Source organism: Streptopelia decaocto (assembly GCF_964273445.1).
Source record: "Streptopelia decaocto genome assembly, chromosome: 3".
Classification (NCBI taxonomy): Eukaryota; Metazoa; Chordata; class Aves; order Columbiformes; family Columbidae; genus Streptopelia; species Streptopelia decaocto.
The window spans coordinates 88,856,941-89,001,119 of NC_138656.1; the positions used below are offsets into that span (position 1 = coordinate 88,856,941).

General features: G+C 39.5%; 2 protein-coding genes across 3 annotated transcripts; one reads left to right on the forward strand and one right to left on the reverse strand.

Moving 5' to 3' along the window:
- Positions 1-21,835: 21,835 nt before the first annotated feature.
- Positions 21,836-100,916, reverse strand: CD109 (CD109 molecule). Its single transcript, XM_082047439.1, has 33 exons — positions 100,759-100,916; positions 100,299-100,459; positions 84,275-84,303; positions 80,470-80,700; positions 80,202-80,327; positions 71,858-71,897; positions 71,168-71,252; positions 69,118-69,214; positions 67,876-68,011; positions 66,875-66,984; positions 65,911-66,150; positions 65,473-65,574; positions 65,316-65,378; positions 63,878-64,054; positions 60,895-61,047; positions 60,068-60,142; positions 59,562-59,622; positions 58,882-59,017; positions 58,028-58,145; positions 54,069-54,182; positions 53,650-53,868; positions 51,766-51,910; positions 50,588-50,764; positions 46,415-46,496; positions 44,866-45,094; positions 44,164-44,329; positions 43,524-43,714; positions 39,548-39,703; positions 39,395-39,460; positions 33,111-33,247; positions 30,103-30,259; positions 29,580-29,682; positions 21,836-27,123 (listed from the first exon to the last, which is right to left on the reverse strand). Exons 1-33 carry the CDS (start codon positions 100,824-100,826, stop codon positions 26,933-26,935), a joined length of 4,341 nt encoding a protein of 1,446 aa, XP_081903565.1. The 5' UTR covers positions 100,827-100,916; the 3' UTR covers positions 21,836-26,932.
- Positions 100,917-115,260: 14,344 nt separating this feature from the next.
- On the forward strand, positions 115,261-140,064 carry SLC17A5 (solute carrier family 17 member 5). 2 transcript variants are annotated; one of them, XM_082050132.1, is made up of 12 exons: positions 115,261-115,550; positions 116,635-116,703; positions 119,021-119,217; positions 120,632-120,865; positions 121,360-121,447; positions 124,324-124,410; positions 125,674-125,792; positions 126,674-126,832; positions 129,252-129,384; positions 130,997-131,144; positions 136,742-136,832; positions 138,367-140,064. In XM_082050132.1, exons 1-12 carry the CDS (start codon positions 115,490-115,492, stop codon positions 138,502-138,504), a joined length of 1,524 nt encoding a protein of 507 aa, XP_081906258.1. In that variant the 5' UTR covers positions 115,261-115,489; the 3' UTR covers positions 138,505-140,064. The 2 variants fall into 2 exon arrangements, with proteins under 2 accessions (XP_081906258.1, XP_081906259.1); XM_082050133.1 differs by lacking the exon at positions 116,635-116,703 and having other exon boundaries at positions 115,263-115,550.
- Positions 140,065-144,179: the final 4,115 nt, after the last annotated feature.

Sequence of the window (144,179 nt, forward strand, 5' to 3'; positions counted from 1 at the left end):
CATTGCCAGTCAAATTTTATCTGAGTATATACACACAGAAACTGCTGTGGTTTGCAGCTCTTCTTGTCTCCTGCTTTCTGTACTACAGCAAATACTTTTTCCAGGCTTGTTTTGATGCATTTTTTATACCGTTATTTCATTCCTGGAACTAGAGGGAAAATGAATGAGAAGCAAATTTCCAGCACTGATGCGGCTGAGAATTTCACCTTGATGGTGAAAAGTAATTGGATCCAAGCTTGGACAGAGACCGGCAAGAGATCTAACAGGTGCTCGGCCACAGTATTTGTAAACCTTCTTTTCTTCACCCTGAAAAAAGAAACAGAATCTGTCCTAATTGTATTTTAAACCATAAACAAATGTGATCATACTGGAACCTTGCCATTTTCCCAGTACTCCTTGGTCCTGGTAATTCAAGGTTAACCATTATATTCATTAGAGTTTGCTGTGATTGTTGTTGTTAGCCCTAGTAGCCACGATAACATTTTGAGTATCATCTTTTAAATACCATAAGATCAGAAGTCTTTGACAAGCCTTCTTAAAATGTCACATCATCTTTTTGGACGGAGGCAGGTGGTGGTGGCCAAGCAGCTCAGCACAGGCTGGCACCCAGCCCTGCCCCAGGGACAGGTGTCCTGCTGGCATGCAGATTATCCTCCTGGCATTTCTCACCCCAGCCTTCAGAGCAGAAACTTGTGTTTGATTGCAGATTGATTTTGCTGCTTGGCCCCGCTCCCTGCAGCAGCAGAATATCCTGATTATTTTTGCAGACCCAGAGCAGTGCTATTTTGCCATCGCGGCAGGCCCGATGTCAGGCTGTCTGAGGGGCAGCGCATAGGTTAAATAAGGCTACTGCACACACCATTTTCCTTTCTCATCCAGGAAGGATGTTTAAGGTCTCATGTCCATTAAAATTCAGTGGCCCTTGCACTGATGGCAAATTCCTCAGCACCAGTCTCATCAGGATCAAACAGAAACAGAGCTTTCTGGGCTAAGAAAAAAATAAAGACCAAAGCCCTGACAAATACTCTGTCTGGTGCAGTTCCTCCCTAAATCCCCATTGGAATAGGATGGGAAATCAGGGGAACATAATGCCAGTTTTTGCCCTATTACTCCATCCTCCATATTTGTAAAATGCTACAAATAGTATCCCCATTTAGAGAGGTATGTAAGAAGCAAAATGCAGGAAAATAATAATTACTTTTATTTGATAAAGTGAAAACCTATAAACAAAATTTATCTTTTTTTTTTTTTGCCTTCAATGCATTCAACTACTGTTTTTAAAAAACATCCCCATCCAAGCTCGGACTTTGATCAGGCACCTATTTCTGGCAACCCAGTCTGACACCTCCTTTGCCTGTGGACACACGGCCCTCTGCAGAAAATTATTCCCTCCCAATTAAATATCCAGGCTACACAGATGAGTCTCATTTGCTGCACAGTATTTCCCTGGGCCGCGCTTCCAGCAGGATGCAGCTCTGGAGAGCAGAGTCCCCAGCAAAGGGCAGCACCAGCCCCCATTGCAGTTCTGGGACAGCCAGCTCCAGCCCTACCTCGTCCAGAAGCAGTGGAAGCCCCGAGACCCAGCCTTGGGGACCTTGGCAGAGCTCTGCTATGTCCCTGCTCATTGCAGGGTCTTGGACTAGAGGACCTTTAAAGGTCCCTTCCAACCCAGACCTATTCTATTCTATTCTATTCTATTCTATTCTATTCTATTCTATTCTATTCTATTCTATTCTATTCTATTCTATTCTATTCTATTCTATTCTATTCTATTCTACCTTGAGTTGCAAAGAAAGACAAAGGGAACCAGAAGCTCCCACCTGCCAGCTCTGCTTTAAAAGCAGACATGTCATTCAGAGGACTTTGAAATGGCCAAGCTGATGTTACCATTGACAGGAAACATGAGGAAACGCTGAGGGAGCTGGGTCACTTTAGCTTGGAGAAGACGAGAATGAGGGGTGACCTCATTAATGTTTACAAATATGTAAATGGCGAGCGTCAGGAGGACGGAGCCAGGCTCTTCTCAGTGACAACCAATGGTAGGAAAATGGGCAATGGGTACAAACTGGAACACAGGAAATTCCACTTAAATATGAGAAGAAACTTCTCAATGAGAGTGACAGAGCACTGGAACAGGCTGCCCAGGGAGGTTGTGGAGTCTCCTTCTCTGGAGACATTCAAAACCCGCCTGGACACATTCCGGTGTAACCTCATCTAGGTGTTCCTGCTCTGGCAGGGGGATTGGACTAGATGATCTTTCAAGGTCCTTTCCAATCCCTAACATTCTGTGATTCTGTGTGAAACAGCCTAGCATTGCTTTCTTATCAACTGCATGGACTGCAGATGTCATTGGCTCTCAGGCAGGCCAGTCTATCCACCCCTCATCAGATGTGGATTGGATACACAGTAGGATTTAGTTCAGAGGAGGTCTTGGGTGCTCTGAGCCTCACAAGATCTAAATTTTAGGAGTTTGGCTTCAGTTCACCACACAATGCACGAGGTAAGCTAGGTACCTCAGGACCTTAAAAAACAAAACAAAACAAAAAAACCAGCATCAAGTGGCAAACTAACAGGTCTCACCAGTGCTTTCAGGTCAGGGCCTTCTGTTTTTGCCATGTTGCTTCTGGTGCTACACCTTCATTTTGAGGATTTTGCCCCATTCATTCAGGAGTCATAACCCAGATCCGTGAAGACGGCAGCCTAAATATTTATTTTTTAAAAAGGAGAAATAGGTCATTCACTCACTTCCTTTACCTCTGCTCCTTATTCCTACCCCTCTGCAGCGGTGCCAGAAATGAAACCCAGTTGCCGTCTCTGCTCCCCTTGCACCACACTGTCCTCTCGCTGAGGATCAGATGCTCATAAAAGAGGGACTAAGGTGTCACCTTGCCAACGTTATTCTCAGACATGTGGAGCACGTGTAACTCCGAAGGCCTCCGGACTGCATCAATGAACAACCATGGGATGTGGCAAGGGCACAGAAAGTGCAGTGACAGTCTGCTTTAAAATTGCTGTCTCCACTGACCAAAGCTGTCAGTTGCATTACACAGCATTTTGGGACATGAATGGGTTGGCTCTGGGTAAGTGATACTGGCTGCTTGTGCCACACTTTCTGCTCATTTCCTGACAGGTGTGTGTCTGCCTTCTGCTCTTTGGTTTTGCAATTGAGGTGTCTGGTCAGCATCCCAGCTGCCAAACAAAAAGTAGCATCCACTATAGCAAAGTTTGCATTTTTTCCACTTACCAGATGGCTAAAGGATTGCACTTTTTTTATTTATTTATTTATTTTATTTTTTTAATTTTTGGATGTGAACCTTGTAACTGTCTTTTGAGCCTGTGTCAGCTGGAGATGATGGTGCTGTGCTCTGCATTTTTCTTCATGAACATAACAAGCATGGCATCTCCACAGATTTGCACTGGCAACAGACTATCGGCCAGACTGGATTTTTAAAATCAGTCTCAGTGAGTCACACCTTTCCTAGGAGATGTCGTCTTTTCCCCATGGTGGCTGGTCAGAGCTGCCTTAGCAATGTGCTATTGCTGAGCCCCACTGTTGTAGGAGTAGGAGCACAGCAGGAAATTCTCTATTAGAGCTCAATGTCTTGGAAATTATTTCCCTCCTCAAACCACATACAGCCATTAGTCTCTGAGAGAGAATCATGTTCCTGGCCCATGAGGAGGTGGGACATAAAACTGTGCAGATGGCAGAGGGGTGAACTCATTTCCTTCCTTCTGATTTGGGGCTACAGTCAAGGAAATGCAAAGTGGTCATTTTACTGCACTTCAAAATCTGCCAAAGGTGCCATAGCATTGGGAGCACTTTCTGTTACAAGTATCTATATAAATAAAAATCATACATGAAAAGAAAGGAAAAGTAGGTTATCAATGCTTTTGAAAAATAAGTTTCTACCCATGTTGCTACTGCAATTGGCAAAAGCAACCTTTTTCTGAATGCCCAGGTGAGAAATTGCAGTTCTAATTTGTGACAGTGGGCTTTATGGAATGGAACTTTAGGGAGACATATTTTATCCAGGAACAGCAAAACATATCCCCAGTTTGAACTGTCAGTGAAACGCCAGTTTCATTAGGGGCACAAGGTGGGAATTTTGGGGAGTGAGAACTCCTGTTGTTAGGGAGCAGAAAGGGTGGTTATTGAAGTGCAAGGTTTGTTTAGCAGTGAGAACAAAGCAGGATGGCTGACATGAATCTGTTAACAGGTTAGACAAATATCTGTCAGGCATGACAAGTGGTCATGGAAGCAATGGAAATACGATCATCTGAAGTTCCTAGCAGCCCTATTTTCTATCATTTCTGGGATGCTCTGTGATTCTTTGGCCAAGTACATAGCACAATTTTTAATTATGACTGTGGCAAATCTAGACATAACCAATCAAACAGTTAGGATTGTAATATTAGAGCTGTTAGTGTAGCAATTGGCTGGATTAGGGCAGGGAAGATACGTGTGTAAGGAAAATATGTGATATACTGGGTGGTCTTTGCTCATCCTCCAAAAATGCCTTATGTTCCTAATTTGTTGACTGTCTTTATTAATTATCATATTTATTTGAAACAGTTTTAAAAGCATAAAGCATTATGTCAATGGAAAAAGCTACTACAGGTCTGTTGGAATCTTTCCATTTATGCCTCATCTGTAAAAATGACATCAGACCAAGGAAAAGGAAAATGAGCCAAACAAAAAGGCATGCACAACAGGTGAAGAACAAACAGGGCAGCACGCTACTGATCTCCTCTGTCAGTTACAGGATACACTGCAGTGTGCCCTGAAGGTCTGTCCTCACTGACCTTGGACCACAGAAGGGAATGGCACCGTCAAAAGTTCAGCGCTTCTGGAAACCTGGCCTTGAAGTCACCTCTGTGACTGTAACTGCTCTGGAAGCCAGCAGGTGCAATGGCTTTCACCCCTTTCTCCTTCAGAAATTAGTTGTTCTGATTATGTCTTCCTTGAAAAGGGACTGACACTTATCCTCATAGGGTCTTAAGGCTGATTAATACGAAAAAATAAAAAGCACTGCATAACTGACAAGTATTAGAACAAATGATGCGAACAGTAGAACAGCATGTGCTGGGAAAGTGAAGCATCCAGGAGGATTTTCAAATTTACAGTTATGCAGCTTAATTTGGCAAAGGACACTGGTGACAGCACAGTAGTCATCTGGTCCTCTTCATAACAACAACAACAACAACAACAACAACACATTTCTGCTGGACAAGGGAAAAGGAACAGAGATTTAAACTGTCTATACTTTCCAAAACCTTTAAATCTGAAGAGGATAAACTGAGCTCACATGCTGTAGATAAAAGAAGGGAAGTGAGGCATTACTACAGACATCTGCTGCAAAATAATAAGCCTTCGTTGTCTTCACCAGAGATGGCAAAAAATACAGAAGACAAAAATCGTATCTGAAAGAACCTAGGAAAAATAAGGACAATGGTCACCAAAGCACTGGTTACCCATTGTTATTTATTCAGAGTCCCTCATATTTCCAGAATAGCAAGATGAGTTACAGAGGAAAATAAAATGTGCAGTGAAAGAGATAAACAAAGATTTGCTTTCCAATTATGTTCTAAAGAGAGTTAGAAAATCCACACAATGGAACTGAAACAGAGAGGAGAAAATACGAACTGCTGAGAGTATGCCAAAATATTAGTCATCCCTTGTGTCTACCCTGAAAGGTTAGTGTTATTTTTAAGAACACATTCCTTTAAGGAAAATAATAATTTCCTAGCAGAGGTAATTCCTGGATGCTCATAAACTCTCTCAAGGGAAGCAGAAGTCGCAACAATGAAGTCAACAGAAGGTAGTCAGAGGAAGGGGAGGAGGAAATCTGCACAGGAGTCCTTGGGGAAACCCCAAGGATGAGCTGCTACTGGAAGGGAAGAGATACAGAAAAGCCTGGCAGAAAGCAGCTGTTGGGTAGGTAAAAATCTGGGTGGGAAAACATATACAAGGAAAGGCAGTAGAAATCAGGTACGTGATTCCTGGAGAACATCTCAGGTTAGGTGTCAGTTGTGTCCTTATTATGGTAACATGAAGAGAAGGCTGGTACATTATCTTTTAAGTTTGCTTCATTTGAACTACATGAGATTTTCATGGGATTGAAGGCAGGACAAAATGTTGTCACCTGCCCTGTAGCTCACAGTACAGAACTTGTGAATTTTCAGTTTTGAAAAATGTTCAGGGTATCTCTAGCAACACTTAATGAACTAAGGGCTGTTATGGAGACCAAAGATTCACTCCCTTTGGTTCCATACCAGACTCACAAGCCAGCATTTTCTTCAGGCAGTCTCAAGTTGTGCTGGAACCTGACTATTTGTTTCATTGCTCTGGAATTGTAAGTGGCAGTATGTTGCCCAGGAGACACAGGAAAGCATGGTTTGTGAGCTAGATGGCAGGTCTTATCCATCCCTGAAAGGAAATGAGCCTGTGAAGGCAACCCATGACTCTGAATAAGCAGTATGGCAGCACGTCATCTAGAAGTCTCCAAAGTTACAAGTTTCTGAGAGCTCCTAAGCCCCTCTGGCATGTGGGAGAGTTAAGGCTGCCCAGCACCTCTGGATGAATCTTTAAGTACCATGACAATTTGATCCATTGTCATCTGGAGAACACACCGCTCTTCTCACCGAATGGCAAAGGCTCATACTTGGCTCACTAGGACCGTTTAATATGTTAAACAAGTTTTATTGCTAGGCATTCTTTAAAATTGGAAAAAAAAATAATAGACTCAGTCATTTGATATGCTATGAGGTAAAGACACTGTTTTTCAAAGTAAGTGATGACACTTCATATGAGTTCAGGAAGGAAGAAAGAAATCCTGTAATGTTAGTCTATAAATTCAGTTTATCAATTCTAATTAGAAGTAAGTAATTAGTCATTACTACAATCAACAGACGCAGAGACTCCTGGAACAAAGTAGTTGTCATTCATTGCAAGACTTGTACATAAGTTTTTCTAATGTGTTCAAGTTTCTTTTGCTGTCTGCCTTCTCAATAGTTACCCTACTCTAAGTCTGATTTTCAGTCCACAGACAGTAGAAGGGAGGGACTGTTTTAGCAGAGAGCATGCATAGTGCCAAATCCATTTTCAGCACATTTTAAGTATATTCATATTGTGGGGATTGGTGAGAAAATCTTCTTTCTGCAAGGAAATGCATTTTGGAGCTCCATTGCTTTAGCTTAATCCATAGGGTCAGTCCTGAAATGTGATCCGCGTGACTCCTAGCATCAATGGAAACCCTTTTGTGCAGAGAACAACTTGGATTAGAAGCTTTAACACTACCTCCTTCACGCTCTTAAGAAGTCAGATCATGGCATTATGTGATGTTGATATAACAAGAGAATAGAAACCAGTTTCTAATGGACAGCTCATCAGTACTCTGACTGGAGCTGCCTATTGATAGGAATGCTAGTATTAAAGATATTCTTAGTTGTTTTGTGAGTTTGGAGCCATGAAATTGGAATTTTAAGAACTGATAAACGCATACTAGGCCAAAATCAACTGTTTCTCCTTGGGAGGTTTTGGACTTGGAGTTTTGTTTTTAAGTAGCTGTTTCTTCTGAAGCAATTATCTCAACATTGCCTCTCACCAGAATCCAAAGTTTTGTTTTAATTTGAATGCCACTTCTTCCAGTCTGCTTACAACTTTGGTACTATCTTGATTTCTTCAAGGTTTTTAAGGGAAGAAAAAAAAAATGTATTGCCATAAATTTTGACTCTTGGCTTCATAGTTTTTTACCAAGAGCTCAGAAATTCAAGAACTTTTTTGGGGAAGAGTTTCTGCAATACTCAATTGGAATTTCTAGTCCAAAGAAAATCAGCCTAAGAGAGGATAACAACAGCTGAATGTGTAGGTATTTTATTTGGAGATGAAGGTTTCATGTGATGTAGGTCTTACAACTCAGCCTTTTACATAACAGGTGTGTTCAGGGTCCCACCGTATCAGCCATTTTCTAATCCATAACAAGAAGAGCAATAGGCACTACCATAACTGGACTCTTCTAGACAACAGTGTGAGAAAAACTGTATCTTTTTCAACGTTATCAACAGGGTTCAGGGAAGTGCAGATACGTTCCCATTCCCTGCCAGATTTCTGGAATATCCAAGACTACATCAGTCTTGAATTTAAGGAATTTTTATTAAATGAGGTCAGGAAGCTCATTTAAGGAAAACTATCACAACTCAGTGAATCTGGAATATCTGAATCAAATCTGAACCTCAGCTGACTGAAATTTCCAAGCTTCTGCTAGGTGAGTTGGACTTCACAATTTTTCTACAACGCCAGCAATGTTTTATGGTCTTTTCCCTAACTTTATGGTGAATTGCAACTTTTACAGAATGAAATCATTGCCGTAAAGTGCTGAATGATGATATTGCAAAGATATGTAATGCAATCTTCATGAAACACAATTTCTATTTCAAAATAGAAATCTTTCCAATAATGTCTTGATTTGAAAAGTCACAGGAAATTCTGAGAAATTTCTGCAGGTATCTCCTGGAATTACATCAGCATGATCAGTATTTCTTCTTTTATCACAGTGCTCTGGCAATAATAAACCTCAGGCCAAAACAGCCATCTGAGCCACCTTGAACTCTCGAAACTGGGCACTCAGGAAGCCCTTGCGCTTGCACCTGAGTTTAGCAGGTAAAACCTGACTTCTGAATATGGGTGTCTGAGGATCTGCACCTGCTTCTTGCTTATTTTCCTGTTGTTTCAAAATTCAACCCTTACAAACAAAGGTTCAGCTTTTGTAACACCTGATAATAGACCTCCAGGCTTGTGAAAAAGCACAGAATTATTATAGCATCATTTATCACAAATACTATCTACTAGTTCCACATGTTCATACACATCACATATAACATACAAAGCAGTATATACAGTGTTCTGAAATGCAGCCACATAAGCACATATCTTTTTTACCTATACAAGAATGTATGTTACACTTTAGTCAGAACCAAACATTTCCCAGTATAGTTGGCTGATGAAGATTTTCCCAGTCCTAAAATACTTTGCTTCCTAAGCTCTTGCAATGAGGTCAGTCTCTTAGAGGCATAAAAAATTTGGCTTTACTACAGTACTCGGCAGCATGTGTGCCTAAGATGCAGGAGCTCTCTGGAGCTAACTCTGAATCGAGCTGCTTTATCATCCCTCCCGAAGCTGCAAAAAGTCAAGTATTAAACCACTGGAGAAATTGCACAGTTCTGATATTTCCAAATTTCAGGACAGAAACTCGGAAACTTTAATGAAGTTCAGGTTTGATTCAAATTTTCCAATGTTATTAAATCTGGAACTCTCCTTCTCTCCACAACACCCCCATTGTTCTTCTGGACCTCTTCCATTTCTCAATCACCTTCTGCATGGCAAGGCAGTCCCAGAATACTGTGGTCATCCTTTCTATTTATGAAAAAAGTATTTGCTGAACAAGAGATGGTGCCAGAAATTTTAGCTACATTTAATTTACTTAATTTCTCAGTTTCTTATGTGATTTTTCCACTCACCAGTTCTGCACACAGAGGTAGAATAGCAGTCATCCAAAAAGGAGAGAAGTTAATCGGGGGAATGTCACTTCTATTTAATTAACTTTTTATCTTAAAAAAGCACAACAATTAGATCTGCAGTGCTTTGACATTCAATTACATTAAAAATCTACTGTTTCCCATGAAGAAAACTGAATGCAATGATGAAACTTCTCTTATGGGTAACATTCCTTTTTAATCCATTTTAATGATATTTCCAGAATAACTATTTAGTTACATGAGGGAGTAATAAAAACAAAGGAAGGCATTTTTTTTCAAATATTTAAACCAGGAGGCAATCGGTCACCTCCAAATTTGTAATCACTTCAAAAGTTTATAGCTGAATTCAAATCCCATCATGGTTCCTCTTCTGACCCTTAAAACTGACCATGACACCACTAAGGCTCCTACTCAAGCAATCTTAACGATCTTAACGTGCCCTTAAAGTACCAGTCATGTAAAGCAGCATAAGCCCCATTTAATTAAACAATTAAAATAAGACTATAGTTGTCAATGCTTTGTAGCTTTAATGAGATTCAAAGAGAAGATGAGACGATCTGGCCAGAGTGTGACCTACATCTGAGCTCTATTAGACACACGGTATGAATCAAGGCTGATCTACACGCTGCTTTCTAGTTGCCTCACTATTTCCTCATGTTCCTTCATTTGTCCGCATCCTTCTACATCCTTCCTGTCTCATGTGTTAATAGAGAGTCTTCTAGAGTAGGGACTGTAGTTTTGCTCCATGACTGTACAATGCCTGGCACAGGTTGTTCATGGCCTCTGAGAAGGACTGTCCCACCTAACAGCAACAATACAGTCAATGACAACTGCATGTGCACCAAGTCCTACCTGAGCACGCTGGAGTGACAACCACTCTTCCACTGCACCTTTTTAAATTGGATATTGGATATTGTAAGTGCATGCCTGGAATTTCACATACCCCAGGAAAAAGAATATGGAGCAGCTGTTGATGATCTGACTAGAACATTTTTGGTTGACAGATTTTTCAGTTAGGTTACACTCAGCTGAGGCTGGACACCATATTCCAATAGTTTAGCACCTGAAAGGCTGTCCAGTAGGTTGACCTGAAGTAGAATCTGGTTTCAGAAAATTACACTCAGCTGAGGCTGGACACCATATTCCAATAGTTTAGCACCTGAAAGGCTGTCCAGTAGGTTGACCTGAAGTAGAATCTGGTTTCAGAAAATTACACTCAGCTGAGGCTGGACACCATATTCCAATAGTTTAGCACCTGAAAGGCTGTCCAGTAGGTTGACCTGAAGTAGAATCTGGTTTCAGAAAATCTGTTTAGGAAATCAGTGCATCATTTACAATCAGCTACAGGAGGTTTTTCAAAACGGGAATTTGCTGCTCATAGCATCTGGGGCCTGAACTGCTTCTTCAGCTTTTGAAAATCTTCTCTGTGCTTGCAAAATCTTTTAGTGAATGTGTCTGAAATAGTTTACCTGATATAATTTTATAAAAACAGCTATACATTCTTTCTATAATAACATTTTTTTTTAAATCTTGTTTAAAAAAAAATTTCGGGTACTAATTTTGCATCGAGAGTCTACACAAGACTTACTGAAATAGTTGTAGATCATCCAGAAGCTTGAAAGGAAACTTGGTAAGTTCCTGTGGCTTTGGGACTTTGTAATAGGATTGTTGGGTCATAGGAACCAACCATAGTGAAAATGGACTGTGGCTGAATGTGCACTTTCTCTAAACTAGTGGCATTTCCCAAGTAAGCTAAAAAAGTGGGATTTTCAATCACAGGTGAACCTCTTCTGTTTGAGCATCAGCCTCTTTCATAAAATGTGATGGTACATAAACTTTCTATGCTCTGCTGTAAGTAATAAAAGGAAAAAAAATCTAACACCATAGTCATTTGATCTTTCTACCTCCTTTATTTTCTCTGCTTAACTTCACATATGGAAAGACTTGCACAAAAACTGACTGCTCTAATAAAACCAGATAAAATCCAATACAGCATGTTGAGGAGTAGAACTAGAGTTACACTGGGCTGTTTGTTGCATCAGGAGACAGATGATTAAAAAACCTTTGTCACCCGGTTCTCAGACCCTCCAAGGCTCACTCACTAGGCATTACCCAAGGTATACCAATACTATATGTGCAGAATTTTTTCATTTAAACTATTGGCAATGTTTTTTTCCAATGTAAACCTAACAGCTTTTATAACTGTAGTTAGGTCACCAGACAGCAGTGAGCTCATTTTCAAAGGAGCAGATCACTTACAGCTCCTTGGGACTCTGCGATTTTCAGAAACCAAGAACTGAAATTCATCACCATTTCGGATTCTGAAATATTCAACATAAGTATTTGAAGATGGCCTAAAAAAATCAAAATATCTGCAGCTGGTGGCTGAGCATTACATCCACACTTTGAGAAGCTGCCTCAGCTGAGACTCTTTGGTGGCCTCCAAAGAAAATTCCACACCTGGCTCAGTCTGTGCTCTAAGTGTTGCAAGGCACGCACCAATTTGTGTTAATATTTACATTACTGCTCTTACTGTTAAATAATATTTTTTTTAAAGTTAATAGCACAGCAGTTGGTTTTTAAAATGGACGAAATATTTTTTTCCCAGATGGTAAAGATACAGTGGCTCAAGGGCAGCAATTCTGGTATTTGCTCTGGCCCAGCATTGTGGTTTCTTTCATGGGCGTCTGCAGCCCAGAAGAATGGAAATACAGAAAGTATTTGATGAGTGTGCATACCTCATCAATGCTCACTTGGAGATGTTGAGTTGAACTACTGCCAGGGTATAAGACCTACATCATTGGGGATTTCACGGATTTGGGAGGATTTCAAATTTAAAGTGTTTATATCTGCAGCTGCAAGCTGTAGAACAGAAAATAGCAAACTGCTGTGCTTCTATTTAAGCCATACACAAGCGGATAAGCAAAACTAGTAACTGGTAGAGGTAAAAAAATCTCTCCCTACAGCTATCTCTGCTCCCATGTAATCCTGCAGGTTGGGTTTGGTTGATTTCTGCTTGACCAGTGTGTGCTACCAGCTACACTCTCAATTTTTCTCTTAGTCACTTGTAAAGGGGACTAACAGCTCTAGCAAGCAGTGTTGCTGAACAACCAGGATAGACTTCCTTCTGTAAAGGTTAATGGAATATTTGAAAAGATGCAGAGCAGTGCCAAAGAATTTTTCAAGAGCTAAAAGTTTAAAGATGTTGGGACATCTTTATATCTTTCTTTGTTCACTCTCCAAGTTGACTTTATGGAGGTAGTGAGTATTCTCACCAGGAAAACAGAAATTCCCCATTTGTTTTATAATCCATGTCATCAACCTCCATCTTGCAATTGTGTTGGCCTCCCAAGGAACAGTGGACATTTCTGTTTTATATAATTAGCCAAAGGTTGTCAGCTGCCATCGCTAACAGACACATCTGGCAGCGAGTGTCTCCTACCTAGATTATAGAGTAAGCGGTCACCTCACCACTTTTGGAGGCTTCAATGTTGGATGCACTAAAATAGTCTGTTCCATGGTTGACCCCTTCAAGGTTTAATCCTCAACACAACCTTCCCTGGAGAAGTAGTTTGTTGATAAATATAGAACAACTACTTACTATACTGTGCTTTCAGCACTCCTGTAAATGTATTGCATGCAATAGATATCTAGTGACTTAAATAAGGGGCCTTTTCCTCCCATCACCTTGGTGCCAGGGAATAGCAAGAGCAGGGCTACTCACTGAGAAAGTTTGTGAGGTTACCTAAGCATAAGTCCACCTAGAAGGGCTAGTCCAGGACTATTGGGGTCCTGGACTTCTAAGGCCCTTGCAAAGGCAGCCACAGCAGTTAGAACATGGCAAAACTGTACATACAGCAAAAAATAGGATAATAAGAAGCACTGGGACCATGCCAGCCTCACCTATAGATATATTTTAAAGGTACTGGGTGTGGAGTTGCACTTCTGCCTAACAGCCTGCCTTCAGCATGCACTTAATTCAGTGATAAATAGTTCATTTGTTTAATTTCTGTTTGGACAAGCAAACATGAGCTCTGGTTTCATGGAAAAGTGTAACTACAAATCAAAAGTGTTCTTGTTACCTTGGTTATCACAATCTTGCCTTCTGTGAGTGTTATTACATGCCCACAGTATATTTAGTACAATTTTTCTGGTTTTGTAACCTCTAGCATTTTGATTTTATCCTCAGGGAAGAAAATGGTGAAGTAGGAACGTTCAGCAGAAATATGATATGGAGGACAAAGCTTGGCACAGAATCGTAGCCACTAATGAAAACACCCTCTGGATAGCTTGCTTGTACTCTGTAAAGTTGAATCTGCACACTGTAATCTAACAACACAGCTGTGACTAGCACAGTCACAAAGATATTATTTAAACATTTTTATAATAATGAGAAGCTTGGCTTTGAAGTCTGTAAAACCTATTATATGATTCAGCCTCACCTTGGGAACAAGGCACCTGGTGTATGTTTATGTAACTCAGATCTGCAGTTTGGTTGCCTCCTCACATTTATTAGTTATAAACAACTCCTGAAAGATTCTGAAATTCAGATCTCTGTATCTGATACCCCTTCTTATAGGATGCCTGATCCTATACTTTCCAAAGAGGCATTTTCAAGAGCGATTGTAACATTCTGCAAATATCGTGAATCGCACTATTCTTTTAAGAATCAGCATTGACTTTATGGAGGGAATTACAGGCTGGATTCTCATTTACAGCATGTAACTCTACTGTAACTCCAGTGAATTCAAAGCAGTTTTTCAGCACTTACCTTGGCATCAGCAGAAAACTATGCCTTGCACATCTCACAAAAGCCATCTAATGCTGTGTCATTGTGGCAGAGCTTGCAGATATAAGCTCATAATAAAACAGCACTGGAAAGGACACCATGAGATTACTTATTCCATCTCCACGGCCTAGATAGACTCGTACAGACCCAGGCCATCATTAGCAGATGTTTTTCTAACTTAAAGACAGCCTTGCTGAAGAAGCAGGCTGTCATCCACAACAGCCTGTCTCACAGTTTGTTTGTCCTATGAAGAAGGTTCTCCTTGATGTTTAAACTGAAACTTCCTTTCTGCAATTTAATCACCTGCTTCTAATCTTACCTCTCATGGTCACAGCAGACAAATTATTCTCCTCAACATTTAAAGAGTTTTGGATATAACTAGACACAGCTGACAGAGAAACATTTTATCCCACACCACTACCTCCAGGGGCTTCAAGCAACCCTAATTAATCTAACCTTCCCACGGTGGCTGTGCTTTCTAGACAACCCTTGTTGTCTGCACTGGGAGCTCCACAGCCAGACCACTGGTTTCCTGTCACAGACCTCAACAAAACATGGCCGTGGCATTCCCAGCAGCTGCGAAGTGGAAGGGCGTCACGCGTCTCCCAAGATGTACTCTTGTTTACACATCAGAGTCTGGTGTTTGCCCTTTTCCACTGCAGCTTGATGTTGTTGACTCTTGCCGGGCTTGTTTATGTTAACATGTCCTGCTCCTTGACTTCCTTCACAGAGTGTTCTGCATTACACGTAGGCTGCACATGAGGCAGAGCAAGAGATTCATGTTCAGGCCAAAATACATAGGACTGTGTTTTGAGACCTGCAAAACAGGTCATGTAATGTCAGCCTGAGGAATTACTTTTGCTGCCACTATCACAGAGTAAACACATTGATTCAAGCACCAACAGTCCAGCATCCAGCTGAGCAAAGTTTTGCTCCTTCTCCTTTTCCTTCTTCCACACAGCCATCTTTCTCTACGTCTCTCAGACAGACTCACATCCCATTGTCAAAGGCATTTTTTGGCCGGTGAGCAGGCAGAGAATTTGGCCACTGCCGCAGGCGGGATATGGCCAGTCTCATGCCTGGACATTGGGGCAGGATGGTGCAGACAGGGAGTGCTGCCTGCCAGGCTCCTCTTGCTCCAAGGACCCACCTTTGCTCACTGTCCCTCTCCTTGTCACCCTGTGCCTGCAGCTGCCCGGGCTTGGGGAGCACAAGGCAGAACTTGGTTTTGCCTGCAGTTCACACAACTTCTTTTTGATCACCTTCAGGAAAGAGGGGCCAGGTACGAACCTCCTGCAAGCCAGACCTGCCCCACTGGTTGCCAGGTGAAATGTGCTAATCTAGAGGGACTTGCGGATTCAGTTTGTGTTTGAGAGTTTTCCTGCTTTGACCCTGCACAGCATTACCGCAGTCCTACTTATTGCAAGTGTAGAAGAATAAAGATATTATAAGTAAGTGGAAAAAGAATGAAACTAGAGAAGTAGCTGAGGCATAGCCGGGTAGGTCACACTAGGCTTTGTTTTCTGTATAATGCACTGTTAAATGTCTCACACTCCTTTGGTGAGAGGTACCATTTTGAGACCACACGCTGTGCTTCCTGACAAAGAATTCACACCTTTTTTCTTTGGCTTTGCTTCTTCCATACCCTGTAATAAAAGTCTTCTAGACTGTGGTTGGTCTCTGTGAATTGGAAACACGGATTCAGGGAAGGAATAACGAAAACTGTAGCATCCATTTTAACTGGAGCAAGCATAACATGTAACAAGGGCAAACTCACTTCTTACAACTGTCTCAATATTATTTAATGTTGTTAAACATTAAAAGTGTTCATATTTTTGTTATTCTAACTAGACCAAATTAAAACGAAGAAGGGAGAAACAACAGACCTGAGCTGCATGTGAACAACTGATCATGCACAGGAACGAGACAAATGAATCTCATCTAACTCTCATTTAAATCTCATAAAACTCTCATCTAACGTTCAGCCAAGCTATTCATCTTCAAATGATCACCATGGTGATGATGGTCATTCCTGAAATCAGACTGTAACCTATAAAGGAAAAATCATACGGAACCTTGCTGATACATGCTCTCGTACTGAACTTAGAATACAATGTACAGTGAGATCTCTGGCTTAATTAGTTGTGCAGTGAGCAAGAGTTGGCTGCTATCTTTTTTCTCCATATGAAACCACAGAGTTTTCTCAGTACATTATTTCCACATGTGCTTACATTACTATTCCTGCTCCTTGATCCAGCATTTTAATAAGCGTTCATCTCTTAAAAAAAAAAAAAAAAAATGTCTATCCACTTACCTAAAGTATCCCTCAGCCCAGTCCTCCCTTTCCATCAACACAAGCCAGAAGAATCCACAGGGAAATCCAGAGTCTCCCTGGTAGGCGCCTGTTGTGAATCAGATCAAGAGGCTCTTTTTTTTATATCATTCTATTCCTCTTTATTAGGGATGCAATTTCTCATTCTTTGTTCCAGACATATTAAAATCCTCTCTTGCCTAAGTAGCTGTGCCTGAGGTCCCAGCTGGTTTCAAGACATGAACACGCTGCGAGAGCCAGACAGACATGTGCTGTCCCAGCACAGGGCAGGGGACATTGAGGTCTGAAAGCCAGCACCACCAACTTACGCTTCCTCCGCAGGTGGTCACATGGGCCAGAGAAAAAGACAGACATCAACACTTCTTTACCGCTGACACATGCATCTGCCTGACACTTCCAGGACTGCTCGTGTAGGAAAAGATGGTTTGTTTAGACCAATAACTGCACTTCAGCTCTGGATGCTTCTACATTTTATCTTGTAGCCTGCACCAAAATCACCTTTCTAGGAACTGGTCTGTAGTCTACAGGTCTGATATTCCCAATTTGCTTTATTTGGGGCAATATCAATATTGAAACTAAAAATTTTAAATATAATGCTCTACTTGACAGCCAAAGTTGATTTAAGACACTGTTTCATGTTACATTTATACAATCTCTCCTTTTGTTCATCTTTAATACAAAAATATTTTCATATTAAACAATTATTGACAAAACTGAAATTCAAATTTCCATATAAGTGACTCAGCCTGGAAACCACAGTACCAAGTACCTCCCACCAGACTGCGAAATTAACTTCCTGTTATCTACCACCCTACAAATTTTAAAATGAAAATTGAACTGTTTATGAATTTCTTCTAATAACAAAATATATTGAATGGCATTGCAATAAACTCAGTGGGTTTCCCTTTTCTTACAGGCTTTCATGAAGAGTGAATCAGTTTTATTGCATTCTCAGTTACCGTAATAAAAGTGTTGGCCTAGAAGACACGCTTCTACATTTATTAATCTGATCATATATCAGTTGGGAGTTTATGGCAGACAATAGTTCATAAAACTGCACAAAATATATTATAAGGTAAAAGTACAAAGTAATTCTTGTAGTCAGTTTGGAAGGAATCAGCAGTATGGATTTCATAAAAGACTTAAATTGAAGGCAAATAAGAAAATAAAACAGGATACCAAATGCAACAAACAGTATCTAAAACACAACACAAAAACTAAATGTAAATTGCCAGTAGGAATATAAACACAAAGCAAGTTTTGCATCTAAATAAGTCTATGCTGCTATGCAACTGTTTATTCAAGCACTTGCTATGGCCTTATGGAACTAAAGCCAATGATCAGATTCTGGACCCGGATGAATGAGAATGTCAGGGATACAGAGAAATCACGTCCGTGTCCCAGGCAGATCTCCAACAGCTCCTCCATGAATTCCCACAACATCTTACATCGGCTGTTCTCAGTCCGCCAGTCCAGTACAGGCGTTCCCAGCTCTTCTGTACCAAACTGCCTAAAAGCCCCACTGTCAGGCTTTGCAGTCCCTCAGCTTCAATCCTTCAGTCCACTTGGATTTCATAACTGAGGCTTCCGTGATATTAATTAACCTACAAGCTATTTTCAGAAATTTAAGTATTCAAGGTGCTTTGACTCTTTTCAGTAATATCTACACTAAATGCTCATTGCTTCTATTTAAATCTCTTTGCTACTTTTACTACTGTCATAATAACCTCTATGATAATCTGTTATCATGTTAGCCTCTGCCATCTGTTCTGTTGATTAAACCACTGCTTTCTTTAACCCCTTCCTCATACATCTCATCTACAACATCCCTGATCTATTCAGCTGCCGTTTCCATTCACAGCCCCTTGCCCCTGGAGTGCTGTGCCCACATCAGACCAGCTGCTCCAGCTGAGGCTGCAGCAGTGTTGGCTGGGGAAAGCATTGCTTTTCGGACAACACTCCTATTTACACAACAGAGCATATTTGATCATTTTGCAATAGTTTGACAAACGTTGTCAGATACAATATGTTGGCCAGCACGCAGTAAATGATCCATTTGCATCCTAGCTTTTCTTTTGCAGAATTTTTACCTTATCATTCCCCAGTTTGCATCTGTGCAGCTGTGCACTGTCTTTCATGAGCATGGAGCTTTGATGTTATCTCAGTTAAACATGGAGTTGATGCTTTCAGAGCATTTTCGCATTTTGTCAAAGTCAGTTTGAATTCTGGTCTCTGCAGTGCTGGAAGTTCCCCCAGTCAATATCTTGCTGCTTGCAAATTTAATAAGACTCCTTTCTAGCTTTCCAAATAGGACCCCAACACATCCTTGTGAAACTTGACTCAATGTGACTTTCCCTTCTGGGGCTTCAAAAGATCTGCCAAACCTGCATAATCCTTCCTCCACCGCAACTGTCAGTTGTGTTAAGGTTTTCAAAGCCCAGAAGAGGATGATAAGCAAGTGGCAGTTCCATCCAGAGATCCTCACACTAGAAGTGCTTCGGGATTGCTTTATATAGAATAACAGCAGAAACATGTCCAGTAGTGAAATCAGGAGAGGATGTGTGGTGGGTTGACCATGGTTGGACACCAGGTGCCCCCCTGCTGCTCTATCACTATCCTCCTCAGCTGGACAGGGAAGAGAAAATATTATAAAAGGTTTGTCAGTTGAGATAAAGACAGAGAGAGATCATTCACCAATTACTGTAATAGGCAAAACAGACTTGGGGAAAAATTAATTTATTGCCAATCAAATCAGAGTAGGATAATGAGAAATAAAAACTAAATCTTAAAACATCTTTTGCTCACCCCTTCCTTCTTCACAGGCTTAGCTTCACTCCCAGTTTCTCTACCTCCCTCCCGCTCAGCAGTGCAGAGGGATGGGGAATGGCGGTTGTTATCACTTCATCACACATTGTCTCTGCCGTTCCTTCCTCCTTGGGGCAGGACTCCTCACACTCTTCCCCTGCTTCAGCGTGGGGCCTCTCCCACAGGAGACAGTCCTCCATGGACTTCTCCAATGTGACTCCTTCCCACGGGCTGCAGTTCTTCATGAACTGCTCCAGCATGTGTCCCCCATGGGGTCACGGGTCCTGCCAGCAAACCTGCTCCAGCCTGGGCTCTGCTCTCCACGGGGCCACGGGGCCTGCCAGGAGCCTGATCCTGCTTCCCACAGGGTCACAGCCTCCTTCATGTATTCACCAGAGCCAGCGTGAGGTCCTCCATGGGCTGTGGGTTGACCTCTGCTCCACCATGGACCTCCATGGACTGCAGGGGGACAGCCGGCCTCACCATGTTCCGTACCACTGGCTGCAGGGGAATCTCCGCTCCAGTGCCTGGAGCAGCTCCTGCCCCTCCTTCTGCAGTGACCTTGGTGCCTGCAGAGTTGTTGCTGTCACATATCCTCACTCCTCTCTCTGGCTGCAGCTGCATTTGCACAGTTGTGTTTGGGTTTTTTTTTCCCCTTCTTAACTATGTTACCCCAGAGGTACTACCACCACCACTGATGGGCTCAGCCATGCCCAGCAGATGGTCTGTCTTGAAGCCAGACGGAACTGACTGTGTCAGACACAGGGGAAGCTTCTAGCAGCTTCTTACAGAAACCGCCCCTGTAGCCCCACCACTACCAAAACATGGCCACGCAAACCCAATGCAGAATGATTCCGAAAAAAGGTATGAAAAGTTAGCTGCACAATACTCTTTATTACAACAAATTCACTCCTAACCTCTCACAATTCAATCTAGCTTAAACTCTGATGCATGAGGTTTTAACTACTCCTTTGCCCAGGTTAAGTATAGCTGTACACTCAGAGGTAAAAACAAGTTATGGCTGTGTTAGATTACATTTTTTTCACAGGAAAATATCTTACCACAAAGGTGGTTACTGTACGAAGCAGCTCCATGGCTCACGGGGCATGTCTCGCACAGGGGCTGCTCTACCTCCGATGGAGTCCCAGCAGTGTCCATATCATGCCAAGGACTTTGGTCACTCCCTAGAGAAGCTAAAGGGTGCACTGGTGATTCATAACTAACACTTTCTTCTCCTTACAGGCATATCTCATCTCTTCCCCAAACTTATTGAACTTAATGGCTCTTAAGATACTTCCAGCAGACCTGGTGAAGGAGTTTGCAGGTGAACTCATCTGGCGTTCATTTTCTTCACAGCAGCCCATATGATGCTGTGTTTCAGATCTGCCACTGTAACCACAACAGTATTGATAACACACCGATGTTTTAGCTGCATCAAGGCTTTCTCATTTCTCATGTTGCTCTCCTAGCAAGTGGGCTGGGGGTGGGCAAGGGGCGGGGAGGGGACACTGCCAGGACAGCTGACCCTAGCTGACCCAAGGGATGTTCCATACCATATAATGTCATGCTCAGCAATAAAACCAGAGGTACTTTCTGAAATAGCTGTTGCTCACAGCATGGCTGGGCATTGGTCTGCTGGTGGGAGTTGGTCGGTGACTGCTTTTGCACCACTTGCATGCAAAGCATCATACATGCATGGACCCCTGGGGTACAGCACTACCGACTGCTCTGCAGCTGGGCTTTGTGTTGCTGATCACAACTCTTTTGAGTCTAGCTGTTCAGACAGTTTTCGGTCCACATTGATGCCAACCCATTTAGCCCATACTTCATCAGCTTAGCCACAAGGATGTTATGAGAGAAAGCCTTACTGAAGTCCAGATAAACATCCATTGTTTCCCCTCATCCATCCAGGCAGATCTCTCCTCATAGAAAGCATTCGATCAGCTCAGCTAAACGTGATTTCCGTTTCATAACTCCATACTGACAAGTCCCAAGTGTCCTTTGTCCCCACTGAGTTTGAGCTGATGGCTATTTATCCATCAGTGAGACCAAAAAGGATTTCAGCCCTGAAGGAAAGGGCAGATCTGTGAGACATCAGCAAGAGGATGGTTGCTGAGCTCATGGTCAAGACCACTGAGAGGTCAGGGTAGAAGAGGTGGGCAAGGCTATGCAGAACCTGACCTTGAAGCTGAAGCAAGCCAGGAAGTTCTTGCATGGGCAGGCAGGAGGAATGGCAAGAGGAGACTTGTGAGAAGAATTAGGGAAAGGTTGTGTCACAGAGGCAGTAGTCAACACAGTACTGAAGCTGTGATCTACTACAGATGCATTATTAAACAAGTAAACACTAGACATACATGATTAGAAGTCATCTTGAATAGAATTCAAAAATAGCAATTGCAAACTTTATTTGAAGAAAAATAAATCAATTATAATCTTCCAAAATCCTGCAAAACAGTCTAGTTCCTTAACATTTATTTTATTATTCAAAAAGGCAGAAGCAAGTTGTAAAGCTCGCATGTTAGTTCACCTCTGTTTGCTCAAAACAGCTCATAAAAGCATTCTTTTTCTATCATTTCTGATTTGATCAAAAGTGGAAAATGTCATGATCCTAAACTAGATCAAAATGGGTACCTGACTACGTCTCAAGGCAGTCAAGAACTGTAGTTCAAATTGCTTAAGACCTGATAAAAGAAGATAAAAGAAAAATAAAAGATGCAATAGCCAGGACAGTTAATGTATGGTACATTACACCTGCTTATATGATAGTTCCTTTGAGCCAGCGTTTTTACATTTTCTTCCTCATATTAGTATCCTTTCCACCCTAACAATCCTGAAAACCACAACAAAAAAAAATCAATTCATAATACAATATCATAAGATCTGAGCAAGGCTGACTGAGCTTTTGGGTAGCCACTAAGAAATACAGAAATAAAACATATGATTTGAAATTAAAGAGAAATCTCAACATTGGAGTTCTGGTGACTCAAATGTAGCACATGAGCAATTAATGCTCATACACATCTGAAAAGAAAGAGCTATACATTATGAAAATCACTGGATTGATCTAATACACCTCACTGTCGGACTTTATTGCATAGAATAGCATTAGTGCAATGATATTTCCAAGTGGCACACAAAAATACAATAAACTGACAAACAACACTGAAGTAAAATATTTTTACATGGGGAAAAGGAAAATCTAATAATAACTCAGAAGACCTGATCACATAACTGTTATTAAATTTTTACATATAAATTACTAGTGATAAAATTTAATTTCAAATACTCATCCGTATTTAAAGAACTAAGCAAAAAGATGTTTCACTGCATGAAGACTTGTGGTAGAAAAACAGCTATAATAGAAAAATAGTGGCCATTACAATTAACATTTAATAATGTGGGTGATTTTGTACTCTTTGCTTAGTGTTTGAGATAGAAAAATGATGTCACTAGGCACCAGTTGCATTCCTAAAAACCTTTCCTAAAAACCTAACTATATTTTGCAAAATAGAACATCACACAATGTTGTGAGTTTGGGCACTCTGTGAAGATCTTGTATGCTTTTAATTGCACATATGTTGCACACTGTAGTACACTGGAGCTTATATAATGGCTATGTATATACATATGCCTTCTACAGGAATCTGCTTAAACCAAATATTGCCAATATTTATACCAACATGAACAACTCATTTGGAGAAATATTGCTAGGATCATATTTTGAAAATTGAATAAAACAAATTTTTGAATCATAGGTCTGATTTTCAATAGTGACTTTCAAGCCAAAAGAGAGGCATGTAATGTTGGATCTTGGCTCTTCTGTTTCTCCTGCACCAGTCTGGCTAATTCCCCCTTTTATTACATGCCATTGATGTGCACAAGTCACAAGCTCCTGCCCCACTGGGAGCCAAACCAGGCATCGAGCTGGGCCCACAGCCAGACTGGGAGGTGCCACAAACCCATTCAGCAGCACTCAGCATGTGACAAGCGTTCCCCATTCTGCACATCGGGTTTTGATACAGATTTCTAGATGACACCCACAGAGAAACCTGTAGAGAAAACCTTGGCTAAGATCATGGATGACAGCAAAGGTAGAATTTGGAGGAAGAGATCCTTTAAAAGGTATTATGTTTTCGTTTTAAGCTCAGTCCTAAATAAATGGCTACTTCCTTACTGCTTTAACAGTGCATTAATGGCACTGCACAGACCATGTCCATTGACGACATGTGGCTGAAAAGGGCACCAGAAGTACCACTGAATGCTCAGATTTCATAGAAACAGCAACCACATGGAGATGTTCAGGCAATGCAACATGAAGATTTCATCACAAAATACCTTTTCCAGACTGCTTTTAGCACCACTCCCTAAAGCTCCTTAAAGACTTTGCTCCTAAAGGGTTCCCAAAGACTTTTGCTAAAAGACTTTCTAATAACTTCAGTGGGGGCATGGTCCCTCTAACATCAAAATCTGACTTTACAGAGCAGTGGGAAAAATACCTATGCTGAGAATTTGTGTAAAGGTTCCTATATAGCGATGAGGAAAACAAAAAAAAAGTCACTATGCCACATAATATTCCCTTTCCTTTGTTCCATTCCCTGCCAACATACAATATAAAATCTATCCCCTGCAGCTCCTCCAAAGCACTAGTTGAACTGCAAAGTGACTGAAGGCATCAGTGTAGGAATGTTAAAGGCTACCTGGTGCAAACATTTGTTTAAAATCATACAATGTACACTGTTCCTTTCAAATAGCTTAGTACAGAGGCAGATTTGGATGTCTGTAATGATCTGCCTGTTGTATAGTTAAAAAGTAAAATAAAAGAGGATATTTTTTCACTGACTCTGATAATTTCCATGACACGGTGCATTATAACTGATACTTCTTAGTAGGGTGTGCAAGGCAGCCAAGAATCATTTAAAAACATGTGTTGTTTGTCTCAAAAACAAATGTAAGGGAATACTAGTAAAAGCTGCACTGTCTGAAAATAGGCTGAGCAGTTTAAATCCATTTTTCTGGAGGATATTCAGGAAGCTGGGACTGCCTGCAATTTAAAATTAGCTTATTCCTACTATCCACTGCAAAGGAGTAGTTTATCATCTCCAGTACATCTTGTCTAGAAAATAAGCCTCTTTATACTAACATTAATCAGATATCAATGTCTCTCTTAGAAGTTCTGCATATAGTAAAAACGGAAAGTATGTGAGTTTTGGGTTCCTGAAATTATTGAATGGAGACAAATCACACATCAAGGCTGTTGTCCCCAAGCACAAAAGATGACCTGTTTTCATAGTTCACCAAGAAATCAAACACACATAAAACACATCCCAGTTTAGAGTGCAAATGTTTTCCAGATCTGACACAACTCAATTTGTGCTTCCATATAGGAGTAAAGGATTTGAGACACAAAGACATGTTTCAGTTTGTATCTTGGTTTCTATTATATGAGCTTCGGACCTGTGTAACCAAGGGCATGACTTACAGAGGGTCAGATCCTACATCCTATTGACTAAGTAGTGCTTTGGATTTCAATAAATACAGTATTGCTTCATGTGGGTCAGAGGAGCACAGGCACTCATGGTAAGGCACTAACCAACTATTCAAAGGGCTAGATCCAAAGTGCGCCAAAGAGAAGTGAAAATAATGAACTGACTACAAAGAACCAGGCCTAAGCTCTGCCAGAGAGAGAGAGCAGAACCCCAAGTTTGTGAAAAACATTGTAAATTCTAAATATAGCTAAAGTAAAACAAATAACCCCACCTAAACGAGCTTTTAGTTAAAAAAATATACCTCAGTATTAGAAGGCACCCAGTTCAGGAAGTTCAGGCCTCTTTCCATGCTACCATGCATTAATTTCCTTTGTGAATGAAAGTATAGCTGAGCATAAAATACAAAATATACATTTTAAGCAGTAGCAAAATTTGGAAAAAAGTTTGGAATTGCTCAAGGAAAGTGACTGCCATATTATTAAATGTGCACATGTACACACACCATCTCAAAAAGGTATGAAAGAAAGGGAATCAATAGCCTTAAAATTTCCACCTCTGTTAGTCAGCATGACAGCTATTAACTTCATTTTAGTAACTAGGAATGTTATCAGCTTGGCTTCCTTATCAAAAAGGAGTAAGCATTAGATATCACAGGCAGTGTTCAAGAAGAATAAATCATCTGCCAGACAGGGAAGATGTTCATACACTCCGGAGGGAAGAGCTCCCAAGCTCACACATTTCTGCAGTCATAGAGACCTGTAATTCTCCCCATGTGCAAAGAGCAGGTTTGGGTGTAAAAGTGCCTGCTGCTCTTCACCGTCTCTTTCCTCCATCCCACTTCAGCGAAGCACTTAAGCACACACGGACATGCGTAGAGTTCAGCAAGCATGTCCATTTTTTTGCTGGACTGAACGTATGTGCAGCCCACACCTCCTAAGAACCTCTCCCATCAACCAACAGCAGGAGTTTCATGCAGAGATGGCATCCAGGGCCAGGCAGCTGACACAGCACAGAGAATGGGAAACAGCTCTTTAGGGTTATGCCACTTAAATCATTGATGAGGCAACACTGGAAACACAAGATATAAATGATGCCCCAGAGTGACATTTCTAGAAGACTTCCAAACACCAGAAAAGGGTCAAAGCAACCTTCATCCTAATGGCCACAAATATGCCAGTGGACATCAGCATTCTCACATGGAAAGAGAATTAGGTTTGTTTCTGAATAACCCTGGAAAAACGAAGTCTTAAACATTGACTCCATCTTTGATACATTTACAGTTAAAGCCTTTCAGAGTAAAATGCATGAGAACATCCTGAGGCCTCATTTTCAAACATGATTAGCTTATGAATTGGCAAAAAATCCATGTAGCTTCTCTGTAATGATAAAAAAAGACTGACAATTTTCTGGAGTGTTCAACAGTTCATGAATACAGCACTTTTTGGCTCTTGGATCTGCTCTGAAGCCAGTTTCTTTTATTTTTCATGTTGTTTCCCATGAGAGTATACAGTGAAATTCAATATTAATGTTTAGTGTCATGACTGCAGAACAGAAAAAAGCAAGCCCTGATACCAGCTCCCAGCACTCTGCTTACCAACACCCCTACGGAGAAGCAGAGAGTGTTTCAGAAAAGCAAGGTAAACTAACATTCATCCCTAAAAAACAAGAACAATTGAAAGCTGGGGTAGAAAGGCAGTGGGAATGTGGAGCTAGGTTTCTATTTTCTCAGACTGCTTTCTCAGTAAGTCTGTGCTTCTTCAGAAAATAACTTCAGTATGAAACGAACACTTGGAAAGTTTTTCCAGTAGACACTTAAAGAAGTTTTCTGGCACAGCCAGAAATGTACCATATGGGCCAGCCCAGCTCTCCCTGAACGCAGCAGGAGTTTGGTCACTGTAATCACTAAAGACAGGCTGGTATCTGAACATAAAATTTTCTTTGGATAACTTATGGAAACCTTAGATGGGAACCATAATCTGTTTCCTTTTACAGCATCCAACCACACAGCAAGTTTACGTGAAGGACAAACAGCACACAGAACAAGGAGGCCAACGAAGAGTGCTGGAGCAAGGCTGGAGAACCATCTCGGTGGCAAAGACTGCAATCGCTTTCACAGAAGTCACAAGGGGTTATACTTTGCATTACTTCTGAATTGTAACTTCTCACTGCTCTTCTTCCTGTTCAGAAAGGTTAGTTCACATTAGCTCATGAACTTCTGAGAAGTGACCAACAAATTAGCTTCACAAAAAAGCATTTTTAAAGGATGCATTAAGCTCTGATACAGACCTCATCACATACCGCAAAATACTTCCCAGAGTGGGTGTATAAGCCTAGGCATTAATCTTTGTTCCTCTTTGTTCTTCTCCCAAAACATCAAAATGTTTTCAGTACATTCAGGAAAATGCTTGGTGAAAGGCACACTTTCAAGAACTCAGCTGTTGGACTCAAATCTATTCACAAACCTTCATCAAATGCTTTAAAAGGAATTTTGCCCCTACCTACAGACCAACCCCCATGACAAAGGAATTGGGATCTTTACCTGGCAGGTTACTATGACATTTAAGAGCTGGGTCGCTCATAACTGATGCTTTCTCTCTCAATATTACATCTGGGAGCTTCAGGTTTCTGAATCTGGGACTGCCCACCTCACCTAGCTCCGGCTCCTGTATTTTGCTCCCCCATTCCCTGAAGGGTTGCTACACAGCCAAATGGACTAGAAATCTGGAAAATCATATTCATTTAAAAAACATCAATGCATGGTAATTACAGAACAAGCTTTTGCAAAGTTTCACTCCTATAGAGGGTTTTTTGGTTTGAAGGTTTTCACTACAACTAGGGACACTGCAATTTCTTTTTTTTATCAGTAGTATTTTTTAACTGAAATTATATTCAGTCTCAAGATATTTTAAAAAATAAAATAAAAGATACATCTTTACTGGCCAAAATGCTTACCCAACAGCGACACCCAACTACCTCTGAACCAAGTCAGGTAAGAGAAGCAGCAGTCATTTGAATATGTTGAGGAGTTGCATATATTAATATTAACCCTGGCAGATCTCCTTGCTAGCACTGCTGTATTGGCATCCAAGCCAGTTCTTACACCTATGCCATTTGTAGTATCTGTCACATAGATGTAGCTTTTTTGGTAAATGCCAGAGCATGAGGATTCCTAAGATATCCAGCTCTGAATATGACAAGATTCTGACTGTCACCATCACATAAAATATACATCTGCAGCTTGAGAGTGATGGAAAATAATAGATTAAAATAAAAGCATATTCCTTTATTGGGAAGGAGTTTTCTCAGAAGAACTCAGAATCATGATATATGTGTACATGTTGACCAATAATATGTCTGTGCTACATGGTAATAGGAATGGTGTCTTGTAAAATAATATTTGAAGCAATCTTTTTTCTTAAAGCCTTCTATTGCAGCACTGATTACATCCTTTACATTTTAGTCTTCAAGGATATTAAGTCATACCTTTAAATTAATATTGATTCATTCTTTGAGAATTTATAGACACTAAATTTGTTTAAACAGAGTAAAAGTATCTACATGTGCATTTATATGTGACTTTTTAATACACATATTTGTCAGCCTATCTAACAGCATTCTTACCAAAAAAATAGGTCCTGAGCTCTCCTTGTAGTCATTGAAGCATGTGGAAATTCATTTTGGCAACAGATTCTAAGTGTTGTATGTCTGTCTCAAATAAAAATTACTCTAATTTGTTAAGCCACTAGGACTTAAAACATGCTTGAGTTTAATAGACAGTTCAGTTAAATCTGCTAATTTTCTATTTTAGCTTAAACTGCGATTGAACAAACATTTCTGCCTACATAGAATAAATGTGATCTTCATGTAGCTTAAGTACACCTCATAGCATATTTGATTGTCTTCTCTCTTGTGCTAAAACAAACCAACATGAAGAAAATTGCCTATACAACTTTGTTATGCCTTATCTCAAAACAAGCCCAAATCTTTAATAATGTTTCAGCTGGCTGGTGTAACAAAATCTCTCCAGTATCTTCTCCAGCAGCTTGTAATCTTTCTTTGCTTTTTGTTTTGCCCAAAAGCTTTGTACATTGCTGCCTTTCTCCAAAACACACTCTATATGAATAAAAAATAATAATGATAAAAAGCAACTTTGAAGCTGTTTTTCCCATCTACATCATTTTTACATAGCTATAGAAATAAAAAACACTAGCATTTTCTCCAGTAAAGGACTCCGTAGTTTAAAAATAAATAGATGGAAAATCTACTTGAAACATAATCATTAACTTGGTAAATGAACCACAGTGAAGTTCCTGCCTCATTTTGATAGTTCTGGGAACACACTGGTCCAGATCGAAGCAAATTTATACCAGCTGACAATTAAATTATGACAATTCACACCAGCTGAGGAACCAACCCATTAGGACAGTAAACATGTATATGGAAAAATATTACCATTGGTTAGAAAATATGGCATGTCAATGTCAAAAATTCTGTAGTTCAATGAAAAAAAAATTAATTTCAGTGCAATGTGGGTTTTTCGTCACTGAAATTTGTCCTATTTCCATGAAAATAAACTTCTTTTTGAACTTCGGAATCTAAAATCTAAAATCCATTTGGAATGACTGACACTTACTAGGTTCATAGTAATCCAGTATAGTCACTGAAGCATCTTGGATATTTGCCACTTTAAAGTCTCTCACAGCCGGAATATCCACACAAACCTGTGTTTCATTTAGCTAGAAAAACAGAAGAGAAACATCCTGAGAACCCAGGTGAAGATGGTTTCATGGAAGAAGTAAGGGCTTCTAGCTCAGCGGTAGTCCTCTTCATTTCTGAAGACTTAGACTCAGGATGCATATAAAGATGATTATCACATTTATAGCCATTTTGGCCAAATTACAGACTTACTGAAATCTCTGCCTTCTTATATATGATTTTTGAGAGGCTTAATCTGGAAACTCATTACAAATATGACTGAGTTGTACCTATCCAACAAGTCTCCCTAAAAAACAGTGGAGCTATTAATTCAAAGTGAATACCAGATGTTGATTTCCCCAAATAATACAACCATAATGTCTTTCCAAATTTAAACCAAACAATGGCAGAGTCAAGATTAACATCACTACAAACACATTTCTTTGTTATTTTCAACTTACAGAGTCTAAGTATAGGTTGACTTTTCCATTGTCCCTTTCCATCTTCTTAACTGTATTGTCTAATGGAATGAAATCTGGCGACACTGAGAAACCACTGAGTAAGCCAACCTCCATGAGGACCATACCACTACTGGGAGCTGTGCCAGAACCCAAGTACCTTTTCAAAACACAGAGACAAAAAAGCTTTTACTAGAAATACAGTAATCCATCCTCCACAGAAACTGTTTGATCATTAAATCCCAACTATGGAAACAATAATGCTTCGGAATACTTAAGAAACAAGTGGAACAAAATGCTGACAAGAAAATTTGTAATAGATAAATCAATTATCTCTTTACTGTTATTCTGCATGATAATTTCAATCACATATGCAAAAGCAGGTTCAGCCCTGAGAAACCTACAGTACGTAATTCATAGGAGAGACTACGTTGACACCAGTAGGAGCTTTCCATTGGCTTCTATAAGTGCAGGTGTACTTCACAAATATGTAGGAAATATTGCAATTAAACACATATTTCAAAACAATTAAGAAAGCACCGTAGGAACTCTTGAACTAAAATAAACAGATTTCCTCCGATGGATGCATTGTTTTGCTTTTATTCATTTTGGGGGGGCAAGATAAAGGTATACATGAAAAATGTCTCCCAAATCTTTTCATACTTCCTTCACAGAAACTGACAGTTCCATTAACAAAATAATAATTAGATTATTTCTCAAAGCTCCAGTTTTAAAATGCATAGCCATGTTATTCATCCAGTTTTGGAAAAAGAAGATTTAATAAGTTGAATTCCTTGTTTTTTTCCTAAATAATGCTTGTTATTACATCTTCTTCCAATATGAGAATCAGATGCTTGACTAGAAAGCTTTGCTCTGTTGAGCAAGCTTTACATACTATGGTGCACAACAGAACTATCAAAATATATTTATGGTGTTCTGTGCTACAAGTGATTCTTAAATGACCTGCAAAAGATTGTTTTGCTTTAAATAAAGTAGGTGGCAGAAGAGGTTCCCCCCATCTTGGCATAGAGGGTAAATGATGATTGTTGTACTAGAAGTCTCCCCAATCCTCATTTTGAATGCTTGACAGTAGTTGAAAGTAATTGAATAAAACTATTTATTTGTAGAGCTGGATGGTTTTGAAAAAGAGAAGATTGCTCTCAAAGCAACACTGTGAAGCCAGGCAGCATGGCTGATTGAACGCAGATATGACTTTGAAAGAAATATAGCACAATTGCTGACTTCAGTTGGCTCATGAGATTAGAAAAAAATGAAACCATCTGTTGAATAATTTGCTGTGCCAAAGTAGCTGCTATTGAAAACAAATAACTGAATTGGAACTGGATGTAATTATTTCTGCATAATTACCAATAAGAGGGGAAGAAAATAGCCAAGATGTCTAGCCAGCCTAGGGTGCTACCAAAACACCAACAGTTAACCAACAGGGAGAGAGAGGGAAAGAGGGGAAAGAGGGGAAAGAGGGGAAAGAGGGGAAAGAGGGGAAAGAGGGGAAAGAGGGGAAAGAGGGGAAAGAGGGGAAAGAGGGGAAAGAGGGGAAAGAGGGGAAAGAGGGGAAAGAGGGGAAAGAGGGGAAAGAGGGGAAAGAGGGGAAAGAGGGGAAAGAGGGGAAAGAGGGGAAAGAGGGGAAAGAGGGAGATGCAACCTGTACCTGAAGAGAACTGAGAATGTTTTGACCTGAATTTTATGTTTCAGCTCTTCAGCAGTATGAGATCTGTGTGAGACCCTTTCATAGATGATGCAAGGAGGAGAAAACAACACCAAGCTAGGGTAGGCAGTGAGTAGAAGTGAGTAGAACCATCAGCAATCAGTTTCCCATGCCTAAAAATGGCTTGCAGGCCACAAGACTGACCAGAGAAGAAACTGGCACCCCTGGATATTTGTTTCCCTGACAGTGACTTGGCTCCTCTAACCAAGAATCGATTCAATTTGAATGAGACATCATCTGTTCCAGCATCATAAATGATACCCAGTTGAGATGACCATGGCAAATCACTATCAAGCTGATTGAAAGAAGGAAGAGTATTCTGAACGTTAGATAAGAAAAAAAAAAATGCTAATCTTCAGCCTCTGTTACCTGGCTATTCATACTCACAGCTAGCTAAGCTGCTTGAGATTTCAGCAGTCCTTCTTTATTTGCCTACTTTGCTTTCTCTACCAGAAAGCCACATCCTGTTGTAAAGATTATAAGTAGACCAACTTTAAACTAAATATAGATAATGCATATATTATATAAAATATATAGGGGATAAACGAATAGGATGACTAGTCTATTAAGCCAAGCAAGCAGAGGTGAAGTCTCAGACTAAGCAACAGAAACACAGACTTGCAATAACTTATACCAGTTCACTTTCCGTGACAAGAGTCGATGTATCTTAATGTTCCAAATATTCTCCTGTGGCAGTTTTATAATGCCACTAGATTTTCCTCTATCCTGTGAACACTTTGCAAGTAAAACATCATCACCCTAGAGCTTTCCCAGAGATATGGAACCCTTCATGTCTGTATTCCTGAGCCAAAGGTCTTAGTTGGAAAATCAGAATGCTCAGCCAAGACCTATCCCAGACTCATCATGTAAGCCCTTTATATGTCAGAAGTTTGTGCTAGACTTTAGAAAGCTGTTGACACTTCATAGAAAACTTTAAGAGAGAGCAAGCCCATTCTATTTCAAGAGCTCACATGTATTCTAGTGTCCCTGCCCACCATCTGTATCACTGAATTGGTTACCAGAAACACATAAAAACAGGGCTCTGGCTTTGTGCTTGCTGGCTATTTCCCAAATTAAATCAATTCTTTGTGTACTGAAATCATATTCACTATAGCTGATTATTTGTATGATGGTGTCACCTAGAGGACCAATCTCCAGTCACAGTTGTACATTTATATGCCACACATTAGTAAATCAACCCAAACAAATGGATAACTTGTCTCATTTTAAATAATTTAAAAGCTGTATAAAGATGTCTATGAGATATTCCAATTGAATTACCTACCTTGTGCACACATTCAAGGTCAAATGGTTTTTATCATCTTTGTCATCCTTTACATCAACATTCAAGTCAAAGGCTTCTTGTTTTCGGACAGATCTGAGCCTCTGATCAGTGTGTTTTGTGTTGTAAATAACATTGAGCTGTGGATTGCAAGTAGAGACATTAGATGACATATGTAAAGCAAATCTGTGTGGTTAAAACACTAAGTTTCTAAAAGTATAACACCAGAGGAGTGCTCACATGAGACAGGATACATGGCCTTGTATCTGAAAGCTGCACACATGAGATTCATTGGAATTCTCTGAAAGAAATATCCTTTCTGAACAGTCTGAAATGCTGCAGAACCAATGCAATTAGCAGGACACAATGGAGGCAAACACAAGGAATCTCTAGGACAACCAGCAATTTTCTCCCTGGTTGTTCTCTCCCTGCTAGTTTATCATGTGTGCAGCTACTTCCTGACAGTGTGAAATGGAATGAACAAGGGCAAACTTCAGAGACTGACACCCACTGGGTTAAAAGAGACAGGCTGAATATGAAAGCAGAGCACAAGCAAATACATAGTGTATGTACAGAATTTATCTTCAGTCTTCATGTCACAGCATTCATACACTGAAACCAGATGAGGAATAATATGTTACTCCAAGCTCAGGACAACACAGTTGTCTTGTAGTCAAGTAAGCAGTTTCATCATCTGGTTCATCTGTGCAAAGACAAACCTACAGCCTTCAGTTTGCCTGAAGGACAAAGCTCTTGCCCTTTCTGCTCAACAACTGCCCAGCTCTGCTGAGAGAACCAAGTAAGGAAACATGACGGTGGCCAGTGCAGGACAGTAACATTAATAAGATCATCTGTTAGGTACAGACTGAAGAGTTTCCAATTCTTCTAGTGTAAACCTGTCTAAGATGCTTGAAACAGTGGTAGGAGAGTGGTAAAACCAGAATCCCTTAAAAGAGGTCTGAATAATTAGAAGATAGCCTGATCATCTCAATATCCCATAAAATTACCAATGCCAACAGCCAAAGCAGAAATACTGGAGCTGGAATTGAGCATCCAATGAGTACTTGCATGTTATCAGCCACAACAGAAAATTAGGCAGTAAAAAAATCAGGCTGTACTACCTACAAAATGGAATTGGATGATGTAAATAAACAGCTAGATCATTACCTGCACTGTTTCTTTAAAACTGCCTTGGTACCAGACTGAAGGATGACATTTGTGACAGCAATTTTAAAAAGAGTACTGGAGGTCTAGAAAACTGTGGATATCAAGTAAACTGAGTATCTATACCGGAAAACACAGTCAAAACTATAATAATAAAGAGTCAAATTAGTGGACAAACTAGTAAACATGACATGTTGGAGAACAGGCTGTTGCTATAAAACCACCAGCTACCTGAATCAAATGAAAAAACATGGACAACAGAGCTCTGCCTAGTATAAGTTACCTGGATGTTACATTGGCATGTAGCTGGTTAGGAAGATAACTAGCCAAAGGAAAAAAATAAGCTGCAAAGGGATAAAGGTCTGTTAAAAGACAGGAAGAGATGGTGGGAATTAATGTTCAGACACGAAAGGGGTGGAGTCCTAAAGGAATTTGTGCTGGATCACCACTATTAGACATACCCATACATGATGTAGGAAACAGAGTTAATCCTGATATGATAATATTTGCTGATTATACTAATTTATTTGAGGTAACAAAGACTTGGATTACTGCAAAGCATTGCAGAATGAAAGAATATTTATGAACTGATTACTACCAGGTCTATCATTTAAGAAATTGTAAAACAGATGAAAATTCAGACATAAACATGTAAGTTGGAAGAAGGACACAGTAAAAGTCTACAGAATAATGACTTTCAGGGAAAAGATGAATAGGAAACAGTTTTTCATGCAATGCAAGATTAAACTGTGGCATTCTTTCCCACAAGATGCTGCAGATACTAAATGGTACAAGCATTTAGGGGCAAAATAGATAACTTCATGGAACAAAAAATTTTCTAAGCCCACAGAAACTATCTCCAGCTGAAGATCTTGAATACATGGTAAAAGGTGGAAGACAGTCAGGTAATATATTACATGTATTTATCTTCATATACTCTCTCCTGAGCATCCACCTTTGGCTGTTGTGGAAAACAGAACACTGGGCTAGACTGAACTTTGATCTGACCCAACACAGTTCCTCTTATGCCTTCTCTCCTTCTCTGGGAACAGATTCAAGAGGAGAAAGACGTACTGCTTCTTTGCACAACACACCATTAGCTGCAGAACTACTTGCTGCAAGAAGCTGTGGTTGTTAAAAGTTTAGAAATATTTTAAAATATACATATTTATGGAAGAAAAAAAAAAATCAAGAAAATATCTACCAAGCCAGAGAGAGCACACAGAGATGACCTGTGGATTGGGAAGGCCCTGTGTTGTAAATTGGTGAAGGGCAGAAGAGTGAAGTATCACTTCATACTTGCCCTGATTTAGTAGCCTTCATCGCTCATCATCTCTCTACTGGCCACTATGGGATATGGGGTAGTGAACAATATAAGTTGGCCTGGCACATCTGCTCTAGCTTACTCGTGTACTTATAACAAATAAAAGACAACAAAATAAAATTAACTTTGAGAAAACATTCTAAGGTGCTTCAGACTGATTAACACCTAACATGATGTTGATGGTAACTACAGCATCAGTTTGCTGTGGCACAAACGCGACACCACATCTGAGACAGGACGAGAGACTGGGTTCCTGACTCAGCACCTCAGTGAAATGAATCAGATCAGCTTTCAAAACTCTAGAATGACATAATCAAATACAAGAAACTAAGAAAATATTTACTATAAACAATGATTTTCACTGACAACAGAACAGCAAGTTTGGATACAGTTTTCATATACAAACTAATAATCATTTTCTGTTCCCTTAGTCATCACGATAAAATAAATGGCAGGGCTGGGGGGGAATCTTCTTTGATTTTGGTAGAAAAATAATCAGAAAGTGGCTCAAACAGCTGCCCTTGCAAGACCCAAACATGCACTTTGCTCGGCTAAGGAAAAGGGAATGAAGACTGCTTCTGGAAAACCATAGTCCCCTTACAACAGTTTCTGGCAGCAAATGGAAATCTGTCAGTCCAAATTTAAAGGTATGACAGGAGATTGTCCAAGTTATTCGCTAGCAAGTCAGTTATAGGTTAGCAAGTCTGTGCAAGCAGAGGAGTCTTGAATTTCTGATTTTTTGCTTTTTGCTGCTACATCTCTCACTCCTTGATAGGAAAGTCATGCTCGCTCTTTCAGTCTACACGCACAATTCCCATTGTCCTGCTCTGCATTGCTGAATTTAGCAGGCTGTATGAGTACAGAGCCAAATTTTTACAGGCGCTCAGGACAACCACGGTGCAAGAGTGAAGATTTATCTTGTACAACTGCTCCGCAGGAGAAGGCAGTACCAAGGATGAAGCCAATCTAGAAAGCCTGCCAGTTAAAGGCATGCAGAATGTTTGGTAAAGACAACCTGGCAGTGCCTCAATGATCTGTCATCATAGAAACAAAGCTGTTTTAACTTTTGCCAGAAAAAGCTAATGAATGGGAATTTACTGCCAGTGCAGGATGTCTGAAACCACATACAGAACAGGTCAATCATGTATTTTCATGGAATAAGTTATTGCTGTTTCAATCATGTATTTTCATGGAATAAGTTACTGCTGTTATGGCCTGACTTTCCTGATTTCTCATGACAATGAAGGAAAAATTTTTCACAACACAGTTTAGTTAAAGCCTTCTCCTTTATACACTCTTACTTTGGGGACAGAAGGCTATTATACAAAAACTAGTATTGAATCAACAAAATGAGGAACTGCATTTCTTCTTAACCCTTTTAAGAAACAGCTGCCAAAGCTAAAGGCAGAGCTGGTCCAGTCTTATCATACTGCAACCAGTCCTTGTGAAAGGCCCAAGAAGAGAAAACTAAAAGCTAATTTTCTGCATGAGAGCGATGCTTGTACTAGTTTCTGGCCCAATCAACTGCACTACATTTCAGAAAACTTGATTCATTTATCATGTCCTAATCAATGTCTCTTTCCCTATCCTTTTTGGTTTTCAACTAGCAGCACAAAAGTGCTTGATTGAGGGCACAAATTCAATTAAATTATCTGCAGTATTTTCTGTCTATTTTTGACTGCTTAGTATCCACTCAAACCAGAATGGAGAAATATTAAATGGGTGCATTTCACAGTGGACCTTTTTCAGTACCATCATATTGAACAACATTCGGTCTCTTGCCTAAGTCTAGTAAAAATACATCAAGAGAAAAAAATGGTCAGTGCTTTTCAGTAACAAGTAACAGGTGATTCTCAGGTTTTTCCTTGGTCCTTCTCTCTACGTGATTAGGAAATCAAGGAGATCTTATTCACCTATCCATACTGCTCATACCCATCCTCTTTGAGCCTGCCCACCCTCTCCTCATTGCCAGTCCTGGTTTTCAGTGACATTGTCTTCCCTTCCAGAAGGCATCGACCATGCTGAATTATTGAGGCATTTGCCAAGCCCAGTTTACAGTGGTTCCAGACAGCAGAGAGGTGTTTCTTCCAAGACTTTCAGCAGGCCACCTAGGGAAGATTGCTGCTTCAGCTCCTGTCTCTAGAGATTGCCTTTCACACACCCTAACCCTACAACCATCCTCTCTTCCCTCTTGCAGAGTCAGTGTCTTGGGTCATCCATAGTATGTGCCCACATAACGGGATGAGCTAGGGGACTTTGTTGACAGCAGGACCACAAAACTACAAGTAAATGTCTGCTTTTGCAATTATACTTTCCAAAATAAATACATTTTACAAGATCCTGCAGGGTCAAGATCAAGTGCACTGCCAAGTCGTACACACAGACAGTGAGATTTCACAAAAAAAAGAAAAGGTTTTTTTTTTTTTCTAACAATCCATTCTGTTGGGAAAGCAACCTATTCCATTAATGGACCGAATCTTGTGTTTTGGGATATTTAAATGAATTACTGTTTTGACATGCTACATTTGGCTGGGAAAACAAATCCCAGAACAGTGAATCTCACCACTGTACTTTGGCGGGTCTAAGACAATGAAACCCAGCTGAAGAAATGTGATCGCAATGTCATATGCTATCTGATTTATTAAATGCAACCCAGATCTAGCTTGTGTCTGGGAAAAAGATAAATCTCATTCAAATGGCATCAGTGCTCTTTCTTTTAAAACACCAGACCTGCCAAAGGAAGCAAAAGGAAATAACTGATCCCAGCAAAGAAAAGAGTTTGGAGATGTTACTCCAGTGTATTAAGTACAATATTTTTAATCAAGTCACAGCATCTATGACTCAAAACTGCAGGAAAAAAGGCAACAGCACAGTGACCTAAATGAAGATCATCTGGTGTTGGTACTGAACACCAGTTATTTGGGAGCACATTTGCAAGTTCGTACAACAAACCAGGAACTTAAATCATGGTGCTATACCCCCTCCAAGGAGCCCTTTAACCATGGAGTCAACTACTGGCTATTCTGGGTGGAAGACTTCTGCTCAGTCTTCACCAGACATGCTGGTTTGGATGTGAAATTTTCCTGCTGACGAAAATGTAATTGAAACCGATGTGCTCCCAGAAAAGGCATTCATTTCAACAAACCAGTGTCTTCCAGCAAGAAACAATTTGCTGAAAAGTTTCTGATCAGCTTGCCTGACAAATTAGTTGACTCAATATCAGGGAGTATTTCTCAACAATGATTAAGGTTAAGTAGTCTTAACTGTTCTGGAGTCCCACTTTGTTGCATTCCACATACACACACCCACTGAAATCACAGAAGTGTGAACGCAGTCCTGCTGAGATGTTCATTCCTATCTTGGCCTGAGGGTCTGAATCTAAATTATCCTCTGAAACTTTTGAACTTTGCTGTAAACTTAACTTGCGCTTCTGGGAATTAGTAGACACGGGTAATGATTTGTGGCACTGTGGGTTTTGCAGACTGGTGCTGAATTAATGAGGTATATCTCTAGCTGCTGTTCACTGCTGATAGACAGCTAGAAAGGTTTCTTTGTAAAAGTCTTTTATCCAAAAGCATATTTACCAACCATCACCATGCTTTTTTGTTTCCCAGATGCATAAGAACACTGAAGTGAAGGTCAGGCTGGAAGGAACTTGAGATGGAATCTCATTTGGCATAAAACTTCAAGCCAACTAAAGGCAGCCTAAGTTCAGTTTTTCCAAGTATGACTCGAAGGAGACTAGCAGTCTAGTCCTTATAGAGAGCATATCTTTAGCAAGAATAACTGCACTGCATACCTGAAAGACAGCAAATCCTGTCCCCTTGGCTGCTACTGTAATTGTCATTGGTTGTGCAGGGGCAATCTGAAAGAAAGATGAGCAAAACTGTATTTCAAAGTACTTTCAATACTTCCAGTACTTTACAAAAGTATTCCTCACTTTCTACAGTACCTCCTTGGTCTGAAGCAGAAAACGGTTTTGAGTATCAATTGAAAATGCTTCTGGCGTTTTCAAATAAGGTGCTGTCACTGTTACATCCATTTCTGTTTTGCTTGCAGTAGTGAGAGTTGCAAATAGACTCAAGGCTTGCAGAGCCACCACCGTGTCCTGTTGAGAGAAACAAATCCTTCTGTATTAAACAGAAGCAGCCTGTGCAGTGAACTGCTGTGTATTGGCCATGCCTTGGGGAGCTCACAGTCCCTGCATTGTCTCATTTGTTGATTATACCAGAGTCTTCATGCAGCCACTTCCACATCTCCATGGGGATTCCAGTGGCATGAAGCATCCCAGCACAGGAGAGGGATGGTAACACAGGACAGCAAGTCAGCTATTATGCTATGATATGCAATGGAGAATGAGATGAGAGCCAGCTAAGGAATATTCCTCTTCTGCCAGGTATGTGGAAGACCTGACACACTGGTAGACACAACAGTCAGAATCACCCACCACACAGACAGTGAAGGAAATGAGGAAAGTAATGATACTGCTACTTTCTAGATTTATTTAGTGATATGCAGTAAATATCCAGTACTTCACAGGAGTTATTCAAGGTACCTTGATCACCAAAGCATAAGTCTGAAAAATTACTAACATTTATTAAAAAAAATATGGAAATGAGTTTTTATCAGAACCCCGGCAACAATTTCAAAGGGGTTCAGCCCAGATTTTATACTCTATATTTGATGAAAAGGTTCTGTGCAATTGTTTAATCACTGCAGAATATGCTTATAAGCACATTATCATATGTGCACCTAAAACTGTCTTTTGTTTATCTTTGTGTATGAATTCAGGCTTAGCTTTCCAGATTTTGAACACAAGAGGTAGTTTCTGAACATTTGGTCCAGTACAGTTTAGTGAATGAGAATTTTAACATCCACTGTTTTCTGGAAAAAAAATGCAGTCATCAGTTATATCTCTAAAGCTTCTCAGGGATTTTTGCTGTTCGTGTAGTTTGCACATATTTTGAACCAGTGACAGTGAAGGAATCAGCCTTGCAGGCTCAGCATACAGAGGTGTTTTATTCCTTCTCAGGTCACTTCTGCTAACAAAATTCTAACGTAACAGAAGCTCATTAAAATGGTGACTGTGCCCCACCTTATGGTACCAGCACATACCACCTATCCACTCTAAATTATTAGAAACCCCTCTCCTTCCCATGCTTCATCCTTCTCTGAGATGACCTGCTTCACTGATTTCTTAAAACCCAGAAAGATCAGCTGATTAACAACAATGCCAAAGTTGTTGGTATGTTGAACCACTACAGCTGGGACCCCACATCCAGTGCTTAACATGGGGTGACAGAAGAGATGCAGCTAATGGGCTATGAGAAGATTTAATAGTCTGAAGTAGGTGGCAGACTTTTCCAGTAGGAGGCCAATAGTTAGCCTGAAAGAATGTCTTCGATTACTCCTTTGCAGAAAACAGTGACAAAGCACCTGAATGATTCTGCCCTTACTCAGACTACTCACATGTTCATTTCTGATGAACATCTACAGCTTAGAAGCCCAAACTTACAAAACTTCTTTCACATTGAAGTGAATGAAACTACAGTGACCTATCACATGTATATATCTGATCAATCTTATAGACCTAAGGAGCTATAAAATCTTGCTGGAGAATTTTATTTTAACAATATGAGAGCAGAAATATACCTGCCTTTACCTAAGTTGTAGAAACCAAGGAATACCTTGAAGCACCTTTTAAAAGTCCTTACAATTTTATTTCTCGCCCTAAATTCAGAGAGAGTTCAAGATGTCTAGAAATGCTATCTGACTTCAGAATTCTTCCAAATCCTAGTCACAAATGACTCTCAGAAACACAGGTGAAAAACAAGAGGGCAAAGAACCACCTACAAAGAAGATGAACATTCCCCTTGGCATGTTCTAACACAGAATCACAGAATGTTAGGGACTGGAAGGGACCTTGAAAGATCATCTAGTCCAATCCCCTTGCCGGAGCAGGAACACCTAGATGAGGTTACACAGGAATGTGTCCAGGCGGGTTTTGAATGTCTCCAGAGAAGGAGACTCCACAACCTCCCTGGGCAGCCTGTTCCAGTGCTCTGTCACCCTCAATGAGGAGAAGTTTCTTCTCCTATTTAAGTGGAACCTCTTGTGTTCCAGCTTGTACCCATTGCCCCTTGTCCTATCATTGGTTGCCACCGAGAAGAGCCTGGTTCCATCCTGGTGACACTCACCCTTTACATATTTATAAACATTAATGAGGTCACCCCTCACTGTCCTCCAAGCTAAAGAGACCCAGCTCCCTCAGCCTTTCCTCATACAGGAGATGTTCCACTCCCTTAATCATCTTGGTGGCTCTGCACTGGACTCTCTCCAGCAGTTCCCTGTCCACGGAAGGCTCTTACCAGGAAACACTCACAGCTGAAGCACAAGGTGCAAGCTCAGTATGACAGGGCTGCCTTCAATACACAACCTGAAAAGTTATGGAATAGGATCTCAAGCCAAAACTCACATGTCTGCCTTGCCCAGCAACACAGACTTTGCAGAATTTGTCACTCTTCCCTACCTTTTAAATCTACATTCACTTATATGTTATTTTTGTATGAATTGTATTCCTGTACGTATGAAACATATATATTTTATGCCCAAACATTCAAAGCACTATAAAGCAAATTCATAGTAAGCATATACACATAAACAAATTGCAGTGAGTTACTATACCCTGACTTACAAAACATCACACGTGCAACTAATTACTTTACTCCTTATTGTTTAGCAATATATTAAGTTTCTAATGTAATAAACTCATGGATGGAAACACTCCAGACATTCTTTTTAAAACAATTTTAGAAGTTAACAAAAACTATGGGGTCATTTCCACAAAATAAAAAAAAGGCATCTAGAGAGACATTGGAGTAATTTTGAAAGCAAAACAATTTAGACTATGGAAGAACAAAAGGATTAAATTAATTTCTTAACTTGACCCTCAGGGGTAAATGGTACACTGCTGGATTTTCAAACTTTCAAGTAAAAATGGTTTCTGGAGAACAGAGAGAAGCTTTTTCAACTCATTTAGTGCTTCAATCACCCTCTTCAAACAACAAGCAAGAATTAACACATTAGGAAAATACTAGAACCTCAGGGGAACCAGGCTGGTTCTTAAATTGCAGTTTATTTAGTAGAACTAATTTCTCTCAGAGTAATACCTACAAACATTTGAAAATAATGAAGGATATCCTGTACAGCTTGATACCAAGCAGTATGATGAAATAGGACATTTTACTGTTATCAGCATTTGTAGCTAATTTAAAAGCTAGTTTAAACTAATGCAATCCAAAGTACTATATAAATTTTTTGGATACCAGCACAGCTTACAAGATGTGGTTTCAATAACATGGAAACCTGGAGATAATGAAGATCTTCCAAATTTCACGGCCCATCAAAAACCTACGCAATAATGAGGACAAAGTACATTATTAAGACCAGCCGCCAAGAGAGGCACTAGGTTAGGCTGTTTCTCTAAAACCTGCTCCCCTTTCTTACCTAATAGCCTTTCAGGAGTTTGAAGACCCACATATGGAAAGAATAGAAAGAGGTTTCTCTCCTTGGAAAGAAAGTAAGCACAGATACTTATCATACTTGCTTAGAAAATCTGATCAATTATTTTTCCGTGGGCATCACTTCAACTTCTTAATTCATTTTGTTATTAATATTTTATATAATCAAGGTGACCATCTAATTCTGTTTTTATTACACTTGCCAAAATACTAAAACTGGTAGTTCAGGTTTAAGACAACAATATCACAAAGAATGCAAGCTTATACATAACCAAGGCTGTTAGTGCAAAACAAAATTCAGTAATTGTTATGTAAAAAAACCCACAAATGTTCCCTTTTTTTTGTTTCCTTTAAATATGCAGTACTCATTTAGAAAGTATAACAAAGCCCCTTGAGACAAGATATTACCTGAGTAGATGAAAATCCTCCAAGGTGATTTCTTTGCTGACTTAACCATTTCATAATAGGGATCCCCTCTGCTAATCTGTCTTGATGGAAGTGCGAGAGCAGAGCATATGCTGCAAGTTCAATGTCAATGGACCGTGGCTGCCAGGAATCCGAAATTTCAGAAGCAGGTGTTATCCAGAAACGAAATTCTCCTGCAAAAGGAACCAGTAATAAAATCAAATCCACAAACTGAAGTGTTTGGGCTTCTGGGAAAGACTTACAGGAAACCTCTTGATTAAGGCTTACATATGGGATCTGTCAAGGTTCTGAAAATTCTGGTAATGTTTAGGTGTGTGTCACGTAACATTTGAAGAACAAGTCATGTTCTTCATCAGCCCTGTGGTACTCCATACAGGAATAAGGTAACTGAGACTGAAAGGTCTAGCTTTGTTGTGAATTGTTATTCATTTATGGACACTTTTCATTAAGGCTGTCTCGAAAGTCCTTAACCTATTCTCTATATCATACTCAAAACAGACTTGAATTCAGAAGAAGGATTCTCTTCATCTCTAATTTTATATGTAGCTGTAGATATATGATAGGTATTTCTAAATTTGACAAAAATCCAACTACGCAACTGTAGAAGATAGTTGTGCTATACCTTGGTGTTCTGCTCTCTGGTTCAGCATATTCAGTGCTTCCTTTGCCTTTGTACTTTTTGCCCAGGACAATGCACATGTCACAACTGCCAAAGTGTAATTATCTGAAATGCCTTCTTCTAATTTATCTTCCAGAAAGTTTGTAGCACTCTTGATGACATAAGCATGCTGGAAATGAAGATTATATTGAAGAATGTACAGCAAATAACATATGTATTGAAATATTTTAATTTAAAAGAAAAATCTGTGCAGAAACAGAAACATTACTATCTACCAAACAACAACCAAGAAATACTAAAGACCTCTTTCAGAGTCACAGGCACGAACCTGAAAGGCAAGTCCTTTGATCTAGCACTGTCTTTTATGAACATGACTAATCTCAATGAAATCAATTGGCATGACTTAACATCTCTAAGGAGACCTCCCGCTATAAATTTCTTTGCAAGTTCTTGGATTAAAGCCATGACAATATTCTTGTGAAAAGCAACTACCTTTAGATTTTGCAAAAGCACATAAAACTGAAGGGCCTAAGAGCACAACTTTGTATTATCTAAGGTAGATAAGGAAGTTTAACAAAATCAGGTTAAATTTTGTCTCTGTTCAGATGTCCCCTTATTTCCTTAAACTACCAAGTGTTTGCCAGCTATTATGACGATTTACAAAGTGTTCCAGTAACTATGAATTCTATTTATGAATTCCAGTACCTGTTTATCTGGGAACCCGAGGAGGGATGACATGACGTAAGCTGTGAGAGTGACTGGATTATTGGTGCCTCCTTGAAGGTCACTGTGTAATACTTTGCCAGGCTCACGAAATTCTCCATTTAATTTCTGATGACGGACAATCCATTTAGCTGTATCCACGAGGACATCTTGGTCAATGTCTATGAATGGACGAGCTTGAAGGAAACATCTTAATACAAAAGCTGATAACCTTGGGGAAAAGGTTAATCAAATATGACAAAATCAGGAATGTATTACAGCTGCTTCTGTTTAAGATGATGTGAGAATACTGGGAGGCATAAGGTGTTCTACACACACCTTCCAAGCACAGAGGAAAACACATGCCTCACCCAGACAAGCAAGACTAAGCTTAATCCACCAAAAAAGAAGCTATGTCCTTGTTGCTAAATATCACCTTTTTTGCAGCTGTTATGTTGCAAAAATAAAGGGTATAGACCCCAAGTCTGCCAGCACATGTGTATCTTTTTCAAATGTTGCTTTCAAATGTTGCTTTCCTGCCTTCTGCTGCTGGGGTAAAGTGGCCAAAAGCATAGTTTACAAAGTAATGCAGTTATGAGTGTGATATTAATTATCACAATTATCCATGTCATTATATAATTAAAATAACCTTTGTTGTTTTATTATTAATAATCCCAAGTTCAGCTTTGACTCCCTTTTTTGCCAACCGTGCATTCATGCAACCTGTCAACACACTATTTAAGTACCAGAGTTGCCAGTAAAGATAAATTATCTTCATTTTCCAATTCATCAATAATGAGTATATGGCAAATCTTGCTGATGTCAATGAAAGATGCTCACTGACTCCAGGAGTGACTCAGTCAGTGGCAGAATAACTGAGATGGTTCTATTTAAAGTCAGCAGCGTATACTGAATTACATAAGTATATTTAAACAAACTGAACGCAGGTTACCTGAAAAATGTGCTGGAATTTGTCTCTGTTATCTGTCTAACTTCCACTACTATGCTTACTATGCTTCTCAGAGTGAAATTCAGCACTGAATAGACTTTTTCAGCTGTATTTACAGTCTCAAAAAAAGGAGGTGTGAGAGAGGTAAGCAGGACAAATTCTTATCACCAGTTACTGTTCAGTCCCTAGGAAATGCCCCATTCAGTCTTCAGCCTCCTGTACGGAGAGAACTGAAAATCTGTTTGAAGCAATGATGAGCACACAGCCCTAAATGGTTTAAGTCAACTGCAAGAATAAGTCATTTAATTATTATTCTTCATTCCTTTGTGGAAAGCAACAGACAAATTTTCAGCCCAAGATATTCCCTTGGTTAAAATAATTCATCACTCATCTTTTACAAAATTAAAAAGCCTTGCCCTAATAATGGCTTTGACAGCATGTTATCCAGCAGAATGACCTTAGAGTTGGCCTAAACACCTAATGAAAACCAGGCAGAAGGCTAATACAGCTGGAAATTTTTACCAGCTTCACAAAAAATTTTTAGTTGCAGGGAAAATATCTAAAATACTCAAATTCCACAGTGAATCTGGCAGAAATACTTACCATGTGCTCCCAGAGGGATCTTCATTTCCAAAGGCACTAAAAGAGCCATCATCCCTCTGGAAAAGCAGCTCCCTCTGGTAGCCTGAAGTGGAAAAGCAGAAACAGGTATTGAACATTTTCCTCTAACACAGGTTCCACCACAAACTTTCTGCCGATGTGAAGCAAGGCACTTTCTAAGGCTGAGAAGGGCAGAACTTCAGCTCATATTTCATAAAAAAATTCTCAAATATGTGAGAAGACATAAAACTGTACAGAAGATGACGAAGAAGCAGGCAGCAGTAATATGAAGAATTCATCTACAAAAGCAGAACCAGAAGCTCCTGCTCCCACCCATGTACCACCCCAGCACACCAGCGGTGTGCAAACTCGCTCCCACAGAACTCGGTTGTTTCAGGAGTGCAACAGCAAGCACAGGGCAGAGCAGCAGCCACAGTTCAGTGCTTTGGCACTTTGGGGAGCTGCAGTTATGCACCTACAGAAATGCTCTGTCTTTTCAGCAGACGGAAGGACACCAAAAATGAAGTATTTTCCAACTGGAGAGGCACAGGTACAGCAAAGCTACAAATGGTGCTGAAAAGCAGACAGTTTCAGTGATTTTTTTTTTTTTTTTTTTTTGCCAAATCAAAAGGACTAGATATCAGAAAAAAAGCATGCTGGAAGAGGCTGCTTTGAAACAAGTGAAAAACTCTAAAAGATCTGAAGATCTTGAAATCCTACAAAGGATCCATTTAAAATGTATCTGAAGACTTTTCAGTACCCAGAACAAGAGCAGCTTTCTCCTGACCACTGAACATCTACAATAAAAGGGCCCTAATGGCTCAGTAGTTGCCCACGACCACCAGCAGCATCCTTACTCAATAGCTGACTTCGGTGCAGAACCAATGTTCATTAATGTTAGAAATGAAGAGCCTCATACAATATGCTACTCACTGTGGTTTCTGATACCTGAAGCCTTCCTTCCCGTACATTTTTCTTGTCATTTGTGTATCCAGAACAATAAAAATATCTATTTATAGGATTTCACAAGACACCTTTTCTTCTTTCCCCCACCTTGTCTTTCCTTGGCTTTACTATTTTGGCTATTATAATTAAGTAAGTATATTCATTAGTCTAATGCCTGACAGATACAGACGCAATACTGAACCAGCCAGGCAGCAAAAAAACACTTGGGCAACTATTAAGTCCCACACAAATGAAAGAATTCACAAATACACTCAAGAAGGTCCACCCAACTACAGCTGTTCCCCTGAAAAATGTTCCTTGCTTTCACCAATAAAGGATTAATCACTTGCTTGCATATCATCCTGAATATAGCTACATAGTAAGTGAACCACAGCCTTGATTACTGAGGAACAAACGGCCTGGTCCTCCTATCTAAGTTACAGTGTAAGATGAAATTCTAGTCAGGGTCTCCCTGTAACAGAAGAGATACTGATACAAAGACCTGAATCTGAACTGCTACATTATCCCAGTGCAACTTCCCATATAAAGTCTTATCCCAGCAGCAACAGGTTTAGTTTTTGTGTCTTCAGAAGAGTTTGAAATTGCAATTTCCACTTAAACATAGAAGGGTTTTAATGTATTTAGCACAACAACAGTGGTTAATTACATGGTTAAAACTAGTGAAATCTTTCCCATACGGACAAATCTGTCATCTCAGTTAACAAACTTGAGAAATCAAGCACTCTCGAGTAGGAGGAAAAAAAGAAGGAATAAATGGTATTTCTCATCAAGGAAAACAAAAGTGACTGTCAAAGTTTAGGTCTCAAAATATCGTGCTATGAGGAACACAAATATATGTATATGTACAAATAGATTAAATAGATTGCTTCCTCTTCCAAAGTGTCTGACTACAAGACCTGAGAAGTGAAGTCTTCTGCTTCTTTGCAGAACAGCAAATAAGCAGCAATAGGCATTATAATCACCACTCCGCTGGTAGAGCAAACCCAGAAAACCAACACCAAGAGCCTGCTTAACAAACAGCCGTCCTTACACAGGGATAAATTTATCTCAGAATTTGTTATATTGGGAGGGATAAGAAAGATGATCAGAACCAGAGGGAGGATGGAGCGATCACTCAGCTATTTCCTATAGCCTGTGTGCTTTCTTCTTGACACCAACCCTGTTGTAGTCACGCAAAAGTCTCCAAACACGAGTGTATCTAACCCAGGGAAGCCTGCAGAAATGCTGGAACAGGAGACCTGGGCGCTGTGAACCACCACGTTCGTTCCAACAGACACTCAATCAGACATGAAAAACAATACTTCAAATGTCAACACATTCAAGTGGAAAGGCAAGGAAAAGAAGGATCCTATTATGAAGATGTACCCGAGTACTCCCAGAGGACTGGCTGGAACCCACAAGGTATAGGCTGAGTGAGCCTGAAAGAGGAGCGCATCAGAATGGGAAAGACTTCAGAAATATGGGAAAGACTTCAGAAATACGGGAAAGACTAGAGGGTCTCAGGTTTCAAACAGCTTGGAAAAAACTGCCCAAACTCATTGCTTCCTTTGGGTCTCACACCAAAGTTTTCTGATCAACCAGGATTTTTTGTCATTTCTAAAGCAGTGATTTAAAGATGGGATCTGTCATTCCCACCAACAAAGGAATTTTTTTAAAGGCAACTTTTCTTCTGTTTTGCTTTGTTCCATGTAAATAAAACTGCCAAAAGAAAGATCATACAGCAGTCTCTGCTGGCTACATAAATCCCTTCTCACAGTCTGTTTTAAACTAAACTTCCTGACAATCCTTTTAAAAATGAAACTTATAAAAGTTACATCTCAAACTAAAGACAAATTTCAACTTACATTTAAAAAAAAAAAAGCCAGTGCAACAGCAGAAATCAATTGTTAAAATAAAGCAAAAAATGTTTTTCAGATTGTGGGGTTTTTCTAAAAGTTACAAATATTTCAGCATACTTATTATTTTGGCTACTACAGTGTCAAAAACATGTATCTAAATTCAAAACCCCAGGAACAAGTTAAGTAACACAATGCTTTGTATACAGTGACATTTAATCCTATAATTTTCACTTGCTTTGAAATAACTTCGATAAATCTGTTACTGGGAAACTTCAGAAAATTATGGTAGCACAATCCAGCCTTCAAAGAGTGGTAGACTGCTTACAAACTTCAGAGTAGCTGTTTACATAACTCATCTCTTCTCCTGCCCTTATTTTTTTAGTAAAACATGTAACAGGAAGGGTTTAAAAAAAAAAACACATAAGTGCTTTTGACAGAAAATTGGGATCTTGATGAAAGGAAAATTTATTTTGAACTCTGTCTTTTCCAAGGGAAATGTCAACAACTTTAAAAAATATCAAACAGCAAAAAAAGAAAAATAAAATCAGAGACTTACAAAGAGTAAAGAAAATTTTAAAACGTCATCACAGTGCCTTAGAAGGGGGTTTAGCTCACACCACTCCTCTCTGTGACCCAGGCTCTCAGCATGCAGGCTGACACATGGCCAGTGTGCTACATCACAGTTAGACACCGTCTGACCCAAAAGGCACAGAGAAGCATAGTGCAGCTATGTTCTCCACCCCTTGTGATGCCCTGGAGTATTTCCTGATTAAAATATACAACAATTTCCAAGTAAAATTTTCCGGCTTTTGATTTCCAGCACAGAGTTCACTTCTGACCAAGCCTAAAACCTGGGTGGGCAAAAGCCAGCCACTAGAGCAAGTGCCACTCCTCAAGCTTTACAAGGATATTGCAGGATGGGGATGCTGTCACTGAAGACAGATACAGATGTGTGATGAATATGGTTCACTCTGCCCACTGACTAATTTTCAACCACTGTGTCTCAAGCAGAGGTCAGAAATGTTTGCTCACATGGTTTTATCAAAAGAGAAATAACAACCACCTAGGAAATCCATACAAATGATGTTCTAAAGTTAATCTTTCCTCTGAAAAGGTAAAAAAAAAAAAAAAAGGTATCTATATAAAAACTTGTTTTTTTCTGAGCAAACTTGCCCTTGTAAACAAAATAATTTGCTCTTTAATTTTGTCAGCTTAGAAGAAAGAGGAAAAGAAAGAGAAGATGGGCTTTTCTTCCAGTTCTCATGATACCAACAGAGCAGTACTTCAAATATCAAATGCAGAGTCACAGATATCTTTTTTTTTCTAGCAAGAGTTCTTAAAAACCTAACATCTTTATTTTAAGCATACAGACCTTTTCTCATAAATGATAGAGCTTTTGATTTAATGTCCTCTCTCAGCTGTCTGGTTTTAGTCAGGTATTGCAAAACATAAACATTTGGAGCAAAATTGATCATATTCTGTTCACCACAGCCATAAGGCATCTTAATCAATGACGACAAACCATTGATAGAAGGCCCAAGCAAATCACCTGAAAGATAAAATGTGATGAAAATAAATTAAAGCTTATTGCAAATAAATGCGTACCTCACACATGAAGGGTGGTATAATCTAAACTGGGAGAAAATATGATACACCAGGAACATTTGTACTAAACACCACCAGCCAGGCAGAAAAGACACTTCATCTTCTGACCAACTTCCTGCCCACTGACTCATCTCCTCACAGACCTTTCCAACTACAGAGTAATTTCAAACAGCCACCAATTTAAAAAAAAAAAATTATATATATATATATATATATGCAAAATATATTTAATCGAGGAAAATGTTCCAGTAATGTTATAATACATATTTGTAATTCCCTGAATTTCTTCTTTCACTCACAGTTATCAAAGCCTAGGTTTCACAAGAAACAACAATCAGTCAGGTTTTAGATTTTATATGCAGACAAGCAGAATTAAAACAGGTCACTAAAAAACTTTGCAGGACCTTCCTGCAAATCTGACTCCCTCTCTAACTCTGAAAATGCAGTCAGAACAATAATATTGTAAATTAAATAAATTAAAGGAATAACACCATTCACCATAATGTATTAATATGCTTAATCTAATGCATAATGGTAAATTATTTTGAATTAATGATTGCTATTAATATAGCAATTAAATGCAAATTAAGGCTGTTAAAAACCTATAAATCCACAGCCTTACGAGGCAAAATCTTGTAATGGTCCTTCAGCAGGGGCTCTGAGAGAAGCTCTGGCAAGCCCTGCCAGGGTATCTCAGGTTACTACACACCAACTTCTCTGTGCTACTTGACAGAACTTACTACTTCTAGTGACTGCTGGCAACTGCTCTATTCTTTAAAAAACAGATATGCCTGCAGTGCAGAAGATGCCAGCAGCTCAGTTACGGACACATATATCTTAGATACTGAGTTCAACAAAAGCCCAGCAGGCAAGAAAATATTTTACAAAAATTATATAGCTGACCAGTAAATAATAGAGAAGGAAACAGAATAAAATAAACCTTACCAACAGCAGTGACCTGCACTCTCTCACTGCCACTTACAACATCAGGAGGAAAAGTGAAATCCAAGGTTCTTGACACTTCTTGTGGTTTATTACCAGTCAAATCTAAAAGGACTGTCTGAGAATATGTCTGTTCCAATCCTTCAGCCTATCAAAATAAAGACAGAATTATTGTAATCTCCAATAGTTTGTTGCTTTTAGGACAGGATTTGTGTTTACTGTAGAGTGATCTAAAACACTGTCAGGTATTTTGCGCTGCTTGCTAACACATCAAGAACCTGAGCTACTGGCCCATCCAAATTGACACAGAAATGTTTTCCTTATGAAGACCTACCTGCACTATTTGCTTGTCAAGACCACGTGTCAGTTACAGTAATGCACTCATAAAGTCAGTGAGAGCATCTTTGAGGATAGTAAAATCCTGACACAGGTTGCTCAGAGGGGTGGTACATGCCCCATCCCTGGAAACTTTCAAAGCCAGGCTGGACAGGGCTCTGAGCAACCTGATCTAGTTGAAGATGTGCCTGCTCATTGCAGGGGGGTTGGACTAGATGACCTTTGAAGGTCCCTTCCAACCCAAACTATTCTATGATTCCAGTGAGCTCCATACCAAGCAAAGAGCTCCATCAGCAAGCACATGCCAAGACTGGAGGTGGTACCTTTCATGCTGTCTGCAATCCTACAGCACAACATACAAGGAGAATTTAAACTGAAGTTAGGTACATGACCATAAAGGTTTCATTTCCTCATACACGCAAAATCCCTTGAGAAAAACTGTCTCCGAAACAGAGAAAATAAACGGGTTTCTTTCCTCAGTCTATGCCTTAGTCTAACAGGCTTTTATTCTCTTCTGCACAACAACCGAACTTCAACAGCAAGTGGCACCACCTGAAAACAGTCCATGACTCTGAAGAATAGTGGTTTTAAGCAGTTTAAGGAAAGGCTGAGAGAGCTGTGGCTGTCTGGCCTGGAGAAGGCTCAGGGTGGATCTCATCAATGTATATAAATACCTGAAGGCAGGGTGTAAAGATGATGGAGCCAGGCCCTGCTCAGTGGTGCCAAATAGCAGAATAGGAGCCAACACACATGAATTCAAATAAAGAGATTTCCTTTTAAACATAAAAAATACTTTTCTATAACTGTGAGTGTGTTCAAACACTGGAAAAAGCTGCCCAGAGAGGCTGCAAAGGCCCTGTCCTTGGGGACAATAAAAACCTGACTGCACATGGTTTTGAGCATCCTGCTGTAGTTAGTCCTGCTCTGAGCAGGAAGGTTGCGTTACTCCCTTCCAACCTCAGCCATTCTCTGATTCTATGATCTTATGCATTTATTTTAGGATGAGATGTACAGAAGTCTACCACCTTCCACTGAAATGGAGCCTAACATGAATCAGATTTAAATGTCAAAAATTAGGCAAGTCTTATCAGTTTCTGGTTTATCAGAAAGTCTAGGGGCTAAACTTCCACTACTAGTAAAATACAGAAATGTTCATATAAAATAGGCTATGAATTAAAGCCAGGATTTAGCAAAATTGATTGCACTTATCCATAACACAGTTAGTTGGTCCACTCTCCACAGATTATTACGCTAGCTGTAGCACCAGGGGTTCCCTGATACACAAATAGGTTGCCTCCTCTTTTCAGAAGCATTTGACTCACTACCTGTTGCAGAACAAATCTATGTGTTCATTCCTGGAAGGGGATCTAAAGAATTTTAAAGGAGAAATTATTTTAAAATAAGCGTTTTCTACTTAAAGCCACCTGACGCAGAACAAACTTTACAGGGCAACAGGCAGACAAGTGAATTGGTTTGCATTTTTGCTGTACTCTGCCATCTATTTTAGGGACTTATTTATTTCAGGAACAAGACAAGCTACAGGGTGTTTACCTTTACTAAAACTTTCTGGATGACAGCATCAGAAGCAGCAGGTGATATTGCAGTCACTTTGATGGGAATCTCTCCCAGCTGTTTTGGTTTGATTGGGAATTGAACAGTTTTCCCATCTTCACTTGGTACAGATACAGACTGTTGATTTTCTGTAGCATTTATTTCATTGGATGTTAGAATCATTTCAAAAGCATCATTCATATCCAGGATCACAGTAACCTGTAATACAGTAACATTGGCAATACAAAGTGTTAATTTTGAAAAGCTGCTTTCATAAGATGCCATCTTTTTTGTCTATGGAGAAATAGCTTTCTGGTCTGTCCACCAAAGAAACTATCGAAGTTCTCACAAAAGAAAGACAGTAAAGGAAATCCTGCAGTGTCTAGTAACATTCAAGTACAAAGAGACTGTTATTTTACCTCAGCTTCTTCTTTCAAATAATTAAAGATATTCACTTCCAAAATGAACTGCTCTCCTCTGACGACTGAGTATGGAAGGTTCAGGAAAATGAAGAAAGGTTGAAAAGCTTCTAGCTGCAAAACAAAATCAGCAGTGAACCCCTAAAATTAGATACTATTAATAGCAAGAAAATTACTATATAGCTTGTCTTCTGATCACTTTTAAATTCAGATGATAGGCTATGTTTACCTGTACTCTACAGTTAATAAAATGTATTACTGCAGGGCCGAAGCAGAAGCCAAAGATGCTTCTGGTCATTAGCACCTTTGTGGGAACTCAGCGGCACCATTTAGACGAGGGGGGCTGACAGCTTTGATATGGCAAGTTCCAACATAGGTATCTGCCGTGGGGCTAAGAGTCTATCATCTGGCAAATTTGGAAGCTGTGATCTGTCCTGAGATCCCATTAAGGCAACTGCAAAATGTTTTGAGTGCACAAGTAACAGATGATTAAGAATCTGTCAGTTCTCCTATCACCATGTCAACACAGAACCGCATGTTGGAATACAAAATAACTAACTCTCCCCATTTCTGTAATTCACTAACACCTTAGAATGATGTGTTATTTGGCAAGATTGATCTTGGCATAAGTTCTTCAGTTACATTTCTAAAAATACATCTTTTCTTAATTAAAACTTCAGAAATTTACCAGCAAACAGTTACTTTTATTTGTGAAGAGAGGTTGTTGGATGAAGTCTTGGCTCTAAGAAGTCAGTGGTAATTTCTCATCAAGCTGAATGGGATCAAAATTTCACTATTTATGAACATCTGTACAATAAGAATGCTGAAGCATTATATCCTTCATTATTGAAATACCAACTAAAATTTGTTTTAGTTTGGTTTTCATTTAAAAAAAAAAATATTCCAAGTGTTTTGAGTTTCAGATCCAAAACCCCCTATGCTTTATTTCTAGCTAGTAAATATTCCAATGTTTTCTTTTCAAAACTTTGAAAAGTTGTTTGCTAAAGCTTTCACTGCCAAAATCTTCTTTAGATATTAGACATTAGAGAAGTTCTAATAGAGAGTTTTTGGTTAGGTCTAAGTTAAGGTTTTCCCTATATACCTATTTCCTTTTTCTTTTTTGTTTTGCTTTTCTCTAAAACTGTTGCAATACTCAAGTTTTGCACTTGGGAATATTCTGGTATATTACAATAAAATACAATAGGGTAAAAATATTGACACTCTGTGTAGTAGAAGTCAAATAAAAACAAGATGCAAAGCAGTGAATGACATTAAGCATGCAGATGCCACTTATTTATTTCCCCATGACAGTTTTCGTGCATTTCTTTTATTTGCCACACTGTATGGTACTGATTAACATGTTTCAGCCATATGGATCTCAAAGTGCAATCTAAACATCCCAACAAGGGTGAAGTACTGAACAGTGCATGTGACTGATTATAGTTAAATAATAATCTCAACATCTGTTCTACTTATAGCCTTCTCAAATTTGAGAATGAGAGGCCAAGTATAAATTTTCATACAGTTTGAATCAGAAAACTATTCCTCTTTCTGTCCCATCCCTGCCAAGCCAAATGAAAGAAATGAGAATCATGATTCCAGTCTCAAAGAAGCCTTTGCCATATAATTCAGATCAGGCTCCAAATTCTGCGGCAGAATTATGATCAGAATGTTCAAAGCACATTTTGACACCGTATACCACAGCATTCTCCTGGAGAGGCTGGCAGCTCATGGCCTGGATGGGTGTACTCTGCGATGGATAAAGAACTGGCTGGATGGCCAGGCTCAAAGAGTTGTGGGGAACGGAGCCAAATCCAGTTGGCAGCCAGTCATGAGTGGTGTTCCCCAAGGCTCAGTATTGAGGCCAGTTCTGTTTAATCTCTTTATCAATGATCTGGATGAGTGCACCCTTAGTAAGTTTGCAGATGACACCAAATTGGGTAGGAGGTAGAGGATGCTAGAGGGTAGGATGGTTATACAGAAGGATCTGGACCAGCTGGATCATTAGACAGAGGCCAGTTGTATGAGTTTTAACAAGGACAAGTGCCAGGTCCTGCACTTGGGTCATAACAACCCCAGGCAGTGCTACAGGCTCGGGGAAGAGTGGCTGGAAAGCTGCCTGGCAGAGAGGGAACTGGGGGTGTTGATTGACAGCCAGCTGAATATGAGCCAGCAATGTGCCCATGTGGCCAAAAAGGCCAAGAGAATCCTGGTTTGTATCAGGAACCGTGTGGCCAGCAGGACTAGAGAAGCAATTGTGCCACTGTACTCAGCACTGGTGAGGCCCGACCTTGAATACTGTGTCCAGTTTTAGGCCCCTCATCATAAGAAGGACATTGAAGTACTAAAGAGAGTGCAGAGAAGGGCGATGAAGCTGTTGAGGGTCCTGGAGCACATATCTTATGAGGAGCAGTCAAGGGAGCTGGGGCTGTTCAGCCTGGAGAAAAGGAGGCTGAGGGGAGACCTTATCGCTGTCTACAACTACCTGAAAGAAGGTTGTAGCATGGAGCATGTTGGTCTCTTCTCCCAAGTACCAAGTGATAAGACAAGAGGAAACGGCCTCAAGTTGCCCCAGGGGAGGTTTAGATTGGATATTAGGAAAAAATTCTTCACGGAAAGGGTTATCCAGCACTGGAAGAGGCTGCCCAGGGAAGTGGTGGAGTCACCATCCCTAGAAGTGTTTAAAAGGTGTTTAGACGAGGTTCTTAGGGAAATGGTTTAGTGCTAGAGTTAGGTTATGGTTGGACTCAGAGATCCTGAGAGTCTCTTCCAACCAAAATGATTCTATGATTCTATATCTGGTATAGCATCCAACTATGAAATCTGGACCTAGATCTCTGTTTGGATCCCACAAGTTGCCTCTCCCCAAGAATGTAAGGGCATGAGAATTTAAATGGGTAAATGGCTGTCTTCAAGCTATCCTTGCACTAGTCCTGGCATCAAGTTGGAAATCTATGACCCAGCACTGCACAGGCTTAACCCTTCTAACCTTAGGCACTTAAGTGGAGTTGTCTCAGGAACACAGTTCCTAGAATCTTCACATAATGAACCGAAGGAGATAACTACCTTCAGAGGATTATTCAATATATATAAAATACTAGATAAATGAGACTTCAAAAAGTAACTCCTATATTCAACAGGCTAAGTAACTCTCTCTAGGTAGCTCTTTCCATGAATATAGAGTGAATCTAGGACAACTACACTTATACATTAGGAATCTTGGGTTAAAGATCTAACCTGAGGAGTACTGAATTTACCTTAAATTGCTAAACTCCTTGAATGCTTCAGGAGACAGGAACTTGGTAGGAAGCAGCATCTCATCCCACCACTGGCTCTCAGTGTCCACTCTGCTACTCAAGATAAGTCACCCAAAAAGCACCTATGTTTAGTCCGATACTGGTTTTAACAGATCAATGAAAGCGAGACCAAAACTTAATCTTTAAGCAATTCTCCTGTCCTCCCCACTGTGACGTCAGTGGAGCAGTGCAGTGGCATGATCTTTTCAGCAGACAACAGGCTTCTCCCATCCTGGGCACCTCTTCCCAGCGAGTCTGTGCAAACCTCTCTGCATGCACTAGAAACTCAAGGAAAGACCTCTTGGCAGAGCTAAGAAAACAGGGAAACACACCATCCTCAGGCAATCATTCCCCCTTTCTACATAGGAAGATTATGCAGCAGACACATCCTGAAAGTGCTCTAACAAAACAACTGCTCCGACAGAAATAATTACCCAAGTATCTGTGTAATGTCTGAGATATTTATATGAGCAGGAAGGGGAGACAGATACAGTATTACACACGACTCGAGTGATGATGTTTTCTTTACAGTTTGAATACACGGCGCCTTTGAATCACTTTACTGATATAAGAAGACAGATGCTATAGAACTAAAATACAGCTTCCAGTAATAACCTACAGTGTTACCAGCATTTAAAGGAGTACTGTCTAGTGCTGTGGTACCTCCACTGGAACAGTCGTCACTCCAAGCCCATGGTTTTCAGACATCACAAAAGCACTGGCTACCCAAGATGTGATGGTATCAGGTACAATGACTTCCATTGTGGTGTCTGTGTCAGATCTGTTGGCAGAAGGGGAGAGCAGACTTTCAAAAGCATCCATTTACAGACATGAGTAAGTGGACACGATTGCTTAAAATTGCAATAAAAACTAAATTCAAACTCTTGGCAAGAAAAACTGCTGTTTATCTGTTTTTCTTTTACTAATCACTTAGAAATATTTGTGATGGGATCAAAATGATTTTTAAAAATATTTTAAATTACATTAATTGAATCACATTACATGTAATCAACTTTTAGAGATCCTTTAAAACAATCCCAAATGACATTTGTTTCCCAAACTCCTCAGCTGTGAAAGAACAGAAGATTAGTGCTTCATGTCACAGGTCAGATTTCATCGTCATTTGGCAGTTCGAACTCCTGATTGAATTAAGTGCAGATAGGAACAGATTTCCCTTTCTGGGCTAATCACCATCTTCTCATGTGCTGTAGAGAAAAAGACCCTATTTCTCCCTATCTGTTATCGCCCCATCTGTAAAAGGACGAGTCTCTTTTGTCTCCAGGGTTTTCATCTAGTTTCTACTGAAACTATAAGGCCTTCAATCAGGCTTTTTCCTATTTTGTGCAGTTGCCTCATTTGCTGAGTCTCCAATCTCACTTGTGGCCTCTAGGCGGTAGTAAAATACAAATAATACTACATTTTTAAGGAGTGTTCTTCAGCACCAGTGTAGAATGCAACTAAAAGCTACAGAACAATAGCAAGTGTAAATCAGTTTCCATTTGCTTCTAATTCTATACCTTGTTTTAGTGTCGATCCAAAGCCAAGTCTCTGGAAAATGTGTCCTCACATAGAGATTGCTAAAATCAGGAGGTCCATTTTTAGACACCGGCATATCATCACCGAAGCCATCCTCTATGGGTATCATTCCACCATCTACAAAATAAAAATATTGTCCTACCTGCAAATATCTAGGTTTAAGAAAAATCAAATTAATACAATTAATAGAAGTCAAATTAATACAGTGTCTGGAGTATAAACTATAGCTTTGTTATATGTGGTAACACTACTCTGTGACACTCCGAGCTATTTTTTTTTCTGGCTTGTTTTATTTAATAATAATACAAGGTTCACATAAACTTAAAATTTCTACAAGGCTTCTCTGGAGTGCTTATGGAACTGGCGTAACACGGCTACATGACAAACCACTGCAACATACATCAATTGGAATTGCAAATAAAAACTCCATTCAGCCTCAGACCTTTAAGGGATAGCATCACTCAGGACAGTGGTAAAAAGGAAGTTTTTAAAATACTAGTCATACGCATCTTGTATGTCTTAAACCTTGGAAATGGTAATGGTTTGCAAGGCTGAGTGCAGCCTGTGTGCAGTACAGTAAGACGTAATAGGGGATCTAACCCATAGATCTCCTTCCCCACTCAGTAAGTTAGATTTGGCTACATTTATTTTTATTACTTACAAAGAAAATGTTCCTTATCCTCCTCAAGAATTGCATCAGTTGATACCCAAAGGCTGCATTTCTGGATAAAATTTATACAGTATATCTCAATACAGGACATTCAGGACATCAACATTACTTATCTATTTTATTTTTCTTTTCTCTCTTTTTAAGAAAATAAAGTCTTCATAATAAAGCAATCATAGAACTAAAGCAAGTAATATACAGGAATCAACAAAACTGAGATCATCTGAATTTGAACATTGCCTTAATGACTGAAGACTTTTCAAAGGGAAAACAATATCAAACATAAAGCAACCCACATTTATGAAAGTATAAACATATTTCTTTGCATCCAGAGTATTTACATATTGATAAATTTCACAATTCAAAACTCATACAGGCCATGAAAACAGTATGTTGTCTACAGCCCCAGCTTCAAAAATAGCATTTTCTCTTAGCAAGTGATGTGCAAATCACTAAGCAGTAAAAAATCTCAGCTTAGATTAAAAAAAAAAAAAAAGTACCTGAAAGACACCAAAAGAACCTGTGACCAGGGGGAAATACTGCCCTGTGCTGTATAAATTGAGTTCATGGGTGACCTGAGACAAGAAAAACAAAATCATTCAGAGTGAACACAAACTTGCATTTTTCAGAACTTTCACTGTTTTAGATGCTGATTCACAGAACTGTACCTCAAGCAGGAGCTAGCTCTCATGTCAAAAAGAAAAGAATCCATTACATGATGAAGGGGATTAGGCTGCAATGGTTTCAAAATTAATAGAATTAATGGAAGAGTGACAAAGACCATATAAACCTAAAACAGGAGCCTACAGCCCACTAATACTCTATGGCACTTAGGCTATGTCATTTGAGCACTTTAGGAATGATGCATATTGTCCACTCTTTCAAATTGTTGATGCACTAGAGCTTCTGCAAGTAAAGGGAATTTAAAAAGATGAATAATTCATCCTGCTCTTAAAAAAAATATATTTATTTATTTTATATTACCAATTTTAAAGAGTACAAAGCACAAACCATTAGGGAGTTTTTCTGACTTTTTTGCCTTTCCCAAAATAAGAAACTGGCAAGTGTTAACTGAGCAGTTTATCAAATGGAAGAATAATAAAGTATTAATTGGAATTAGAAATGCTGGGCCTATTACCTTGTAAGCCTTACAGTCTTTTTCACCTATGTTGACAAACTACTTGCAGAAATAAAAATTATTTCATAGTTAAGGACTAAAAATGCTGCCCAAAGAACATTCGTCATTCAGTATACCAACTGTAACATTTCCATCAACGTACATCTTTCATAAACACAATAATTAAAACATTTTTTCCCATTTACTTACAGATTCTTCTGTTATGTCACTACTTTCTCCTAGAAGCTTTGTACTTTTATCAACAACTGCAAGTGCAATTACTGATCCCGGTTCTGTTGTACTGATTTTAAGTGAGACTTTCTCAGATGGCTTGACCTTATCTTTGCTCCAAAAGATTTTAATCTAGAAAACAGTACAAAACAGCACTGGTTAAATTATACAGTGACATTTAGAGCCACTAACAACTCTGAGGAAAAATTTTCTTAGCTTAATTGGTTATAATTAAGACTCTGGATTTGCTTTTCCTAGGCTCTTTGGGAAAATACTATGGCATTCATTTTGCCCTCCTGTTCTCCTAGCTCATCAGTTCCTTGGGATGGTGGGAAGTCAAGATCAGGATCTATTGATGTTTCAACCAGCTCTTAGTATACAAGCAGCAATCTCTTGAGTCACAAGGATACACCAGTTTCTACAGCTGAGAGCAGTAAAAGAAGCGCATTCACTGTTTACCAACACAGCATGTAATGTATTTAAGGAAAGATTATTTTGGGAAAAAAATCAGCCCTCAGAGATTACAACTCAATGTTCCACAGTGAGATCAATACAGAAAAGGGATATATGTAATAGGTACATGGGCAAAGGAAAAAGGAAACCAATAGGCTAATACAGGACCAGTATGCTTTCTCTGGGGTACCAAAGACAGGAAGGGTCATCTGCTGTAAGGTATTTCTGGCGCATCGCATCTTCGCTGCATCAAAAGCGATGCAGAATTTCTGTTTAAAATGGACAGTTTTACTCTTTTCCCTCACAAAAACATCACTACTACAAAGTCTTGAGGTAGAATTCAGCTCCACACTTAAGTTATCTACATTTAGTTGTCCATGTTTCAATTCAGTGTTTAAACTCCCATCACACACAGAGCCAGAAAAAAATAACAGGGACTAGGTGGCAGTTTGGCTCACCATGAAGCATAAATCCAACTGGTGGTGAAGAAAACAGTCCTACAGGCTCCACTGACTGTACTGGCTGCAGGTGGAATTCAGTTACATAAACACCAGCACTTAATGTCATTTGAGATGTTGAAAGGTATCCAAGATATGTCCAGTGGTGTTGCCAGACAGGACATAACTTACCCTTCTGGAGCAGACCCTGGAGTTCAGGAAGAATAACTTAAAACTACACCCTTTTGGGGCAAGTGATTCTCTGTAAACTGAGTTTAGACACATAGCTCACATAGACAGATGAGACTCAGTCACCTGAAGGCACATGGAACCACTTGAGAGGTCCCACAACACTCTGTCTAACACTCAGCTCCCATTCCAGAAAGGAACAGGTCTCCAACAGGACCTTTGAAACACCCACCCGTCCCATGATGATATCTTGGATATCCTGTAACCTCTTGGAGGACACTAGATGTCTGTGCTTCAGCAACAGAATCCTGACCCTGCATGTAAATACATGTATTTAGATGTCTGAATCTACAGCCCCATCATACCCTTCCTCTCATAAACATGTGTAATGTTTCAAGCATATTCAGTATGAAAATCACAGAGCAACAACAAACTCATGTTGCCAACATAAATGGGATTAGCACCATGTGCTACACTGTAAATGGGCATCAGACTGATTCATGCAGAAAAATGGTTTGTTTCTGAGTACACTGTGTCACTGCAACTCTGTATATTTGATTTTACCAACTCATTTACAGAAATTAATTGCTTGGCAAGACTACAAATTACAGAGAAAGTAGCTTTCCACAGTACTGAATTAATTTCAGTGGCTAGCACTGAAATGGTAAAATGGAACTAAACTGACATCTGGAAGCCTTTGAGATCAGTTCTTTCCTTATCTTGCATTTTCTCGCTACCTAGCGAAATATAGCAAATACAGTAAGGCAGATATTAAATTATGATAATTTATTGTCTCAATTTTTCATCCTCTCTGTGTATACACTAGGATCATGGTTTTCATCCATAAACTGCATTTGGTAAAACCGGTACTTTCAAGATCAGGCCTTACCTCACTGCTACAAAATATAATTGAATCTTATTTGTGGACACTGCCATCAGTGGGAAAACTTCAATTGTTTTCCAGAAGGCTGAACCAAACTGTTATGCCTTCCTCATTAGAAATATCTTCCTATATCTACCCTAAAACTCCTAAGTTTCAACTAAATTATCTTATTTGATTTCTATGTTTTTAGATTCTTCAGACAGTGGTACATAATAACCATTATCAGCAAACAGTTGTCTGCAGCTCTGTCACCATCCTGCCTCTCCACTTCCTTATCCTGTGATAAAAACCCTCATTTCCTGAGTTTGCATAAATCATGAAGCAAATAGAGAAATTTTTCATGCAGGAGTAAGACAAACAGCCTCCCTACTGATGTCTGGTTGTAAGTGTTCAAGTTTCCATAGAGGAGGAAGAATTTGAACCCACTGAGAGCCTTTGGGTGGTCCCACCTGTAAAACATCACAGTGAGGCTTTTACTTGCACAAAGGACCAAATCTCATCCTGGTAAGTAAGCTGGAAAAATCAATTATTTGCTGGAATAGTAGTTTTCCCACTCTTATTCAAGCTTTTTTGAGTTAAAGTATGCACAGTCACATGAAACATACATACTGGTCAGATTCACTTATGGCATCAAGTACAAGGTCTTGATAAACAGTTACAGTTCCACACTTAGAGCACTTATAAGTATCTTTCCTCTATATTGGCCAGAGCAATCTTTAGCTCAGTAATTGACCAAGCTATTAAAAGTACATGGAGATGCTGTGCATCTGTTTATGTGGAAACCACAGAGCTAGTAGAAATTTATTTCAGATACGCAATAGCTGGACCCTAACTGCACTGGTATTATTAAAAGCCTTTCCATGGACTTACACAAACCTCAGGTTATATCCTCAGTGAGGAAGTTTTACTTTTACATTTATGATCCTATGATCTAAAACACTGTTTACCACACAACAAATGGACAAAAACATGCTCTCAGACCCAAGTTCAATATAGTTACCTTGTCATCCAAAACAGGCTGAATGGGGACGGTGAGAGCGTCATTTACAACCACTCCAAGCTCATCAATGTAGAATACAAGTATACATGCCACAGGAGCCCAGGAATTTTCTGCTGTTAAAGTGAATGTTTTTGCAGCCTTTGTGCCGAAAGCCATAATTTGTTCCTTAGATAACACCTGAAAGGGAAAAATGAAACACTTCATCTGTTAGTAGCTAAATATGCTATAAGCTCTACAATTTCTTCTACAAATAGCTGTTAAATGAAGAGACGTGTAACTGTGGGGTTTTGGGGTACTTTTACTAAGTGGTTGACAAGTTCTTCAAGACTGAGTAAGGAACAGGTGGGTAGTGTAAAATTTAAATACTACAGGATGTTTCAAAAAGATGGAATCAATTTGAAATCACTACATTTCTGCAACCATGAACCGCCCATCACTTAAATTCTTACCACTTGAAAGGGCATGACAGAGTTTCAAATGATTACTGCTAGATGCCTCTCCCAGCATTCAAACAGCCCCCAGCCTTAGTCATTCCCAAGATGGCAACCCTGCAACTGCTTTGAAATTAGGTCCATCTTTTTGAAACACCCTGTAGAAACAGATTTTTTTCTCTGCTTTAAGTCTTGTATCACTACAGACAAGTAAAGAACTACACCAATGAGTGCACAGCACAACATATGCTATGAGAACATAAAAATACAACAGTAATACGGCTGGGTCAGGAATACAATTTTAAAAGCAAATCTCCCAAATACCCCTACTTAACATACTTGAGTTTGTACCATGAAGAGTGTCACATGGGGCCTACTAACATGTTCCAGTTAAAAATGGGCATTTTACCAGATTAGAGTTAGTCTGAAGGTACCTCAAAATACCTGGAGTTCAGGCCCACAGAATCAATTTTTTTCAATCTAAATCGGTTCCTATTGGACCATACCACTTACTAATGAAGACAGGCCCATGAAAGACAGTTCCCTGCCTTTGACTGCATGGACCTGTTGTTTTTTTTTTTAATCTTCTAGAGAGTATTTCTATTTTAGAAAATACACGTGAATGCCCACACTTAAATCGTCTTAAGGTTTTCCTTATTCAGTTTACTATTAAAGTCTCTGAAATAAAAAGAATTAAAATTTTCATTATCATTATGGCATAGACTGTACACAAGACAGGCACGTCTCCAGGACAGGATGGGAGACGATGATGGTATATATACAAAACACTTCACTCCAGTAAGATTCAGTACAACAGCTGAGCTGTTAAAACAAGCCATTAGTTTTTAAATGCCTCCTACAAAGTTTTTGGGCTACCTCTTTCACAAAGCACAATAAAAAAAGTGCTGATTCTCTTTAACATTCAGTCACATTCCACTCACTGGCATATTTCTCAAGTTGGTAAAAGTCATCTTGGATTGTCCACTCATGTAAAATCAGTAACTTACCAGATAGTGAAACTCTCTCACTGGCTTGTTGCTTGCAATGCTCAGCTCGAAAGGCTTCCCAGCCTAAGAAAAGCATAAGATTCATATGGATGAGTATGGAAACGTGATGAGTTACTTGAACGGTTCTTATCTTGGCAAGTTTTGTCTTAGATTGTACCTTTATATCCTGGCTCTTTGTTTTAACCTGGAGATAAGTCTGGCTGGGGGAGCTGAACACATCATAAACACCTATGTCGGTCCTACTGCTGAGGAACTCTGCCTGCGAGACAATGCAAAACAAAGCTCTTAACAAAACGGCAAAAGCTGTGTGATGTTCCCATACATGGTACTGTGTACAAGAGCACAGTAGCCTTAACAGAAGTACAGGACCACTTTAATGCTTGCTTTTGGTATCTGGTTTTTTTTTTTTCCTTTGCTATCTTGGTGCAATTATTAGGTCATGTTTAGACAGGATCTGTCACCTTCTTTTCAGCTCTATCGTGAGGTAAGGAAAATAACAGTAGGTGACATATCAGCTGTTGCAGATGGCAGGAACAGCATATTATTGATCGCAGCCCACTGAATTTGGTGTGTCACTGCTCCATAGCAGCAATACCTGAACTCTCAGAGTTTTTGTATCAGACAAGATTGGAAACTCAATATCAATTATTCCATTTTCTGGGACCGTGTAATTCAGGACATGGACTGTCAGATTTCTCTCCTCTGTTGCCTCATTCTCAAGGTGAGAAAGTGAAGAGTGGTGAAAAAGCAGGTCTGACTGTTGTGCAGTGACTGTGATGAGATTCTGCCTCTCTTCAGCTGTCAGCTGGTTGCTATCAGAACGTGACACCTTTAGCTGAAAACAAAAAGAAAGAAAATACCCATCAAACAGGGTAAACCTACTATGCACAACACATAACGTGTAACAATATATTTAGGTTTGATTTTTAAACAGTAAAGGCTCAAGAATTGTAAAGTCAATTCCTCTTTCCAAGCAAAACACAATGATGAAATATGCAACCTCTGCTAAATGTAGAAATACTGAAGAGAGACTACGGACAGCATGAGGAACGTGAAATACTTCTATGAGAGGACTGCAGTTGGTATGAGAAACACAGGACAGAAGGCAGAAAAGACACTTTCACTTGAGATCAATATGGTTGGATAAGTTTTACTGAATTTTGTAACAGCTGCTTAATTATATATATATGCATTCAAGTATATATTTGTGCATATATATATACACACTTCCATACACAAACATTATTAGGAGGGATGTGACCTAATGGAAAACAATCAGCTAGAAAATGAAAAGATTCCTCTTCCATAAGAATGCTGACAAACTATATTTAAATGTACCCTGCCAACATGACAGCATTCCCTGCCACTTTCATCATTTTCTAGAGCAAATGCCTCTAGGTTTAGTATTTGCCAATATGTATCATGAAAAAAGGTAATTTGAAAACAAATCTGTAAATTATACTTAAAAATTCAAGGCAAACTTTGGCATCTAAGCAAAAATACAGGAGAAGAAGTCACATGTGTTTATGCACAGATCATAATAAAACAAAAGAACTTACAGTAGCAATGAAGTTCAGAGAAGGCTTTATAACTCTAGAATAGTCCAAAAACTCAATAAAATAGTCACTTTGCTTTGGAAATATGATGGTACTTGAATTTTGGGAGACTCCTGTTGAATAATTGTATATGTTTAGACAACATGCTTTTAACACACATTTTTTTATTCCTTTAGCAGCAATACTATTTACTGTTCATGATTTTTAAATCATTCTATCATGTTTTTCACCATTTCCACTTCTATCACTCTTCATCCTTCCAGATAAGGATTAGTACAAAGGTGCTGTACATACTGGTACTGTCTTCCACAACACAAAATAAGCCATACCACATAGTGCTGTACTCCACACTCCACACAGACTATGTCAGAATGACACAAGGAAGGAACTTATGAATCCCAAATCAGCCAACTTCATCTTGACGAGGTTTCTACAAAAAGTCTGTAATGCAACCTAGTTTCTGGGACAGGCAGAAATTTTGTACAAATAAATTTTTTCTAAATATGCAAGGTGCAGCAGAACACAAACTCACAAGAAGGTTCAGTCTGAAAGTCAGCCAATCTAGAAGAGGGTAGAGAGCGGACAACAAGGGGCCAGAGAACTCCTTTGTGGTTTAAAAACAAACAGGGTAAGTTTAGAATTAAATTTATGTTTGTAAGACTCAAGCTAATGCTAGCAAATCTTTATGCCTGCTCTTTCCATCAAAAGTGATCAGTTATTGACTTCAGTTCCTCACCTGAACACATTTATTGGGTATTTAATAAATCATTTAGCACAGAACTGTATTCAACTGAGTTAACAGCTGGTTAAACCATTTAATACCTAGGCAAGCAATAGTTCAGATAATATATTTTTTCAGATAATATATTTGCATGTAGATGGTTTGCACTGCCATTGGCACATGATAATTTTCTAGTGCTCCAAGCCCTTCCACATAGCAGTAAGCCCTTCCAGCACCACCTATTCTTCGGATTTCTCTCCAAAGACATCACACATCCACATACCTGTAAGCGACTCGGTTACCACTGCGATAATTTCTATTGGCTCTGTGTAACCGCTGTCACCTTGATGCCACGACTGATCAGCATTCAAGTTTTGCAACATAAGCTTGTTACAGGTTACATTCACAGATCCATTTATCTGCAATGTAGAAAAAAGAAAATGTTGAGCCAGTAAAGCCAAGGACACCTTTACATCTACAACAGCTTATTTGTGGTTAAGTATTCTAGCTCTCTCCACATACAAGTTCTGGAGTGTCAACACCAGAAAATTATGAACGCTGAACTTTATTTTTTTGCTTTTGGTAACTATTTTTATTAAACCCAGTAGAAGTTCATTACTTTTTAGAGTCAACAATGCCGTATGGAAAAAGTTACTTTTGGTTGTTTGGTTTTTTTTCTAATATCTAGAATCATCCAGTTCTACATGGCCAGAGCAGTGGTACTTTACAGAAAAGTACAATGAGAAGGTGCCTGTCTGAGGAGGGGGGTATCTGAGGAGGGGGGTACACCCCACCCAACATCCCTGAGCTCAGCGTTTCTGTAGACCAAGTGCTGCTGAAGGCACTGAAATCAGCCAGCTGCTCAAGTCAGCCAACAGAAAACAACATGCACATCATTTAGCAGAACTTGAACCTGTTTAAAACATAGTCCACAGCTCAGAAGTAAAATGTTTGATTTTGCAAAAGGATGCCATGAATCTGTCACCACTTTTAAGTCTTCAGATCACAACTGCATGCCTTTTTAAATTTCACGCTCCAGGTTACACTTAGTAGAGTAACTGCAATGTAATTACAGGCAATTAGTAGGCAAAACGCTTTGGTCTCTACCATGCTAGACCTCCACCTAGACAATTGTCATGGTCTTCTCCGGCCTTGTAACGCAAGGTTGAGTGTGCAGGGCACACATGGGGCTGGGGAGCGCTCCTGGCCATGGGTCCTCCATCACCTACACTGCTACAGCGGCTCCTGGGAAGTTTTTCTACCTGGGCCAACTAGCACTCTCCAAAATAACTTCCAAGCACAGTTCAAGGGACCACAGTGGCCAAGTATCATTCCAAACAAGCAGCCTGAACGTAGATACTTTGTTCTGGAAATTAAAGACATTTTAACACTATTCATGCAAGTCACTCCATAGACCATGCCAGCTGAACTCAGCACTTGGGAACGGTCCCAGGCATATTGAATCTACAAAAGAAGACATAGGCTTAAAGTCTACATCACTACAAACTGCTAACAGAAAACTCACCTCCATTGTTGTTGTTATATTTTTCTTGTTTGTCCAGTAAGAGACAGAAAGGCAAGTGACTGTTACAGTTCCCTTTACTGGTTTTCCATACATGTACCTGAAACACATCAATCGAAGTCAAACCACACACCACCTCCAGGGCCTGGGCTCCTGAAGAGCTCTCGAAGCAAAAGCTTCTACTAAAATATTTTTCCCTGGCCTCAAACATGGTTAGAACACATTTGTACTTCAAAACACGGAATTTTCAATACTGAGACCAGTTTATCGATACTGAAGTCAGAAGCCCAAAACCCGGAGAAGATATTCAATGCTGCTCTTTCCTGCACACGAGCTCTATAAACCTTTTACTATGGGCTGTACAATGTAGGAAAATTATATTAAGCTAAGCTAGAAGTAAATTATTCAATAGAATGTTTCTGAGTTATATATAAAAGAAAATATAAAAGAAACCATGACTATCCAAATCAGACAGAGAAAGGCAGGGACATGGGTAGCACAAATCCAATATCATTCTAGTCCATCAGTACTAATACATTCAGATGTCATTACTTTAAGTAATTTAAATCATTGTGGTTTTGATTGGCAGCCACTTAAGAAATATCAAAGCTGAAAAGCAGAGAGAAAGAATAATCAAATAGAATAGTTACAGGAAGAACTCTGACAACACTGTCTTGCACTTGAACTCAGCCTTTCCAAGCAGACCTAACTACAGTAATAAGCACCTATTAACCTTGAAATGATACTGCCATTGGGTAGCATCCCTCAACTTAACCTAATAATACTCCACAGATGAAAATGAGAAGGGTTTTATGATATCTGCAAGTGTAAGGGACATATAAACTCTTCATATACAGAGGGATTATGCCTGTAAAAACAACCACCAGGAATGAAGTAATCTTCTATAAATAATTATGACGTATCAGTAAAACTATGGCACTGCTGGGATTCAATCTCAGACAATTCACTGGTATTCAAGTCTGGATTTATTGCAGCAGACAGGTACACTTTCAAATACCTTATGAGTACACCTAATGAAGGAGACAAGTACCCTGTGAAAGACCAAAATGACCCAGGAAACCAAATTCACATTGGCATATAATAGATTCCAAAAGCAGAATGGGGAAAAAAATCAGGAAAACATTTTTTAAAAGTTGCCTCTTATGAGAAACATACATGGTTTATAATATCAGGTTGCGTTGCCTCTAGGAAAGTAAGTTTTTTCTCAAAAGTCCAAACATTTCATTTAAATAGCTTGTAAACAATCATTTCTGCATTTCATTTATAAATAGAGTTCTTGTTTAGAAGGTATGTATTTTATGGTATTAAATAACCCACAAAAGACCTTTTATTTCAGGTCTTCTCAAATGGATCTATTACATAGCTCTATCTGGCTCCCATCTTCCAAAATAAAATTAATTTCAGTTTGAGATTAATGCATACTGATTTTTTTGTCTAGATATTTGTTCAGCTGGAAAATAAAATATTATTTATACAATAGTTTACAGTGAAGTCCCTTGTGAATTTCTCAAGAGTTTTTAATTCTTCACACATTTACAGGCTTATATATGTTGATAGGCAAGAGTAACCTAGACTTCAAATGCACAATGTGGATAAATTGGATCAAGAAGGATGCACATAGAAGGTTGCATGATTTTCCAGTATAAGATAGCCTAATAAAATATAGCTACACTATATGCAGACCTTGATGTGATAAGTCGGAAAGCACCATAAAAGAGCCGTAAGAACAAGAAAATGCCTCAAAATACACATGTTAAGCAAAAGACTCAGGAAATGGTAGTAGTTAAATGGTAGCTAAAAATGTCTTGGCTATAGTCTAGAAATACCTTTACCACACCAAAAATCTAACTAGAAGTCTGAAAATCAACAAAATCTGTTAAAACAAAATCCAGTAACTAGAAATGGATGCTAACCAGGTAATTTTGACTAGTCACTTTTTTAGCATTCTCAATATATTTTCACTTTGACACTTAGAGATGCAGAGTAATTTTCTCATGAGTGAGGGTGACAATGGTATCAATTATTTACTTACTTTGCAGTGACAACACCAGTTACTTCTTCCTCTCTCAAAGAGTAGTATAATGGTGTTGTTATTGTAACATCAAATTTTGGTAAAACTAAAACAAATAATACAGAAAGCATTAAATTCACACAAGAAATAATATTACTTTCTTTTTTAAGTAATAAGGGTAGAACATGTAATATGATAAAGACTACTACAGTTTCCTAAGGAATATAGGATAAGATACATTTTAACCCAACCCTATGCCTGCCCCAGAGTAAGACTTTTTGTTGAAAGGAGAACAACAAGCATCATAAGAGCAGCCTGCACACAAGCTTGTAAGGCTGAAATAGAAAATGTTTAGCTTATTCAGCCTTTACAGAATCATCAGCAAGCTTCATGATCAGACATTATACAGATATTTTGAGATAAACACATTACCTCTGTGGTCCTGGAAAAACAGAGACAATAACTGCATCTCACAGGCTTAGGACAAGTACTTTAAAGATTGCATGATATCCAGACACTACAGTAATAGGGCATTAAAACTAACAAAGATAAACAGGGTAGCTGGTAAGACAATGTTTTTCCCAGGACAAAGAGTCAGTCTCAGACTCTCTTTCTGTAACTATTCAAAAGGTTCATGATAGCCAAGGGAAGCTAGTCTAAATCCACGGAGAATCAACTACTAATTTTGGTCACTACTAAAGTAACACTTACCATATTCCATCACTTTAAATCTTTGATAATGAACTTGACCCTATTAAAAAAAAAAAAAATCATATGAGAAAATACATACGATTGTGGTTAGATGAGCAAGTTTAACATTCCTTCCAGGCCAAATCTCACTCATATTCAAGTGCATACTTACTTCAGCAGAGATACTCTTGGGTTATATCTTCCGATCTTGTTTATTTGTTAGTTAAAAAACAACAGAAGAAATAAAAAACGATACAATATATTGTTACTCGTGTTCTCTTCTATTTTCTTAATTTTCTAAATTTTTTCACGTATTTCCTGATTTCACTGATTTCGTCAGGAGGGTATCTGAAAGCATATTCTGGCATATCTTTGAGATGTGGTACATCAGGCCATATATGGCACATAATCGGGAAATTAATTTTGAAGTTTTTCTTCACTCTTTAAATATTAAAACTGCAGCAGCTATTTTTGTTCTTCAGTACAATGACAATTGACCAAAAAAGTCATGGTAGTCTGCCACGTAAATTTTGCTTTTTGTTATCTTACTCGATTGTTCTTTTTGCGAAAGCATGAGTAATTTAAGTTTCACCAGGGGAGGTTTAAATTGGATATTACAAAAAATTTCTTCACTGAAAGGCACTGGAAGAGGCTGCCCAGGGAAGTGGTTGAGTCATCTTCCCTGAAGGTATTTAAAAGACTTGTAGATGTGGTGCTTAGGGACATGGTTTAGTGGTGGACTTGGCAGTGTTAGGTTTATGGTTGGACTTGATGATCTCAAAGGTCTTTTCCAACCTAAATGACTCTATGATTCTGACCAAGCATGTATGTCATTTATTTGCAGACTTATTACCCTTGTTCCATGTGGTTTTTTACAGTATTATAAAAAAAGCTGCCATCAGCAGCGAAATGGCATGAGGTGATTTACCAGCAGTGCCTAAACTGGAGCTCTGAATCTCAGTTAATCTGTTTGACACAAGGATTACATGGGAGCAATGATTTTCCAAGAGGAAAATCTGAGCTCAACTGGGCTGGAAGAATGGGCTGAGAAACCAAAGGAGTCTCTACTTTCCAAAAGGCAGGAAGGGAGAGGCTCCTTTTGAAAGCTTATTTTGCCTCTTCTCTCAAGTCTTCTGGGAAACAGGGGAAAGATCAAGAAAACCAACAGTCTGTCACTAGGAGGTGGCCATTTTGAAAGGTTAACATCACCAGCTGCTGCTGAGGTTGCATGATGAGGTTATGTTGATGTGGACCTCAGTAGTCTGATTACTTTGATTATTCCTGAGAACAGTGAGATCACTGAAGTTATCAAAGTGTTGGAGTATCTTGGTGAACATGGTTTGAAATGTGGGGCAAAGGAGACTGAATGTGAATAACCAATTGTCAGGCAGCATCAGGATATGTCAGATGGGAATAAGCATCTGTGGCAAGAGATGAAAAACTGACAACTACTGTGCAAAAACCCTAGGATCCGGATCCAAGCTGGAAACAATTATAACTGATCTCTCTTACCTGATCAACAACTTTGCAAACAAGGCATCTCAGACCAACCCCCTTATACTTCTATATTCACACTTCTACTAGCAGAATAATGCTATCAAAGTAAAAATGAGATTGCTACCAATTTCATTATTAAGTCACTTATCACCAAAATATATTCCTAGGTTTGAAAAGACACATACGGAATCTGCTATTTTCACAACATTTATGCAGATCATAATCCTTACAACAAAATGCTACAGCACGGACATGCAGTCCACCAGCAGATTACCATCAGGTAATCTCAGGAACAGGTATCTTAGAAAATGACCTATAGGGAATTTATCTCATCTCTGGTTCTCTGTACATCTTTAATTTCCAATGTCAAGCATATATATGTCAACCTTGTCATTAAGCAAACCATGAACAGAATGTTACTGCAGCTGGCAGGATGAAAAAGCATCTCCCTTGAAAATGAGATTTTGTTTCATATCACCTTAGAAGTCAAAAAAAAAAAAGGGGGGGGGGTGGCGGGCAGGGATGGCTAAGAGAACTAACTATAAGAAGTAGAAAACAGAGATTAAAGTGAGACTAGCACTCTTGGCTGCAATGCACCTTCGCTAAAAAGACAAACTTTATGACAGAAACCAAGCTGTACTTCACAGTGCAGGGAAAGGAACAGACCCTACTAGGTCATCTTGATGATTTGAACACCAAACCAGATTTCCTACTAACACACACTTTTCAGCCAAACTGTTTTGAAACAGAACAAGTAACAGCACTTCAACCACTCCGTATCATCTTAGTTCCTCAGGGCAGGGCTGTCTCTCTGGCAAATATTGTTCCAATATTTTGGAATGTAAGTTGTTAAACCAGTTTCCAGGAGTGGTGGCTTTTGAGACAAGGAGTTAGTTACATATACAACCCAAGGGAGTTTTGGGTTGTTTTTTAAGACAGGAAAACAACACCATGCCTATTCCACTTGTTTCAAGCGCTGCTTTATTCTAGTACCGGTTTTATCTTCCATACCTTCTCCTGCTTCTTAAACAAACTCACAATTCCAGACTATTAGCCTTTTGTTCTAAATCAGTATTTCTTAAACTGCAAAACACCTATTACATTCTGTGCACATTGCCCAGAGTATTAAGAAAACAGTGCCAAAAAGAGATCCATGTAAGTATTCTGAGATCGTATTCTGCAGCTGAGCCTTAGATGCTGTGGACACTGACATCTAAGAATGGCTAAAAACTACAGTCCAGATTTTGCTCTGCTGTGAGGAACCAGTTCTTTCTGAAGTCATTTGGGTCTAATCCAACAGCTGAGATCGCAGGAGTTGTTGTCCCAAAATTTTTTTGTCTTCCATGACAATTGAAATTCCCTGAAATGAATCTGGTCTAGACCTATTTTCTTATTTGTTTCTGACACTTATGTGCGTCACCAGTTATAGCATCAGGAAAGACTCCGGGTGTGGTCTCAGGGCTCTGCCCTGAAAAGCGCAGTGCTGACACCAGCTGTACTCCCGTGGCTACGGCACCATCGCACAGCCCCTGTCAGAAACACCCCTCCACTTCTGCTTTGCACATAAATTAAATAGATTTTTATCTAGACAGAATTGACAGAAGCATTTCATGATTACTTTCATGTCTTATTTTCACATGCAGGAAATAAACTCCAAAATAAAATTCTGTATGACTTCGCAAACTGTTGAAATCCACCAGTACAGTCTCCAGAAACTAAACAGAATCCCACCAATGTATTACACTATCAGATCCTGATTAAATGTCAGTGCTCATTTGCAGACTACTGAATACACAGCCATTCCCACAGATTTTATGTAGATTTTGGAGGAGGGTGATTTTTTTTTTTAAGTAATTATATAACCTCAAACTCAAGGGATCAAATGTGCAATCTGTATGTAGTTGACCTAGCAGCACAAAATCACAGAATTAACTGTGGATACACTGTAACATCCAGTTAAAAAATTCAAATTACAAAGTATATAATCAACCCCAGTTGATTTTGAAAGTTGCTTCACAGCTGAAGCTTTTAAAAAATTATAATACTCTTCAAAAATAGTTTAGAAAGTCGTCCTTGCACGTGAAATGTTACTATTCTTCAACATTTGACTATAAGTTTCCAAACAACAACTTCCATAAATTAAATCACAAAATGCCTTATAACTAGGAACAACTTCTGGTCAGAGATGACTGCTACTAACTCAGCAACCAGAAGTGTTTCAGCAGCAGGATCCACAACAGGAAATATAAGATATCCAACTAAAATACAAGGTGGAGACTTGGGAACCAGACTGTAATTATTCTGTCTTGAGTTTTCTTGGAACAGCTGTACTAACACCTGAACTCTTATTAAAAAGTACTACAGGATGTTTAAGAGCAGCAAGCAGCCAGGAGCTGATTTAAAACAGGATTCAGAGGCAGTACTTCCAGGAGTCCGAACTCAGTGCACTTGGGGACTGATCCGTAACCACTAGAAGGGAAATGTTATTTACTGACTTAACAACACTCTTTAAGGACAAGAGGGAAACCTCAGATAGAAAGACTGAGACTATTTAACTAGAAAGCTCAGCTCGTGACATCAGGATAGCTAAGTCACATGGAGATCAGTCTGGGTTTGCCAACTGAAGATGGTGGGCATATCTGTTAAAAATGCCAGACATCATACTAAGTATTTCTTAGCAATAAATCCAAGTTCTCAGTGACTTCTATTATAAGAAAGGGACTGGTGAATCTATGCAACTTTATATATACCACAGAAAAAAACTGTACCTGCCTTGGACTGCAGAACAGTGAGGAATATCCATACAATAGCTTGGAATATCCACTCAGGGTCATGCAGGTCACTCACTAGCTTTTACTGAACACCAACTAAATCTCCACCACATCACCTACATAGAGACACCCACATATCTTAAACCTTGAACTGAATCCCATCCCAAATGACCTGTACTTCAGGGCGTAAGCTCACTTGTAACCACAAGAATCAAAGAGAGTTCCCATCAGGAAAGTTCTTTTCCTTTATTCTGTAATGTTTCTTGCAGGTTTCATTAATCCAATAGTATGATATGCCATCAAAAATAGCTGACTGAGAGATAACCCAATAGATAGACCTAGTATAATAATCTGAATACTGCAATACTTATTAAATATATTCTGCACATGATAGCCTTATCCAGTGTAAGATGCTTTGCAGGCACATGCTGCATTAATAATGCATATTTCATTTAGTGTAGAATTTGAAAATTAAAGCAGAGCAGGTATGAATGATGGAGGAAAAGGAGTCTGAAAGTAAACAACAAAGGCTTCTACGTGTGTGGCTTGGGGTTGCTGCTTTAATCCCACAGGATAAGAATGGAAAGAATAGCCATTTTTTTCTGGATTCCAACACCTACAACTGTTATATATATCTGTACATGTATATATATATTATATACTGTTCTTTTTCTCTTCTATTTTAATTTTCAATTCAAGGAGTTCAATGACAGAAGTAATCATCTAGCCTGACCTGTTTTTATCCCAGGTTTGGTCACTCAAGCATTCAGCTACTCCAGCAACCTGCATTATTTTAATGTATCTTCCAAAAAGGCAACCATTCCTGGTGCTAGAACACTGAGTAACAGAGAAGCCCTCACTTCTTTTCTTTTTTTTTTTTTTTTGGTTCCAGTGATTAAGAGTCTCATTGATGAAAGACACACATATATGCTAAAGAGAATTTATTTGGCTTCAATTTCTATTACTTGATTCATACTATGCCTTTCTCCACTAGACAAAAAGCCTGTTAAAACCTGTAACAGCAGTCACAGACTGTAATCAATAAACCCATGGATTCATTTGATCCTTTGATATATAGTCAACAGACTTCTGCAGTCTCCCATCATGAAGCTTTCTTCCCCAGCTCCACCCTCAGGCTCCGTCATTATACTAGAAACACCCTGGGTGAGTACTGATTGCCCAAAAATCAATCCACTCTTCTTTGACAGACTTCACATTGCTGTTTTTCATTAGGATTTTGCACAATGAAAAGCCTTTATAAAAATCTGTTAAAACAGTAAGTCTACCTTATTAACCAAATCCATAATAGCCTTCAAGAATTTAATTCTTTATCAGTGGAATCCCAAATCAACTTTGTCATTTTTTTTTCTCATGCCAGATGACAGGTCTGGAGTTTCCCATGTTACCTCACTCTTTTCTTTTAAGGACATTTATATTCTGCTGGTCTCCCCACACTGAGATTCACCTAACCACACAGAACCATCACCCCTATTAAATGCTTCCATCTCTGCCACATAGTTAAAGTTTCCTCATGCCACCGGGCTCTGCCACTGCTGGGTTTTCTTTTGTTCCTAGCAAACTTTAAAAACTCTTTCATACTTCTATCAACAATTAAGTTTTCCTTGGGCACTTTAGATTTCCTACAAATATGCAAGAGTTCAGACTTTCATTTATATTGATATCTATCTCCCAGTTCTCCTTTTTTCTACTTATTAAATGCAGTGTTGCTTAACAATTTCCTCTGTCAGTGAAAAAATATTATCTCATTTCTGTTCCATCCAAGTTTACCTTTTGCTAAGAGAGCATTTTGTTAAATGTACCAAAAGCATTTTGCAGTACTTTCCACCTTGAACTGCCTCCTTTAACAATGGCGAATAGAGAAAGATACCCAAGTGTGATGGGACTTATCCCACCACTGGATATTCATGCCACTGAAGCATTTAGAGCTCTATGAAGAATCTCAAACACTGCACTCAATGTCACACTCAATGCTAAAACCCTAAGCATTAAAACATATAATGGTAAAGAAAATCAGATGTTCTTAATAAAATAGGATAAGGACAACCTAGGAAAGTACACCCCGGTAGATGTAACACAAAGGCCAACGTCCAGCCTCTGGCAGCAGCCAAAGTTCAAGAGCTGGAGACTTGCATAGTCCAGGGCAGCCAGCAGTGGCACCATGCCAGCCTGAGCCTCGCGGTTTCCATTTCGTGGTTCTTAATGGGCTGTATTTCTGTGAATTTGTTCAGACTCTTTTGATCCCACCTGAGTTTTCCGTATTCACAACTCCTACCGGTGCTGTGCTCTACAGTTCAGCTGTGCTGTTCTAATTGTTTTGGAATTGCTCTTTACCTCCTTCACATAGTGCCCTCTACCTACGCATTGGAAGAGGCAGTGAATTAAATGTTCCTTATTTGTCTTCTGCCTGTTACTCATGACTTGAGAGACAGTCCCACCCTGTCATATGTTTTCCATTCTCATTAACCTTCTGTAGTTCATACTAGAGAGCTAAAACTCAGGATACCATCATCTGTGGTCCACTAACATTTCACTTCACTTGTCTGTTTTCTCACAGCTGTTTCATTAGCCCAGATGAATCTAACGCATTTTTCTTCTAATTTTACAATTATCTTTTTCCTTTTCTATTTGGTTTTATTTCAGGAGGGATGGGCGCTCATATTCAGATCCTGAAAACAGCTGCTGCAGTTCCCTCAGCAATGTCCTCCCGATGCAAGGATTACTCCACACTCCACAGAAAGCGCAAGCAAAATTTCACAAACACTTTTTCCACTGGCAAGAGAGCTGTTGAAGGAGCCCCCACTGTCACCAGCCTTTGTTCCCATGCCCGAGCCACACTTCTCACATTCTGAAAAGTGCCTATGCAGCTGTGAGTGAGGCTGTGCTGTTAACCAGCTCAGTGAGCTGGAGTGGATTAGGCAAAGAAAAACACAGAGATGAGAGATGTTTTTCAATTTGGGTCACTTCCCCGGTGTGCTTTAGATCTCAGCTTTACTACAGCTGCCTCAACATGACTGGGAAGCTTTTGAAGAGCAGTGCAGGGATGGGAAGGAGTGGCTGAGCACAGGAACAAGGGCAGGAACAACTTAAAACATTTTTCCCATCAAAGACAACTGTAACGACTCCACACCCACATCAGAACGTGTTCAGAAAATCCAGTCCTGACACTCACTGGAGAACCACCCTTACCTACCTCAGCCTATAGAAATCCATCAAGCGTGTAACCAGGACTGGTAAATATTAGTCCCGAGTAATACATGCTCACATGAGATTTTCTGCTTTCTATCCATCTCCTTTATTAGGAAACATTAAGCGGTCCTGTTTGTACTTGCTAAATGTCTCTGAACAGCCATGGCAAGCCAAGTCGGAAATGCAGTTCCCAAATTACAGACATTTAAAGCAGGCCAAATAAACCTGACACACAGAGTTTTCAACAGCTACACCTCCAGCTATTTTTGCAACATATTCCATGGTGTATGAGGAGTGTACAGCTTAGAGAATTGGACTGATAGAACTATTACCAATAGCAACATGTAAACTAGATCATACTAGTTTTATTTTGCAATAGTTCTGCTTTACTATTCATCCTTTCTATTTTGCTGAATTGCTGAAACACCCCTAAAATCAGGCAGAGATTTGTAAGTAGACAGTCTTTGATTCCACACCCCTTGAGACAGTGACAGACAACAATAAATTTCTGTATATTCACTTACAAAATAAACATAGAAGCATTTCACTTAAAAAAAAATAGTACCCCATAAAATCATTCTTTCATATAAATATTTTAAAACCCTCGCTTTTTAAATAACATTTGTATTTTAGAATCAAAACATAGACCTTTGGATAATATATTTTTTTTTTCTTTTTTAAATATATATATATATTTTCTTACAAAACCATATACTAGTGAAAATCTTGTGTGGTTTGCATAATATCTTGGGTTTGCCAAGAGGGAAAGATTTCGTCTTCTCATGGTCCGTGCTTATTTCTGGGTTTGCTTCACCAAAGTAAACACAACTGTATTCACATCTATCAGGAGAAATGAAATATGTCTATGATTTTGCAACATTAATACTCACATTCACTTCCACCTCTATGGACCAGTCTCCTAGTGGCGGGTTCATTGATAACTGAAACTTTTTGGAAACTACACCCAAATCACCCTCCTCCATCAACCACTGCTGAATCAATTTCTTCCGAGGGTCCTAGGAGAAAAGTCAGGCTGCATGTTAAATGCAATGTTAAATAGCAAGATTTAGGCAGCAACACATACAATCTTTCTTTGTCACATAAAGCTGGAACATAGGACAAATTGCACTGTATAGCTAGGTTCCTGTGGATACTTACTCGGATATATATATTCAGAGATGCTTTGTAAGGTTTGAGATCAGGATAGACGGTGACAACCCTAAACATCACATCTTGTCCTGGTTTATACATAGATTTATCAGTCTGGATGAATACGGAGATGCTCTTTGACATGTACATCAAGCTGGTACGGTTGGAGAAGATGCGCCGGCCATCAGTATGGCCTTCTACCAGTAATTCATAATTCCCAGAAGCACTGTTCAAAGGCAGCTGAAAATAAAACAGTGATTCTGTTAACTATCCAAAATATTCTTGAAGATATTCCAAAAACATTTGACATCAAGATCTGACATATTGCTGAACTTGTCTACTTAAGTAAATTCTGAAAAAGAGAAAGAGGATTTTAGGGCTTTAAACTGTTATTTCAACAATTACCAAAAAATGTGTTAGCAGAAGCACCTTTTCAACATATTTGCATCTAACTTTCAGTAGCAATCAGGTTTTCAACAATGTAAGTATCTATGTATTCATACATCATTCATAGACTCACATACACACACACACACATTGTGCTTTCTCCTTCACAGTTATTTAGAAATTTATTTGGTTTGATTTTGGGGGCTAATTTTTTTCTGACTTCATCAATTTTTGGTAATGAATTTTCCAAAAATATAAGAGCTGAAGAAGCTTTATGCAGGCAAGATGAGTAAGGAAACCTTGTACTTCTTTTTACAAACTTTAGGTTTGTGTCCTATGGGGTAGCAAAATCAAATTCAGAATGAAGATCTCATGAGGTGAGGTACAGTTTTTCAGTAGAAACCTCACTGATTTTGTCTTGTTTCAGTTTAATGACTTGTAATTACAGCATATATTGTGACTCAGATAGAAAGTAAAATAATTATTCTTCCCAAAATATTAAGGAATAAAGGAAGAGACATTTTATATGGTTAACTTATTCAGAATAGACATTGAAGGCTCCTTCAGTGCTGGCAGTAAACATAGACAGACATCACTGGCAAGGAAATTCAGGCCATGTAAGGTCAGAATAACCACGCACAGGTCTCTCTCCTTATCTCTCCAGTGGACACAGGAAATCTAGAGTTCGTAATCCAGATGCATCAGTTCATTTCCTAAAGTTAGGTGGGAGTTAGGTGCTGCAGCACATGGTAACGTCACCTCGAGCAGAGCCTACACAGATGTCAAATGACCCCAGGGACATCCCAGCCCAGATGCCGGCTTCTGTACCGCCATCTGCTTAGGAGTGTCTCTTAGAAGAAGGAAAAGGGTTTTAACACAACACACAGCTGGTTCCAACAATCAGCCCTGCTAAAAAGCTTAAAGCGTCACATGCTTCTGTTTGCAGTTATAACAGTAAATCTGGAGTAAAACCTCTGAAGTCAAGACAACTAACACAGACGGACTTGCACTTTTCAGCACAACACATGGAAATGAAGCACTGTTCTTGCACGGGTAATGAAAATTTCAGCTGTTAATTCACCAGGCACAGAACTTCAAAAGTATCCTACCAAGCTCTATAATGAAAGGCTGTTGTGCTGTCAAAACTCATTTTAAGAGCTTACGGTGAGGTAATGGAAATTCCCAAAAAGGGAAAAATGTCACAGGGTGACAAATGAGGGAGATGCAAATGTCTGTATTAAATATATTTCCTTTTCTGTGTGTTTACCCATGAAGAAGAATCAACTACCATTTCACCCCTCTCTGTTGACTTTCTGTTTTTAAAAACATGCCAGGAAAAAACCACAAAATCAGGTAGGGGAAAAATAAACAGGGTCATACACAAGCGGGTGTATGATGACACAGGAAGAAGAGATTCCTCCTTTAAAATCTGTACTTATATAAGTAAATTTTAGGTGGAAAGCACCACACTGTAATAGATACTGCATTTTCTTCAGCTGCAGGTTTTTGTATACACATAGCCAAGAACATATGATTCACATATTTCAACACCCTCCAACTCCCATGCCAAGTATTCTGGAATACATTAAATAGGAAGAACAGCCTTAGTTATTGCATCTGACAAATACTACCTTAAATTCAATTCATTTATGAATATTACCATTTAGTAAAGAAGGTGTAGTCCCTAAAAAGCAGATAGGATTCCCTGCAAGAAGTCCAGGAAACATTATAAACATTCAAAATCAGGGGAAAATAAGCTTGTTTTGTCTCGTCATAGCAGTGAATTGTGATCTTACAGCATTATTTTAACATACTTGCAAGGATTGTCTTTGATTTCTTCTTTAAAAGGCTGTAAATGCCTTTTAGAGACCTCATCTATTTTCTGTACCTTTTTCTTATCATGAATAAAGGCAGATAGCATGGGTTGCTTCCTTGATTTTTACACTTCGTATGTTTCAAAAGACCTTACCTTCCTACAACATAGTGACAAAACTACCTGTTTTACCTTTCTATGTGTAAAAGCCCGAGGCAATGAAGTTTGCATTGCCATGGCAGTATATTAGGGCAACTGAGGTGCAAGGTAACCCACCTCCTCGTTGACACATCTATGCCTACAGAAACTGCACTAATATGGCACTTCCAGAAGATCACTCCTACAATAATTATAACTATTTACCTCAGCCCTAACAACTCCTTCCCTAAAAAGTTATTTCTCAACCCAAATATGAGCAAGGCAGCTTTTAACAGTAGGTAATAGGAACTTGCTGTGAAAATATTTTATCTTAGTCAATACATCCCCTAAGGGAATGGTATCACTCTCTCCGTTTTGGCACTCCTGATGTAAGAAAGAAAAAGGCCATCTCATGTACTTCTCCTGACCACACCAGCCACCGTCACGAGCACCTCAGACAAAGAAGCCACTGTTCCCTCTGGAAAAGATGACGGCTGAAACCAGAAAGTCATTACCCACCTTCTCCTACCAGCCAAATATACTTTGGGTGAAATGTAAGTCTACCATGGCTACATGAATGAAAAAACATCTTACTATTAAAAAGTGAGTCAGTTTTCATCACTTCAGATAGTGGTGGGAGAGGAAGGAATTCACCTCACCTAGTTTCAGTTGCTTGAACACTTTAAGACCTGGCCAGATTATATTAAGGAACTTTATAATTTTTTCTTTTTAAAAAAAGAATTGAATTTTCTAGGTTAGCTAATTTACAGTTCAAACACATACATCTTAACCTAGTAGTCTTCATAACATTGAGCTGCTCATTGTCATTGATTATCCATCTATCAAACATCTCCAGATTATTTCATCAGATATATAGTTTATTTGAGATCCTAATTTAAACCCACTGGATTTAGGGATACTCAGACTTACAGATGTTTAAAAAAAAAAAAAAAATAAATAAAGACTTTGGCAAAACTTTTCTCCTGGTAAAAATTCATAATTCTTTAGATTGGGTTTTCAAGATAAACATCCAGGATTATAAATTCAGGATTCATACTCAACACATAATTCGATATTATACAGGTTTGTTGACTAGTTAGCTTGTTAAGTACTTTCATTGAACATGCATTTCCAAAAGCTTAAGAAGACTGTATATGTTTTTGTTTTCATATTTCTCAGTCATTGTTTTGCACAATTCTTTCAGCTCTAATTAGCCCTCATGGTGTGCCTGAAATAAAGACATAAAGATTTTTATGATAGCTTGTGCTGATGCTGAAAGTCAGCTCCTGAATCCTGTAATTAGTTTTAACAAGTTGCAGACCACTTGATTCTTGGTGTATTGGTCAACAAATACACGCATCTGAGAATGTGAAAATAGCTAGCATCGCATACAAAATACATCATCTCATCAATACCAATTAATGAAAAGTTACAGTGAGTCAACATTTTCTGAGGAAGGAGGAAAGAAATACTTACTGCTGGAAGAACAAGAGTCCCAAAGGAATCTGAATAAAAAAGAAGAAATGCGACACTGTCAGAAACCTTATAAAAACTTAACAAAACATCAACATTATCAGGTTAATTAGAAGACCAGTGCTCCTACCCCATTCCCACACTGCCCATAATACCCATCAGATAACCGAATAGCCTTGATGTGGCTACTCTGGAGCTCAAGACACATGGACCATCCAGCCAACTCATATGCAATGGCTGTGACCAGCTGGCCAGCGTGCACACACTTATCAGCCAGCTGACTGCTGCCAAGCACTGTCTGGACAGGAATCTGAAAAATACACAGCCTGGAGCAACTGCTGCATTAGTCAGTATTGAAATATTGTGTTTATACTTCATTCAACGTCTCGTTCTCAGCATTTATTCCTCCCAAGTCCTACCAAGGCCACTGTCAGCCACCATTAGGTTAGGGGATAAACAACTCATCTCCATGGTTCATCTCCACAGACACATGAATTAGCATGAAGGAAGGACAGCAGGTGGGGGAACCCAAATAACACCCAGCCTCATCCCAGGGGAGCACTTGGCCCATCACCCACCCATCACCACAAACCCAGAGGCACACCAGGAGGGGGAACCTCAATACCCCAGTCAGAGACACAATCCCACCACCATCAGGCTACCAAATTCAGCAAGTCCCTAATAATCACTACCATCCCAAATCAGCCAGAGCAGAACAGCCCAGAAAAACTGAAATGGAGTGCTCCACTTAATTAATGGTCTGAGGGTGCACAAGGTGTCCCATCTGGGAGCTATCTGAACTAGGAGGGTATGGTTTGGTAGTGCTGTCCTTGAGAACAACTCCCCTCTTGGGTATCACTAAGACCAAGGCACCCCTCTGCTTCTGCAAAGAAGTTGATTCTGCAACTCTTTCACATGTAAGAGAAATTCAGGATATTTTGTATTCATCTCCTCTGCAGTTTAGTAGGTGACTACTTTTTGTAGTCATTTTTACCAAGATTAAGAACTTTGCTAGAAAGAATTAAAAAGGAAAATACTTTGAACTATATGTCATTAGATAAAGGCACGACAGCAAAAACCTGTCTTAATCCTGGTAATTTCCTCTACTGGTAACCTCCTGTGTGGTGGTTTCACTGCTACAAAACAAAGCCAGCAGCGTGGCAGTATGCCTTTGCTGAGCTACTATGACAACCTAAAGTTGCGTTTTCACTGCACACAGGCTCTCAGCCTTCTCTTCACCAGATCCACCCACTCCACCCCGTCCACCCTTACATGGCAGATAGAAGATGGGCAATACCTTTTTCGCAGGGCTGCAGAAGTACGAACTCCAGTCTACAGCAATTTTACTTCTCTGTTTGGTGAGGCTGATGCCCATGGTCTCCTCTTGAACAGTTTCCTTTACAACCACATAGACTGAAACACCTATCCTTCCTCTACTCCACCGAAGTTATTATTTTCCATTGACTCTGCAGCTCAGATAAAGGCTAAAATTTTCAAAACCCTGCACAGGATTTACCACCCTTAAGCAAAGGAGCACCCAGAATTAATCATACTCACTGCACTACATCACCATGGGAGCAAGCAACCAACACATTAATGTATGTGGGTTAATATAACTTATTATACTTCCTAATATAACTTAAATACTTCTTAATGTCCAGTCTAAACTTCCCCTGGCTTTGAACCATTTCCATGCATCCTATGACTGGATACCAGGGAGAATTGCTCAGCACCTCCCTCTCCACATCCCCTCCTCAGGAAGCTATAGAGCGCAATGAGGTTGTCTCTCAGCCTCCTTCTCTCCAAACTAGACAAGCCCGAAGTACTCAGCTGCTCCTCATAGGACATTCCTTCCAGCCCTTTCACCAGCTTTGTTGCCCTCCTCTGGATGTATACAAGGACCTTCACATCCTTCTTAAATTGTGGGGCCCAGAACTGCACACAGCACTCCAGGTGAGGCCGCACCATTGCTGAATACAGCAGGATAGTCACCTCTTTTGACCAGCTGGTGATGCTGTGTTTGATGCACCTCAGGATGCAGTTTGCCCTCCTGGTTGCCAGGGCACACACTGCTGACTCATATTGACTCATATTTTCTTTTGCTGATTCCATTCAGAGCTTTTGATATCTCCCAAAAAGCAATGGGTTTATACTTATCTTTTACGCATTTGTTTTGTGGAGTAAGGAAAAATAAATTATTTATATCCTTCTCGATCTTGGACATAAAAGCATTCGAAGATGAAGCAATCACTTGACCTTCAAACTCCAGTAAACATTAATTTGAAAAGTCAATGAATTATTTCCTTTGCTGGTGGCAAACAGAAGAAAGTCTCAATGGACTGAACACAGATTGTCCTGGCTGCTACCGGAGTACTAAAGGAAAAATCCCATCCAGCATGAACCATCTATTCAAATTATAACCTGGGTTAAGCCAAATGACTCACATCCCACAAATGAAGTCTGTGGGCAGCACACCCCAGTACTTCATTCTGGTATTCAAAAGCTTAATGGGGATGGGTGGCATCAGGCCCTAAGCAACACAGTTCCTTCCACAACATGTTTATGCTACTGTTAAAGCCACAGGTTTTTTTCCTGTCATCATCCCTCTCTCCTCTTCACTCGAGAAGCAACCCATGTACTTGCTGACTCTGAACAACCCCACCAGCCTTCGAGGTTTTCCAGCCAGGAGTCTCAGGCAAAATACACACTTCTTTTCCCAGCAGCCAGTGGAGACAGCACCCTGCTCCACTGCACGGTGGAAGGGAGCCCCACACTCGGCCAAGTTTGCTTGGCTCACAAGGCTGCAGGACAACCTCCAGCTCCAGGAGAGGAATTACACAGTCCTGCAGAGTATCCAATTCATCGGCATTGTCAGCCCCTGTCCACTTTCTGATATGCTTATTTCCAACATCTGCCCAAACAACTCCATGCCCAAACATAAAGAGACATCATTTCAGCTAAAGGAAACTTATGTCTTCCTAACTCAGGAAAGACAGGGTTGCTGTTAACTAGGAAGATTTTTTTTCAAGGGATTATGATATATCACCAATAAAGGAGGCTGTATATAAGGTAACTAGCAACAACAGAGATGGTATAAAGCTACCTCCTAAAATTTCTCTCAGTTGTACACTAAAAGCCTAACCCTTCCCTAGCTCCTGTTCCTCTGTGGAATGAGGCTGTCCTAAAGCTAGGGTTTGTATAACCACAACCCATGACACTGTCGCCAGAAAAATAAAACTCTTTGCAACTGCTGATAAGTGTTATTAACAAGAAACAGGAACTTAGTTTTATTTACTACATGCATTTGAGTTGATATGCACATGGTAAGTATTGCTACACGAGCTTGAATCTATCCAACACAGCTAATTATAGCACCGGCTATAGCCGTGACTTCAGCAAGACACCAAGCACAGATCTGATATTCATGCCATAGCCCACACCGTGGGGTTTCTATTTCCGTCTCTACCCACAGCAAGACAAATACATTAGTACGCACGCACTGCAAGGGCAGAGCACCAAAGAGGAATGCTACACATCACCCTGCACAGCACCTAACAGATTTCAAAGCAATCTTACACTTAATGGGGCAGGTATTTGGCAGCTTTCTCATCAGGGCAGTGCCTGCTTGCCTGCACCTATTTGGAGAACAACTAGAATGCAAAAGATAGAAATCTTAAGGTAGAAATACTGGGTTTCTTCCATGTTCCCAGGCCTCGGAGACCTAATATCAGGCCTGAGCCAGATACAGTCATGATGCAGAGTGGGAAGCAGTTGGGGAGGAGGGAGATTTAAATCACAGTCACTTCTTTATGCAACTCAGAAAGCATTTACCTTCTGAAGAGCTACAGCCTCCTTGGCTGCCTTGATAAAGCCCAGAGCACCGTCTCATTCCCAGCCAGTGAAAATCATAAAAGAGGTACTGGGGCATAAGGTAATCATCCAATTCATGTTACTACATAATTATTTTGTTAGGAACTGAGTAGCCTGGGCAGATCCGAAACTCTTTGGCATTGCAGTGAACTTCTCTGTCATGCAGGATTTTCCCATGTTCTCAGAGACTACTGAGCTGCAATCAATCCCTTGGAGCTCTGCTCAGCTGCTCCCAGGGGTGGCTTTGGATGTGCTCAAGCCAGAGCTATAGGCAAAATATTTCCTTTATGCCAATGCTGAATTGCTGAAATTCACCACATCTTTCTGTCCACTCGATGAATTAAAGTTATATTCAATCATACAGCAATCTCAGGTTTATAAGGGGTTAACCACGGTCCAACAGCTAGCACATGGCACTGCTCTCCTGGAAGCTCGGCTGTCATGCAGCTGGACACTTGTACCCACCTGTGGCGTGTAACACTTCCACATCATTTACACATGACATCAGCTGAGTCCACTGCCCCAGAAATGGCAACAGTTGTCACCTTCCTTCACCACATCCCTGCAAAGGGACCCTTCAGTTATTAAATATGGCTCCCAACTATTGCAAGTAACTAACTCCAGGTGGTAGTGGACATAGAAAGGAGCCCAAAACAGCTACACCACCAGCACCAAGCATTACAGACCACAAAACTTTTCCTCCTGACTCATCCCATCCACTCCCTGCAGCAGCATTTTAATCAGCACGGCTGCAATGGGCCACAGAGGGGAAAGACCAGGCGAGAGTCCTGGTCCCAGCCATCTCCAGGGATTAGTTAAAGAAAACTCCCAGCTGGGAGCCATGCCCTGGCTGCAGGGGGAGACAGGGAGTATTCAGAGGACCATTCCAGACTAATCTTGAGGAAAGTTAAAAAACAAATCACCAAAAAAAAATTCCCACAGAAGTCACATGATCCCTCAAGAAAAAATATCCTTCCTCATCACTCACAAAATCATTTCTGTCACAGAATTCCTGAAGCTTGTACTGTATTCATTCAATAAATACTGCATTGAGGAAATGCATGGAAATACTGTGGAAACAAACACCACATTGTCCTGCCTCCTCTTCCTCAAATTACTTAGCATTTAGGACAGTCCAGCAGAAGAGGAACCAAAGGCAGGGTGGTAGAGACATGTCACCAGTATAGACAGCAGTAGGAAATTAAGCAATCTTTTAAACATACCTTGCCACCATGTCACTTTTTGAAGGTCTAATAGTTTTGTTATCAGCAAAGTAAATAGGAAAAAATCCTACAGAGCCAAATACATGCAACTTTTTTTAGACTTACAAATGCACAAATGATGGCATCTTCCCATTGCACAGGCCTGACCCAAACCCAGAAACTTATGCTACCCCTTCTTAAGCTGCCACCACCAGCACTAGGACTAGATGTATGTGTTTCAACTTCCACTCCCCAAAAAGGACAGAGGTTCGAGAAAAATGACTGCATGGCTTGGCACCGTGAACTAGAGCTTGTGCCAATAAAAATCAGCACAGCAGCACTTCAGTCTCTTAACTAGTTGACACAAACTCAGAACTTGATTCTATATTCTACCTCTGACAGGTATTGCTACAAACTAACTTTCTCACTTAAAATTTTCTACCTATGTTCTCATTCCTTCTTATTCCTGTGTAAGATTGGAAAAATACAACTAGAATCACTTTCAGATTGATTTACTGAAATGATGCCACATCTTTCTTCTGGCAGCTGTGTTCATATATCCATGCTTAGGAAATGTTTACAGAAAAGCATTTTCTTTGCAGTGGTAAATGGATTTTTTTCCACTGCGGAGTCTATTTCAAAAACTCGTTTTAACATTGGAAAAATAAAAAAATATTGTTCTTCAATCTCCTTCTAGATTTTTCTTTCTATCCAAAATATAGACTATTTTTGTGGTTTTCAAGGGGAGAGAAAAATAAAAGGCACCTAAATACTAAGGCCTAAACTGTCCAGGGAATGAAATACATTTTTTCCTTCAGAAAAGAAGTCCTGTAAATCTGTCGAGTCCACAGTTTTCTTTAAATGTGTTACACTCCTCATCTATTATCCTAAAATTAGCACCCACATTAGCACCCACTTGTTAGTTTACGCAAGTAACCCAAAATACATAGTGTGAGCCACGGCTGTTAAGTTATGGCTAAATTTGGGCTAGACAATAGAAAGAGAGGCAATACAGCACCCAAATCCATGCAATAGGGACTGCTAGAGGACACCAGTATACAGGCTGATATCCAAAGCCAAAAGAAGCCAACACGTTTGTAGGAAAGGGCTACATATGCACGCCACAAAGCCTCCTAATCCCCTCTTGCCTACGTACCCTTCCCTCATTACTCTACTCCTTGTTTCCACCACCCCTTATCCTTTTCAGTCCTTTTTGCAATTTTGGAAGCTAAAAGCACTCAGAAATTAAAAATGGAAAGAAAGAGGCAGGGTAGGAGTGCTGCCTGTGGAGAAAGGCAGCCTAATGGGACAGAAGGAATAATCTGAACGGGACTAGAATTCATCACCTCAGGGTCCAGTGAAGAGACAGGGCACCGCAGTTCTTAAGGGCAAGAGAAAAGCAAGATGCACAGATGTTTTTGCGACTAAAGCCACATTTTACCAAACTCTGCAGTCACTAGTAAGTCCTACCTTCAGTTGTTAGTAAGTTGTAGCTTCAGTCTACAATGCATAGTATAGGTATATTTTCCTGACAACTAGGATGATTCATGACAAAAAAAAAAAAAAAAAACAAAACACCTTCTCCAGCTAAATTCAAAGGGTTTTGCCCAATCTGCTTTTACTCCACAATGAGAAGAGCGGTGGCGGAAACTCAACCATAGAAAGCACAACCAGAAATGTCCTTGCCCTCCTCTGCCCCTCGCCATGGCATTCCTTGTGTCCTCCTACTCCACATGGCAAAGGAGTCGCGGTACGTCCCTGCTTGTCCCTCTTAACAGTTCAGCTGTTCTTCTCTCACCAACACTCCCAGACCCATCCCTGAGGAAAACCACCATCTCCCATGCCCTCAGACAGACGGACAGACACAGATGATGCTGGATGACCCTTCCCTTGACCTGTCACATCCATGATCCCTTCCACAAGCAAGCACTAAGTTTCCTGAAGGCTGGCCCTTCTATTTCTTTTTAGACTTAGGTCATAATTCAGATGTTTAATTCTCCACTCAGTCTTCTAAAGTAAAATGACGAGCTCTATGGATTATACTATCATTACCACTTTTAGCTGAGAGGTCAGAGAGCAGTCAGTTGCAAGAACACAAGACTGAAAATGCTCTGTGGTTTATCTGAAACACTGCATGCTGGGTAGGAAAACTAAAGAGCTTCATATTTCTAAAACTAAATCGTGTCTTTAACAGAGACCTTCTGACGGCTACCCAGCAGCTACCATCCCAGATGCTTCATCACAAACTCTTTTCAACTTTTTCCTGAGACCAGCCTCTAAAAGCCATGAGTTATTGTCATGTCCATGACATTATCGCTGCTTACCACACCCAAACAACTATATTCCCATGAATTATAAATGTACATCTGTTAGCAAGACAAGTTTTGAATACTACAGAAAAAACTTTCTTGACATCAGATCCAGTCTATGAAACTATGTGGACAATTCAGAATAATCTCAGACTTAAGCCTTTTACACAACTAAATGGGAAATTCATTTCATTCACTTAGTTTTTCCTTGGTGACTACACACAAATACACAAACTCAGAGGCATCTGCACATCCTGCTTTCAAGGCACTATTGACCATCATTATAATCCACTCTTATATCCATGAAATAAACACATACAAAGCCACTATTACTGCAATTTAAAGCAGCTGTACTTTTTATTTCAACTTAAAACATAGGAAAATCATACAGCCACAAAATGTGGCTAAGTCTGCCTATGCCAGAGATTTGGCGGTATTAATACCACCCTCATCACATGAATTGCTGCAACTGGAGCAAAATCCCAAAGTCAAGTCACCTTTCAAACTCATTCACTGAAAATAAAACATTCAGGAACTATTTAAGTTTCCTCTTAGAGGGACTGAAAGAAGAAGGTTTGTTTTCATATTGGTTTTCTGCCATTTTCTGGAATGCATTCAGTGTCTATGATGACAAAGCCACATAACTTTTCTGAGACCACAAAACTATTTTGATATATGACAATATTACCAGAGGTTTGCTTCATTGGCAAAAAAAGGCAATATAATTCCTTAACCATACAAAATAGGCACCTGAGCCTCACAGCTGTACCTCCAGGAAGCTGGAGAAGTGAGGAAGAAGGGGTTTGTCACTCTGGCCATGCTTTCTATGCACATATTTCTTCGGACTGCAGTGAATCTAGATGAACCAGCGTCATCCCTTGCCATGTGCTGTTCAGCCTCTGAAGATAGGATCTCAACTCTGTTTTCACAAATGCATAGTCACGGACAGCAGAGCATGGGAACCAGCAACAATGCCAGTGCAGATCTTCATAAGCATCTCATTAAAAGAGAAGTCATCTGTATATGACTGGAGACCCATGAATTTCCCAACTGCTTCCTGCCTCTACAGGTACTTCTATAACCCTAAACACTTCAGCTTGGACCTCTTTCTATTTAGACACTACTAAGGACATCATCCTTAACCCATCTGGAGATTCACTGCAAGCTCTCTTTAAAGATACTTTTTATGTACTTGGAGGGTAATAACCAAATGCTTCCCAGAATGAAGAAGCTCCCAGGGTCAAACTGAAAATCTGTTCAGCCCAAGGTCCTGTCTCCAGCAATGGTCAAGGGTAGACATCTCAACAGCGTAAAAGAAACAAGTACACAGTGACCCTTCCTTGGGTACTGTTCTCAGACTGTGCAGCCTGAGGCTTGGGGCTTGAAAAGCCAAATTAGTGTATTTATACTGGACCAGGCCTTGACAGACTTTTATCTCATAGATCTGTGTAGTCACATTTTCCATCCACAGCACCTGGGACATGGAGTTCCACAATTTATTTCCACCTCATGTGAAGGCTCACCTTCTTCCATCTGGTTTGAACTTGCTTCCTGAGAGACATCCAATCTTTCCCTCTGCTCTCCCTGGAACTTCTCCAGTTGGTTCACAGCCTCCAAGAGGAGTGCCCTGAATCAGGCACAGTATTCCCCAGGCTGCCTAATTAGAACTGTGAAGATTATTAGAATATTTTCTCATAGCTTACAGAAAATATTTCTGTGTATATATTTGAGCTCAGCATTTGCCTTCTTTTTTTGAGCACCACAGCGCTATTTACAAGCTTTCACTTTTTGGTACCTTTAAACCATCACTCACACACATCCCCATTTTCCTCACCTCGTTCCTCCTCCAGTAAACACATGCTCTTTTATTCCTCATGAAGAGCAGAACTATGCAGTTGCCCCAGTTTTTCCCCTAATCATTTCATATATTGCCAAATTGAGTTCAAAATCTACCCGTTCCTCCCAGCATCCTTGCCGCCCCTTCACTAACCAAATAAATGTTCTGCCTTTTTTCATCCATGTCAGTCACACTGACAAAATACAGTTCCAAGGTGATCCATTTCTAGTTTGATAGTGAAAGACTTGGACCCACTTCGTGAATTTTATTTTCCATCCAGCCACACACGTATTTAGTAAGAGTTTCACACTGTCCCCACTTCCCCGGCTGGCTTGTCAGAGTGCCACATCAGACTATCAAAACCCTTACTAAAGTCAAGATGTAACAATACCCTGCTTCTTCTCCACTTACAACACTTGCCAGCCCACGGTGGAACACATTTTATTGGCAGGTTTTCGATCTTCCAGCACCTCTCTCTTCACTCAAACCCTCAAAACTTCACTAGCAGTTCTAAAATTATTTCAGTCAATTCCCTAAATATTCTATAGGCAATTTTATTAGCATTAAACATCTACTTTAACAAATCACTCTTTAACCTGTTTCTCCCCTTTTGCTGCCTAAATTCTTAACCCTTTTCCATGGCAGTTAGTTGATCCTCTCAGTGAAGACTGATCACTTACTGTCTCTCAGCATCCCTGACCAATGCCCATCTCACTAGAGTGAGCAGCAAGTCACATCCTTCACTAGTCTTCCTGCTATCAATACGGTATTTAAAAATCCTGCCTTCTTAATCTTCACATACTTTCCTGTTTGTGGTTTGACCTTCCCAATTTTGTCCCTTCTTACCCATACTACTGTCCTTTAAGCTCAGGCTTTGTAATCTGACCTCATTTTCAGTTTATATACAAGGTTCTTCTTTTTTCTGTTGTTTTGTTGGCCAGTGATAAGATCATCTTTAGTTACTTTATTTCTTATCCTTCTGCTCTTTTAAAGTGTACTTATCCCTTTAATATGAATCCCTCAAGAGATTTCTCCCTTTGCTTCTCTTCCTTATTTTTTCTGACAACATCTTACCTCCCAATTCCTGTCGTTTATTGGCATCACTTTGCCCCCTCACCACCAAATCAACAGCCTTTACTGTGATTTTCTCTCTCCTCCCTTTCCTAAAAGCTGTAAACCCCCTCCAGTCCACAGCAGCAACAGGGAAGCCCACACTGAAGCATGCAATATTCCCTCCTCTGTAAGAGTTGCCCCATTGCAATGAGTGAATTATTCCACCCTTCTCAATGCACTGTGAAACAGCCCATAGCACTGTATCTGCCACACTATCCTCAGCTGGGTATCTGTGAAGAACACGGTGACCAGCATGATCTCATGTGTAAATATGTAAGCCTTGAGCCACAGAAGGACTCTTTCCCTCAAATCTCAAAAGGCATCCAATCGATTAGATAAAGCTCAAGTACTGGAGGGAATCGCTACTTCCATTTTTCTGTAAACTACTTAATGGGTCTGTTAGCAGGATAGATTCAACAACAGACACAGAAACCTTTTTTTTTTTTGTCTTATATGTACTCCAGCAATAAGAAAGCACATAAGTGAGTGCCCACTTTACTAGCTCCCTTGTCCCTAGATCCAATCGAAACACCTCCTTCCCCAAATCTTCTCCTTCATTCTGATTTTGCATAGGTTATCTGCATGTGCTGACTTATTTTTCATGAGGCACGGTTACACATACATTTGGAAGCAGAGGTTATGGATGCAAAATCATAGGATCTGCTCACTTGCTGTTTGGCTTTTTAAGCATTGATGCAAAATTAGGCAGAAAGGAGCTGTCCCACTAAACTGACATCAAAACCCTTTACTCCACAGATTTTCAGCATAGATTTTGTGGTCACCAATGAGTCTGTCATTTTATCGTGAAATAAGGTACAGATGCATGTCAAGGTTAACAAAAGGGACTGGCATACTTAGGCCATTCATTCCCATTTAGCTGCTACTTTACAACTTACTGTTTCTAGTGTTTTTCACTATTTCAGATACTAACATGGTCAGAACCATATTATTAAGTATGCAAAACATGCCTTCTGGTAAAAAACAGATTTTCCATTGTCTTTATGAATGATCACTACATGTCTGAGCTTGAGAGACGTTCTCACAAACGGGAGAGATTTTCATGTTTTGTAAATCCTAGCTGAGTATTTACCACAGTCTAGCTCAGTAACTTCTGTTAACAAAAACATTTACTTCTCTCCAGAAATACGGAAAAGCAGTGCAAATTAATTAACCTGTACAAGTAATTACATGGAGCCCAAACTATGTATGCTATTTTAAACCAGATTCTTCAGTTCACAAAGTAGTTCTTACTATGCTTTAAATACATTATGTTGTACCTTAACTAGCAGAAGCTATCACTAAATATTATTCTTAAGAATTGAAATTGTTCATGCAGGTAATTGTTCAGTCAGGTAAATAATGACACCTCATTACACATAAAAGCTTTTCTTAGAACTAATTTGTTTTTTCAACTTACATGCTGCTTACTCTTTCCAAATCATTCTAGCATCAACAAGGAAAACAAGACTTTTCAGAAACTCTTGCAATTAAGGTATAAAGTTTCTCGTACACTAACACACTCTGCAATGTCTGGGTAGCAAACCCTGTAAGACAACACTTCTTGCCAATTCAAACTATATCTTTATTGATCAATGACAGGATAAATACTCATGGCAAGAGCCACCCTGCACTGTAATCACTGAAAATCAACACATTGATGCATGAAATTTAACTTGCCTGTCTGTTATTCCCATCATTGTTTTTTGTTATTGACCCAGAAAACCCAACAGCTCCAATTGCATATAAGCCATCGTTATCTTCTGATGTAATTTCAAATCAGGGTAAGGATGTTTCTGATACTGTATCTCCACAGAAAATGTGTCAAGGCGTGCTACATGCACAAAAAGAGCTTTAGTCAGTGCTCCGTGTTTTTTTGGAGCCCGCTGCAGACAACAGAAACCTATTCTCTCCTGGTGACGCACTGACTTTTTTTTTGATTGTGCTTGCTCACACAAAGTTTACCTGTAGCAGCAACATCCTGCTTGCAGACAGTCAGTTGGTTTATTTTCACTGCATTTAATCTAATTAACTTAATTTCTGTACCAAAGCATTGGTCTTAAACAATCTCCCTTGTTACAGTACATTTGGATTCTGGTATGTTGAGCTGAGCTTCTTTAAATGAACATGCATGCACACTTTCCCATTCACCTCAAAAAATACAAACTATGTGGTTTTCCCTTTGTTATATGAAAAGCAGGACAACGTGAACCAAGTTCCACTGCTAACGTCTTTCTCAAATGGTCAAGAATCACCCAGAAATCAAATTTCCACTTCCAATTACATTAAAACGGTGAATCTTTTATCAATCATCAGAGGGCAAGCACTCTCTTATATAAAGCAAGATTTATATTACATAAAGAAAAAATAACTGTGCCTCTAATTCAACAAGGTCCTTTTATGGAGCTAACTCAGAAATGTAAAGACAAGCATATGTACCATAATGAGCTGCTGCTGCTGAACCAGGGAGCATCCTTAACTTTAAGCAATTGCAGATGCACTTTGTCAGACAGGTATGTAATAGCTCTCATGCTCAGGTACTCTATTGAACTTGGCCCCCAAGATTAAACAGCACTAATAAAAAAGGTGTCCACAGTCTGTCCTCTGTCCTCAGCACCAAATTCTCAACTCTGCAGCCACCTCTGTTCCATCAGCACAGATGTTTACACACTGAACCAAGGAACCTGTCTGCCTAAAAAAAAATATTCAACAAAATTAAAATGTTGTTTTTCAGTCAGATCAGTTTGTCAAAGCAGTTAACCCCCTGTTTTTGCTGACACCGTGCAAGGAAAAATACAGAGCATAATTGAACCAGCTTAGGCAACAGTGCCACTGAATATGCAGCCTAACCAAGGCAGGCAATCAGTTCCAGCTTTTTGGATATCCAGCATAGTCAACAACTTCAGTTACACTCTGTCTCCCTTAATAGTTATTTTGCATAGACACATGACAATAAAATTCATCAAACTCATGCGCACCACAGGAACAGTAATACCACTGTATCAACCACTCTGTGTAACCTCCTGGGTCCAAATGACAGATAAAGCAACATTTTCCGGGCACTAATATATGCAGCAATGATGTCATTTAAAGAAGATTTTGTGTGTCTGGAGATATGTTTGGGTTTTTTCCTTCAACTGCAACAGCTGGCCTAATAAAACCTTCCCCCGCCTTTCTTCAGTCACATTCTTAGACTAACACAGCTACAACAATATCACTACATATTTTGTTGTAAGGTGTTTTTGTTCTTCAATTAAGGATTTAAAGCTTTAGAATCTTATTTACAATTTAGAATCTATTTACAATTGATCCACTCCTGTAACACCTTCGGATACACACTTCAACACTACATCCTCTGCTACAGGGCAGTTCCCTTGCTCCTGGCCCGTAACAGTTTTGCTTACATATTTGTTCACAGAGAACAACTGACTAACAAATTGTATAACTTGACTTTAAAGAATAGATGGCCACTTACTAAATGTTAAGAGGAAATACACTGCATGCTCAGTATTTTTTTTCCTGTTCCATTTATCAAGTAAAAAAGCGTGGAAAATTCAAATATATGTTTAGAAGACAAGAAAATTATTTAAATTTAACAATAAATCCATGCACTTCAAGTAATGCACTATAGCATTTCTCCTTCTTCCTCACCATATCCAGTCTGATACAGTGTTGTACCTATTCCTGATCACCCACCATTCCCTCTGACTTCAGCAAGTCCCAGTGTCAAGCATCATTCTGTATTCTGTGCAGATACAGATATCCATATATTTTCAAATGCTTGGAAGTACTAGTTGCTTGTCTGGTTTTTAATGTTGAAAAGGACAACAACAGACAAACTGAAATTCATGCAAGGCTCACTGAACTTCATGTTAGGCAGAACAGAAGCAGGAAATAAAAGCCAGTATAGTTAGAGGGGGGAAAAAAAAAAATGGAGAAAACAGCTTTTCTTTTTAAAATAAGATACCAGTTAGTTTGGATTTGTTTTGCTTTTGTTTCAAAATACTGCCAGGAAAGGTTTGAAGAGGAATTGTGAACCTTAAAAGGCAAGCTCACTACTAATGACATAATAAATGTCAAAGTTATTTTCTCCACAGAATAAGAATGTTCCTTTATCCACTGCTGAATCCTCCACTATGTCTAGTCCAAGAGGCTTCACCTGTGCCTTTTGATAAGCAAAATCTAAATGTGGCATGGAAAGTTAAGAGTAAGGACCATAGGCAGGACAGTCAGTATGCTTGGCTTGCATACAGATTTTAGGTGCCACCAAATCCGTCCTCCTAAAGTAATTGCCTTAGGCAAACATCACCACAACTTTTGGTGTTAGATTTGGAAACTAATAGATCAGGAATGAACGGTTAGATTTTTTTTTTTTTTAATTAGCCACAGGACTAAAGGAAATTTGCCTCAGGTTTATGCTTTTACACTGATTGCTGGAGGACATATATCTGATAACAATATAAAATTAGATTGGATAGACAATACTGAACCTGAAGTAAAACCTGGCAATGCATACTTCTGGAGAACCTTTTCTGAATATTTGAAATAGCAAGAAGATTTTTGACCAGATATTCTTCTCTGCATCATGAGGCCATGAATTTTTTTATCTGGTCAAGCTCTTTCCATCACACTCAAAGTCTCAGTCTTCCCTACAGGTTGTGAAGAGAAATGGGTTTTCATTAAGGGTATGATATTAAGTTGTGATGCTTCCAATTAAGGCATCTGTATTAACTGTAAGACATTAACAGACAATCTAGTTGACACCAAGGAGAAAGTGTATTATAGCAGGGTGGATTTTTCTAGGACCTCATACTGCCTCTAGACTTTCTACTTTTGACAAATAAAAAGCTAAGAGTTGGGGTGTAATTTATATTGCCTCCTACTAAGAGCAGTTTAAAAGCTGGATTATCCTGACAAAATATTTTCTTTCCCATGAGGGCAATTCTCTGGCAGAACAGCTCTATGCTTCTGTTCCCAGCTGGCCTTTAAGAAAAGGAGCAGTGACCAGGATATCTCAGTTCTCCAGCTACTCAGAACTGGCACCATGTTCTCTACTGGTGCCCAGGGGACATATATTAAATCAGGCTGCTCTAAGGTTTGCTTATCTTCAATCTGCAACCTGTCCTGTGATTCAGCTCTTGATCCTTAAAAATTGCTGTTTCCACAAACACACAGACCTTCCAAGTAATGGTGACTGACACAGTCATCTCCATTTTCCTATTGTACTCAGGTCCTCACTTTCTTAAGGCATGAGAAGCAGCCAGCTCCAGATGCTTTATCATCTTGTTTGCTCCACCCTTACCATTATCCCACTTGCTTCCACCTTGCACCTTAACAAGCCTACCAGTGGGCACCTCTTTCTCTGCTTCTTTTTTGGTGGCCCCACTACATCGACCGGAGTCCCTCCTGGCTCCTCAGATGCTCCACCACACTTCTCCATCACACATCACTACTCTCTGATTGTTTTCTGAGTTTACCAGGAGTTAGCATACCCATGCAACTGCTGGCTGTCCTGCTCAGTCACCCACCTGCACACAGAGCCAGTGGAGTACAAGATTATTTTCCCACAAGTGACCTCTACGTGTTAAAATAAAAATCCTATTTTAGTACTGTTTAGAGGTAATGATATTTTGGGAGCAACAAAATACTTGTGGGATAAAGCAAATCTAAATCTCTCCAGGCCAACTCCATTCTCTTACCTCTCTCAAAGACCATTTCCTTGCTCAAGATGGTCTGGTTATCTCTGATCACATCTCCCCGAACAGTGACCTGTGCTGGGCTGTCCGGCAGCAGAGCTACTCCAACAGTCACGTTTGCTCCAGGCCTGATGTTCCAGGGAACTGCCACCAGGAACGTGGGTCTGGAAAATCCAAACGGGCAGAGGGAGAAAGGCTAGAAGAGTGAAATACAATCCCCAAAAAGTAACAGCGTCCACACCATAACGTGCGATACACGTTGCAAAGCACTTCTGTCGCACTCGGCGGCGAGGGCTGAAGTGATGCTCGCTCACTCCCCAGGCGCTGCCGAGCGCAGCCTGGGCTGCCAGGACGGGGGAGGCAGCGCAGCTCCACTGCTTTCCGGACAGTCTGCCAGCCGGGCGCCGCCGAGCCCCGCTGCCCCGCGCAGTCGCCCGGCCCCGACCCTCCCGGCCCCACGTACCCGGCTGCCGCGGAGCTGCAGAAGAAGAGGAGGAGGAGGTGGTGGGCAGCGCCGCGGGTCCGCGCCATGGCGCCCTGCGCACACTGCTCCGCGGCCGCGCTGCCTGCCGCCCGGTGGGTCCGCCGCTGTGCGCAGGGCCGGGCCCGGGCGGGAGGCGCCTTGGCGGGCGGGGAGGGAAGGGAGAGGCCGCCGCTGCCCCAGCGCCAGCCGCATGAACACCCGCGGGGGCGTTCCCGAGGCCGGCCCCGAGGGAAGCGGGGGGGACAGCCAAGCGGCCAGATATGAACCTATCTATATCCGCGGGTGCGTTTCTGCTCCAAGCAGCCCCTGCAACCCACATCTTCGGGCAGATGCAGCTGGGGAGCGAGTGGGATCCTCGGACAGCGCAACGTCCTACAACATAAACGCCGAAAGTAATGTTTTGTGCCTGTAGCGCCGAGCAGAGTGGCAGCCCGTTGTCCGGACCTGCCTGTTTATCCTTAAGGCTTTGCACTGGAGAGACTGGGAGAGCCTCCGAGGCGCGCTGGCATGGGGCTCGGGCTCCGACGCAAGTCGGGAACCGTTCTGGGTCTGAACGATGATGGCAGAAATTCAAGGAGCCTTGTAGCTACTTAAACGTGAACCGATTGGTAATGTAGCTCTGGCTGGACTGTCCTCTGTGCCCAATATCTGTAAAATAAGGTCATGTCTGCATTTGCATCTTAACCCACTTTCAGAGTCCAAAAAGTGCCCTGAAGCAGCTTGGGTAAGATTCTGTTCCTTCAACATGTTCATTGTAACTGTGTGGACTAGACACACCTAAAGGTGTTTTGATTCATCTCAATTTTTTCATCCCTGTACATGTCTAAAACATGTAGAAATTCCACCCAGTTCTTGAATTCTTGTCTCTTCAGAAATGCTGGGCTGGCATCCTCTGCATTGCATTGCACAGACAAAATATAGTCAGTTATAGCCCTGAATAGAAGCATCGTGTTTTGTTCTTACGCAAATCAGATATGAACGGCAAATGTACATAAACACTTTGTTCTAACAGTATCCCAGGCAGTCATACAGTCTTTTCACATATTTTAAATTTGCTTTTGTAAGTTTTAATACCCCTGCTGATTCTTTTCAGAGCGCCAGTCTTTGTAGTGACAGGAGAGAGGGTGCCACCTCTGTAGAGCAGGGAAGGGGTGATACTGCAGCAACCACAGCTGATGCCTGGAAGGTCAGTCTTGGCAGCTACTCACCTGCAAAAGGTGCATGACGAGCAAAGCTTGGGAGATGTTTGCTGTTATTTATAAGCCCTTAACTCATTGCTTGTGAGAAACAGGGAGGGAAGATGAACAGTCACTGCCACTCCTTTTCCTGGAGATGTCAGGAAAAAGTGTTTACAAGTAGTGCTGCATCCCCAGCACCCCAGCCTCAGATGGTAAAGCTACATACAGTCTGCATTTCTCCAGTCTCTGGCACTGAGCCCAGTGGGGACCTGTCAATACTAATCGGCTCCCTTAGCCTCTGAAACAAGGTGGCCACATCCAAACTTCCTATTAGGTATGGTCTATGCTAACCCCCAAACCACACCATGAGTTGTTCAAGAAAGCTTTTGCTGGCCAGGGCAAAACCATGCCAAGGTCAGCTTGAGGGTAGAGACAATCAACTTCCAGTCCCAAGAACATTTGCTGGCACTGTTTAATTCATTAGCATGGGTGTAGCTGAAAAGACCATTAGTGAAAGTGCTTGTATATATCACAGATTTTGCCCATTTGTGTGACAGTATTGTGGACTCCCACATTCCTTGTTTTTTTCCCTAAAGGCTTGTTATTTAATGTTACTTTTGTATATGTATTTGATCTCTTCTTCTACAAAAAATACCAAGAAAGGAATCCTACAGCAGGAAGTAAGACAAGAAATGGATTATTAATATCTCAATTTCATCTGTCTTTAATAGATTTCTCATTGATAAGAAATGGATAAACACAAATAAGTATTAGATGCCATTCCATAACAACATGCAGGCACAATTTCTTTCAGGTATATCCATATGCTCAGAGATAAGTTAAATTAATGGAGGATGATCCTGCCACTTGGAGATCTCTGAAACCCCGAGTCCTCTGAACATACCTCCTTTATTCCCTTCCTTATCAACCTGGAGTTTCCTCTGCTGAAGTTATACCACCCTCTGGTTCCCTCTGCCTTGTTAGGAGACACTTAAAACCTCTTTTCATAATTTCTTTTCCAAATAGGATATACTACATTGTAGATACATGTAGCGGGTTTTCATGGTTAAACATACCATTTAGGAATCAAATGTGGTACGAAAGGCTTCAGTACATTTCCTGTTAGCGGAAAATTTAAACACATAATAGCCCACTACAGACATAATTTTAAGAGTTACCTCTTACCAGCATCTAAACAAGGTCTTGATTTTCAAAAGTGCTCTGCAGCTGCTAATTTTCATTGTAACATAAGGCCGTGTTTCCCTGAAACACCACTTCAGTTCCTCCACTCTTCTATTAAATGTGGTCCTTCTTTGGCGCCCAAATGGCACAGCGAGTTGTCATACTGTGTGATGGTTCCCATGAGAAAGGCAGCCCCAGGAGCTCCCTCTACCATTCTCCACCCAGCACCTCCCAGCTCTGTGGCCCACAGCCCTCCCAGCCCTCTTCTGCACCCTGTGCCATACAGCTCCTTCTGGAGAGAGGTTTTACTTCTAACACAGCTCATTTCAGTGGCCCCATTTGCAGCTATGCCCCCCATGTGGCTATCAGCACAGTGTGTAGATACGAAACTGTGGAGTGTGAGCAGAGATGAGGTCAAATAAGGAAATAAGCCAATTCCAGTTCTATAACAAACGTATGATACAAATAAACCATGTATCTCAAGCCTCATCTGTCCATTCCCCTGCACATAGAGAATAAAAATTACGCAGTAGTCAGGAGTAATTGGAAAAAGAGCATATTTATAAAGAACTGGGCTAAGCCGATATCCTATTCATGCTCACTAAGTGTTCTGTTGGACTTGACCTGTGTGTCAGGTAAGCATAATTTATCACGCAACCTTACCAGTTTCAGGACTGGTACATTCCCCTGCACTCTGTTAATTTGCTCATTTCCATTCACGGTTGTCTACACTAGGGTTTCGTTATGCAGCTACATGTCACTGTTTAGTTTGATCCAGGTCAGGCCAGTGACTCAAACAAAAACAAACAGCACTTCATTTTGTGCTAAATTGTTCAAATTTAAAATTTGGGGCACCTAGATTTGAAAAGTTTTTGCATACCCCCTGTTTTCTGTTATAGGGCACAAAACATCCTCAGCTAAAAAATACTTGTCCACCCAGAACAGGCCTATTAAACTGCTAGAAGATCTCTGTTTAACTAAACAAAAGACCTTAGCTGGCATACACATCATTTTCAAGACCATAAAAACAACCATTTGGCAGTGTCTTGGGCCTAAGTAGGTTTTAAATGCCTGGCTCTGACAAACACCTGAGAGACTAATTTGTGCACAGAACTGGAAGCAGGGAACTGCACAGCAAGTTATTGAGATCACCATGTGAGGGAAATTTGTTTTGGACCTGATTTCTGCATATTAGGAATAATTTTGGAAGAGTATAACCTAGCATGAAAGGATTTAATAATCTTCAGCTGCTCCATGCCAGTGAAGTGGATACTCTGGAGACACAATTTAAGAGGTAAAACAGGTTGGCATTGTGTTTGGTATGCCAACCCAGGAAGTTAGCTGAAAAATACCTCTCTGTTCAATTTTCACATTTTGTAGTTAAGCAAGCATTACCAGACTCAAGTTTTACATCCATCCGTGATATGTCACCATAAAGAAAATTCCACTTTTACCACCCTCACTGCTCCACAAGAACCTAATTTTGCTAATCCTTCATGGTCTTTTACAAGCGGAGCCTGTAAAGGCTGTAAAAGTAATCTACAGCACTGGCTAAGGTCTCAGGCAGCTAACAGCTTTACTGTTGTCCGTTCCTATACAACTTAGTTTAAGTCTAGACCAAATACATGTATCAGTATCAGCTGGAATCACACCTTCAAGTTGCAGCCTAGGTATACTCTAAGTAAAAGTATATTTTAGTAAATACAGAGAACTGGAATGGTTCTTTAATGCATCTGGAAAGCAACTTCTGCCTTCGTAAATAAGAAGGATTGGAGCACCTAGCAAGCACTACTAAGTGTATGAAGATGGGCTGGAAATAAACACATGTACAGCAAGGTCTACATTTCTCTAATATCACATGTGGAAAATAGTACTGTTCGGTAAATGTAAAAAGCTAAGCACTACTACACTTAAAATACTGGGGAAAATCTCAACAAAAATTGCAACAGCAGGGACTGGAATGGTCCTGTCCTGCTTTTAGCATCAAATTGTGAACTTGGCTTGTCAGACATTCAGCTGTATTCAGCAGGCATTCAAACAGATTGTGGTGCAAACAAAGAATATTTCCATGAAATGAGGCAAATTCAGGGAAATCTGAAGGGTTATGTTACGTGGAATTTGAAATACAAGATCACGATAGTCTCTTCCAGCACAATATTCCATCTTTTCAAAAGCTTAGCCACTTGCCTTATGCATCACTGAACTTAAGGCCTGCAACAAAGCTGATTTAGAGGATGGATAAATCTTTTAATTAATCTCAATAGGCTTTGGATGAAGTCCTAGCAGAAACTGTGATTCAGCAGCTCATGGAACTGGGAAGAAAGCAAAAGTTTGTTTCATTACTCATAATGAGTGGACAAAAATTATAGTGAATACTAAAAATAGGTGGGTAGAAGATCATTCCCTGGTAGTAAGAGGGCACGTTTCTTGCTTAGATGTAAGCCTGAAGAATTAGTATTTGCTGGAAGGTACTGACAGGAGCACAGGATATAAAGTTCTCCCAGAAGTCCTCAGTAATATTAATAACATTTCTGATGCTGGTTCTGGTGATGGAATGTGTCAAAACATTTTACACTACACTGACAAAGGGTGTGCCACACACTGAAACTTGCCCTGGGCTATTCAGGATGGAGTTACAAGAAAATCTGGTCTGCATTGCAATTAAGATCTCTTTTCCGAGTACCTGAAGACATCTCTCTTGATAAATAATGTTATCAGCAAATTCAATTCCAACTTGAACAGTTACTCCAAGCATAGTAGGTAGGATTCACCTGGTCAAATGTGGACTCCGCAGTTGTCTGCAACCAGTTATTCACATTCACTGCATAGACAGTGGAGCAATGTAGGCACTTTTCAGACCGGATTTATATGACTCATTAAGATACCAACGTTTGAATAAGCAGACATTCAAAAGTGGCCTCTAAATTAATCAAGGGAATCCCGTCCTGAAAATACCAATTTCTAATAATGTCTAAACAGAGAGTCAAGACAAGTAGTTGAAATATATCTTGTTATCTCCAGAACATGTAAGATGACTACAGCTTAAGTGTCCTCATTGAGTATTAAATGAATAAAGCTAAAGACAGACATTAATTTTGACATGCTTCAGATCAGGGCCTGTTTGAAGGTATCATATTTTGTTTAAATATGTTCAAAGGCTGGCATAAGAACAAGCAAACAATGTACAAATAGGAGAAAATCATCTTTGTTAATCTAGCATAGAAAGAGGTTATTATCTTGGAATTATATGCTTATATTTTCATAATAATTTGATTTTATTATTAAAATACCTGTACACGTTAATCATACCCATAAAAAATTAATGTGGTCAAATCTGTAAATATTGTATTATTGCATTATATTAAATGTGTGCTTTGAAATACCCAAACAAAATAAAGCACTGTCTTTTAGAAAACACATCAAATGTAGAAGGGCATGATAGTTAAGGCTTCATGAGGTTTTGAGACATTCACTTTCAGAAATGAGATTCAGAAAGAAAGGGAATTAAAGAAGGACTGAGAAAATTATACTATGGGAAATGTGAAAGTCTGAGGAGCAAATCTACAAATGTTCCATTCCAGCAAAGATAATCCTCAGTTACCAAGTCCCCTGGCCTTACAGCCCTTTTGAATGGACTGAGAAGTGCAGAAGAACCATGATGGAATGGAAAATTAGGACCTTGTCCTGTTTTTCCCAGAACAATAGTTCTTGGCAGTCAAAGGATCTTGCAGAACCATAATGAATTACTGCAAAATGACCCTATGTTCTTGCTACTGATGTGCTGAAGGTCCTCCAAGATGCATGTAACTGTAGTTTTTATGTGTAGCTGAATTTGTTTATTTCCTCTGCAGCTATCCCCAAAGTAGACTCTTGGCTTTACAGAAATCAGTGGCACTGGAATCATTGCCTTCAGAGAGGTCAGGACTCAAAATTGTATCATCCACCTTGCTCAAATCTCTGTAACTTCAGTATGAAGGACTGAGTTTTCTTGCACTATTTGCTGCATTTAGTCCCTTAACTTTGATTGATATACTGTATCTTATCTGATATATATGAGCAGAACATTTAAGGAGCAGGTTCATGTGATGTCTTTTTAATTGCAAAGTCAAAGCTACGCTGTAACTTTTTTAATTTTAGCATTTTTCTCTGATTGTAAAATGTTCAACTATACAGTAGGGGCACATTAAAGCATGTACAAACATGATGTTTTTAAGAAAGTGAGAGAAGTTAAAAGCTTTTACAAATGATGACAGGTTGTCCTCAAAAATCTGTTTTCCTAGGGTGGTATTTTCTGCAATTGTATGTGATGAAATTCCTTTTACCAAGATTCATTTATCATTTTATCTTAGCTGCTCTTATTACTTTTGCTCTCTGAGGGTTTTCAAAAGGTCAGTGCAACCCCTCCTCCCTGCAAATACTGCTGAAGCAGCCAAGAAAAACCCCATTTGTATTAAACACTTCAGTGTGCATTAACACTATTTCGTTTTTTTTTAAAGGTGAGAATTCCCTGTGGATTTAAGTATCTTAAACTATAGTCTATAATTATACTGTAAATTTAAATTACAGCTTTTAAAAAAGGAAGTTCTAAACCTAGTATTTCCATAGTGTCATAGAGTAGTATATCACAGCATTCTGGACTGCATGCATTCATATATTGTAACGTCACTTTTAATTGTGTACATAAAAACTGGCAGATTTTTTTAATGAATGTGTGTTTCTGAAATAGATATTTACAACATTCATCTACCCAAAAAAAAGGGGGATGTTAGTACAGCAGTCTGTTTTATAGACCAATGTAAGTCAAGGTGTGGAGACAATGCTCTAAACCAACAGACTACAGAGATGTGTATTTTAATGTACCCAGAAAGGACAGAGCAGGGATCTGCTCCCAAGGAAATCAAATAGAATCTACAAGAGGGAAAGAAAAGCACCTAGCAATGGTGGAGACTATACTATTTCAGTCCTAGTTCACTCCATCTTGGCATATCCAGAAAAGGTCAACACCAGAAAAAAAGAAGACAGAATTAGAAGTAGTTGTTTAAAAGAGAAGCTTTTGTAGGATTGATCTCCGGAAGGACAGACTTTTTTTTTTTTTTCTAAAAATGAAAACCAAATTTTCTTCTTGGAAATTGGCCCAAAGCTAAAATTGTGCCTATGTTTAAGTTTAGTTTGTCCTTTTTGTAAATCTAAAAAAAAAAAAAAATCCTTCACTTTCCAACCACCTCCACAACTCCACTGTGATATAAAGAAGCAATAGTTATTTAAAGTAGAGGTAGGCTGACATTAATTATGTAGGTTAAACCTCTCAGAACCTTCATTCTATTTTAGAATATATCCATTTGACAATCCTGTAACAAAAGAGTCAACCTCGTGTCCTGCAAGTTGTCAGTTTCTGAAGTAAATAAAATGGCTTCTATAGACAGAAGTGATTAAGAATTATTTTTAAAACATACACTTAAGCTATTTATAAAACTTGCACAAAACTTTGTGTTTAGTTAGGACAGAGATAAATACCAGTTGTCTCTCCCTGAGGGCCAACACTTACCACATGCTGCCTACAGGAAAGGAGGGAGGGTTAGGAGTCCGATCTCAGTGATTAAGGACTTGAGTAAAGGTTTCATGTTTCAAGGCACCAAATAAGCCAGTGTCTTAATACACTTAGCCCTTGAGTAATGCCACTAGAGGATACTCATTCATGCTGTTCAAAAAGCAACTGTTTGTTCCATTGCCAACCACCCAAAGCAGCAGTCGTGTTTATTTAAATGAAGAGGGTGTGGACCCAAAAGCTACATCTTTCCAAACCTTACTGTAGCAACCAAATGTTTGGAAATTGCTGTCATAGTCTGAAATGTGTCCTATATTGGACAGCTTTTTGAGGCCTCCTAGCCGTGTTTTTAGGCTAAAGATTCACCCTGTGATTTTTCTGACCACTGGCAGCAGTTCTTGGAGTTTCCTCTTCTCATTTTGTTCCTTAGCAGTAATTTACTTCAGATATTAAAAATAAAAACAAAGCACACTATATTTAAGATGCCTAGTGCACGAGATATTTTTTATTCCTGAGAGGGGTCACAGGATCACAGGACCACAGGAAAATTCAGGGCAGAAGAGAGCTCAGGATATCATCTAATCCAGCCTGCTATTTGAAGCAGAGTGAGGAATGAGGTCAAACCAGGTTACTTGGGGCTTTATCCAGAATGATCTTGAAAACCTCCAAGGACTAAGACTGCAAAACCTGATGGCTGGATGATACAGACCTCAGGAGTCTGGAATTGCATTCTTTATTGTGTCTGAAACAGAGCTGTTAAAACTGCATTTATGCTTAGCTGAAATGCTCATACATTTTCATCTTAATTAAAATAATGTAAACCACAACCATGCTGCTATTTGAGTGACTGCAATAATTATTATTGCCTCGTTTCCCCTTCTCTGGTAAATAGAAATGTTGACAATAGGACAAGAGGCTCTTCTACAGTACATAATGCAATTAAAATTAGAATTGGAGGTAAGGAAGCAGAGTCATATGTACATACCATGATAATGCTGTTTTGGCTCTCTCAGCAAGGTATGGCAGCATGGTATGTGGTGTTCACTAGAAACAGAGTGAACAATTACAAAGGATTATGTGACAGACATCAGGTCAGGATTCGATCCAGCTGATATTCAACGTGTATATGGCCAGACTGTCCCAGGAGTGATCCTGAGCAATGTGGATATGTTGACAGACATCCGAGTCACACCAAGGTTTCCTCCCTGACATGGGTCACAAAGAAAGTATAGATATAGTTTACATCTGTCTTAAAAAATTCTGACACTTGAGGATTGATGCCCTCCAAGCAAATAGAAGGAATAACACTTGTAGGGTATAACAAAAGGAAGTTAGGAAAGACTGGAGAAGACTTTTCCATGCTAGCCAGAAATAACAGTTTGCTTGCAGCTATCAGAAGCGTAGAATAAGACAGAAAACAAACCTCACCAAGAAACTGAGAGTTCATAAGGGATGTGTTGGCCTACTTAGCTGAGAATTTTTGTTAGAATTTAAACATTTCTATTACTTTCCTAATCCTGAGGTGGGAATTGCATTTACTCTTTCAAAATTCAACAGTTTTTTCAAATCAACATCAAAGGAGATGTGTCTTTGTTGTGATTGTTGCAAGAAGCTTTGTTTGTTTTTGCTAGGCAAACCTAGATACCAAATATCTGAAAATCTTCAGACTTATGTCTTCCTTAGACACCTGCTGGTAAAAACTAGTAAAGTCACTCTCTATTTCCCCAACCAGTCTAAGGGATCTCACACTACCACACACATTTTCAAGTCTCCTAGATTCACTGTTATGCAAGAGACTACCAGCTATCAAGTACCTAATTCACAGGTTCTTACATTAATTGGCATATTGTGTTCCTTGAGCATAAAAATGCACATTATCTTGTTCTGCATGACAGGTTACATCCAGCTCTCTGCGATCTCTGCAGAAATGTTTTACTTAGTTATTGACAAGAGAAACAGATTTTTCATGATCTCTCACCCTTAAGCATAATGCAAGTTTGTACATATCAGCACTTCTAGGATTAACTGAAATTTATTTGCCACTCACTGGAAATATCTTTTAAAAGTTTTACCATTAACTTTCACTACAGAGTCTGTGTTCAAAGAAAGGATATGTACCACATCATGCGGTGGAAACTCTTGAAAGAATCATTCTAGCCTGGCACCAGGCAGGTATGAAGATGTGGTTTCACAAGACTGAGCCACACAGCTCAGTATACGTTCAATATTTATGCACACCATTGGAATACATAAAATACACCCTGAATCTGTAAAATACCAAATATTTCAGCACCTGACTCTCCGCGAGTAAAATGTATTAAAAGCTAATGTTTCTATCACTAGGCATGTGCATAGAGAGAGTTAAGTCTTCACCAGGGATTCAGAAGATAAGCGTTTCTTCTTACAGCACACTTAGTGTAAGACTGCAAAGGTATACCCTGTCCACAGCATATAACTCAGCTGTGGCAATCCCTGGCCCAGGGCATGTGAATACTGAATTTTACATGGGTTCAAAATCAGATGGCATAAATTTATGATAGGCAAATCTGGCAGGGACTACTGAATATAGAGGTACCACATGCAGCTTAGGAGGGGCTGAATCACCAGGCAGTGTATTTGAACATGCAGAGACTGTTCAGAGGATGTATCAGCCCATGTTTGGGCTGTACGTGTCCTTCCCTCAGCATATGCTCTTGACTGCTGTGAGAGACAGGACACTGAGGGAAACAGACCATGGGTCTAACACACTATAGCTATTCCTATCTTTTTATAAGCCCATTGACAAAATAATTGCTCTTAGTGAGCTCTTGCACTTCCCTTAGTAGTCTATGTATCTACAGCTGAGCATTTAAAGCCATTAACCCAGCAAATACAGAACTCATCCACAGGACTGAGGGACAGCGCTGGTGGGGAATCTCCTCTTTTCCCTAAGAATATTCATGGCTTCTATACATCAGGGACAACTCTAGCTAAAAATAAAAAAGATTCCACAAAGCCCCCCTGGTTTAGCATTCACTGCAGAGGTAAAACTAAATGCCACTGACAGAGGAGAAATATGAATCTGTATTTCCATGTACAAATCAGTGTCCTCACACTGTTTAATAGGAAATGTCCAGCATCATAGCTACTTCCATTTCCTTTAGGAAGAATACCTTTAAGTAAGGGAGTCTAGACATCAAGATTACCTATATTTCAAATCTATACTTCCACTGGCTATCACCACACTAAAATTTAAGTATCACAAAGCCTGAGTCGCTCCTCTGAATCCAGTTCAGCATTGCCACACAACCCAGAAGAGTACTTTGTAGAGGGCACAATACTTGCTTCCTTTCTTCCACAAGAAAGCAATGCTGCTGACAGAGGAAAGTCCCAAGCTTTCTGCTGTCCTGGCCAATGACAAAACTTGAACTGCATGGAGTGCCTCTGCTAAGAAATTATAAGAAGAGTGGGCATGATGAATGTCTCCCCTCTCAACATAAACCCCCAGGCAAGAATATCCATGGCAACAGGGAGCCCCGAGGCATTTGCAGCAGACAGAGTATTTCCAGACAAATGAAAACACATTGTACTGCCAGGGTCACATAAACCATTTCTGATTTGGTCAGCATCATCTTATGCATGATTTAGTAATGACTTTGTATTCAGCTCTACAGCAGAAGGAGTGCACAGCTCAACGCATCCTAATTCTTGTCCTTTTTGACTGACTGTAACTTGCTGTCTTGTGGGAAACCTAAGAAAATCTGAATGCATATCCATACCTATTTTTCTTGTCCCAATGATCTGACACATTAACGTTATATTCTTCCATTTTGTAATTCTCAATCTACAACATAAATATCCTTGTCAGGCATTCACAACATAAAAATGTGTATACTATACTGCATATAAGGAGATTCAGACAAATTTAGAAGTAGATGTTTCAATCTTCACTCATTGAACTCTGCTTATATTACTTCCAGTCATTTAAGAATAACCAGATGATTTTTGTTGTGAGTATGAGCTCTATTTCTCTGCTCCTTTCTTCTGTTTCTTTTGAAAAACAAGACTTTGAAAGACAGATTATTGAAAAGGGCATAAATAAATACCGGTATCTTGTAGTACTAATAAAAAAAAACAAAACAAAAACAAAAACAAACAAACAAACAAACCACACCAGACTGATGAATCACATGGGAAACCAGAAACAAACAACTTTTTAATTATATCCTATAACCCTTCATAACCTAACAGAAGAGACATTATCTTGCTCCGGAGTGAATGCTGTGACCTAGGTTCACACCCTTGATTTATTTTCCCAGGCTGCCTTCTTCATCTTCTAAGCAACCCTCAACTTTTGGGGTTGAGGGTTGCTACTTAGTATTGGTAGTGTTAAGTAATTTAAAACATGAAATAAAACACAGGCTTCTTTCTACATCATCACAGTCATGTCCTGTCTGTCCCGCTGAATGAGTATGAGAGTTTGCCGTAAGGAGCCATGGCACTGGAGGGAACAAGTCTGGACTTTCTTTTAAGATGCAGGCACCATGCAAGGTTTCTTCTCCCAGATGGAAATCAGAGGAAAGAGAGTCATCGGCTGCTTTGCATGAGACATGCTGCAGCCTCTCTTTTTAGCCTGATCATGTGAAATGTCAGGGTGGGATTTAGGGAAGTGCAAACCTCTGCTGTTCTCCTTTCTCATACTGTGGATCCAGATGACAAGGGAACTGGATTGCTGAGCAGTGCTGTCCCCCACCTCCCCAGCCTAGCACAGAGTACAACTGCATCCAGCATTGAAAGGAACCAGGGCAGAAGTGGTTGAATACAAACAACAGTCCTTTTTAGAAATAAAAAGAAATTAAGACAGAAAATACTTAAAATACTTCCCATTAGGACTGCATCCCAAGTATGACACAGAGCCTGGCAGAACAGAGCATGGGAGACAACCAGCATTGCCTGGTAGGCTGGGCAGAAGCAAACCATGCATGTTTAGAGACAGCTATATACAAATTCAGCCTCCAGGGAATAAGAAATTATGTTCTTATCAGCTCTGACAAAGGTCAGTGCTCCTCACATACTCCTTAATCTGTATTTATGGGTCTCACCTTTTGACTCTGGGACTGCAGTCTTGCAATCAAGCTGCTCTTGGAGCAGTATGTCACTAAGCAAGGAAGATTCACTCGCCAGTGAGAGTCTGCAAGATTGGAGAACGAGGTAGCAGGGCAGAGAAATCCACATTACTTTCTATTGCAAAGTTTGTTGGCATAACCTCATACTGAGAGTGTAGGTAGATTTAAGGTAAAATTTGCCTTAGTGAAAAGAAATAAGAGACTTGAAAAAAGAGAAAGCCTAGGAAGAGCTTTGCTGATTGCTGCAGCCCCTGAAGTCCCCTGTCCTCCCTGTGTTATGATGAGGGGAGTACAGTGAGAGCTCGGGGTTCAACCTATGGATGGCAGTGATCATTCTCATGGCTCTGTGCAGCACATCAGTCCCGGCCCATATCCCTCAAGCATTTCCCATGGACTGGGTGCTCACGCACTGGGGTCTCTCACTGATTTTATGTACAGAAAGGCCAAGAAGAGTACAGCATGTGTGAAATGCAAAGCTGCAGTCTTCAAGTAGTCTACAAACCAAATCTCCACTTCTCATAAAATGTTGTAAAATATGTTTGATGTGTGTTTTGTCAGAATAAAGCAATTTGCTTTCATTCTGTAATTTTGGCTAGAAGAGTAACTTCCAGATAAGTCTGACTCATAGAAGACAGTCTTAGACTAAATTTCAGAACCAGAACAGAAATCCTGGTTTGCTTCATGTTTGTGTAGATGTCTTACTGTATGACCAGCAGACGGCTGCAGTCATACTACTGATACTTGCAAAACAAGTTTACCTGTACTACCTTGTGCAAAACAACATAGCTGAACATGCTGCCTGGATTCTTTTGCATTCGTCCATTTTTCCAGCACACAAAATTTTCCAGGCAGTTACGTACACATCAGTATGTTGGCACAGGCATCCAGCAGAGCCAACGGTTTCAGTGGATGACTGGCAGGATGGCCAAAATGACTCAGCACTCAGCCCTGGCAAGGGCACGGATGAGCTCCTCCGTAAAAGCCTGTAAAACTCAAAGACCTCTACTCTGTTTTCAGGTTTGACTCGGGCTGAAAAACACCGTTTTCAAGGGGAAGTTTGGACACGGCTGCCGCCGTTCACCAGCACCCAGCAGCCGCTCAGTTCGGCTGCCGCGCAGCAGGGTGTGCTCTCTGTGCCCCGGCCACCGCCGCAAGGAGGCCGCGACGTCAGGTTCCTCCGCCCCGGGCTCCTTTCCGGCATTGCAACCGGCGGCGTTTGTGTCGGAGCAAGCCGCCAAAGACGGTCACAGCCGCTGCGGCAAAAGCGGCAGGGGACCCGGGGACGGGCAGGCGCGACTCGACTCATGAGATTTGTCCTAAGTATTACGGCTCAGGCCGCACAGCGCCACCTGCAGTCCGGCCGTCAGCCAGTCAGTCCGTCAGTCCGCCCGCCCCCCACGGGCGGGGCAGAGGGAGCGGCCGCCTCGGTGCTGCAGATGGGCGGGCCGCCCCGGCCACTGCCCTCAGCAAACATGGCGGCCGAGAGCCAGTTGGGAGCGGCGCCACGCGGCAGCTGAGGCCGCTTCCGCCCGTCAGCGCCCGTCACATGATCGCTGAGGGCTGCAGCTGCCGCTGCTCGTGGCCGGCGGGCCAGAGCGGGGCGGGCGGGCTGTGGCGCGGCGAGCTGCGCTCCCGTTCCGTCAGCGGTGGCGGGCGGCGGTCTGACTCTGGGCGCGCTGCGTCGTCCGGGTGCTAGCGAGATGGAGACCGAGGAGGGAGAGGACCGCACCCCCCTGCTGAAGGAGTCCCAGCCCGGCACGGGTGAGAGGAGCGGGAGGCGGCACCGCGGACAGCTGCCGCGGCGATCTGTGCCCAGCCGGGCTCCCGCCTCGTTGCAGACCGGCCGGTCCGGGGCCGCGGAGCTCGGTGGCGCCGTAGAGGGCGGGTCGGGCCGCGGCGCCTCCCCGGCGGCGCCGCGCCCCGTGTGCCGCGGCGTCCCGTTGCCATGGAGCTGCGGGGCCCGGCCCGGGAACGGCCCTGCGGAGCCGCGCGGCCGCTCCCTCGCGTGCCGCGGCCGTTGCTCGTTGGCGCGCGCGGTGCCTCTGTCAGGGTAACGGCCGCCCCGGGTCCCGCGGCCTCGGGGGCTTCATCCCCCGCCGTTAAGTGCGTCTGGTCTTGAGGACGCGGCGGTGTCAGAGAGTGTTGGGTTAAATAAACACGGCCGTGCGTTCTGACAGGGATCAGGGATTTGTCCCCAGCACCCATGGCAGGGAACAGGCGTACTGAATTCGTACTGAATTCGTGTGTGAATACCTGCCCTTGGCTTGGTGAAGACAAGTTGGTGATTCCAGTTTAAATGCTGGCACGGCTATTAACTGCTGAGGTCCACTGAGGTTATGGCAGAATTTCATTTTAAGACAGAATGTGAGTGAGGCTCATTGCTTGTTATGGAAGTATGGAGAGGAAGGAAGGTGGAAGAGGGCACGAAGATAATTATAGGAGAGGAGGATCGTTATGGGGTCGGGGCTTAATAACAGAGCTAATGTGTTTAGAGGGTTGTCTTTGCTGTTTGATGTCCCAGAACAGACAAGCTATAAAGTGAGATTTTGAGTTTCTTCAGTATGCCAAAAATACCTTAACCTACTTAGGAAGTATATTAACTGCAGTGAGAGGGGCTGCTAACAAAGTTAGCTTAAACGTGCTGGAAAGGGAGAAATTAGAGTTCAAGTCGGTTATGAAAGCAAGATGTTCTTAAGTTTGCACAATGCATCTTGCTCCAATTGAGGTGGTTCACCTTACCCACAAGGGAAAATACAGCAGAAGAGCAACTTCCTTTAACTGCTGTGGAACTTGAAGCACAGACATGTTTTTTTAACTGCAATTTAAGAATCTTGATCAATTATAGCTACAGTGTTATCAAACATGCCCCTGAAATCAGAATTGACTGTAGATGGACCCAAGACTACCAATCAAGGTAAGACCTTGATTATCATGGTTTGTTACCTTAAACTTTAGTGGGGTGGATGTCCGTGTCTGTGTGATTACGGCAATCTCCTGAAGAGGGTGGTCACCGAAGTGCATCTGGAATCTTCTCGAATCTTCTGACCTAATAGTCTCAGTTATTACAAATGCACTTACTGGAAAGACAAGGAAGCAGTAATTTAGAAACCATTTGTTTCAGACTCTCAAATCTATATGTCTGTTAGATTTTTGTGATAAATTATTTACAGTTGAAAAAAGCTGACATGTGTGATCTTAAGTTCTTGCACATCTGATTTTGTGGAGCTTGCTATCCAGAAATGGTGTATACCAGTATGAAGCTTCCAGAGGAAGAGTAATGGATGTTCCAGTTAATCTGCATTTCCAAGGAAGCGTTACATCATCAGTGTAATATTCAGCCTTTTATTATTATTGTTTAACCCCAGCAAATACAAGCAGTGTAAAGGTTAAATAGCTTTACCCATAGTTATATTAATTGTTATAAATTATGTGACTATATGTTTTCTACTTAAGGCAAATTGCTTTTTAAACAACAATAAATGACAATGGAGCTGCTTGAGTAGTTTTTGTACAGTAAGCACTTCCTGGTCTTGGTGCTTATTGTTTTTAAAGTAAACAATAACATCTTGGCTGCTGTCCTTCATGTCACTTAAAAATCAGATATGCCTTTTTCAAATGCTGCTGAGGCAAAATTTGCAATTACTGCATGTCTAGAAGGCATTTTGCTTACTTGTACAGTAGCATCAGTTATTATTCATGTACTAAATGAACATAGCAAATACAGTGTCTCTGTATGACTTTAACAACTTGTGCAGCCACAACAAACTTCCAATATAGTTGGTCAGAGTTAGAGACTTGAAAAATAAGATATTTCTACTACTTTCATGAAAAATACAGTTTTGCAGAAAGGTTCATGCCCCCACTGAAAAAGACGAAATCACATAGGCTTATTCCATGTTTCAAGGAATTTGCTGGGACAGGGAGTCTTTAGATAGCTTGTCCACGGGGCATACTTTTTGCTTCTTATTGTAGATCAGAGAATCCAGTCAAGAGACATACTGCAGTGGCATATCGGACTCCAGTCCTGTTGTTCATAGATATATTTGTTCTATTCATCATTTGAATTCTGGATAGTCAGAGAAAGACAAGATCACTGTAGACTGATTTAATATCTGCAGGTGCTGATTCCCAACCTTCCTGGAGTTTCAGATGCCCAGGTTATAAAATTTTCCGTTAACACCATAGTTTCCTCACAAGAGGGAAACTCCACCCTCCACTATTTGTAAATTCAGCAGATTCTTCAAGTAGTTTCTCAACAGTTTGATGTTTTTGCTCAGTGGGTTCAGGCATTCTCAGTTCATAAAGCATATTTGCAGAGCTGTAAACTGTATTTTTTATGGATACAGAATTTATTGCCACTGGTGATGTGCTGGCCAAGTTACAGCTCAACTCTGATGCGAATCTCTTGGAACTCATGAACAATCTCTGTCAAATGCTGGAATCAATAGCTGTGTTACAGTGCAAAGTCTGATATCTGGGTTTGAACAGCTGACAGAGTTGACTTAATGCTACAACACAGATTTTATGCTGAATCTAAGACGAATTTTCCTTTGTCAACTTCATTGTTGTATGGTGACTGCGGAAGGCGGGCACACTGGACAAGGGGGAAACTGTTACTGTTTCACAGTGACACTGCAGTGTTTGCCTTTCTCCTTTCTGCTATTTTTCTGTTTGGCTGCTGTCAGCAAAAGCATATTCTTTTACAAGCAAACTTACGGAAGGAAAACTTGTCCTAGAAAACAGCCTGGAATCTCAGTGACTGTTCTCTAGCACTATTTTAAGAGCCTCTGTTTTTCTTGAACTATTTGCACGTATATGTCAGGTTTCCAGATAATTTTGGAGTTTTTTTAGTGTGAAGTTCTACTTTGAATAAATTTTACTGTATTTTAGAGAAGACTTTTGAAACCATTTTTCTAAATCCATTTCCACAGACCACAAACCACACTTCCACTGCAGCCCCTACACTTGTGTGGGTAGCTACCAGTTGTCTAAACCAGAATTACATTTGTTTTGCTCATCAGTAGAAAAGTGGGCTTTACTTTTTTTTTTTCCACTCTCAGCCTCTACCCCTGTTCAATACAACCCTTAATACTCAAAGCAACTAGCTTGTTATCTTGCCTATTTTTTTCTTGGCCATAAATTTCGGAGATATTAGTAAAAACTGCTTATTGGTATTTCTTATATTGTCAGGTTCTGTTGAAACAAATTTTTTTCATTTGTTCTCATTTCAGTCCCTGCATGCTGCTCAGCTCGCTACAATCTAGCACTACTGGCCTTTTTTGGGTTCTTTCTCCTGTATGCGTTACGTGTGAACCTGAGCGTTGCTCTGGTGGATATGGTTGAACCTAACACAAGCTTAGCAAAGAATACGACTTCCAGTGTGTGTCCAGAGCATTCCTCCACCATAAATGTTCCTCGCAATACAACGGTGAGGTCTCAAACATATTGTCCTATGATGTGGCTTTTAATAAAAATGTGTGATTGATGACTCATGCTTGGGTGGCAAGAAAACAGGCTGCTCTTTACCGGATGGCCTTTTCAGTGGTTCCTTTTCTGAAAAATAATAGCCTTAAATGACTAGTTAATTCAGAAGTGTTGCGCTCAGGGTCAGGTTTTATTATGTCCATCCTTTTGGTTCTATTACTTACAAATTGGCTAATCTGACCTTGTAGATCTACTATGACTCATTGTTTTATATGCCAGTAATCAGCTGTTCCTTTTACATCTGCGTCAGAACTCGCATCACTGTCCATATTTGCCTGTTCGCTGTACAGTCTCAATAGCATGAAATTTCATTACAAATTGACATGTAATATTTTTCTCCTAAGTACTTTGATCTCTTTCCCACATCCTGATTCTTGTCTTTATACCCTTTATCTCTGACTTCCCTTCCAGTAATCCTTAAAATCACATTTCTTAACTGAACTGTTGGATATGAGAAAATGCTTTAAAAAAATAAAAAGACAAACAAAAAAACCTTTGTGAATTTGGACTTGCATAGATATCATCTTATAATTGAAGCTTATTACTGAGTGCTCTTGCCATCTTCCTGCCTTCATTTTGTTCACTTGTTTAGAGGTCATTTATTATTTATCACAAGAAAATGGGAAGAAGATTCTGTCTTATCACTTTTGTGAAATGTATGCTGCTCATTTGGATGCTCATAAATTGGACTTTTGGAAGTGATCCCAAACTTCAAAATCACTTTACTGGGCAACAGTTTGTCTTCTTGCTGACTTCCTTTATAGCTTCAGGCTTCTTATCTCCATCATCTTTGCTTTTATTATTTAGTCCACTAAAATCATCTTCCCCCTGCTGTGCTTATCCTATTCTTCTACCTGCCCTTGTGAGTCCTGTCCTTGGCTTGTCTCTTCTTTTTATATTCAATTTGCACCTTGTTGTTTGCTTTTCTGTCCATAAATTTTCTACAAGAAAAATAAACATTTTCTAGAGCATAACAGAATGTCCACACTGTGATGCAAGAGTGGGATTCACACTCATGCAGACCATGTAGTCTGTACTTCTGTCACCTGACCCAGGTTGCTTAGAACTTTAAAAGGGATAACTGCCTGCGCACTTACCTTTCACGTTGGTATGATTTTTGTACTTGGGCTAGATATGTCTGGACAGACTGTAAACTACCTGAATTAGTCTTCAGCACAACTTTGATTGCAGTATAAATGTGCGTAGAGGAAGGATACCCTAGGGAGGAGGCCGTGAAAGATTTGTAATTTAGGTGTAAAGGACTAAATGATGGATCCAAGATATATAAAATATGGTCAGAGAAACTGCTATTTTGAACTCACTGCATTTTGTTGGTTTTGTTTTTCTCCTCTTTTTAGGGAGAAAAGTATTCTTGGGATGCTGATACTCAGGGATGGATCCTTGGTTCTTTTTTCTATGGCTATATCATTACTCAGATTCCAGGAGGATATCTTGCAAGCAAAATTGGAGGGAAGCTGTTACTAGGGTTTGGTGTTTTTAGTACGTCTGTATTCACCTTACTTACTCCCTTAGCTGCAAATTTGGGAGTTGGCTACCTCATAGCTGTCAGAGCCTTGGAAGGACTGGGAGAGGTAATCCCTTCTCTCTATGCAGCTTGAAAATGTATCTGAATAATTTATTAATAAATTATAGTGGTTAAACTCTGTGGGTGTTGGTATGCTGGAGTAGTATATGGATTGTTTAATTTTGCATAGCTTAGCTTTATTGTTTGGATAATTAAGAAGTTTGCCCTGTATTTTAGCCTAAGCTTTCTAAATAAGAAAAATGTTTTATTTTTGAGAACACTTCTAGAATTATCCCTTCTTATTTGTCAGAAACCAGGAGCTCAGAACAGTATTGTCTGTATTCGTGCAGCTTTTCTAGTATATACAGAATCAAAAGCAGCAGAAATTAATTCTGCCTGCTTACTGTCATGCCTTGCATGTTTTTTTAAAGTGGTTTCTTGCTAAACAAGAAAATAACAGATTGTATTATTGCTTTTTAATTAAATATGCTTTGAAACATGCAACATTGAAGGGTGTTCTAAAATTGTTGCATTTCAACAGAATAAAATGTTGTTTTCTAGGGTGTTACCTTCCCAGCTATGCATTCGATGTGGTCCTCTTGGGCTCCTCCACTGGAACGCAGCAAGCTCCTTAGTATTTCATATGCAGGTGAGAAATTCCCACGCTGGTAACGGGATTAGACAGTTTTACTGCAGTAACAGGGAGGATTGACTTAAATCAAAGGGATTTATATTACAAATTTTAATCAGCATTTAATGCGGAAAGCATAACATTGAATTAAATCTTGCTTTACATTCATTATCTTCATTTATTCTTGGCTTTTATAACCCTGAGAAATGGTATTGATCTGCAACTAAGTATAAACTTCAGATTAACTTTGGTATAAAGTGGTGCAAAGAGTTACTGTGAAGCTGATTAACAGAATCAAAGAATCACAGAATGATACTGTAAATAAAGGAGAGATTTAGTATTAGGAACAAAAAAACTGGGGCAGAATCACAGGATAGAGATGTTTCATTGTGGAGTTTGTTTTGTTATGTTTTGGCTTGTTTGTGGTTTTGTTTTGTTTGGGTTTTTTGTTGTTGCAGGGGGTGGGGTGGGTTGGTTGGTTTGTTTGAGATTTTTAAAGTGTTTTTGAAGGAAGCCAAGGAAGAAAATCTCCAGCGTCTCAGGTATTGCTGCAAGAGCTCCTTGTCAGAGTCCAATACTCCCTGACCTGATTCTTTTAGATATGCTATGTGTGGAAGGTGTAATGCTTGATATCGGATTTACTTATCTGAAGATATTTGCGGTTACACAGGATTTTTGATATAGCAGAGTGATATAAAATATAGTAAAAGCACAGTACAAATGTAAGTTAACACTTAGCAAAATATAGCAGTTGCAATACACGTTTGCATTACTGGTCTTTAATATGCTCACCGTCATGATGCTGGGAATCTCAGTTGCCAGGAAGGAATATGTGGGTTCAAGGCAGCTCAAGTCTGTTGTTCTATTACAATTTCTGTTGTTAGTTGTTTAGTTTTTATACTTAATGTTGGGCAGAGCGACGTATTCACTCCTCTCATGCTGGTCTGGATAACTAAGGGAGACAGTTGCACTTTTCATGAACTTGGGGAGAAACATTTACACCACCAGCTGATCCACTGAACTGTTGATACAGTTGGCTGATCCACTCAACTGACATAGCTGTTTATCAAAAACAAAGGCCACGCCCTGGTCCCCTTTGTGTTGAGATTGTCAGCTTGCTTTGCAACAGTTGTGATCAGTCACACCCTGCATTGTTCCCTGAGCTTCATGGACAAATTGCTCTTGCCTGTCTCCCCTGAGCCTTCCTCTGCAGTATTTGTCAGGCAGGTGAAAAATATAGCTTTCTAAATTTATTAGTCAAAATAGATATTATTTCTTTGAGGATGACAAATTTTGCATTCACTTAATGAACTAATGGTTTGTTTTACTCACTCTTGTTAGTATTAATTCTGTTACAGATTTCTTATTTGACCTGAGCTTCATCAAGGAGACAGGGCTATCCCAAATAAACTGCAACTACAATTTCTCAAGCAGCTAGGCCAGTCCAGTGGCTCACTTGTGCTAACAGGAATGAAGCCTTAATCCTTTCTTCCTCACATTTCCTCACTTCCCTCATAGCCAAGTGTCTCATTCCTTCCTTTGTGCTATTTCAAGCACTGATCAGACCCTTCCATAAGCCACTTTAACCCACCTAATGCAGCAGAAAGCTTTTTTTTTTTTTCCCCAATCTTTTTTCTGCTTTATTAATGAATTAAATCTGCTTTAAAAGACGTCTTGGTGTGAGAGCCAGCACACAAGTTAAGCAGAAAGCACAGAGTTGGGGTTTGTCATCTACTGCATTTACCAATTGGGAGCTTTTAAACTGTCCTTTTATATCTTGTGAAATTTTATGCTAGTGTACTAGTAAGAAGAGTCTGTGGCCTTGGACTACCAATTGTTAGCAGTCATGAATGGATAAGGCATCTTGTGTAAACTTAGCAGTGTGTTTCCTTTTCCACACGTTCTCATGGTTGGCAGTCATGTGGTCTGTGGTTTATTTAATCATGATCATGTTGATTTTCTAAGAGAACATATGATTGAGGTTACATGTACTTGTTATTCTGATTTATATTGTGCATGAAGTATGTGGGTTTGTTTTTCATGGCTGAACATTTCTGCCTCAAATGAATTATTGTTTCATGAAGATGGAATCTAGGCAGTCAGTATATCAACATAAAATAATGTTTTCTGACTTGGGATTATGTTTGGAGAAGTGATTGTATAACATATTGAGAGATAAAGTCTACTATTTATCACAGGTAGAGTTCTTAAGTATGTAAATAATATGGGTTGGGTTTCTGGTTTAGACTGGGGGGACGAGGAACCCAACATCCTTTGCAAAATATATACTGAATTATAAACTCAATAATAGTTCATTCCTGCTTTTGGCTTGTATGTGTACTGGAATCTGCTCATCTTTCCCTTCTTTGCCTGATTCCACACTGTCTTGAATTCAAGGACTATGGGATTTGAACCTACTGGTTATATGGATGCCTTCTGGCTCTCGTTCCTAGCTAGAGGAGCTAGTAGGGGTTATGAGAAATGCAAATTTATTATATCAAGTCAGAATATTCCCCCTCTGAGGTCCTTAATTGTACTATGGTCGGTTCTCCCTTGTTCTGCAGCAGTGACAGTTGACTAATTCGTATTGTTTTGCTTGTACTAGAACTATCGCTTTGGAGATGAACATGCCAGGAATGCCTTTTTTTTTGCTTTTTGCTTGTAATTTTGGATGCTTAGAGCTTTGTGGTTCCTTTTGCTTAGAGCTGCTAAAGCGGCTTATTGTGTCTGTGTTTCTTTAAAGCGAAATGGCAGCCTTGTAGTGGTGGTGACAAATCTTTTCTGCATGATTTATTACAGAAAAATAAAATAACTGTGAAATACCGTTTATTTTAAAAGGGTCTATAGGAGATCTAATTACTGTTTTTCCACTTTGTTTTGCTTTCTTCTGGTAGGTGCACAGCTGGGAACTGTTGTCTCCCTACCACTATCTGGTTTAATTTGCTACTATATGAACTGGGTTTACGTGTTTTACATATTTGGTAAGTGTTGGTTTGTTTGTTTTAATTATTGGAAGTACAACCCGTATTATTTTTTTAAAGCATAGTATATCATAAAATTTATTTTAAGATTTTAAATTGTGTTTGACATGTAGTGTTGCTATTTTATTCCTCCTGGGAAGCCAGAGATATTTAAAGCTAAGTAGATTCCTGTGTGTGGTTATGTAAGCCTTGCTTCCAATGAGCAAAGCTGTCTCCGAGTTGGACAAAAGCTGGTACGAGTCAAATGCTGTTAACTCTCCCGCCACTTGGAAACAACAGGCTGAAATTTCTTATTTGAAGTGTGAAATTGAGTTAATAACTTTAATCCAAGGAACAAATTTCTACTCTGAATGAAAGAACATGTGAAAAGTTATGCTGCTTTAAATGGAAACTGTGGAAAATCTCGCTAGAGTCACAGGAACCTTGAAGGAATGCCCAAAATACCAGCCATAGCATATTTACTGTGAGTTATGTTATAGAAGAAGCTTAAACACAGAAAATATTGTCTAACAGCATGTTATAGATCTGACTGATGCATTTTATAGGTCTGTTTACAGGTCTGAGCCATTTTATATTCTGCATGGGGAAGGGAGAATTAGAAGAAAAGACAAAGATTACACTTTCTTCAACAGAACCACCTATTTTTGTATAAATAAAAAGGGTTCAAAACAAAGAATTGGACAAAATAAAATAAGTTACAGTGTTATATAAAAGTACAGTTGATTTGGACTGACTGTTGAAAAGCTATCTTTCTCAAATCACAGTTCTGGGGTTTGTCAAAAAATTAGAGAAGGATCGGTACATCAGTTAAGCTGTATATAGTGATATTCTTTGTATGTACACAAAATGTTTTTGTGATTAAACTTAATGTGAACTATTATTTCCTTTGTGCCATATCCTTTGTGTCTGTTCCATGTAACTGATAAAATAGAATATGCATGTATACGCAGCTTTCTTGCTGTGAGACACTTCCAAGAGGATGGAAAAAAAAACAAACACACACACAAAAGAAACAAAAAAACCCATCACCAGCCAAACACTCTCCTCCTTAGTCCTCTTTATACTTTATTACCTCTAAATGTGCATTGATAAGCCACTTTGAGGAACTACTCTTTGTCAATAAATAGAAAAATAATATTTATTAAAATTAGATTAGAGTATTTGGAAAAAACTTCTAACTAAATAATCTAAGAGTGTTATTCACTAGATATAATTGCTTATGTTTTTATTTCTGTCTCTTTACCCATCTTTTCCCAACAATAGGTGCACTTGGTGTATTATGGTTCTTCTTCTGGATGTGGTTGGTTAGTGATACACCAGAAACTCACAGGAGCATTTCACATGCTGAAAGAGAATATATACTCTCTTCTTTGAAAGATCAGGTATGACACTTTGGTATAGTCCTGCTTACTTAAGTAAGAACATAAACCACAAATATTGTCATAGTGTCATGCTATCTTGATGTCTAGATAAACATCCTTAATCTGAGATAGAGGCAGAAGTTGTCAAACAAAAAATTAAAAATACAGTGCAGTTGTATAAGTGAGAAACAATCAATAATCAAACACAGCATTTATAATAAGGCCTTTTGCCACAGATGTTGTCGTGGTGCTTTTGAAATAAAAAGCTCAAGTCTATGATCTTTAAACTAGATCCAGACATGTATAATGTATTTAAACTTTGTAATACAACATTTTGCAAGTTTTTTTCAATGTGTCTTTTAGAGTAACAAAGAAATTACTGTTAGCAGGGAAAAAATTTTGAAAATGCTAATAAGTCAGTTCCTAAGGTGTGCATAAGAGATTATTCCTGTGACTAGGAATATGTATTTACAGGCTGTGAAGCTGGCAAGAGATGCAAGTTAATATCTAGGACTGAGCAGGAAAGATTCAGCTAAATAAACCCTGAGGGGTGACTTTAAATATTTGATAATTTATAGTAAAAGCGGGAGGCAACAAATCTCAACAAGGGAAAGCATTCTTTTAGAAATTCTGATTACAAAACATACTAGTAATTGGTTTACTTTGCAGTAGTAAACAACTGAGCAGTAACATACATTAGTATACCTTCAGTGAGAACTGAACACAGTAATTCAGTCATTGCTGACGACTTGGATCTCTCAACTGAGGCTTATTTTGTGCCCTTCAGAATGAATGATCAGCACAGAGTTGGGTAGGATCAAAGCACTATATTTAGTAAATGTTCATGTGAATGTCCTGATCACTTCTTCTCTTCCCTTTTTCTCTGCCTCTTGCCTGCCTAGCTTTCTACACAGAAATCTGTTCCCTGGAGACCTATGTTGGAGTCCCTTCCACTCTGGGCTATCGTTGTGGCACACTTCTCTTATAACTGGACTTTCTACACACTTCTCACGCTCTTGCCCACATACATGAAGGAAATCCTGAGGTTTGATGCACAGGAGGTGAGATAAATAGAACTATAGTCACTTTCTTCTGAATTAGAGAAATAATAGAGACTTTCCCTGCTATTTAGAACAGAAGAACCTGTTTAAGACCTTGGAATGTAAATGTATAGCTGGGAAATGGTAAAATAAATCCTCACAATTAAGCTGATGCATCAAAAATGTTGCCTGCCTTGTAATTTTCATTTTTTTTCAGGACTTACTTGACATTTAGCTTAATGCTAGCTTTTGAGCTCATTTTTCCTGTTGAAGATTCATGCTACGTGTTTTTAACTGCTCTGGTTTAAAACAATAACGACAGAAATATGGTTTATATGGTTGCTTCAGATTTTATAGCTTGTTTCATGGCTTCTGAAAGATTATCTACTATTTTGCTCACTCATAAAGGAGAACACTTTGAGTTAAAAAAAAAAAAAAAATAACTGAACAAGTGACATTTTTGCAAGTATTTTAAGGAGGGGGTGGAGGAAGAGGAGAGGAAGCTTCAGTCTCATTGGATCCATTTCCAGATTCTTACTTTCCTTTCCTTGAGCTGCAAAGGTAAAATAGTGATGTTAATAGGATGAAACAAAATCAGAGATTGAAGGTCCAGAAAGAGTGCTTTTCAGGGAATTTTATTTAAATGAAATTATTTATCAGGGAAACATTATGGTGCAGGGGGTTAGAAAATACTTATTTATAGCAATTACTTGACTGTACTGGTCTTTCTTTAATGAGAAGGTTTCAGTGACAGCATGGTTTACCTGGAGAAGCTGGTACAGCTTGAGTAAAAAGACACTCAGAAATTTCAAGAAGTTTAGCATAGTATTTTCCTATTTTAACATGTGAGACTGGTTTAGAGCAAACTGAAGATGCACACCATGCAGAGGTGATGTCAGCAATCTTTTGAGGAAAAATGGGGAATGTCTGTTAGAAGGGGAGATTGCAGCAGGGCAAGCTGCAAAGTGGTGGGAAAAAACAAGCTAGATTTGCTGCTTGGGTTCCTTATTATGTCTCTTGAGGGAACACCTGCATAAATGTCTGTGAAAGTCATATGCCACCACAGCCCTCAATTGCATCTGTTTTGTAAAATGCTATTGCATTAAATGCTAACAGGTTCTGCTATGAAGTGGTTTCCTATGTCTCTGGTTTATGTTTCTTCTTGTGGAGTGACTTAGAGTACTGACTGTTGTGAACATTAAAAATAAAAAAGGCAGCTTGCATAATAATGTTGGGCTAACTTTGTTGCCACACATTTAGGTGGAAATTGCATTGCTGTTTGAAATATTACACAGCTGCTACTGTATAGTCCACCATTTTCCATGCTATAAAAAGAGGTTGGTTAAAAATAATGCTGTGTCTTTGAACAGTGCTCCAAAATAAGATGATTTTTTTTTTTTAATTACTGAGACTATCTTCTATTTTTCAAATTTTTACTTATTGCTTTTGAAAGATAAGTACTGAAACCCAACAGGCAGTATGCTTGAGTGATTTCAGGTGGGGATGTTTCTCATCTCATTTCCAATTAAATTTTGTAGGGAAGCTTTCACTTCTTTGACAAATATACATTGTATAATATTGTATAAACATTAGGGTATTTCTATCCAATAGGTATCCAAATACTTCTTTTTTAATCACAGATTAGGTCAAATTATAGCTCTGTTCTCAGTAATTATCCATAATTGTACAGAAAGGCTGTAAATTTTTACAGCTTACTAGTACCTTTTATTTCCCCTCATCAGAAAAACATGCAGAATGAGGCAGAAGTCTCTAGACAGCTCTCGTCTAAAGTAACGGGAGTTAACAGGTGATTTCAGTGTCAGTAATGTCAGGTCCTGAATAATATTTTTGCTTTGGGATCATAGGATGTCCAGCCTGGATCTGATGAAAGCCCTAGCTCTGTATCTTGTCTCTGATTACAGCCAGCATTAGATGTTTCAGCAGATAGATAAGGGATAACGTAATGCTGAAGTTATAGTAGTACAAAACTCTGAGATTCCATATAGCTTTCAAAATTCTGAATAATATTTACAGCTTCCACTTCACTTTAGCAACTCACTTGATAGCCCATTCTACTTGAAACTGGTGTTGCTGTAGACTTGCATGATCAGGTTAATGTCCAGAAAATATATTAATGTGTAGTTTTCTTTCTCCGGAGCCCAGTTGCTAATTTAAACCTTTGGGTTTTTGTCTGGCTGCATTGGTAGTTATGGATTAAGTCATGCAATGGAGCATTTACACATTGGTATCTTTAAAATGTTTTGCTTTTTCTATCCTTAGGTTTCTCTCTTATGTCAATACCAACAGTAGTTATGTGGATGGATGGTTTTGACATCTCTGGTTCAGTCTCTGTTAACACTCCGGCACAAGTGATTTTTCAGCATATTGAGTTGTCATTTCAGTGTTTTAATTGTCTTTTTTTTTTTAATCTCCTTAACAGAATGGCTTTTTATCTGCTCTACCTTATTTTGGCTGCTGGTTATGTATAATTTTGTCTGGGCAAATTGCTGATTATTTACGGGAAAAACAGAACTTTTCCACTGTCTGTGTTCGCAAATGTTTTACCCTAATAGGTAGGTGCTAGTATTATCTCTGTCTGGAATGTATTACAGTATCAATTTGGGAAAAATGAAGGGTTGGGAGAGTAGTGTGACATTCTGCTGTGAGATTAGGTGGGATTACGCATGCCTTGAGAGGAGCATCTTTATTTGTATATTAATTTGTCAAGAGTAAATCCTATTTTTCTTTTTTTAAAGTAGGCCTATTGCATAAGAGAATTATAAGAGACTGCTAAAACCTTTGTTTAGGTCAAGATACATTATTTTTACAAGCAAACTGATTAAATATATGTTCAGGTAGAATTGCTGTTAAAGTGGTGATAATCACTTGACAGAATGATACCTTGTGAATGGCTTTCCTAAACTGAGGTTGTTCTACCTGAGCCTATTCCCAGCCCTGTGTTGTTCAGTGTTTTGTTTATTTAAGACTGAAGTAACTAAATAAGAATATGATTGCGAAACTTGCTACCAGGGTAGGAAGACCAACAACTAATTGGGAGGAGAGATAATCTGAAATCACCAAGAGATCAACAAGATCAGGTTTTTAATTAATACAGCTAAAGGGCTGTATTTACAAATAAGTTGATTGCTCATTAAAAGAGGGATCAGGGAAAGAAGGAATGAAAAAAAGAGACTAGGCACAGGGTCCACACAAGTTGCAGCATGCTTGATGTATGCCCATCCTTGATGCCTTCTCAATTCTGCTATTTCAATTACTTTCTTTAAAGCAGCTCTTACAATAAACTCTCAAGCATTTTTTATATTTTAAGCCCACACCATTTTGGTGATCCAGTTTACTGCAGGGCTTCACGCCCAAGTACATACAACTCAGAGGGAAACATGCTGTTGGGAAAAGCAGGACTCTTAGGTTGGCTTCATCAACAAAAGCGTGTACTTGGACCCTTTTTCAGAGATCATTATGAGGTCCTGTAAATCACCAGTTCTGGTGGTGGGAAATGGGTACCAAAGTTAACTGCAGACAGAAGGCAGTGTGCAGTAGCTCACCATGGCTGCTAAGCTGTTTCAAATACCTGATGTAGTATCTCTAGGTTCTCTAAATTGTACAGCAGGCTCCAGTATAGATATACCAGGCATTCAAATCTTGTAAATGTGAAATAGAGCCCATTCTAGAAGCAGTCTTCAGAAGAAATATACATACATGTGTGTGTGTGTATCTGTGTGTGTGTGTGTATATTTGCATGAATCCTTCCAGCTCTACTTTATTACGTTCTGCTGAAGTCAGTGTTTGTTTCTGAACCCTGAAGAGTTAAATGGGGATAATTTCTTTGCAGTGCACTGTTCACCTACCAGTGTCAGTGTTGCTTCTATTATTTTTACAACAATAAATAAAATTAATTTGTGAAGTCATTTCCAGTATCTGTTGATTTTTGTTAATTTTTTATCTAGCTGAAGTTTGTAGGTGGGATTTGTCTGATCTAGCTGCCGTTTCCTGAGGCAAGAGCACATGTGCTCTTTTTCACAGGCACACTGTAATGCATGTCGTGCAGTACTGGATTGTGTACACTAGGTGGTGGTAAAAGGCGTATAGAAAATGTATACACAGCTTAGCGCTTCTTACTGTCTTTCTTGTTAGAAGTCCATTGATTCTAAGATTTCTGTCTTAAAGGAATGATTGGACCTGCAGTGTTCTTAGTAGCAGCTGGATTCATCGGCTGCAATTATGCTCTGGCTGTTGCATTCGTGACCATATCAACAACACTAGGAGGATTTTGTACATCTGGCTACAGTATCAACCATCTGGACATAGCACCTTCGTAAGTATTGCTGAAGCTATTCGTAATGCACGTCATACACTTATGACCACTGTTTTTTTTGTATTGCTGGGGTCCCTGGGGGATGTAGCTTTGGACCATATTCTGTACACACTTGAAATGTAAACACTGATAGTGACTCAGGTTTGTGATTTTAAGCACTGTATTTGCAAAAAGTGCAAGTCTGGCAGAGGATATGATATAAACAATGGTTTATAATAAATCCATTTTTGATCCTGCAGTAATAAATAATACAATTCCTATAATTATATTCACTCATTTTTTGTCCTATTTGGTTAATGACAGCATTTTTGTAACAGTTCAATACAAACAAGTATTTCACCCTTTTGAACTTTTCCATTAGAACTATCAACCTTTAGCATGAACATATTCATATTTAAGTGCTGTGATACAGGTAAATTATTTTTATTTGCAAAACATATTCTAGACACTAGTGTCAAAATCTTGTTATGAGTAGGTGACCTATTAACAGTAGATGATGGATCCTGTATGTACAGGATTAAATGACTAGATTTTAAGAATGGAAAGTTAGACTTCAGGCTGGAATTTCTTCAGTATGTTACAAATTCAGAACCTGACAGATCCATCATTTTCCTGAAGAGCATGGGTGTATGTGTATTATTTTGAAAGTCCACATAAGCATTCTTTGCACTAGTAAAAGTCAAATACTTTGCTTTTTTTCTCATTTACCTATTTTCAGTAGCACTTAGATATGAGCAGGGTCAAAAGACCAGAAAAGGTGTTTCTGTACAAATGTGTAAGGTGAAAACTGTTTAAGTGTGAGTGGAAAGGAAGAAGTATTTTGCAGAGATATTACCTAGGGAAAAAATCCTTAAGATCTGGATGACTTATGTGGGAGACCTCAAGTCCAAATTGAAGATGGTATCCAGGCCTCAGCAGTTGGAAGGACAGTGGTCATGTCAACAATGGTGGACAAGTTTTGACTTAACAGATAGATATGAAATAGTGGGAACCCAATTAATCTTGGCATGTGAGATTAGGTAGCAAGCAAGAGGGAAGATGTTGGTGGCAAGCTATAAACAGCTTGTACTATGAATTGAATATGAGATAAAGAATAGCTTCTGTGATGAACTTTGTTTTAAATCAAGTAGAAATATGAATGGAGAAGATGACTTTAAAGCAGGGCACCTGGGGTATTATGGGGCTGTTGTACAACTTCTGCATCATGCTTATCTTTGCACAACTACAGCAGTTAGTTTACTAAAAATGTAAATATTGACTAAGAGTTGGAGTTATTTATTTTATGTCTCTGTGTCTAAAAATACAAAACATGAGCATTAATGTGGGAAAGCGTTATTATAGTAAGTAACTTAATGGCAAAACTTGAATGTCTGTGCAGTTCTCATTTGCCTTCATTTCTCTGTCCATTCCAAAATAGTCTTTGTGCTGTTGTTGTAATATTGCCCTGCATAGGACCTTTCATTTGCTCAGTGCACAGGATGGATCGTGCTCTAGAAATGACTGAGCATTAAGGGTGGGAGACTGCCATTCATTCCTAACCCCTCTGCCTCATAGTTGTACAGCACATGACGGCTAAGGACACACAGTTGGACACATAGTTGGACAGCACATAATGGCTGGGGCAGGGCATTAAAGGAGAAAAGGGTCACGTTTAAGGTAGCTGAACACTGTTCTGGGAAATTCAGTCCTTTCAGTGCTCTGTCACAGTTTTCATGAGGTAAGTCAGTTGGATCAGACTCTAGTGCAATCATGCATGAGGACCATGTTCATACCCTCTGGCTTTAGGAATCCGGACTTGAAGGTTAGGAAGATGAATGGGCACTTATTGAGTATGGTTCAGACTACCATAATATGTAAAGGGGGTCTGCAGCAGTTCGAGTCTGAATTTAAACACTTCAGCTGAGAAGATAGTGTTGGATCCAGTGGCATTAATCAAGGCCTAGCTTATTTATTGCTTGTTTACATATGCCTTTTCAAACTATTAAGTTCTGGTTTGCAAAAATGGTATTACTCAGGGTGCTCACAGAAGTCAGTGGAGTTGTGCTTTAAATGTAAGAACAGTGCAGTTAAATACTCTTAAAATTAGATCCTGAGGATCTCAAATCAAAGCATGCAGTAGACACACATATTCTATGTTTTCATTTCCTGTCTGTTGGATGGGTTTCACATTGTCACTCCTGTCTCTCAAGAGTGTTGTGAAAATAAACTAATATTGTGAAGGGTTCTACTGGAAAGGGTTTGGGATTATTAAAATTCTACTTGCAACAGCTGAATAGTAGCATTCTACTGGATATCTCAATAGTATACAGAAAGCAAGGCTTCAGTCCATGCATTGAGCAAGTGAAGTGAAACAAAACGTTAAATGCTGCTCATTAAGTGAGTACAGTTCATCCTATCCCCAGAGTGCAACCGAGCTGTCACAAGAAAAAGGAAATAATGCAATGGTAATGTGAGCCGATGTGAGGCACATGCACAAGGAACTTCCATGTACCGGTGGCAGATGCAGTTTCCAGAACTAGGATGTTGTGTGTGTTTTCTAATTTGAGACACACTTCACTTGGCATTTCTAATGTATTTATTTCAAGGGTAAATTTGTATATGACAATATAGAGAGTGGTTTAGGTCTTAAAAAAAAAAAAAACCCACAAGAAAATAATAATGTGTCATGATGCTGATACATGTCAGCAGGCATAACTCGATTCACCACATGAACTGCTGCTGACCACTCTGACCAAATCTCACTCTGTTCTTCCTACCCTAGGCAAAGTCCTGCTTTTATTCTCTTGCATTTAAACCAGACAAGTTCCTCCAGCCCTTCTTCCCTCTCAGATAAGCAGAAGGGAGCATACTGATTATGAGTGCAGGAGGGGTGGGTGTCTTGCTAATATAGCTCAAGAGCTTTGGCCAGACATTGCCTCTAGAGGCAAATGGCTGCATATGTGGGGAAACTTTCCTGAATGGGAACAGAGTTAGGGTGGATGCTGTTTTACTGAAATCAGTGATTCTCTGGTCAGCACATGCATACTTTAACTCAGGGGCAATCTGTTCAAATGGAGAAAGAGAAGGAAAAGGGCACGTCCTCGTAAAAAAAGGTGGTAGGGAAAAAATCTTCAAATACAAAATACAAAACCATCTAAGATGAGAGAGAAAAGGAGCCTTTGTTTCTTTCCTACTTTGTTGGATGAAATGGACAAGGTAGACAGTCACACTTCCAAGGAAATACTTGACATAATTGTAGAAATCTAAAAACAGGGTCTGCATAAGACTGTGAAGGAAACCTCTGCTAAGAGTTTAAGCAGAGCTTTATTTTTTTTTTTTAATTTACTGAAAGATATCAAAATCCACAGAAGTGATTCAAACCAGTTTCAAAATGCACTTAAATGCCTATTTTAAATATTAAAACTGTGCTGACTAGAATAGCAAAGGATCCCTTGTTGCTACTAAAACTTGCATTGTACCAAAGAAATAATTATTATATTCACAGGAAAAGGTGAATGAAAATACTGATACTGAAGAAAAAACAGTATTTGCTATGTGGTTTTGGTTTCTAACATGTATTTATCATGTCAGTATGTTGAATTGGAGGGGTCAGGGGCAGGAGTGGTACAAGATTTTTCTTGTGGGAAAACGTATTCTCGTCTAGCTCTTTAAATACATCAGTATGTTGCCATGATTACAATTTTTAGCATTGCTGTTACCATGAGCCCTGGTAATATTCCCATGGCTGTTATACACAGAACACTTCACCTGTTTTTTCACTCTTGAGTTTACTACTTCACTGCTCTGCAAGTTGATTTGTATTTGGTTACCCCTACTACACCATAAGAACCTGACCAACAGCTTGCTATTACTCTTGCTCTACAGACATGTCGCTTTGTGGTTTCCCATTTCATGTGGGAGTCTCCACTGTGCTGTGGGAGTGGCATAGCAGTTATCTGCATCAAACAGCAAGTGCTATCAAGAATGCAACCTATGGCAGAAACACTGGGCATAACCAGAGGCATTCAGCCAGCAATTGGTTGTCAAAGATCTCTGGCAACCAGGGAAACTATTAAACTATGTTTAGTTTTGAAAGTGTGTGTTAGCAGTATTGAAGTGCTTGAACATGTTGAAGACAAAATGCATTTGATTCTACTTAAAGGTTTTAAATGGAGTTTCATTGCATGTGCTTGTCTTCCTAGGGGAAACTTTTACACTTTCACATTCAGCTTTGTAAAGACTTATTAATTCTTAAACACCTTCCTAGATAAGAAGGCTACATGCTATATTTACAAGAAATAAGGATAGTTTTAATTCGAACACTGGAGCTCAGTCTAAAATACATCGCCATGCTTTAAACTGATATGTAGTGCTAACTTTCAAGAAAAAAAAAAATCCACTAGTAGTCTACATAATTTGTTCTCTTTGTCAGGAAAAAACATGTTTCTCTAATATAGCTGGAATGGATATACATATCACAACCTTTTGTAGCAATGCTGTATGGTGAATTCTCCTGTTTTGGTAAATAAAACGTCAAATCTATGCATCTCTCTCTGGAGATGAAATCATATTTCTATTGTTAAAATCAGTGAGAACATTATTTCACTCTGCTAAACAGCTTAAAATGATCACTGGGAGGTAACTCCTTTCTCCTATATTAAACTGCAACTATTAGTATTTTGTGTGATTCTTCTGCCAGCAAATCCACCTTAAAATTCTGAACCACAGGGATCTGTGCTCTGGTAGTTGGAAGGTCGAGTTCTGCTGCAGAATGTCTAACTCTTATTTCTCTTCAGTCACAAGTCTGCACTTGTGCTACAGTTTAAAACACCGTCTTTCAGTATTGCAACACTCCTACGAGAGAGATCTTTAATTGCCTAGAGATGAGGTGCTGACAGTCAGATATTAAGCGAGTTACCAGCTTTTCCCAGCAAGTTTTATGGCCACTGGTGCATATACATGGATGTGTGTATGATAGAGCAACAACACATTCATGGAACAGGAAGCCTCAGAAGGGAGTTTCAGGAATGGCAACCAGCAAAACTGGTTGAGTCAGACCCATTTCCCATTGGCCTTGACCTGCAGAAAGCTGAAGGGAAGGATTGCCACAGCACTCCGAATTCCAGTCTTTGGAACACACACTCCGTAGTGTGAGGATATACATCCATGGTGGTGATATTGCCTTCTTGGCAGACATAGTTTAGCAATGATACCTGAACCCACTCTTACTGTTGCCAAACATCATTCTGATGTACTCCTTGTTGTCTTTCCACTTCAAGGCATTCAAGGTTTACTTTCTAACTTCTCTGATGGATCCATTCCAGACAGTTTGTCTGTGGCTTAGCAAAGAGGATGTGCCTTTGGATTATGGATCCTGAGTAAAGTTATGAGTAATTTAAGTTAAATTCCATAACTAGCCTCTGGAAAACAGAGACATATGCACCAAGTTGTCAGTGAGTTGTTACTAGAATAAAAGCAAGCCATTCCCACTGTGATATTTGTGGTCTAATTTGTCTGTGTGATCAAGATGACACCTATATGATCAGGTTAGCCAAAATTGTTTCCATGACTGATAAGCAGGGTGAGTTAAAAAGCAGTATTAACAATTTATCTTGCAGGTATGCTGGAATTCTCCTTGGGATCACAAATTCTTTTGCTACTATCCCAGGAATGGTGGGGCCAGTTATTGCCAAGAACCTCACTCATAATGTAAGTCTGCTTACTATTTTTTCAGTTGTTATGTTTTTATTGCCATTGAATGAAAATTCTCTCCTAAGTCTGCAGTCATTAAATGAAATCTGGGTTATATATGTGAGATGTACTGTTACGTTGCTGTGAATGACTTCATTCCCAGCCTTTATTCTTCTGATTCTGATCAGGAAAATAAAGGTGAAATCAAAGACCTGTGTAGGACTTCAAAATCACCTTATATTCTCTAGAGGCAGAATGAATGTGTTTTCATCACAGTAAAACTCCGCTAAAATGCCAAGTAGGTGAGACAGTTGTGGTATTATTTTAGCAAATTAAGACAAGTTCTTACTTGTTTTCTTTTTTTAAATCAGTCTCTCACATGAGGTATTGAGTTGAGGTCAGCATTTGTCAGTTGAGGGAGAAACTGGATTCAAATGTGTGGTTTTTATTATGCATCCCTTTGTATGTACATTACAGGATTAGGACATTCTAAGCTGTGTTAGTTTCACAAGACACCTAACTTGAACAGTGGTAGATTTGACTTCCAAGGTGGTTTAGTCAAAGGGTGATTTGGATTAGAAAAAGGGAGTGAGGAGTTTTTTATTTGGGTTGTTTTTAATCAACTATATGAATTATTCCAAAATATTTTAAGAACGGAAGATGGTAGGAGTAAGTTTATTAATGCAGTTGCGTCCAGTTGGTGATCACTCCAATGCTTTTTGTTTTGTTTTGTTTTTTTTTAATAATAGGAAGATACTAATTAATACATGAATCAAAAAAACTTAGTTCTTCCAGACATCTTAACAAGTGGGATTTTTTTGTTGTTTTTTGGGTTGGGTTTTTTCCCCCCATACTAATGTAATGTTCTTGTATTACTCTGGTTTTGTAGTATAATTGTTCACAGGTTTCTTACTGTAGTTATCTGGAATTTAAAAAAAAAAAAAAAAGCCTTAACACTTCTACAAATCTTATTTATTTATTTTAAAAAATTAATAAATAGAAACAACACCAACAAAACACAGTTCTTTGCTACCAATGTCTTAAGGTCTTTCTTAAATAAGAAAGTTAAGAGGATTCCTCTTGAAATCTGAAGAAAGATAACTACCTTGTTTGGGCTATAGATCTTCTGATTCTAGAATATCCACATAGTGGTCATTAAGAATAGCTTACTGCATAGTGCCAAGCACTTCAGCTCTTGGATCACCTGACCTGAAAGCACAGTAGCATTTCACCTTACAGAGACGTTCCCTGAGAGTTTGGGTAGCCTTTATGTAAATGTGAATTTTGATATGAAGGTTCTGCATCTCAGCTGATAAACTGGTCCAGGTAGTCTAATGCGGTTCTGATAGGGCTGTACTATTAAACTGAATGTGACTATACTGATGATTTGATCTTTTATGTTTGTAATGCTTTCATGGTGATATGAAATCATGCTGAATAGCATATACATTTAGATAGGCAAGGCATGTAGCACTGATTTTTAAAATTACTTTTTTCTTGAGTGTGGAGCTACGAATTGACTGCATTTTTTTTTCTTTCCCCCTTTTGACAGAATACTGTGGAAGAATGGCAGACTGTTTTCTATATTGCTGCTTCTATTAATCTATTTGGAGCAATTTTCTTTGCATTATTTGCAAGTGGAGAAGTTCAGGACTGGGCAGTCAGTGGATATCACTTCCATAGAAACTAAAAAAGATATTGAAAAAACAAAGCTGTGCTGAATCCCAGTGTGCTCAAATTACATGAACAGAAAAGTGCCTTGCCTACTGATGCCTAGGAGACTTCAGAGCTTTTCAGTTAAACTATTTTATCTGTATATCTTTTGTACTGAAAATCATTTGATAGCATATGTGTGCTATTTCCTAACAAGAAACTTCTTGGATTAAATATAATAGTTTCATGCTGGGACTTGATATCAAATACATGATCAGAGAAAACATTTTATATTGGTGTGCTACGTTCCAATTCTTTCCAGTTTTTAATATTATCTGAATTAATGTGTAGGCAGATGTATGTTGATACTGAAATGAGAGGAAAAAGAAAAATGATTATGTAGCACTGTAAGCAGGAATGGCATGCAAAAATGTGAAGAAGTGTTTTGATTTCCATTATGAAACTGATAGGTGTTTTGTTGTTTAAAAGTCCAGAAGAGCTCTAGTTTTCTACAAGCTTTTATAATACATTTATTTTGTCAGTGTTTTAATTGATATCTAAGAAATGCACACAACTTTATTCTATTTTACGCACAAGTTTTCAATGTGTAAACATTCCCTGTTTCATGAATGCAGCTTCAGAATGATACAGAGCAGTGAGGAAGTAAAATGTACCATTTTGACTAACAGAATAAGCCATGTGTTACTGTTCTCTATGGTGCAGGGTTTTTTAAAATATGCCTTATTTTTATTCATTTTTGCAAAGAAGCAGCAATGCGATGCTGTGGTTTAAATCTAGGCAGTATGCAAGAGTGAACTAGAAATAGAATATCTGCATGCTTACCTTTGAAATAACTTTCAGTTTGGCAGTTCATTTTTTGTCTCTTTAAACAGATGCAGTGGAATTCTTTCCTCTTGCATGTAGATATAGTTGTCAGCTTGTCAGTATAAATACAATAAAAGAAGGCCAGTGTAGGAAAATAAGTTATCTTCTCTAACAGCCTTAGATAAAATTAGAGTTAAAAACAAACAAACAAAAAAACACAACTAGTGCAATAACCTGTTGCTGTTGGTCTCCTATCAACATAGAATTTGACACTCACAAACATCTTTTGCATAATGTGCAATGAAATGCCACACAGTGGGATTAAATGAGAACAGTGGCATTGTTAACAACAAATGGCTAAATAGCCTTGTAGTTACAAAGCAAAGGAAAATTCCTGTGCCAAAGATTCCTGGATTGGAGCAAATAGGTAAAAAAGAAAATCATGGGGCTCTGGGTTTTTCATTTACTACCAATTCAAAGGAAAAGCCCAGTACTAAAGCTGCTCCAGTGGAGCCTACCTTCCTTCATTTCTAGGAAATGGCATCTGCCTCTTCTTTTTTAGCTTCATGAGCCATTTTGTTTTGACCTTCCTTGAAGTGTCATGTTCTCTGATGGTAGAACTGTGTCTAAATCTGTATTTGTGTCTGCAGCATCTCCACAATAAACAGTGTGAAGTTCAGATTAAATTAGTGGTTGTTCAGTGGGAGTATGTTAAAGCTATATTGTGTCTTCAGTGTTTCTACAATAAATTGAATTAATATTTACATGTGCATTGGTTGTTGAAAATTACTGTCTCCCTGAAGTTAGAACACTATTCTCCAGGTATGCTGAACAGGATTGGTAACTGGATTAAGGCATGGTTAGTATTTTCCTGGAAAATTACCTGCTTCAGAAGTTCTTGTCTAGCTTTACAGGTGAGTACTATCTTCCTGCTGACACTGTATCAAATGGAATAATTTCACATTGTTTACAGAACTTTGTAGTCTTTAGGTAGCCTTGGTTAAAAACAGAGGAAAAAAGTTACCAAAAAAAAATATCTGGATATAGCTTAATTTATGCTTTTGCTTTTCTATACATCATGAGCAGGGCATAACATGGACAGGGTTGCTATTTCACCTGTTCTGAAGTTGGAAACTTCAGCTTCCCATGCTTTTAGTCCTATCCTTGAAAACAGTTCAGTTGAATATCAGAATTAAAAATAGATATTTAAGGGAGTAAATGCAGTAAAGTGAATGTAGACATTCTCTGTATCACTAATATGAGCCTGAATTGGATTCAGTTAAAACTGAAACAATTTTAGGCATATCAGCAACTGAGCAGTCTAGAAATTCTTGACCAGAATAGTCAATTTTTTTATCTCCTCATCTAATGCACCATTAATCATCTAATGCAACTCATTACTTCTGTAACTTTTAAATGAGCTTGGAAAGTGGGACTGAAAAAAAAAAAGCTACAAATCCTTACATTATTTCTAGACAACAGGTAATATATAACTATTTCAAATTTGATTTTAAAATAATCAAAATATAGCATGAGAGTCTTACTCTTGATTCAACAAAGCTCTTAAAATTAAACTAAGAAACACCCCCAACCCCCAAGCATTTAAGTTTTACCTTTCTGCATCATGCTCACAAAAAAGAAAAGCTGTAGGAAAAAGCTGTCAAAATGTTTTCTGCTAATCATGATACTGTGTCTATTGCATTGCCATGTTCCTGTTTGCATAGCTCGGTCAGTCAGTTTCATCTGCTCAAAAACATTTTGCATGTACTGTATTTTTGGAATTACCTCTTGTCTCAGTTCATCTGTGTAACACAGGATCTTGATAAAAATTGGGCAGGTTTTTATAGTGACTGTGTTTTCCTGAAAACAACACTTGTGATTGTTTTTTGCTGCATTTCCTTAACAGGTAAACCAGAATAAGAAGTTGTGCTTTCTGTTCCATCAAGAACCCTCTATTTAGGATGAGCAAAGTTGGCTCAAACCCAGATTTCACCCATTTCAGAGCAGGAGATGAATCACTGCTTTGGGAGCAAGTCTTAGCGTTGCCAGGTATTTTGAAGCGCATTCTCCTAGATGTCTCCTTCTGACACAGTTCTGCTTAAATATTTTTTTGAACACTTGGTGCAAAATTCTACCACCATTAGTAACAGAGATGGCGTAACTCTTAGCAGAATATCCTACAGCATGTGATGTGGGTATTGACTTGAGATCTGAACCATGGTCTTTTACAACCTGGGAAAGTGTCTTTCTTCATCTCGCTTTTTCAAAGAGGAAGGGCCACAAAGTAATGGGTGTGAGTTTTAGTTCACTGTTTGGTTGTTCCAAGGTTGCCAGCTCTTAGTCCTGCACCTTAAAGAAGTTTGGAGTATTTGACATCCAAAAGTATGAGGTAAGTTACATAGGCTTTTTTTAATGCTAAACTAGCAAAGGTTTATGTAACTCTTCACAATGTATCAGCACCCGTGCATGGTGCTTACCTATCAACATGTTCCTCTGTAACTGGTAATGAATAAGTTTGCTGTGTGAAAAGCTCATCTTAGTTCATTTCCTAGAAGTTGAATTGCTTCTGTGTTGTTTTTTTTTTTTTTTTTGCTGGCTTCTTTTCTCAATTGCTTATTTACTTATTTGCCAATTTCTCCTACTTTCTGGGAATGTTTGACTCCATGATAAATTAACGAACCTTTTAGTTTAACAGGTCTTGCAATATTTTTAGTATTTGCCATGAAGGAAAGCTGTGGGTGAGAAAGCCTATGAGTTACGGAGGTGAATTAAAGTTTGTAGGGAAAGATAGTGTCTTCTATTGGATAATGTATAGCTTCTAGGAAAAAGAGACATGTTTTTAAACTTCAAGCCTTTTATTTTACACTATGAGCTCAATCATCACAGCTAAAACACTGTTGTAGTGTTTTGAAAGCTGTTCCTGTGAGTAGAATCTTAGGAGGGTCTCCTATTTCTCCTGTGTACCCATATCTGCTCTTAAATAACATGATTTAAAAGCAATCAAATAAAAAGAAATATAAATTATTCTCACTGTAACAACTGTTGGCTGGCCAAATCATTTTCTGAGACATACAAGTAAAGATGCTGCATCTATTAGTACAAGGGCACTGGCCTGAGTTGTTATATTGAAGAAAATATGTCCGACTTGAAGCAAAGGAAAGGATATAGTTTGATATGAATGGTTTGGTATTAACATATTTTGCTGTTACTGTGCCCCCTGGGAGGAAACCACCACACTAACAATAGTGTATTCACCAACAGTGAAGTAAGTAAACCTGAAGATATAAAAAGCATCTCACGAGGATAAGCACTTAAGGAGATGTTGGCTAGCCTTGTGCTTGTCTCTTTTCTGTACAGAAATATAATGAGCCATTTTTTTAAATGCATTTATTTAATCCAACAAATCAGACCATGCTAGAGTCAAATTAAAGCTTTGCTGATTTGCCTACTTCATGCTTCACTTGTACAGCAGTTATTAATATTTTTACAATTCTCTATCTAGTAGACTACATATTTATAATTCTGAAAAATAGCTTAAGGGTTAATTTATTTACAGTTTATGTGATGGTGTATGTAGTCTGTTGCAGAAGTAATCCTTGCCATGTTTGATGTGAAAGTTAAACAATGAGTTATATTTATTTTAATTTCTTGCCCTTAGCAAGAGGGCAAGCACAGCAGAGTTGCACATAGCCCCAGTACCTCTTTGATGTCAGGGTGTTAGTTATTAACATTTTGTAAGATTCAAACAGCCAGAAAAAACACCACCAGTTATTTAAATCTCAGTTGCATACCAAATAGGGGGGGAGGAGGGGCAGGACAAAGGCATACCAGAAGGTAAAAAACTGCTACCTTGAGGGAGAAACTGGAGACTCTCCCAATTAAATCACCATTGCAACCTTTCCACTTCCTTCCTAAAGCTGCCACAATGGTGGCTGATCATAGGTTTTAGACTAAAACTATATCTACCTGATTCAAATCCTTGACTCAGGAATCAGTTTTTTATTGTGTGTAAAGCCATTGATCAGACTTAATGTAACACTTGGTAATTTCTAAGAAGCTCCAATAGGCATCTGGCCAATGTAGTTCTCAAAAGAGCCATACCTCAATCCAGTGAAATTTGCATTTCTTTTAGAAAAATTATTTCCATGTGAAATTTTAACTGTTTGGCCATATCAGTTAAGCAGTGCTGTCCTAAAAGTGTTGCATGTTATTTCAGAGAGGTAGTTTGCCTTTTCCTTTTTAATCTCCAAAAATGCTGAATTGTTTTTTGCTCCTCGGTAGCATACTTAATAAGATCACACATTGGCAGAGTTCAAGCCTGGATCAGACACAAAACATGAAAACTCAGGTAGTGGAGTAATTAAAAAGAAGGTTCAGGTACTGATGTGCATTTTCAACTGAATGCAGATTAACTCTACAATAATGGTAATTTTGATTTTATTGCAACATAACCTGTAGAAGGTTGCAACACACTGCAAGAGGGTGCCTGGGAGTTGCCCAAGGCATGGCAATGCAAAGAAAATCTGGCTTATTAAGCCAAAATTCTGTTTGCCTTCTCTTCCCTTTAAAGGATACCTATTTGCTATAAAGTAGAGCTGAGTGAAGAGTGGTAACAGCCTTTCATAAATTGTTTTTGGAAGGAAATTTAATGAAAGGAATTTCTTAAAAATGTTCGTACTATACAGAAGTTTCCATGTGGCTGCTTCAGAATAGGAAATGGATATATTATTAATTTTTCTGTTCTTTTCATAAATTAAATTCCCGTGTAGACACTTAAGTTTAGCTCAGCCAGTCTTGGATATTGTCATGTTTTCTGATGGAAAACTTGGGTCTGTTGATGTTTCTCTGAGTCCCTCTTCTGCTGATGCATTCTAGCAAAAATGACTA

Coding starts and splice junctions, on each gene's coding strand:
- SLC17A5 (XM_082050132.1), top strand. CDS start 115,490: ATGGAGACCGAGGAGGGAGAGGACCGCACCCCCCTGCTGAAGGAGTCC. Junction 119,218..120,631: donor ATGTTCCTCGCAATACAACG/GTGAGGTCTCAA, acceptor TCCTCTTTTTAG/GGAGAAAAGTATTCTTGGGA. Junction 126,833..129,251: donor TGAGGTTTGATGCACAGGAG/GTGAGATAAATA, acceptor TCTCCTTAACAG/AATGGCTTTTTATCTGCTCT.
- CD109 (XM_082047439.1), bottom strand. CDS start 100,826: ATGGCGCGGACCCGCGGCGCTGCCCACCACCTCCTCCTCCTCTTCTTC. Junction 39,704..43,523: donor GAGGATTTTCATCTACTCAG/GTAATATCTTGT, acceptor TTCTCTCAACAG/GACACGGTGGTGGCTCTGCA. Junction 29,683..30,102: donor TCAACCTATACTTAGACTCT/GTAAGTTGAAAA, acceptor CTGTTTTTCTAG/CTAAATGAAACACAGGTTTG.